General features: G+C 40.5%; 3 protein-coding genes across 4 annotated transcripts; all 3 read right to left on the minus strand.

The window, feature by feature from the left end:
* Positions 1-14554: 14554 nt before the first annotated feature.
* On the minus strand, positions 14555-34169 carry znf296 (zinc finger protein 296). Its single transcript, XM_063004546.1, has 3 exons — positions 34014-34169; positions 27164-27481; positions 14555-16931 (listed from the first exon to the last, which is right to left on the minus strand). Exons 1-3 carry the CDS (start codon positions 34063-34065, stop codon positions 15493-15495), a joined length of 1809 nt encoding a protein of 602 aa, XP_062860616.1. The 5' UTR covers positions 34066-34169; the 3' UTR covers positions 14555-15492.
* A 6027-nt stretch (positions 34170-40196) lies between these two features.
* clasrp (CLK4-associating serine/arginine rich protein) lies at positions 40197-58165 on the minus strand. Of its 2 annotated transcripts, XM_063005138.1 has the most exons (21): positions 58061-58165; positions 56075-56217; positions 55647-55744; positions 55395-55496; positions 54432-54511; positions 54238-54322; positions 52980-53119; positions 52385-52481; positions 52043-52121; positions 51721-51794; positions 51587-51628; positions 50870-51052; positions 49916-50194; positions 47985-48167; positions 45440-45479; positions 42812-42872; positions 42055-42113; positions 41905-41951; positions 41740-41828; positions 40797-40821; positions 40197-40708 (listed from the first exon to the last, which is right to left on the minus strand). In XM_063005138.1, the coding sequence occupies exons 2-21, from the start codon at positions 56171-56173 to the stop codon at positions 40666-40668; spliced, it is 1905 nt and encodes a 634-aa protein (XP_062861208.1). In that variant the 5' UTR covers positions 56174-56217; positions 58061-58165; the 3' UTR covers positions 40197-40665. The 2 variants fall into 2 exon arrangements, with proteins under 2 accessions (XP_062861208.1, XP_062861209.1); XM_063005139.1 differs by lacking the exons at positions 40197-40708; positions 40797-40821; positions 41740-41828 and having other exon boundaries at positions 45436-45479.
* Positions 58166-64619: 6454 nt separating this feature from the next.
* siae (sialic acid acetylesterase) lies at positions 64620-76987 on the minus strand. The gene is made up of 10 exons (XM_063005140.1): positions 76921-76987; positions 73982-74149; positions 71669-71832; positions 71445-71583; positions 69936-70119; positions 69104-69201; positions 68887-69020; positions 67881-68032; positions 66733-66919; positions 64620-66594 (listed from the first exon to the last, which is right to left on the minus strand). The coding sequence occupies exons 1-10, from the start codon at positions 76973-76975 to the stop codon at positions 66358-66360; spliced, it is 1518 nt and encodes a 505-aa protein (XP_062861210.1). The 5' UTR covers positions 76976-76987; the 3' UTR covers positions 64620-66357.
* Positions 76988-144179: the final 67192 nt, after the last annotated feature.

Below are 144179 nucleotides of genomic sequence, written 5' to 3' on the forward strand. Positions count from 1 at the left end.
AACAAGGAGATGGTTTTAATGTTATGGCTGATCGGTGTACGTGTTGATAACTTTGTTCTTAGAATAAATTAGATTATATTTTCTAGTTCCTGTTAATGTCATTTAGTACCTGTACCTCATCAACTGTCCTGTTTATGATGTACTTGTGAAAAAACTGTAGTCCGTTTCTGTTTCGTTTCTTACATTCTTCAGTGTTTGTTTATTCTGACTTTTGTTGTTTGTAAGATATTTTGTAGTTGTTGCACCCTCCTGAAAGGTGTGAAGGCTTGTTTTCACCTTGGCAGTGATAGATCTGGTGCTGGAATAAGCTAGTTAAATCAGGATTTTATTTGGTGTGAAAACAAGTCCATGTCAGCAGGATGTGTGTCGAGGTGCAGCACCACAGGCCATCAGAAATTCATTAATATGCATTATTAGAATATTAAAGGAATAGTCCATTCATTTCAATTTAACCCTAACTCACAATGATTTTAAATGTTATTTAGAATCTGTTATTTTACAGATTTTTTAATTAATTAGGTAGATCTTTTAGTTTAATTTTAACCAATTTCTTTAGTTTTATTTTAATTGTAATCCTATCTTCTTTCTCAAATTATATATATTAAAGCCATAACATTAAACCACCTCCTTGTTTCTACACTCACTGTGCATTTTATCATCTCCATTTACCATATAGAAGCACTTTGTATTTCTACAATTACTGACTGTAGTCCATCTGTTTCTTTGCATGCTTTGTTAACCCCCTTTCATGCTGTTCTTCAATGGACAGAACTCTCCCAGGACCACTACAGAGCAGGTATTATTTGAGTGGTGGGTCATTCTCAGCACTGCAGTGACACTGACATGGTGGTGGTGTGTTAGTGTGTGTTGTGCTGGTATGAGTGGATCAGACAAAGCAGTGTTTTTAAAAAACAGAGTTTTTAAACACCTCACTGTCACTGCTGGACTGAGAATAGTCCACCAAACAAAAATATCCAGCCAACAGCGCCCCGTGGGCAGCGTCCTGTGACCACTGATGAAGGTCTAGAAGATGACCAACTCACACAGCAGCAATAGATGAGCGATCGTCTCTGACTTTACATGTACGAGGTGGACCAACTAGGTAAGAGTGTCTAATAGAGTGGACAGTGAGTGGACACGGTATAAAAAAAACTCCATCAGCGCTGCTGTGTCTGATCCACTCATATCAGCACAACACACACTAACACACCACCACCATGTCAGTGTCACTGCAGTGCTGAGAATGATCCACCACCTGAATAATACCTGCTCTGTAGTGGTCCCGGGAGAGTCCTGACCATTGAAGAACAGCATGAAAGGGGGCTAACAAAGCATGCAGAGAAACAGATGGACTACAGTCAGTAATTATAGAACTACAAAGTGCTTCTATATGGTAAGTGAAGTTGATGGACAGTGAGTGTAGAGTGTATATACATATTACCATTTGCTTTTATATAAATCCTGCTAAGAAAGCCTCTGTTGATGTTCCAGTTCATTTCAAAGCTGTTCAGTGGGGCTAAGGTCGGGGCTCTGTGCAGGTCACTGGAGTTTCTTTAAACCAAGTTTTTCTTCATGTCTTTATAGAGTTTGCTTTGTGTAATATATTGGATATAGATATTAATAAATTGGATATACATATATCTGTCTTGTAAATCATGATATGTGCTCTTTAAATAATTGTTATTATTATTAATATATTAATATATAACATTTTGGTCACAAGGGACAGTGCTTGCCTAGTGGGTAAAGTTTTGGGCTATTAATCAAAAGGTTGAGAGCTCAAATCTCGGCTTTACCATTCAGCCACTGTTGGGCCCTTGAGCAACGCCTTTAACCATCTCTGCTCCAGGGGCGCCGTATGATGGCGGACTCTGCGCTCTGACCTCAGCTTCCAAATGAGCTGGAATATGCAAAAATAAAATTCCGTTGTACTGTACACGTGTATATGTATATATGACAAATAAAGGCGTTCTATTCTTCTTCTGTTCTATTATTATTATTATTGTTATTATTAAACACATAACACATGTGGTAAATAAAGTCTTAAATAAAGAGCTATACTTGAACATTCCTTTAACACTGTTGAATCAATTTTCCATAAGACCCACCATTTTCAAACTTGACCTTCAGTGGTTGGTAATGTTTAGCACCTCGTACCACATTGGAAACAAAGCGGGAGAGTGTTTGACCACACCGTCTGCGCCCCCCTAGGAATGTGAAGTACAAGCCACAACAGGTTTACCCACATCAGCCTGTCTCCTGTGGTAACATCACGTCATTATGTAAGCCCAGATCTGTGCTCACCATTGCTACACCTCCCTTTGGTAACCTATGCGTTACTGCAGTTCACCGTTAGGCAGCTGGACCATTGTGTTCCTCTCCCAGGGGAAAGAGGGGCAATTTTGGGCTTCATGTTTCTCTCTGTGGTGTCTGGCAAGATTTCAAGTTTTAAGAAGAAGGACAGAAAAGCATTAAAGAGCGATTCTGTGGTTTAGCCTTTTAACCCCCCCCCCTTTCCCATCCAACATAGCTGCCACAGCAGCACCAGTCCCAGGAGACAAAGGGACGATGAAACCAGTGATGGATGACCATGCTAGTTTAGAAAACGCAATTAAAAAATGTAATTGCCGTTTCTTAATGAGAGGTTTTTCATGACACAGTCACAGGTGGCGAATACAACAAATAAAGCAGAGCTTTGCTAGGGCGGAAAATCAGACATCAGATTTGAAGTAACAGAAGGTGCTGGACATGCAGGTCTGAGCACAAATTCTCTCGTAATGAATAATGTTGGGCTTTTAATTAAATACGAATACTGATCTGATGAAAGGTCTGTCACTGCTGGCATTGTTCATACCTGTCAACCTAACCGGAGAATCCTTAAGAAAATACAAACACCATTTCTTTACTTCTTTTTGAGTAGCTGCAATATGCAATCCATCCATCCATCCATCCATCCATCCAACTTTAGCAAATTTTGATCAATTTTCATTCACTGTTGCAGAATAATTCAGACTGTTTCCCAAGAACTTTCCTAGAAATTGGACATGTTGGGTCTGAGATTTGTCCTCTTGGCTGAGCACCAGTTCTTGAACTTGCTCTATGCTGTCATAGGTATACACGCTTTTCGGTTTGTGGCTTCGGTCTTTCGTAGTCACCAGTTTCACAGATCTTTTAAATACATTGTATTGAATATCAGCTTTGCCATCCGGCTAGACTGGGCAACTTCATGAACAACGATTGGCTGTTGTTCATAGGATAAGATAAAGCCGGATAGGGACTCCTCATAAATGAGCAAATTTCGACCTCTGCTTGATTGGATGATAGATCCATCCATCCATAGATCCATCCATCCATAGATCCATCCATTCATAGATCCATCCATCCATAGATCCATCCATCCATCCATCCATCCATCCATCCAACTTTAGCAAATTTTGATCAATTTTCATTCACTGTTGCAGAATAATTCAGTCTGTTTCTCAATAATTTTCCTAGGAATTGGACATGTTGGGTCTGAGATTTGTCCTCTTGGCTGAGCACCAGTTCTTGAACTTGTTATATGCTGTCATAGGTATACACGCTTTTCGGTTTGTGGCTTCGGTCTTTCATAGTCACCAGTTTCACAGTTTTTATGCAGCAATTTTTTAGGCCCTTTGTTTTTAATTCCATTTTTCTATGAGAATTCAGCAAGTTTATAAGTTTATTATATACCTTAAGCAGATACAAGTTCTTTCTTAAAATTCTGTCGTCAGTGGTAAATTCCATTTTATCTTGTGTTACAATATTGCTGCCTTTGCATAAAATCACAAATAACTGTCACGGTAATCAATATTTTTTAAGTAAAATGACCTGAAATTTGATCAACATTTGCCAAAGTTATGGGCAAAGGTACAGAGGTCCTGATACTTCATGTGTATCAGCCACACTCTATAAGGTGTCAATTATTAAAAAATAAATTGCCGCTCAGGTGGCGCAGCGGAAAAACCCACTAGCACACCAGAGCTGGAATTTCGAATACATCGTATCGATATCAGCTCTCCCATCCGGCTGGACTGGGCAGCTGCATGAACAACGATTGGCTGTTGTTCATAGGGTAGGATAAAGTCGGATAGGGACTCCTCATAAATGAGCGAATAATGCTGATCAGGGTGATTAAGCTGATCGGCATATGAACTCGCCTCGCACAGGTGAAAAGATACAGTCGGCTACTGCACACGCGTTGGAGGGGCGTGTAACCGTCTTGCTCTCCTCAATTGGGGCGGGGTTCAGCTCCAGTAGAGAGGAAGCATAATGCAATTGAGTTAGAAGCGCTAAAATCGTGGGAAAAAAGGGACAAAAATGCATAAAAAATGTAAAAAATAAATAAAATAAATCATAATTTTTACCTTTGTGGCAACACTTTGATGAGGACGCTTTCCTGTTCCAGCATGAGTGTGCTTTTGTGCACAAAGCAAGGTCTAAAAAGACATGATTTGACAAGTTTGCTGTGGAAAAACTCCAATAGCCTGACCTGAACCCAACTGAACTCCTTTAGGATACACTGGAACCCGGGACTTCTTGTCATCATTACAACAAAGAGGGGGTGACCTGCTTATTTGGAGGAACACTAAATGAATATTTCAGGCAAAAATGACAATTACTCCACTGAGTTTAGTGAACAGTGTAGTGAACATACTGGTCAGGTTGGGTGTCTGTGTATTATTTCTCTTCATTTTTCAGTATGTTATTTGCTTATAACAACTGTTGCCTATAGCCTGTAGCGTTGGAGCAAAACTAAAAGCAATCTTCAAACACCAGATGTGTCCAGGCTAACTGACTACATTTTTGCTAAGGTTTATTTTTATTTTCATTTTTGGTCACACAGTTTCTTAAAACTACATGTTTGGTCTAGGACCATGATTAATTTTGAGCCTTGTGTCACTCATTCTGTGCCTTCCAGACATTTTCTCGGCTTAGACAAATTCAATGTGTGTGAGCATGACCTGTACACCTGCGCAGGCCTCACCCGCCGGATCAAACAAAGACCTGTGGACTCTGCAGTCACTTACAGGCATGTTGCTCAAAGTCCACACACACACACCTGCATGTCTGCGAGAAACTCAGGGCCGAAAGGTGTGTGCCTCTGATTACTCAGAGCAGGATGAGCACTGGCCGGTCTCAGCTCTGCCCGGCTTGGCATTTGCATAAAGATGTTAAGACGTGGTCCTGACCAGACAGTGGGCACCTGGAAATGTTTACTGGCACCAGGAGCTCCCTTCATTCTTGTATTCTCACGATATATCATGTAATTACAGCCCTGCAGTCAATGTAACTGAAGCTTTCAAATTATATTTCACTTCTCAGAGCGGTACAGTGGTGCAGATGGTAGTGTGATTGCTGCACAGCAACATTGGTCCTGAGGCCCTGGGTTTGATCTCTGCCTCTGGTCACTGTCTATGTGGATTTTTTTCTGATACAGTTTAATTTTCCAGCTCACAAAAACCTAACAGTGGATTGTGGAGTGTATGTGTTGGCCTGAGATGGATCAGATCCATGTACAGGGTGTATTCCTGCTTTGCAACCTGTGTTTTCATTTACATGTTCAGCATTTAGCAGATACTTTTATCCAAAGCGAATTACAGTACTGTGACTGTATATTGTCTAAGTAATTAAGAGTTAAGGGCCTTGCTTAAGGGCTCAACAGTGGCAACTTTGCAGTGGTGGGGCTTAAACTAGACCATTACCCTAACCACTAGACTACAACTGCCCTAAAATTGACATACATCAAAAAACATTATACATTTTGACATACATCAAAATTGGAGAATACAAACATGAAATACGATGAATGTATAAACTTTCATATATTAGAGAATGGATATACAACAGTTGCATGCTTGAGATAAGTAATACTGTGGTTGGAGCAAAATTTAATATGTTTTGAACTAATAAAACCGTGCTTTTCAAGATCTTAGTTGATAAAGCAGTGTAATTCTTTAGCCCACTGAAAGGAGACCCAAATTTAGGTCTCAGCTGTGCCGCCGACCCAGTCAGCGCTCATCAGACACAGCTGGCCATGTACAGGGAGGAAGGTCTGGACAGGGAATCACCTGTCTGAAGCTGGCATGAACGGTGGAGAAATAAGGGGAGTATAGCATGATCCTATGAATGTAATAGGTGTCCACAAACAAGGGTTAAGTTCCTGGGGTTTGATAGATGCTACTGAAAGTTTGACTGTAATCTGGAACAACGGTCAGATAAGTAAAAAATAAAGCACATCATAGACATATACACCGATCAGCCATAACATTAAAACCACCTCCTTGTTTCTACACACATTGTCCATTTTATCAGCTCCACTTACCATATAGAAGCACTCTGAAGTTCTACAATTACTGACTGTAGTCCATCTATTTCTCTGCATGCTTTGTTAGCCCCCTTTCATGCCGTTCTTCAATGGTCAGGACTCTCCCAGGACCACTACATAGTAGGTATTATTTAGGTGGTGGATCATTCTCAGCACTGCAGTGACACTGACATGGTGGTGGTGTGTTAGTGTGTGTTGTGCTGGTATGAGTGGATAAGACACAGCAGCGCTGATGAAGTTTTTAAACACCTCACTGTCACTGCTGGACTGAGAATAGTCCACCAACCAAAAATATCCAGCCAACAGCGCCCCGTGGGCAGCGTCCTGTGACCACTGATGAAGGTCTAGAAGATGACCAACTCAAACAGCAGCAATAGATGAGCGATCGTCTCTGACTTTACATCTACAAGGTGGACCAACTAGGTAGGAGTGTCTCATAGAGTGGACAGTGAGTGGACACAGTTTTAAAAAAAAACTCCAGCAGCGCTGCTGTGTCTGATCCACTCATATCAGCACAACACACACTAACACACCACCACCATGTCATTGTAACTGCAGTGCTGAGAATGATCCACCACCTAAATAATACCTGCTCTGTGGTGGTCCTGTGGGGGTCCTGACCATTGAAGAACAGCATGAAAGGGGGCTAACAAAGCATGCAGAGAAACAGATGGACTACAGTCAGTAATTGTAGAACTACAAAGTGCTTCTATATGGTAAGTGGAGCTGATAAAATGGACAGTGAGTGTAGAAACAAGGAGGTGGTTTTAATGTTATGGCTGATCGGTGTATACATAAACTCATGTCTGTGTGGCGAATTTAGGGTCAAGAGATGCTGGTAACTCAGCGGTTAAGGTACTAAAATAGTGATCACCAAGTTACGACTGTTGGACCCCTGAGCAAGGTCCTTAACCCTCAGTTGCTTGCATGGTGTTCAGTCACAACTGGATTGGATAAAAACATCTACTAAATGCCGTAAATGTAAATGCACAAGTGCTGACCAGTCCCAGATCTGCATGAGTCTGTGTTGTTGTTGTGGCCCCTGTGGGCACCTGGGACAGTTTTTCAGCCACGAGGGACCGTCTCCATTCTCGCATTCTCACATTACATTATGTCATTAGGTGTGTGCGGTCACCAAATGGTGTTGTATATACGGCACGGCTTCTGTTGAGCTGTATACAACTGTATGAATGTATGTGTTTTGGGGTCAGAAAGAAGGTGTTGATGGGTAAGCAAGGCTAGTGCAGATCCCAGGACACTCACCTGTAATCGTCCGTCCCCCTAAGAGACACTGTAAAAGGAATTTGCCTAAACCGAAGGAGCATAAATGACACCTTCTCAGTCTTGCCCACCCACTGCCCCCCTGTGAAGTTCTCTGACGCAGTGATAATTGGGCATCAGGGTGAGAGCTACATATGGTCCCTGCTACTCAGCCTCCCCCAGTCCGGGCTGAAAGCTCATTAAAAATCCTGGTTGTTAATGAGCTATAGGGATCATAGAGCAGCACAGTCATTAGATCAAAATGGAGAAGGGGGGCTTTCAGGATACTGCCGCTGTGTTTTTTTGTCTTATTACAAAGGGACGGGCCATTATTGTAACTCGTACCAGCAGTCTGTTCAGACCTCTGCTCCCACAGCTGCGGGATTCTGGTTAAAACGGTTTAGTCCCACCCTAGCAAGAACATCCCGTGTTGCTGTTTTAGTAGGTACCAACATATTGGTGCACGTTGTGAGTATACAATTACTGATTGTAGCCCATCTGTTGCTATCCCCATCCAGTCCATCAAAACCCACCACAGAACCACCTCTGACCAAATATTATTTAAGGCTGTGCGGTGTATAATTCTCAGCCAGTGATATTATTATTGCATTGCACAGGGTATTATTGCATTTTTAAGTAAAAGTATACAATTTTGGAGGCTCGGATGGTGCAGGAAAAAAATTGTGTTGTACTGTACACCTGTACATGTATATATGAAAAATAAAGGCATTTTTGTTTAGCATCAGTCCAAGGAAAATAATGGATTATTTATTAATTCATTTATTCATTATCTACTTTTACCACTGCTTTATTCTCGACTAGGGTCATGGAGGGATTGATTTGTTGGGCAAAAGCAGAAAACACCACAGGTTGCCAGTCCATCACATCCTTGTGGGAGGTAACTGGAGGACAAAGGGAGAACATGCAAACTCCACACAGATTGGACTTTGCCTGTCCAGTTGAAGGATTAAACCCAGGCCTTTCTAGCTGTGAGGCGACAGCGCTCCTCCTTGTGGCACCACACGTGTTCATGTGTTTTTTAATAGTAATACAAAACTGAGGCGGGATATTCCGCTAGAGATTCTGAACTCCTCGGTTCTGCAGGGAGGGATGACCAGAATATGTGGGCAGGGACTTCAAACCCTGTGTAAGGACCCTGATTGGCGGATAGAGGCACCTGTGCAGAGTGCATGGGTGGAAAAGGGTTTCGTTAAGGGCTGCGCACGGGTCAGAGGAGGCGTGAGCAGCAATATACTCTCCTCAACTGCAAAAAATCTTGGATCCCCAGCAGTGGAAGACAAATTGACTACGCTAAATTGGGAGAAAATGGGAGAAAGTTCAAGTTTCCTGGGGACAAATTCCTCTAGCGTGATGTGAAAGACAAATGTCAAATTATTAAAAAAGCACTTAGTTGCCGTCATTGCTGCATTAAGAGAGGATTTATTTCTCACTGGAATGATATGGATGTTGATTAACTTTGCTCCCTAAATAAATTCAATTGTTTTGTTTTTTTTACTTTTGTTCACGGTGTGTAAAATGTTTTATGTAATGATCCAAACCCATTTAGTGTGACAGATATGCAATAACAGAGGTAATCAGGAAGGGGGCATTTAGTTTTTCACACTACTTTGTACTTAGTACTTCAGGAAAACAAACATATGTTCGACCAGTGCAAACCTGCCCACTGTCTTATTGCGGTGTATTTCCCTTGGCGGACAGGGGCTGACAAAATGCGCACAGCAACAGATGGGCTACAGTTAGTAACTGTACATCTATATCTACACAGTGCATCTATATGGCAGGTGTAGCTCATAAAATAGTCTGTAAATATATGAACAAGGTAGGTGTATCCAATAAACAGGGAAATGAATGTAGGAAGGAGACAAGTAGTTTGTTTAGTAATATGATTTACTCTCAGTGCTCTTATAAACCTAAAATAAATGTATAAGTATACAAATACATCATACATACTGTACAAAAAATATTAAAACAACTAAATTAATATATATATATATATATATATATATTAGGGCTGTCAAACGATTAAAATTTTTAATCGCGATTAATCTCAGAATTTCATATAGTTAATCACGATTAATCGCATTAAAAAAAATCTGTGTAAATGTTATAGAAAACAAGGATTTTTAAGTGAAATGTTACAATTAAAATGGTGAACACATTTTATGCTAAATGTACTTATGTTAAAAACTGCTGGGACAAGAGAAAACTGTAAGGGAGTTTTATTCACTCACATACTAGGCAGTAATACTATCCAATGGTTTGATGGACGTTTCTACACGAAGTGAGTGTGTTTTGACCCTTTGGGGCTTCCATAGTTCATGGACAACGTGCTTGACTCAGCTGTCCGGTATTCTTTACCGTAACAGAATAAGTTAATAAAGTGTTCTGCTCCCGACAACTTGTGAATATAGCGTGTATTTATTTCTTTATTATGCAAGTGCAGATGCTACGACGCTCTTTTACATTTTGTTAACAAACCGCAAATGAAAAACGGTGACATGTCCGACATTAAAACGTTTGTTCTACCAGTCAAGTCTCAACATGAACTAGAATTTGCGTTAATGGCACTATTTATCTTAATCGCGTTAAATTGAGATTGCGTTAATGCGTTATTATCGCGTTAACTTCGACAGCCCTAATATATATATATATATATATATATATATATATATATACTGTATATACTATATACATATATATATATATATATATATATATATATATATATATATATATATTTTTTTTTTTATGTATTTGTCTCCCATTTCCTCCTAATTTAGCATAGTCAGTTTGTCTTCCGCTGCTGGGGATCCCCGATTGCAGTTGAGGTGGGTGTATTGCTGCTCATGCCTCCTCCAAACTGCGCGCAGCCCCTAATGGAACCCTTTTCCACCCATGCACTCTGCACAGGTGCCTCTATCCGCCAATCAGAGGACCCCACCCACATATTCCTGTCATCCCTCCCTGCAGGCACTGCCAATTATGCCCGCTAGATGGCGCCTAGCCGCCCGGTGGCAATGCCGAGTTTCGAACCGAGGAGTTTAGAATATTGCCGCTGGTGTGCTAGTGGAATATTCCAATGCACCACCTGGGCGCCTGCATCTTTTTAAGAAACCAGTCTTGAGTGATTTTGTTTGTATGCTTGGGGTTGTTTTCTCTTTAAAGCATCCATATTTTAATGGAGGATCTTAACCCCTCCATTCATAAATAAAACATTCAATTCATAAGTTTTTCTTATTTGACTGCCAATCTGTAATACATCAGTTTGCAGTAAAACAGCACCATACCATTATGCTCCCACCATCATACTTCACTGTGGGTTTATTGTTCTTGAGATTAAATGCATATGCAGTGATCTTTAATCCAAAACATGATAAGCTGAATTACTTCCAAAAAGTCTGTAAATTCTTATTGTTTTTATTCTCTAAATGATTAGGTGCGAATTAGAAGTGTTAACATCCCTGAGCTTCTTTTTCTGTTCAAGTTTGGGGTGTATTGTGTGTAAAAACAGCGATGACCACTGTGCAGTGCATTGTTTATTGCTCTCTGTGTAGCTGCTGTTCCTGCTTCCTTCAGTTCATCCCTGACTGACTGACTGCTGGCTATTATTTTGAATTTACAAACATTTACAAAAGTTGTGACAGGACACGCCCTGGGAAGGATTCATGGTTCTATGAATTTGCTGAATTATCTAATCACCTGTAACATGTTAACATTTAAATTTGTATTTTAATTTTGTAGCATTAATATCTGGAACCTAATTTATGCAATATTTTCCATATAAACAAGATAAACTGACTGAATATTTTTCCCAGGATAATAATTGCATTTTTTCAGGCTTTTAAAATCATAATTTTTGTTCATATTTCTAAGTACAGGGTCAAAAAGTGGATATGTGCTCTGAAAATATATTGTGACATGAAACAAAAACCTGAAATACAGTATTATGTGGAGAAGGCACTGGTATACTGAGATGTTATTTGGTCATATGATTTGGCCATTATTCATCCTATATACCAAGAGAACAGTAGACACCTGAATACTCTACCCCTACTCTGGGGGGTGGGGGCTGGGGTTAAGATCTTCCATTATAGTAAGTGGGGACTTTATTGCTTGATCAACTGATTAATATGATTGTTCTCTTCCAGTAAAAGAGCATGAGTGGACACATGTAAAAATGTTATGGCTTTTATAGCCATCAGATTCAAACCAAACAAACAGCTATAGGACCTTTTAAACCAACATAAAACACAAGATCTTTCAGAAGAAAGTTGGTCCACCTTCCAGTACAGTGCATTAGAGGCCCAGCACATACCAAACACTTCGCCCTGTCACCAGTCCCATTCAGCATGATGAGACTAATTTTGAGTTGATTCTGTTTATCAATAGGAAAGTGTCTTGAACATGAATGCCATGCTGATGAGAGGACACAAACGCACGCACACACTTTGGGCGTAATCGTTCCGAATGACCTTTCAGTCTAAGCACAATTCAAAAGCAGTCAGTTGTGAGACGAGCAGCTCTCCAGTCCAAACACGGATGAATTCTTGATGTGTACTCAAACAAGTAGTGGCAAGTTTCATTCCATTGCAAACACACACACACACACGTGTTTGACTTTTTGTCAGTCTTTTAATCTTTATCTGCACATACATAAAAATAACAAAATTCTGGCAGTATGTGCTTCACATTGAAAAAATAATCACATACATGGCTGTTATAACTCAAATCAACAGACGTGAAGAACAAACTGCATTGTGGTTATTAGACAGGAAGAAGGTCTGTATGTACAGTGTGTTGTTCCCTGAAGAGACGGACACCACGTTGTGCCCCGCGGCCTTTTACATTTGTCTATTCAAATAGTCAGAACTGTATTTTTTAACCAAAACAGACAGTAGTCAAACAGTTCCCTGATAGACATTAATAAACATACAAAATAAAATAACATAGCAAAAGTTTCATGTATATACACACACACTCTATATAGTCAAAAGTATTTGGACACCTGACCAAAAACAAATGGTATTAAAAAAGAATTACCACTATGTGATCATTTCAGCTAGAACAACAGTCACCAAGTTTTTCTTTATGTGTTTATAGAACTTTGTGTAAGTCAGAAGCAATAATATCCTTTATAACTGATTTATTACACATATTAGTAACTGTTGTGTCTAAAACACATTAAACTCAGTAATTATAAAGGGGCGTCCCAATAATTTTGCCCATATAGCCTGTATATACATAACATTTTAAAGAAATTTCTTTAGACAATTTAAACCCACATATGTACATACACAAATAAATGCACTCATACATACACATACAAAAGTGCTCACACAATGTAGGTTCACCACTCAACAGTTCAGTTCTCCATCTATTCGTTGCTTGGAAAGCAGGCTTCTCATTTATGTAATAACAAATCATGCACAACATACACGTGAGAACCTACCAAACCCCCCCAAACAAACATACAAACAAACAAAACAAAGAACTAAACATTTTATGGCATGCATAAGCTTAACTAACAACCTGTAAACAGAATATTAATCTGTAAACAGCAAGAAAAGAACGTAAGCACCCGTTTCTTTAAATACAGCCTACATTTATGCATAGAAGAGCTGCTAGAGGTTCCATATAAAGCACTGCACGGAACGAGTAAGCGCTGGTGTACAAATCATGCAAATTTATATGAACTAAGGATGGTCAGTATGGCAAAAATACAGTTACACAATAAGCTGTGATTTGTCATATTATTTTTATTATTGTTATTATTATTATTATTAAAATGTATGTGTAATCAACCTCTTTATCCTGGTCAGGGTAGCCCCAGGTCCGATTTCACCGGTAAACACTGGGCACAAGGCAGGAATACCCTGGACAGGGCGCCAATCCATTTCAGAGCTTTGGCCACCTCCATCTCAGATACAGCCAATCATGTCTGTGTTGAGGTCCGGCCGGCTGATAGCACTGCTAAGCGGTGGGGGGGGCCAACACAACAGGCACTTTGCCATATTATGAAACAAGGTGGGAAAGTAAAATAAACATAGAAAAATAGACGTCCAATTAGTTAGACCACCAATGGAGCTAAAAATAAAAGCATCGCCTCTATACAGTTTTCTCTTATATGGTGCTGTTTACCCTGGGTGCTCCCTTAATTTTTTTATACATGCCACTGTGGCTGATTAGAAATCTTCCACCCAAATGTGTACACGCTAATTACACGTTTACTGTGTTTATGTACTGTTAGTTCCCTGGAATGGCCCTGGACACCCTATTTATATTTTAAAATCTTACATATAGTTCTGGAATCAGCACTGGAACACATCAATGTGTGTTATGATTGTTATGATTGTTGAAGGTCATTGCTACAATCCCACATTATGATTATAAGACCTCTTAGTGAGCACAGTAGGACACAAGGACACAAAGTAAGCCTATTGAAATAATAATAAAAAAAATAATCACAGAAATATGAATCAATATTAGTCAAACCTTTTTTTTTTTTTTTTTTTTTTTACAAATTTGACTTGTTTTTAAGAGCTAAAGAGAGTGCAGATACCCATCTGAGTTTCTTTCAGCAAACAAAATTCCTTACAAAAAAATAATCCTCAGAGCAAAGGAATCTCTTAACGAATACCTCCAAACGTATGTTCACATCGACAGCAAAATTATTCAACAAAGCAGCCACAAATCACAGTTTATTATAACATAAATGCATCAACTGTTGGCAATAATTCATAAATGCAGCAACTGATTTGACTGAGGTGACTACCACTGAGGATTGTGGTAATCAGGATGTACAATCATTTTTTAGAGAAGAAAAAGATGAGAGAAAAACATTGTTTCAATTGGTTATTGAGAAATGAAACTTATGTGAAGCAGCAGTTAGATTCCTCCTGACTCATATAATAACTAAAAACTACTACAATGCCAAGCATAATGAAGAAACTGTGGAGAAATTCCACCTGCTAACCTTAAGTTAAGTTACAAGACAAGTCCACAAAGTGCTCTGCAATTCTTTTATTCATTCATTTTTACTACCCAAATAATTCCAGCCAGGGTCGTGGTTCAACCACGACAGGGACAGGGAGCCGGTCCATTACAAGGGCAACACCCAGGACAATTTAGAGTAGGAAATCCACCTTTGAGGTGTCTAATCCAATTTTCAGGGAGCCACGTTGCTGTTTAACACCCACTTTACCAGCAGTACCCCAGTGCCATTCAGAACTAAAATTCTGTCTGGAAAAGTGCATCTGACAGTAAAGGAAACCAAAAGAGTTTGAAGAAACCACTACGGACGTCCTCATGTAACTTAACCATTATTCTAGCACTAACATCAAGTCTAAAAATTAAACTAGCAACGTAGAGCAATTTGGGCCAAGTGGGTTGAAAGCTACTGCCGATGTGAACATAAGTAAGGAATTACGTCTATTGCCATTAAGAGCCACCAAACTTATTCATCATGACAGACTTTGCAGTATCTCCATGAATGCAAGTGTCCTATGTTCCATTACAAATGTCCCTTTAGTCCTGGACAGATGGGACAGTCACAAGTCATATCACATTTCACTCACCAATGTGAGTGCAATACACCTTAAATAAGTCCTGAATCCTTATAAGAGGCATCTCAGTAGTCTTTTAGGCACTTGGTTGCAATCCAGATTATGGATATTTGATCACTTTTGCTACACACATGGCGGAATGTATGTCTGGTACGATTGTTGGATTTATTAATGGATAAATGGCTGGGTAGGATCAGATCCAAGTGGCCAGTGTGGTGGTGGTGGTCCCTTTGATCGCTAATCCATGTGCAGAATCCCACCGTGCTTGGACAGTGAAGCTCAGACAGTGTTCGAAGTGAGACCTTACTCCACGTTTGTAACCTCAGGAGTGAGTGAGGGCACTCCGTTTGAGCTGACCATTATCTCCGATTCCTCCTCTTTGAGTTTTTCAGATTCATTAGCTTCTGTTGGTATGGGATCATCCTCTAGTTTCATGGTAAGGTTGGCTGCCTGGCTGTAGGTCCCGACTGCAGCGTGGCTGATGCCGTGAGTCTTCTTGAGATGCTTCTCCAGCGTGGCGTAGACTGTGAAGGGCACAGAGCAGAGCTGGCACTGAAAGGGGGCGCGAGTGCCGCGAGCACCATGGGTCTTCATATGGCGAGTGAGCTTGCTGCTCTGGGCGCAGGCGTAGCTGCACAATCCACAGCGGTAAGGACGCTCGCCAGTGTGGCTACGTCGATGCACGGTGAGGTTGCTGCTGTTACGGAAGTGCTTGCCACAGAACTCGCATGCTTCTTCTCTCTTCTTGCGACCTGTAGGCTGGCGTCTATCGTTTTCCAGCTGCCAGTCCTGAGCTACATCCATGTTTATGACCTCCGTCTCTGCATCTAGGTCACCTTCTCTCTCTGCTTCTCGATCAGGCCGCTTGGGAGTGCAGTTGCCGCTGGCAATGCCACTCTCACCCGTCTCTCCACTGTCTAACGATCCCTCTGAGGGGCTTCCGTAAGGAGAGGGGTGCTGTGGTTCCCCTTGCCCCTCTTCATACACCCCTGCCTGTGGCTGGTAGTACCTCAGCATGCCAGCTCTGGACTGGGAGGACAGGAGAATAAGACCTGTACCTGCATGTTCATCTTGATGCCCACCTTCACCTAACCCCTGAGAAAATCTGGTCTGAAGCTTCACATCCTCATTCATGGCTGAGCTTTCCGACACTTTCAGCAAAGTTTCCGGACCTTTCCGGTGGCTCCTCATGTGCCGGGTAAGTTCGCCACTCTGTGCGAAGGATAACTGGCATACGTTACAGTGGTAGGGCTTTTCGCAGGCATGGGTACGTCTGTGGGCGGAGAGGCTGCGCAGCGACTGAAAGCTCTGACCGCACACTTCGCAGGAGAAGGCGCCCACCCTTAAAGGGGTGGAATGAGGAAAAGGAGACGCAGCAGGTGGAGACGGGGATGGTGATGGCACAACCCCGCCGTTCCCGACGCTGACCTCGGCTAGACGCTGCAGACACAATGAGAAGTTCAAACCCTGCAGATCCTGACCTGCTGGTAATGAGGCGTGACTCTGAGGCTGGTGTGAGCGAGGTAAACGCTTTGTGGTGGAGGTTGAACTGTGGAAGGCAGAGGCCAGGGTGGCACCCAGGTGGCGTGGATCCAATATGGCTGCTGGTTTGGGTTTAGAGTAGTAGTTGGACTCCAGTTGGTAGAGATTAAGGGAGTGTGTATGCTGGGCATGCTGAAGGAGAGCCCACGCACTGGGTAACACACTCTCACATACACGACAGGTGAAGCTGGATGGCTCGTCTGTAGCAGAAAAAGAAATATAGAACCTGTATTAATATATATTAGTTTTATATTCATAAACAAGTCATAAAATGTATTATTTTATTTAAAAAAGTTTTTCTGTGCGTTATAATTTTAAATCAAATTGCGGTCTTCCATTTACACTATTCTAGGGATTTAAAGGTGTGCAACCATACTGTTTACCATTTCTCCATAGATTGTAAGTTTAAAAGCCACAGCCAATTGTTGGGTGAAATAGATAGCATTTTGGTCTTAGTTTTACTTGGTTTGAAGGAGAAACGTGTTGACCCTTGAGCTCTTAGATCAATATCTGTTGTGCAGTAAGGGAGACACAGCTAGTGGGTGTGAATTAGGAGGGGTGTTTTTTGCCAAGTACATTGAAAACTAACAGAAAAAGCTCGTCAGGTAGCTTGAACTACCTGACATCAGTTATTAAACTTAGGGTTAGGAACATACTCAATGAAAATGCCACCAGCTGCATGTTTTTGGACTGTGGGAGGAAACCGGATCTCCCGTGGAAACCCACGCAGACACAGGGAGAACATTCAAACTCCACACAGAAAGGACCCGGACCGCCCCACCTGGCGATCGAACACAGGACCTTCTTGCTGTGAGGTTACAGTGCTACCCACTAAGCCACCGTGCCGCCCCATTCCTATGTTAGAATACATTAAAATACTAATATGATTTCAATTCTATTATGATTAATTGTGCAGAGATGCAGACATTTTTATTCACAGTGCGACAAACGACACATTGGTTTAATCAAAAGAGAATGACAGGGCAAAATGCAAAACAGGGGCCACCCAAACAGGCATGGCTAGTCCAGTAAGAAAATTACACCGCTCAGTGCCTAAGGTCATGTGTGAGAATGCACGAAGCCCGTCAATCAGACAGTTTACAGCATGAAAATAAAAGGACTTTAGAAAGAGGCCGCCCATAAGTCACTGAAAGCAAAGGCAGTTCATTTGAGCAGGGCAGAACAGGTTCAACTGCAAACTGAAAGTAGGGCAAACTTCAGTCAGGGTTCTAATAAAACATTATGCTCTAGCACTTTTGTATGTGTGAGAGGATCTCAATTGTAGCTGTACTTATCTTATGAACTAATAAATCTTTTGTACTGTAGTATTGTTGTGCACTGCATAAACATTTCTAACAATGGTGCTTTCTATATAGAGCCAAATATACAACGTACACAGACCAGGCATAACATTATGACCACTGACAGGTGAAGTGTATAACACTGATTATCTCTTCATCACAGTACCTGTTAGTGGGTGGGATATGTTAGGCAGCAAGTGAACATTTTATCCTCAAAGTTGATGTGTTAGAAGCAGGAAAAATGGGCAAGCGTAAGGATTTGAGCTTGACGAGGACCAAATTGTGACGGCTAGACGACTGGGTCAGAGCATCTCCAAAACTGCAGCTCTTGTGGGGTGTTCCCAGTCTGCAGTGGTCAGTATCTTTCAAAAGTGGTCCAAGGAAGGCTCATTGATGCATGTGGGGAGCGAAGGCTGGTCCGTGTGGTTCGATCCAACAGACGAGCTACTGTAGCTCAAACTGCTGAAGAAGTTCATGCTGGTTCTGATAGAAAGGTGTCAGAATACACAGTGCATCACAGTTTGTTGCGTATGGGGCTGCATAACCACAGACCAGTCAGTTAGGAAGGTGGTTATAATGTTATGCCTGATCGGTGTACGTCCAAAGGCATTTAGACATCTGCCCATGAGCTTGTTGAGCATCTCTATGTGATCTTTTTAGCTATAACAGCAGTCACACTTATGAGAAAGCTTCAAGGCTTTAAGATATGTCTGTGGGAATTTGTGCCCATTCAGTCATAAGGGTATTTGTAGGAAAACCTCAGTTGCTGTTCCAGTTCATTCCAAAGCTGTTCAGTAAGGCTGAGGTCAGGGCTCGGTGCAGGCTGCTTTCATGTCTTTATAGAGCTTGCTTTGTGCACAGGGGCACAGTCATGCTGGACCAGAAAAGGGCCTTCCCTAAACTGTTGCTGCAAATTTAGAAGCATATAATTTTCTTTATACTGATTTATTACACCTGGTATTAACTGTTAAGGCTGAAACACACAAATGCCAAAAATCAGAAAGGGTTTCCCAATACTTTTGTCCACATAGTGTACCATAATGAACTGGAAAACTGACTTGCTAAATCTGTACTTCCCAGGATCATAAAAAAGAACTGAAATCATGCCACAACACAGCTATGCTTTGCATAAATGTAAATACCTTTCCAGGGGTGGACTAGTATAAATGACTAGTCTGGGCATCACAGACAAGCAGCCACACTGGTAAATTTGATCATCATCATTTTTATCCACTTTGCCATTTCAGCAACATACAAATTACATTTTAGTCCCTAAAAAAACTAATCATTTAAAAAGCATATTAGCTCCCAATTCCAAAAGAGAGTATTTGTTTTATCAAGATGGCTGTTATAAACCGGTATGTTCAATTCAGATTCAACCGAGATACAGATTTATAAACTGAAAAACAGAAACTGGTCTAACTTTAAGGATTTGCCCTATTGGTTGGCATCACTAAACCACTTGACTAAACAGTGTGGAAAAGCCAGCATGTTGTTCGCTATGTAGCCAACGGCACTAAATGATCTCCCTACCCCAAATCATCACAAAAACGTAATACAATTGAATTATATAAATTAATTATATAAAGGAAATTATTTCCTGTTCCAGCATGACATAAAGACATGAAGAAAAGCTCTGTTTAAAGAAACTCCAGTGGCCTGCACAGAGCTCTGACCTCAGCCCCACTGAACAGCTTTGGAATAAACTAGAACATCAATTGAGACTTTCTTGACCAACATTAGTGCCCAGCCATACAAATGCTGAATGGGTCCAAATCCCCCCCAGACAAACTTCAAAGAGTGGCTGCTGTTACAGATGAAAAGATCACAGAGATCACTCTATTTTAATACCATCTGTTTTTTAAAATGGGATGTCCAACAAGCTCATGGTCAGGTGTCCAAGTACTTTTGGCCATACGGTGTACTTCAAATAATAACTGGGGCTTCTGAAAGAAACATCAGCACAATTATGATGACAGGATTTTTATAGGTGAACAGCTGCAGACATGTACAGTGACAAATGTTTTCTTAAATAGTGTAAAGCACTTCACCACTGGACTCAGAAGAAGTAAAATGCATTTTCTGATAGGATAGTTTGGAACATGGACTGCAGTCAGTCCTCAACATCAGTGCCCAATTTTACTAATACTTTCGTGGTTGAAAAGAAGAGAATCCCTTAACTCATGTTCCAAACTCTAGTGAGAAGCCTTTTAGAACAATAGAAGCTGCTATATTATCTAAGAGGGACTGACTCCATTGCTTTTGTAGACTGAATGTTGTGGGATGAGGAAGGGACATGGGCAAAATGTCAGTGACCTTGCCTGGATGAAGAGCTACAAGTAAAGTGAAATGAAAGTGTAGAAAAGGACAAAAAGTAAGCAAGAAGACTAGATGATATGTGTGTTTATTATTAGCTTTGTCTTTCTTCTTATGAGCTGCTCACCAATTAAGCTGCAAATTGCTAATTAGCGGAACGAGCCGAAATGAAGGCAATATGCAAATTATTCCTGAGTCAGCCTCCGTTATAAATGGGGCCTCTCCGCATAAATCACAAATGAGAAACAGGATCTCAAAAAACCAGAGTGGAAAAATTGCATTTCATTTTATTTTCGGCTGCCAAAGGGCTCAAGGCTGAATGTTCTAAGCCTCTTTCATGTCTCCTTAAGTCAAAATCCTTCTGTATTTTACTAAAGGAGGGGTAAAGGGGTGAAGAGAGAGAAGATTAAAAAGTGTCTCTGTGTCTGAGCCCGGTCTCAGGCTCGAGGGCTGGAAGGAGAGGGCTTAGAGGAGAACACATGCCTTTAGGGAACGAGGTTAAAAGTGGGTAGTGAGAAAAAGGAAAATAAGTTTGACTTAAGAACAAAGGGGGGAAAAACGTGACATTGTTTAATCCAGAAAAAACACAAGCTTGACGAGTGCACCTTCGGTCCTTCCGCACGAGCCCCCTTCTGCCTGCAAATCTCTCCCCTGGGTGGAGGAGGCAGGGGAGGCAGGAGGCGGGGGGGCTTTTTATTCTTGAGGTCCTGGAGTGAAACACAATACCCAACCCGTCTTTCTCTCTCGCCCCTTCTCCTATTTTTGTAAAGATTCCCATTTGGCCCAGGGTAGCACTTGCATATTAAGCAGAAGCAATAACTGCTAATTAAAAATGCAGATTGGCTGGGAGCTCTAACGAGCAGCAGGCGGAATCTTCTTCCTCTCGGGAGCTCAGGGGAAAATACGAGGCGGGAGAGAGAGAAAGAGAATGAAAGAATAATGAGATGTGAGAAGTGAGAAGATAGGGTATCAACGTCTGATGGTCCATCAGAAGGCGCCGGTGACTTTTGCGCAAAGATGCAGTCGAGTGCGAAACTCACAGATTCTCTGTGGCAGAGGGACACCGAAAGATTGTGGGGTAACTGAATTTTTGTAAAATGAGTCAGAGTGAAAGTGCAAATCAGACAAGTACTGTCCGCCACTCATCCGCTCATGCCGTTACACACTTGCCCTCATGTAGGCTTCGTAAACGCATCATAATGCGACTTGGCTCATGTAACAAATTTATATTGTTGCATTATACTTGCTAGTTTTGGTAATGTGTCAAAATTCAAAACATTAAAATATTAATGCTAAAACATTAATGCTGCCAAAACAGTCCTGCAACTGTGATGCACTGTGTATTCTGACACCTTTCTATCAGAACCAGCATGAACTTCTTCAACAATTTCTGTTGCAGCTCATCTGTTGGATCGGACCACACGGGTCAGCCTTCGCTCCCCACGTGCATCAATGAGCCTTGGCCACCCATGACCCTGTCGCCAGTTTACCACTGTTTCTTTCTTGGACCACTTTAGATAAATACTGACCACTGCAGACTGGTAACACCCCACAAGAGCTGCAGTTTTGGAGATGCTCTGACTTGGTCGTCTAGCCGCAATTTGGCCCTTGTCGCTCAAATCCTTACGCTTGCCCATTTTTCCTGCTTCTAACACATTAACTTTGAGGATAAAATGTTCCCTTGTTGCCTAATATATCCCACCCACTAACAGGTGCCGTGATAAAGAGATAATCAGTGTTATTCACTTAATTTGTCAGTGGTCATAATGTTATGCCTCGTCTGTGTATCACAAAATTGGCTGTGTCCCAATCCGCAAACTACAATAGCAAACTGTTTCATTTGTGCATCACTAAGTGTTAATAAACACTATTACCCTCATTCCAGGTGGATTTCCTTCAGTTTCTCCTATCTTCAAAAACATGCCAGTAGTTAAGTTGCATATTTGTCCCTAAGAGTGTGAGTGAATGATAAGTGCATGTTGCCCAATGATGGACTGGTGTCATGTCCAGTGTATTCCTGGCTTTCACCCAGTGTTTTCAGGTAGGTTTTGGACCTACTGTGATTACAATTAACTGGTTATTAAAGGTAAATGATAAATGAATGCATAAACAAATAGCATTTTAGGTCTCTCCATCTTTTTTTCAAAGTCACACCACACACACATTGACGTGAACCGTGAACTTGAACACCTGAATAATGATGCAATTATAAATAACAGTGAGTAATTTTTTATTATTATTTTTCAGCTTACAGAGCCTGTAAAAGCCACAAAGACTGACTTTCACTTCCTCACCATATATTATAGTGAATTTCTATATGTGGCCAGAGCTATAATCGAATGAAAAACCACTGAATACCTCTGTTAATGCATCTTTTTTGATACGGATCATTGCTTTGCTTCCTGCAAACACACACTTTCATTTATTTGTGAAATGCACAGAGACGGACTGAACCCTAAATCTCGCAGCGGTGTGGACAGAGGCCGTGTGTATCGGCAGCTCCTTACAAAGGAAGGAAGTGCAGACATGTGCGTGTGAGTGTGTGCATGTGTTCATGTTTTGTAGATAAAGATCGGTCATAACTACTGGGTCCCTTGGCGAACACTTGTTACCTTTAATAAACTGCGACATTAGCTAAGTTTAGCGCCATAAGGTAATGACAGACCCTGTGGACCACAGATTTGGTTCCTCTAGTCTAACTGTTGAGAGGAAGACCTGTAGTAATACCAAGTGGATAAATAAAGACCAGCAGTAGCACCTGTGCTGAATAATGACCCCACCAGAATATCAAAGCATCGAAAGTAACACGCCAGACCACAGAGACTCACTGGCAGGCAATAAACACATAAACCTAATAACCAATATATGCTTAATCCGCAAAAATGTAGATATAAAACAGTAAGTGATCACTGAGCGGTGAAACCAAAGTGCTGTATGCTGAATAACAGGAAGTCTGAAGTGACTGAGGTTGAAAAACAGTAATGTAAATTCAGCTATGTCACTACAGAGGTTCAAATCCCAGCAGTGCTATCGACTTGTCAGGTGTTTACCTACATACTTTGTTTGCGTGTGTGTGTGTGTGTGTGGGGGGGGTGGGGGTGGGGGTGGGGGGTGTCTCTGTGATGGATTGGTATCCTGTACGGGGTGTGTTGCTGCACTGACCAGGTTAAGATGGTGGTAAACCATATATATATATATATATATATATATATATATATATATATATATATATATATATATATATATATATACTGTATATATATACTGTATATATATATACAGTGTATCACAAAAGTGAGTACACCCCTCACATTTCTGCAGATATTTAAGTATATCTTTTCATGGGACAACACTGACAAAATGACACTTTCACACAATGAAAAGTAGTCTGTGTGCAGCTTATATAACAGTGTAAATTTATTCTTCCCTCAAAATAACTCAATATACAGCCATTAATGTCTAAACCACCGGCAACAAAAGTGAGTACACCCCTTAGTGAAAGTTCCTGAAGTGTCAATATTTTGTGTGGCCACCATTATTTCCCAGAACTGCCTTAACTCTCCTGGGCATGGAGTTTACCAGAGCTTCACAGGTTGCCACTGGAATGCTTTTCCACTCCTCCATGACGACATCACGGAGCTGGCGGATATTCGAGACTTTGCGCTCCTCCACCTTCCGCTTGAGGATGCCCCAAAGATGTTCTATTGGGTTTAGGTCTGGAGACATGCTTGGCCAGTCCATCACCTTTACCCTCAGCCTCTTCAATAAAGCAGTGGTCGTCTTAGAGGTGTGTTTGGGGTCATTATCATGCTGGAACACTGCCCTGCGACCCAGTTTCCGGAGGAAGGGGATCATGCTCTGCTTCAGTATTTCACAGTACATATTGGAGTTCATGTGTCCCTCAATGAAATGTAACTCCCCAACACCTGCTGCACTCATGCAGCCCCAGACCATGGCATTCCCACCACTATGCTTGACTGTAGGCATGACACACTTATCTTTGTACTCCTCACCTGATTGCCGCCACACATGCTTGAGACCATCTGAACCAAACAAATTAATCTTGGTCTCATCAGACCATAGGACATGGTTCCAGTAAACCATGTCCTTTGTTGACATGTCTTCAGCAAACTGTTTGCGGGCTTTCTTGTGTAGAGACTTCAGAAGAGGCTTTCTTCTGGGGTGACAGCCATGCAGACCAATTTGATGTAGTGTGCGGCGTATAGTCTGAGCACTGACAGGTTGACCCCCCACCTTTTCAATCTCTGCAGCAATGCTGACAGCACTCCTGCGCCTATCTTTCAAAGACAGCAGTTGGATGTGACGCTGAGCACGTGCACTCAGCTTCTTTGGACGACCAACGCGAGGTCTGTTCTGAGTGGACCCTGCTCTTTTAAAACGCTGGATGATCTTGGCCACTGTGCTGCAGCTCAGTTTCAGGGTGTTGGCAATCTTCTTGTAGCCTTGGCCATCTTCATGTAGCGCAACAATTCGTCTTTTAAGATCCTCAGAGAGTTCTTTGCCATGAGGTGCCATATTGGAACTTTCAGTGACCAGTATGAGAGAGTGTGAGAGCTGTACTACTAAATTGAACACACCTGCTCCCTATGCACACCTGAGACCTAGTAACACTAACAAATCACATGACATTTTGGAGGGAAAATGACAAGCAGTGCTCAATTTGGACATTTAGGGGTGTAGTCTCTTAGGGGTGTACTCACTTTTGTTGCCGGTGGTTTAGACATTAATGGCTGTATATTGAGTTATTTTGAGGGAAGAATAAATTTACACTGTTATATAAGCTGCACACAGACTACTTTTCATTGTGTGAAAGTGTCATTTTGTCAGTGTTGTCCCATGAAAAGATATACTTAAATATCTGCAGAAATGTGAGGGGTGTACTCACTTTTGTGATACACTGTATATATATGCCAATCAATCATAACATTAAAACCACCTCCTTGTTTCTACACTCACTGTCCATTTTATCAGCTCCACTTACCATATAGAAGCACTGACTGTAGTCCATCTCTTTTTGTACAAACTGTTTTAACCTGCTTTCACTCTGTTCTTCAATGGTCAGGACCACCACAGAGCAGATATTATTTATGTGGTGGATGATTCTCAGCACTGCAGTGACACTGACACGGTATTGTCTGTATTTATGCTGTATAACACTGCAATAATTTCTGCACCTTATGTGACTGCTGCTATGTGCCTTTTTTTACTGCCTTAGTTTATTTCTATTTTTATTCCTCTGTATATAAAACGTTTTTATAGTTTAAATTTGTATATTTTTAAAAAAGTTTTATACTAAGTTTTTTATTCTGTAAGTTTAATTTTGTTCTTATGTATAATACTTATTGATGTTTGGAGGACGAACAAAGTAAGAATTTAATTGTACAGTGTAACTGCTGGTTCTTCTGTGCACATGACAATAAAACTCTTGAAAAGGTGGTGGTGAGTTAGTATGTGTTGTGCTGGTATGAGTGGATCAGACACAGCAGCGCTGCTGGAGTTTTTAAATACCGTGTCCACTCACTGTCCACTCTATTAGACACTCCTACCTAGTTGGTCCACCTTGTAGATGTAGAGTCAGAGACGATCGCTCATCTATTGCTGCTGTTTGAGTTGGTCATCTTCTAGACCTTCATCAGTGGTCACAGGACGCTGCCCACGGGACGCTGTTGGCTGGATATTTTTGGTTGGTGGACTATTCTAAGTCCAGCAGTGACAATGAGGTGTTTAAAAACTCCAGCAGCGATGCTGTGTCTGATCCACTCATACCAGCACAACACACACTAACACACCACCACCATGTCAGTGTCACTGCAGTGCTGAGAATGACCAACTACCCAAATAATACCTGCTCTGTAGTGGTCCCGGGAGAGTCCTCACCATTGAAGAACAGCATGAAAGGGGGCTAACAAAGCATGTAGAAAGACAGATGGACTACAGTCAGTAATTGTAGAACTACAAAGTGTTCCAAGATGGTAAGTGGAGCTGATAAAATGGACAGTGAGTGTAGAAACAAGGAGGTGGTTTTAATGTTATGCCTGATCAGTGTGTGTATGTATATATATTTAATTTGTGTTTTAGGTAGCATGATTATAATAAACTGGTCACTTAAGATCAATAATAAATGAATGCATAAACAAATGCATTTGTTTTTAACATGGAATGTCCAACAAGCTCATGGTCAGGTGTCCAAATACTTTTGGCCATACAGTGGCTATATATGGTTTATGAATACTTCTAAGTAGTTTGTTACCTATCTAAAATAAATAAATGTGGAATGTGGAAACTGTGTACCATCATTTGACAGATGAATAATACTTAAAGCTATGGTACATACACCATGGTAAAAAGTTACTGAATAGTGGAACAAAAGTTCAGTTTGTTTGTCAGTTTGTTTGTCAGTGTGTGTGTGTGTGTGTGTGTGTGTGTGTGTGTGTGTGTGTGTGTGTGTGTGTGTGTGTGTGTGTACAGCTCTGGGAATTGGGCTGTTGCGTGGCCTGACTGCTCTGTTTACCTGGACATCTCACCTGAGAGACCGAGCTAAGGCGATGCTCAGGTGTGTCTCTCTCAGTTTAGTCCCCCGGGTGCGTACAAACATGCGTGTGTTTACGGCAGCGCGTAACCGAACCGGTGTGTAACTGAACTACCTATCCCTTCCGCACAATTAGCAGTGGCGTGTCTAACTCACAGAGGCTTCAGCGCCGCAGCAACCCCGACCTTAATGAGACGGACTGGGGCATGTTCGTTATGTGAAAAGACAATAAAAAGACTGACACTAATTAGTGCCCAGATCTCACCTGCTCGGTTGGTCTCCAGCTTCGCACCTGGCTCTTTCTCCCATCGTCTGCCGCTTGTCCTCCTCAGATCTACGTAGCCCGGGTCCGGATGTGTGTTCGGGCCACTTTGGAGGATGTGATTGGCTGGAGACGGAGGGGTGTGGTTCTGAAAGCCTGTCCTGGTGCTGTTGCATCCTCCCTGCTTGTGCTGGATGAAAGTGAGGATGTGGGCGAGGGGGAAAGCTTGACCACACTGACCACACGTCAAGAGATCGCTGCCGCCAGACATGTGATCGGAAGTGTGGAGAGAGCTTTGTGTCTCACTGGACTCTGGGGCATCTAAAGTAGGGGGAAAAAATAGAAATCATGATTCTATATGACATCAATATTACAATGTATATTCATTGGAGAATATTATTAACCGATAAATATTACTTTAAAAACAATGACAGTAAAGTTGGCATCAAATACCAAAAATAAATCAAATCAAATAAATTGTTTGCATATATTTGTGCTAAAAAGCTTGATGTTCCACCACTACTTTGTTGCCAGCAAGGGTGAATTTAAATATTACATTTTTATTCCTGTCCCTATGCCCTCCCTAATGATCAGGAAAAATAATTCTAAAAGCTTTTGTCTTTTTTTATCTGCTGTCTGAAATTCACCCTCCATGCCACCTGGTCACTGGTGAATGGGGCACAAAATGGATGATTGCTAATGTCCTAGTCTGCTTTTGTACCCCAAGGCAAGGGACTTAAACTATAGCCATAGGCAGTGTCACCCACAATCTGGCAGGCAGCAGGAACGTAAACACTCCCCTAACTGAATAGAGGCACCTGTCTTAATATTTATGATACAATTGCAATTGCAAATAAGACTGTATCAGACAAAAACGATGAAATGACATGTATCAGTGCTGATTCTTTGTGTATAGGTGAGTAAACGAATATGAGGAACTCTCTAGGATTGTCTTCTGTGGAACATTTTTGCTTTACACAAGTTCATTCAAGCAACCAGTTAGGTAGCATACACCGTATGACCAGAAGTATGTGTCCAACCCCTTTGAAGACATAACAGCCTTCAAGCTAAAGGGAAGGTATTACACAAGATTGTGGAATGATTTTATGGGAATTTGTGACGGTTCAGTGGATGTTGGTAAGTTGTGTAAGTGTGCATGTGTAGGAGGAGGAATGACCCCTTTTCAAATGCCCTGTTGTTAGATATTTATCAGACTAGGTTATTTAAAAAGTGCCATTACACAAAATTAACTTAAGATATTACATTTTGTAATACAATTCAATTTATTTAAAGAATGAAGTTATCCAACATGCACACCACCCTTATAAAACTACGCAACACATCAAGCCAAAAATGGATATGCTTTTCAACTGAATGCCTACCAGTAAAGTAGCTACTTTTATGTTTGTCAGTTCTAGTAAAAGAGGTGTCGTCCTAGTAAGAGGGGGATGTAAATGTGCCTGTTAGTCCTAGCAAAGGATGTATGGTCTGAGCCAGTCAGTCCTGAAGTAAGAGATTTGGCCTGTACCTGTCAGCCTAGTTAGGAGGGGTGGCCTCTGCCGGTCAGTCCTAGTTAAGTGGAGTGGTCTCTGCCTGTCAGTCCTAGTTAAGAGAGGCTTTGTGTGTGTCTGTCAGTTAAAGCAAAGGAGGTGTGGCCTGTGCCTGTCAGTCCTGAAGAAAGAGATTTGGCCTGTGCCTGTCAGTTCTTGACAAGGGACACATTGCCTATGTCTGTCAGTTCAAGCAAAGGGGGTGTGGCCTGTGCCTGTTGGTTCAAGTAAAGGAGGTGTGGCCTGTGCCTGTCAGTCCTAGTTAAAGGGGAATGGCCTCTGCCTGTCAGGCACAAACAATGACTCCCCTAACTAGGACTGTCAGTTCAAGCAAAGGGGGTGTGGCCTGTGCCTGTCAGTTCACATAAAGGAGGTGTGGCTTGTGCCTGTTGGTCCTAGCAAAGGCGTGTGCAGCCTGTGCATGTCAGACTCAGGCAATGCATCCCTTAACCAGGACTGTCAGTTTAAGCAAAGGAGATGTGGCCTGTGCCTGTCAGTCCTAGTTAAGAGAGGCATTGCCTGTGCCTGGCAGTTAAAATAATGGAGGTGTGGCCTTTGCCCGTCAGTCCTAATTTAGGGGAGTGGCCTCTACCTGTCAATACTAGGAAAAAGATTTTTGGCCTGTGCCTGTCAGTTCTAGTAAAGGACGTGTGGCTTGTGCGTGTCAGTTTAAGCAAAGAAGGTGTGGCCTGTGCCTGTCAATCCTAAAAAAGGGGTGTGTGGCCTGCGTCTGTCAGTCCTAGTTAACAGAGGCATTGCCTGTGTCTGTCAGGTTAAGCGAAGGAGATGTGGCCTGTGCCTTTCAGTCCTATTTAAGTAAGGCATTGCCCGTGACTGTCTGTTAAAGCAAAGGAGGTATGGCCTGTGCCTGTCTGTCCTGGTAAAGGAGGTTTGGCCTGTGCCTGTCTGTCCTGGTAAAGGAGGTTTGGCCTGTGCCTGTCTGTCCTGGTAAAGGAGGTTTGGCCTGTGCCTTTCAGTCCTAGTTAAGGAGGTTTGGCCTTTGCCTGTCAGTCATAGTTAATAGGGGAGTGGCCTCTGCCTGTCAATACTAGAAAAGGGAGGTGTGGCCTGTGCCTGTATATCCTAGAAAAAGGAGTGTGGCCTGTGCCTGTCAGTCCTAGTAAAAAGAGGCATTGCCTGTCTCAGTTCAAGTAAAGGATGTGTGACCTGTGCCTGTCAGTCCTTGTTAAGGGGGTGTGGCCTGTGCCTGTCAGTCCAAGTAAATGACGTTTGGCTTTTGCTTGTCAGTCCTGGTAAAAGGGGGTGTGACCTGTGTCTGTCATAGTGTAGAAGATGCAACTTTGGAAAGAGTTAGGCCTCGTAAGGAAGGCGTGGCCCAAGTGCCTGTCAGCCTTAATGAAGAAACATGGCTGAATGCAATTTTGAACCATAATGCAATTGCTGCTTAAACGCAAAACTTGTCATATGCACCCCTGCTGGGCATTTTTATGCATCCAGATGACCATAGAAAATGTTTCAATCCTCTTAATGAACAACAACTAGTTCCCGTACTTCACCTCTGACAATTTTCCCTAAAGCTCTTCAAATGACCAACCTAACCAGCTTTGAAACGTCACTCATCTGGCCTGTTTTTTCCCCCTCGCTATTTCTCTGAAGTGCTACTTTCGCTTCTCTGTAGACCCGCGAGCCTCGCTTATCAGGCACCCTCAGTCACCCACTGTCTGGTCAGCAGATGCTGACCACTTCCTGTGTCTCTGCTACTGGGCCTGCTTTCAAACAGGAAGCTCTATCAACGCAGCTACAGTTCGCTGCAGCAACACCCCTGCTACCCGTGTTGATACTTTCCACACCAAACACTCACCAATCACCTCTTGCATGTTCTTACAAATACTTAGTGGCTTTCATGACAAACTACTAGCAAAATTGTGACAGTAGAGCGTGGAGCAGGACCGTGTGACTACATAATAAAGAACGGCTTGACAGGGTGGGCAATTAGATACGGTTCCAGAAGTTAACCAAGCGGAATAATGAGCTGGTACATTTATCACAGTTTTATGTTTTTCTACACCAGGGGCTTCCAGCTGGACTCACAGGACAACTGGTGTGCACCACTGCTGAACAGCCCCCTTGAGAATTACTCACCCCCATGGTGGCAATAAGTAATACAGGAATATATGCTTATAATACTTAAAAATTATCTTGCAATATACCACACAGCTCTAGGGTCCTCGGGACCTGGGTTCCAGCCTACAGTCACTGTCTGTGAGGGGTCAGTATATGGCTTGTGTCCAAATGGATTTCCTCTAGGTACACTGGTTTCCACCTCACGATACATCAGTAAGTGGATTGGCTACTGTAAATTGCTCCTAGGTACGAGTGAGTCAGTGTGTGAATGCCAGTGTATAATGACTTGAGATGGACTGGAACCCTGAGTAAGCTCCAGGCCCACAGCAATACTAATCAAGATACAGAGGATGATGATGATAAATGGATGACTGTACACCCTCATAAGAAACACCACTCTTATATTTCCTGTTATTGAGCTGCCACAGAGAGACAAACCGAGGCACCCAATAAGGTGCCAACTGAATATGTTTATCTAAGACTGTATTTGTCTTGTAGTTCGCAAGGTGCCAAAAAAAACTACTAATCAATCAATTCATCAATCCATCAATTTATTCATTCAAAGCCTATCCCAGGAACACTGATCACAAGGTGTGAAATTAAAAGTGCACCAGTTCATTACAGGGCATCACACTCACTCAAGGCACTCAAGGGGTCAACTTAGACTTGCCAAATGTACCTAAAAAAAGAAAGCTAGCGTCCCGAGAAGAAACACCAAAACAAGTCGTCAGGCTCAATGCAAGCAATAACCAAATGCAAAGATAAAACCTGCACTCTGAAACTGTGCAACACCAACACAACCCGCTAAAACGTGTGCTGATCAGGGTCAGAGCAGGTTGTCCAGCACCACCTAGAAACACTGGGCACAAAGCAAAAAAACACCCTGGAGAGGGACATTAATAGTAACCAGTTTATCTCTTAAGTGTTTACAGGAGGCAGTTCTCCAAGGAAACCCATGCTGCACAGGGAGAATATGTTAAACTCCTCAGATGCAGAGTATAACATCACCTTTTTTTAAGTTTGCGATTAAGCCCATCCAAGTCCAATCCTGCAGTGAGGTAGTAAGTTATCCTACTCTCAAAACAAATCCTAATGCAACGATTCTCAATCCCTGTACCGGACGGAGGCAGGTTAACGTTCCGTCACACAGGTAAATTAGTTACCTCCAAACTAGGTAATGTACAGATCTCGTTATCCCACCTTCTGCACCCATGGAAAGGATGTCCTTACCCGCTACCCGCTGCCCGCTGCCGGCACAGACAGCGATGAGGATGGGCAGGACTAAACTAGTGGTTAGTCTGAAATGTCACCTTTCCTGTTTCTGCTGCTGCTTTTTGCACACAAGGCGCGGCTGCACCGGCCTGCGGTCAGGTAAAGGCATGCAGGGTTGCCAGATTGACCCCAAATTCACATGTAAAAGTATATCTTCGTAGGTTTGAAGCAGTGTTTTTCAGTCGTGTACCCTCTGAGACATAAAACCGCCTTCAGAGTACAGTACCACACACACACACACACACGTGCACTCGCGCACCCTATATGGACAAAAGTGCTAGGTCAACCTTTCTTATTACTGAATTTACGTGTTTCTGCCACAACATTAGATAACAAGTGAAATAAATCAGTGATATAATGGAAAGTATATGCTTTCAACAGAAACAGTTTAGGGAAGGTCATTTTCTGTTTCAGCATGACTATCCCTGTACACAAAGCAAGCTCTATAAAGATATGAAAAAGCTTGGTTTAAAGAAACTCCAGTGTCCTGCAGGGAGCCTTGACCTCAGGCCCGCTGAACAGCTTTGGAATGAACTGGAACATCAATTGAGGCTTTATTGACCAACATCAGTGAACAGAGATACAAATGGTCTTTTGACTGAATGGTCACATATACATATATATACAGTACATACATACATATATATACATATACATACATACATATATATATATACATATACATATACACACACACATATATATATATATATATAAATATAAAAATATATATCAATAAATTATATATATATATATATATATATATATATATATATATATATATATTTATATATATAAATTCCCCACCAACCGACCAATATACATATATATATATATATATATATATATATATATATATATATATATATATATATATATATATATATATATATATATATATATATATATATATATATATATATATATACACACATTAAAACTTAAATGTAAAAATGAATGTTTTTTTTGTAGAGGACTAAAAAGATAAACTTTTATGTACACCTATAAATTTATAATATAATAATGTTTAATGTTATAATTGTGTTTTAGTTGATGAATGAATGGTTTTTTGGTTTTCTTTGTAGAGGACTTCGAACTAAAAAGATAAACTTTTATCTACACCTGTATATTTATAATATGATAATGTTATAATTGTGTTTTAGTTTTATGCCAATAAGGGCAGGAAACCTACTCTTGCAATGATACACTATATGGGCAAAATGATAACGTTTTAGATTTTTCAGTAACTTAACAGCACAAGCAAGTCTGAATTAAAGAAATGCATCATAAGCTAAAAACAACTTTGCATGCAAGATATAACACAAGCTATTGCAAGAAGTCATTGAAGTGTCATCTGCATTGAAACGTAATGACACTGAATGACAGATCAATATGTAAGATCAATATGTAAAATCAAAACAAAACAAAACAAGCAAGGTGGGGAGGATGCAATGAGGAAGTGAACTTGCTTTGCACACCTTGCTGGGTCTACAGTTGATAAAACGTGTCCTCATGTGTGGACGTGCGTGATACAACAGTTACAGTTGTAAATAAGCTAATCATAAACCGCATAGGGAAATGATTGGTTACAAAGCATGCACTATTTTAATTCAATCAAAACATCACAAAGCAAATAAACAAACAAAAAACTGGCATGTTTGGTGAAATACCAGGTCTGGCAAACTTGCATTATATAATATATGAAGGAATAACTGTAGACGTTAAGAGTAGAGCAGGAAGTGTTACTACAAAAACACTGAAACACTAGCTAAGTTGTTTTACTACAATTATGTTGTAGTCATGACGACCGCAGGAGGCGTTATTTATGTTGACACACACACATATACACCTAACATTACTTTATACTAACAGACTATTCAGTAGGTAGCCTGAGTAGGTACTTCAGCAGGTAGGTAGTGGTGTTTGGGACGTGGCCCCACTTTTACCTTGAATCACGCTCAGGTGTTGCGGTCGGCTTCCGAGTTTGCGCCTGGACATGATGAAGAGGTCTGACTGCAGTCCGCAGCTTTTCGTCAATAAACACCTATGAGAAGAAATGAATAGTCCGGAATGACTGAAGCGACCCGTAAAACTGTGACAAAAACCAATGAAGATCTGCAGCTTCCTGACTGTGGTCACGGTCTCTGCACTCTGCCAGTCACTGTTCAAGTTCAGCCAGCTAGCCGCCCAGAGTAGGGGGCGGAGTCTCTAATTAACATAAGCACCACCCACATACGATTCTCCCAGCGTGTAGCCACGCCCCTTTCCACCAAACCTGAGTGGTACTCACTAATTGACCTCTTAGGCTAATTTCTTTAACATGGTCCATGTTAGGATGATTCATTAAATATAAAGTTAACATCGTCAACAGAGAACAAGTCTGAATTTGGTATTTCCTTTAGATTTTGGAGTGAGTCTGTGTCACTTGTGCCTATTTAGTCCAAAGGGGATTTGTGAGGTCAGGTGCTTGTTAGATGAGAAGGTCTGGCTAGCAATCAGTGTTTCAATTGATCCCAACCTGTTTAATAGGGTTTAACTCAGGGCTCTGTGCAGGTCAGTCAAGGTCCTTCACACTTTTTATGAACCTCATCGGGAAAGGAAAGCCCTTTCCTAAACTGGTATCACAAAGTTAAAAGGATTATTACATACATACATTATAAATAAAATCAATATATAAATTTATCTTATGCACCCTTAAAATTAAAAATTAGGAGTGTGTATATACACCCTTTAAAACAGTCAGAACTTCTTTTATTTGAGAGGGTCGCTCATTTCATGACTTGTTTTTTCTTTTTCTTTTGTAATTTCTGCTAATTTCTACTAATAAAATGTATTACATTATTGTTTTTCTATCAAACAAAAACATTGTTTGCTTTTAACTATTATATTTAATATCACAGAAGGTCTGTTTACTTTCTCTGTTAGAACGACTGGCGTCGCCTGAATTTTTTTTTAACATTTAACATGTTCAGCATTTATCAGACGCTTTATCCAAAGCGACTTACAGTATACAATCTAAGCAATTGAGGGTTTAGAGCCTTGCTCAAGGGCCCAACAGGGCAGTTGTAGCCTAGCGGTCAAGGTACTGGACTAGTAAGCAGAAGGTCGCTGGTTCAAACCCCACCACTGTCAGGTTACAACTGTTGGGCCCTTGAGCACGGCCCTTAACCCTCAATTGCTTAGACTGTAAGTCGCTTTGAATAAAAACGTCTGCTAAATGCTAAATGTAAATGTAAACCTGGCAGTGGTGGGGTTTGAACCGGCAACCTTCTAATTACTGCTCCACTAGGCTACAATCTAGAAGAGGGACTACCAAAGTGCACATTGCAGCCCACTTACAGTCCTCAACGCAGTGGTTGAAAAACCTTGCTCTAAATGGCATTCTGAACAATGAGGTATCTCCAATGCATCTAACAAAGAGCTGGATAATAAAACCACATTAACATTTAAGACCTTATAAGAAGAGGTGCCATTCCTTTTCATCAGAACAGCTTCTTGATATATAGTCATACAATTCCTGTATGGACAATGTGAAGAATAAGAGGTACTTCTCTTTTGGTAGGGTGTAGTCGAATCTCTGCAGGTGCCCTACACCATTGTAGGCAACCTCCCCCTTCTCCAACTCCAATATTCCCAGGAATCTCTCTCCTGTCGTTCTACTTATATTAACCCTTCTTGAAGCCATAGACTTTTACAATAATCCACTGCAAAAGATTTTTATATCTTAGCCCCTGCCAAGCATTTTGCATTTTTTCTTCATGAGAAGCAGTTTAGAGATTGCTAATTGGCATTTGAGACCATTACTTCATAGCCTTTTTTGACAGTAATTTTGCTAATTAGAGTCGCTTACACTTTATTCAGCACATTCTGTATCAGTGCAGAAGTTCTGTCTCTCTATAAACAAAGCTTTATGTATTGGTCTTGTATTGATGTGGTCACTTTGGTTTGCCTGATAGTTTGACAACAAATTATCCAGTTTTGGTCAAGCATTTTAAAGTCCATGCTCTGCCCCCTTTGGAACCTTCAGTATAGCCATGATTTAACATTGAGAAAGGCCTTCATTGCTTAGAAGAACTTCAGGATATCTGACATTATCTTACATGTAATGCTATTATTTCCCCACTGTCACAGACCTACATAATATGAAATGTTCGGGTGAAAAAAAAACACACATACTGAGTGGACATTTGCCTGGATTGTCAGATGTAATCAAAGCACCATTAAACAAGTCTACATTCTATCAGAACCTAATAAAATATGTGTCTTTTGTCCACAGAGAAGCAATCTTAACATCGTTATGGTCTACACTTGTCTTTGTAATCAGCAACAAACTACACTTAAGCTTTAGGGTGCTGATTTTAGAGCAGGGGCTTCGTTCTTGCTCAGAAGTCTTTACGCCCATGGGAGTGTAAAGCTTGTTTGACTGTGAACTGTTACCCATGTTCAAACAGCTTCTAATTCATAGCAAAGCGAAACAAATGAGGTACAGTCTGTTACCTAGTGTACATGCACTGATATGGTGTGTACAGGTACAAAGTAGAAGACCTAATAATCAGGCATCAATATAAATTAATAGAAAAATTTAATATTGAAAAAGCAAAACGATAGGAGAAACAACTGCATGGTAAATCCAGTCACACTGTATTGATAGACGGCTATGTATTTAAAGCCAAAACAAATGCCATTATTCTCAGCAAAAAGTTTGAAACGTATCTGTTTGTTTTCTGTCTTATGTAGGAGAATAAATGGCTGCTTTGATGAAGCACAGCTGCACTGCTTTACACCAGTAAAATGCAACTACTGGCTAAAGGATGTGGGTGAGGAGGAAGTGGGTTTATTGAGGTCGCCTAAAGACAGGTGTGTGTTTTGCTGTCCGCTTGATTTTAAAACCAAACAGTTTCACTTTTCATGACTGTCAAATCTAAAAGCTTAAATGTCCTGTTACATTCTAAAACCTAAATTAATAGTACCAAAGATAATCAAAGATTTTAACCTTAAAAGATATCAATCCTATCATGGGTTTACAATTTAAGATGATGCTGTAGGCTGAATTGCTCCACCTGGTGGCAGAAGAGAAAACAAAGCTTCAGACATTGCAAACGTAGGCGATTTGTAAGCATCCAATCATCTCATACCTCTGTTATTCTACGTATATGTCTATTACATATTGTGGCAAAACAGTAGCATACACAGTCAAGCTGTATATGTTATATATACACTGTATGGACAAAAGTTCCCCCCTCCTGATAAGTGAGTTCAGATATTTCACCCTTCCTATTAGATGTATGAAATCAATTATGGAAAACAAATGTCTCCAAATATGTAGTAATATGTAGTTTTGGAAGAGGCCATTTCCCTTTCCTCCAGTATGACTGTTCCATGTGCACAAATAAGGTCAATAAAGATGGTTCAACAAGTTTGTTTGGGAGAAACTATACAGTGCCCTGACCTTAACCCTGTCAAAAACCACTGGGACAATCTGGAACAATCTGGAACATTGTGGAGTGTGCTTGTGAGAATTTATACCTAGTCTAAAGAATACTCCAATCTTGTGGAAAGCCTTCCCAAAAGAATAAAGACTGCCATTGCCTTAAAACAGGGTGGGGCCAACACATTAATGCCCATGGTTTTGGAATGGGGTGTCCAACAAATATGTATTTATGTATGCACACATGGCCAAATGAATCCACCTTACAATGACGTTGTTAAACACCCCATTCCAAAACCATGGGCATTAATATGGGAACACAACCACCCATGTTTTAAATTTATATAGCAACAAGTGCAAAAATGGTGCCCTATTTCATGTTCAATAGGTTAAATTCTTTAAAGAAATATACAACCCCTGGCAAAAATTATGGAATCACCACTCTTGGAAGATGTTCTGTCAATTGTTTAATTTTGTAAAAAAAAAAAAAAAAAAATCACAGACATGCCACAAAACTATCATTTTTCAAAATGTCAACCTTCTGGCGTTAAGAAACAATAAAAAAAAGAAACAAATATAATAGTTGTGGTCAGTCACAATTGCTTTTTTTTTAGATCAAGTAGAGGAAAAAAATATGGAATCACTCAAATCTGAGGAAAAAATTATGGAATCACTCTGTAATTTGCAGTTTAAAAACAAAACATCTGCAGCAGATTAGATTTGCTAATTATTCTTCAGTTTAAAAAGAGTGCTTACACCTCGGAGAGCTGTTGCACAAAGCAGATTGTCATGAATCATGGTTCCAACACAAGATATGTCAGTTGAAACAAATGAGAGGATTATAAAACTCCTTCAAGAAGATAAATCATTGTGGAATGTCGCAAAAGATGTTGGTTGTTCCCAGTAAGCTGTGTTTAAAATCTGGACCAAGTACAAACAAAATGGGAAGGTTGTAAAAGGGAAGCATACTGGTAGACCAAGTAAGACATCAAAGCATCAAGATAGAAAACTTAAAGCAATATGTCTTGAAAACAGAAAATGCACAACAAAACAAATGAGAAACAAGTGGCCGGAAAGTGGAGTCAATGTCTGTGACTGAACTGTAAGAAATCACCTAAAAGAAATGGGATTTACATACAGAAAAGCCAAACAAAAGCCATCATTAACACCTAAAAAGAAAAGAGCAAGGTTAAAGTAGGCTAAAGAAAAGCGATCGTGGACTGTGGGTGACTGGATAAAAGTGATCTTCAGTGATGAATCGCGAATCTGCATTGGGCAAGGTGATGATGCTGGAACTTTTGTTTGGTGTCTGTCCAATGAAATTTATGAAGATAACTGCCTAAAGAAAACATGTTAATTTCCACAGTTGTTGATGATATGGGCCTGCATGTCGGGTAAAGGCACAGGGGAGATGGTCTTCAATAAATGCCAAAAGTCCACATTGAAATTTTGGACGCTTTTCTTATTCCATCAGTTGAAAGGATGTTTGGTGATGATGACTTCATTTTTCAAGATGATAATGCATCTTGCCATAGGGCAAAGGACGTGAAAACTTTCCTTCAAGAAAACATATAATGTCAATGGCATGGCCTGCAAATAGTCCGGATCTCAATCCATTTGAAAATCTCTGGTGGAAATTGAAGAAAATGGTCAATGACAAGGTTCCAACCTGCAAAGCTGATCTGGCAAGAGCAATAAGAGACAGTTGAAGGCAGATTGATGAAGAATACTGTTTGTCATTAGTTAACTCCATGCCTCAGAGAGTTTAAACCATTATAAAAGCCAGAGGTGGTGCAACAAAGTAATAATGGTGCAGTGTTTTCTAATGATTCCATAATTTTTTCCTCAGATTTGAGTGATTCCATATTTTTTTCCTCTACTTGATCTAAAAAAAAAAAGCAATTGTTACTGACCACAACTATTATATTTGTTTCTTTTTTTATTGTTTCTTAATGCCAGAGGGTTGACAGTTTGAGAAATGATAGTTTTGTGGCATGTCTGTGATTTATTTTTTTTCTACAAAATTAAACAATTGAAAGAACATCTTCCAAGAGTGGTGATTCCATAATTTTTGCCAGGGGTTGTAGATTGCGCACTTAAACGTGTCAAAAAATGCTACATTTAAGCTTGTTCATAGAAATCATTTTTATATGTAGTATTAGTGTTTAATATAAGGCATCATGTGACAAATCCACTTGCTTTCATTTGCATGTGTTGCTGAATAACAAAGCGGTGAATTAATTCTACAGCTCATTTTATTCTCAATGCCTGAAATCAGAGACTTAAATCAATTCTTAAGATCTAGCTGCGACCCCGAGCAGGATCAAAAGTGGTAATAATAATGAAAATGAAATGAATTACAACACTTAAGGTTCACCTGGTTCTAACCCACTGTATTTGTATTCATTTCGGTTTTTTAGTATGAACTACACTACTGCCTGTGTGGGTCATTGGAGATTGTGAGGCTGTACTGCTTGATTTTACACACTTGTTAGCTGTATATATTGCTTAAATTATAATGTCACACTGGCAGGTGATAAGAATTGGCCACAGGTTAAACACTTGTGTGTGGTTATTCGACTCTCTTTGATCAGATCAAGTGCTGTGCAAGCAGCAGTGGATTCACAATTGGGAACTGGAAATGACTAGATCAGGAGATAAAGTGAGAAAATCCAGAAACAAAAAAGGCACAAGACAAATGTAATCTTTTAAGCACTTTATTTGAGTGTCTTTGTGGATGTGTTGCAGTCTAAAGTGGGTAAAACACATTATTGATGGCAGATATTTACAGTGTATGTGAGAACATTTTGGCTTGAACATTGAACATTTTGTACTTCATGAATTCTCACAAATGATATGACCCGATATACAGTTCGCTGTTGGTGCTAAACATCTTTTTCATTTGCACTGGAGAGAAATGTTAAGACTATTCTTATTAGTGTAATAGGTGAATGCAGAAAGGATGAACCAGGAGGGACTGCATTTAATTTATCTCATATTTTTTCATGGAATAGACATTCAGTTTGTACCACAGATCAGTCTGGCATTTATTTAGGAGACATAGGGAGCCACATTACCTACAAGCTGTCCCCATCATCTCTACTCAACTTATCTCATTTCCATTTTTACATTCCTCTTCCTTAAGTCTCATATAGTGATGGGTTCTGTGTTCAATATCGTGAGTATGGACTGCGTGATCTGGAACGGGACCTCCTAAAGGAAAAAAGAGCCAAAAGATTTAGCAAATAAAAACTGGTGACAAGGCTGACAACCCGAAAATGTTCCAATTATTTTCACTTACCTTTTATATGAGCTGTAATCACGACCTGTAAGTGGCAAAACATTTAGGATTAGACTCCAAATATTTGGTTTGATCAATGCCTGTTGTTAAAAAGATCATTAAATTCATTTCCAAGTACTAATGATATTTAAATAAAAGAGTGGAGCTAAAATTGCACATATCAAGCTGAAACCTGACCCTAACTGCACGTACCAAAGTGATCCTCACAGCACATTCACCACAAGACCAAATTTAAGCTGAATTTTGTGCCTGACTTCAGATACCTAGTGGACATCTTTAGGCTGAGCATTGCACAGTCATGTAACAGCAAAGCATTTCTAAAAAATGACCAGTTGCAACCTTTGCCATTTATGATGTGCTCATTTTCCAGGATGATACTGTTACCATACCTTATACAGTAATTATTTAATACAGTATTATTTATTTAGTTTGTTTTGAACAAACGGACAAGGTCAAGTGTCCTCCACGGCCTCTACCATCACCAGCTTCATACATTATGCCTAATCATAATCATGTGAGTGTAATCTCTTCATCAAGAAAGAAGATTTTTTTGGACAAACACTCACATCCCACAACAAAAGACTCAGAAAAGGGTCAGCATTTCAAGAACAATTAAAATGAATATAAAGGCAAAGTGCCTTAAAATCATAATGTTTATGACATCTAGGTGTGATCAGCTGGTCATGTCTACATACAGACACAATTGGCTTTGTCTGAAGGGGGGTGGATGAGGCCACATGATGGACTGGGTGTGTTACTGCACTGCACCCAGTGATTCAGGGGAAACCAGACTCAATGCCACCCTAACCAGCATGTTTTTTATTAATTATATATAGATTTATATATATTTTTAAACACATAATTGACAGTATAACTCATGTGCCCCCCAATCAATGTTTAGTCTGGCAAATATGATTTAGAGTTGCAATGGGCATATCCTTACTGTATTTAGAATCAGGGGAAGGTGAGTGACTCTGACGTCCATACTGCCTTTCCCACTCATCCCGCTCTTTCTCCCGCCGCTCTCGCTCCCTAAAACAAAGAATTATCATCAGCTTCTGTACATCCCCTTGTGATGATGAGAATCACATTTACCCAGGCATCTTACTTCAAGCGGATTTTGCGTGCCATAGCTCTCAGCACTCCCTCTCGCTCCTTAGCAGAGAAAAAAAGGAAAATTAAGTTACAAATCACTTATCTCTATGCTTTAGCATCTATAGAGAACATGAGATGGAACAGATCAGCAGTGTACGCTCACCTGTCGTTTGTGCTCCTGCTGCTGGATTTTCACCTGCGCTGCCTTCTTATCCGCCTTGGCTGCACAGACAAAAACACAGACTTTACATCAGTATTTCTTAACTGAGCATAACAACTGTGTGGCACACAACATAAGCAGTGCTCTTTAAAAGTTCTGAAACACTCAGCACCCAGTTTTCTTTTGTGTACAGTATCCCATTTTGAAGAATCTGGGTTTAAACTTTAACTCGGGTCACTGTATGTAAGGGAATGAGATTCCCGTGTCTATAGAGGTTTGCTTAGGTGAGCGATTCTACACATACAGCAAAAAATGGAATTAATCTTATCTAAACTATGATGAACTAATGGTGAAACTGTATAATCAAGTCCACTGCAACTGAGAAAAGAGCATCTGAAAATCCAGAGCTGGGCTGTGTTAGGTTTCCCTTGTTGGTCAGTTTACAAACATGCCCAGAAGGTTAATTAACCACTGACCACAAGTGCAAAACAAGACTCCCTTAATAGACAGCTAGCATCCCAGGTCTGTCTGCTGTTATTCACATTGTAACCACCCGAGTCAAAATTCTGCACTTTGTTAGTTATTAGCTACATTACACGTTATTTCGGGAAAAAAAGGAAATGTTGGCCAGCCAACAAGTCTTGGCAGCATTTGGTTAAATTTAAGCATGTTTTTCTGATCAAATTTAATATCTGATCAAGGAAAGAATCTGATGGTAAGCCTGGACTGTAATGCTGTACTGGGTGTATGCAAGACTCACACTGCTTGTTGAGAGCCTTCTGCATGCGCAGCTTCAACTTCTCCTGGGGGGTCATCTTGGACTGTAAAGAACACACTGTTATTAGAACACAAAGCCTAAGGACATCTGAAGTAACCCGGGGGGACTGAGACAAGGCCACAGTTAGCTATGACACATTAGAATGCATTGTGTGCTTTTATTCAGCTCTGCTTTCAAAGACTGGGAGATGGAATGGGTGCAAAAATCACATATAATCAGATGAACCTATACATGTCAAAAGCTGTACAATAGCAGCAGAAGAGCAGAAGATTTACAACACTCCTGACTGGTCTTTTGTCTCAGGTATGTGTGTGATGTGCGTGTGTGTTTTGTGTGTATACGTATACATAAGGGAGCAGACATGTACGAGCAGGTCTGCCTAATAGAACAACATTGTGCTGTCCGTTAGGTCACAAAAAGGTTTCTCAGCTTTGCAGAGCTGGGTATTAACAGGTCAGTTACTGTTACATTCAGCCAGAGACACTCATGAAAAATGTCCCTACCTTTAAAAAATATAGAATATGCGGTAGTGTCAAGCTAGTTTCAAGTATGCTGTATGGTCAAAAGTATGTTTGACAGCTCATGGAGTCCCCCAAGACTTATAACGGCTATTTTCAGCATGATAATGCACCAAGTTACAAAGCCCAGGCCATCTCAAACTGGTTCTGTGAACATGACTAGTTCAGTGTACATTAGTGGCAGCTATTATATGATTCAAGCATGTCAAGACGGACCAAAATCTTTGACGGAATCATATAAAATGTATGGTACAAATAATTAAGGCTGTTCAAAGAGCAAAGGTTCCCTAACGAGAACATATTCTGTGGAAGATAAAAGTCTGAGAGCGCTAGTTAATCTGTTATTATCTTTTAATCGTATCGGTGTGAAAACCCAACACATGCAGGTGGTAACATTTACATTCATTATAGGAAGTGGTCGCAGATTCGGCATGTGTTGCAGGGGGCGTGTGGTGATCACGCTCTCCTTGATCAGACTGTGCAACATTCAGAATTAAAAATGATTAAGGGGGGATCAGAAAAATTATTTTACATTATTTGTTAAGATCCTATTGATAACTAGTGCACAACGGCTGCTGGTGTAAAAAACTTGAACAAGCTGCTGATGAGTAGATCAAATGCACCTGCTGAAATCCGTGATCATGTGCTTCAGTGGAAAGAGAGACTCACAGAGATCTGACCTTTAGTACAAAGGAAGTGACACGGTCACTTTCACAACTGTGATTACTAAAAAACAACCCATACTTTGGCATACTTTTCAAAGATTTATTTTTTATATAAACTATTACGCTGATAATATGATTTATAATGAAAAACATTTTTGACCTCAAATGCAAATAACTGGTTCATTCTTTTGTCATTATGGATACCCTTGGCTAGCTATGATAGGCTGAACAATATATGAAAACCTTGTAAGTGCCTTGTGTGTTATGAAAGTAGGACACAGTGGCTGGTTATGAGGTCAAAATGTTGCCATTTAACTCTAGAGAAGTTTCTGAGGTTGCTTTTTAAATAATTTATTTATTTTAAAATATTACTCAATTTATTTCATTATTAAAGTAGGTATACAGATTTTGTCTTAGGGGGCTTGAGTGGTACAGCTGTCTATTCCACTAGTTCATCACTGTTAAGATCCAGGTTTGATCTTGAAGGGTTGGGGATGGCCAATGCCCAGTGATAAACTGGTGCTTTATCCAGGGTATTCCCTGTGTTTCCAGGACAGGTAATCACTGGTTACACAAGATCTATCAGTTCAAGTCTTTAATGACAAACACAGTCATGGACAATTTTGTATCTCTAATTCACCTCACTTGCATGTCTTTGAACTATAAAAGGAAACCGGAGCTTCTATAAGAAACACACACAGACACGGGGAGAACATGCAAACTCCACACAGAAAGGACACAGACCGCTCCACCTGGGAATCAAACCCAGGACCCTCTTACTGTGAGGCGACAGTGCTACCCACCGAGCCTCCATGCCGTCCAGTTGCATAAAATAAAATGTTTAACATCTACTTCTGTTGAAGTGCTGTTTTGGCTAGTCTACCCGCCTCTGCCTCCACCCCGTGTTATGAAATTTTCAAAGGCAAGGGCAGCATAAGAATGTGTATTCATGCAGGTAAGAGTGTGTGTGTGTTGTTGCACAACCTGTCCCAGCATGCCTCATTGCTGAGGCCAGAGCACCTGAATTTTTACTTATGTTGCTTCTTATAAAACACTTTCCACCCATTCAGTCACCACACACTCACAGTCCAGGTATACCAGTCTTTGAAAACTAAATCAAAGCTTTTAACTAAGTCAAACAAATCCAGCAAGTTATAACCGTCGTAAGGGCACAAAAGCAAATGTAATTAATTAATTTAGTTAGATGTCCTCACATTCTCTCTCTCTCACACACACAAACATTAATGAGGATTGAGAGACATGTTGGAGGGGAGGCATTTCAAATGAGGATGTACACTCTCTAATGAGTAGAGACTGAATAAGGCAGATGAAAGCCTCAAAACTGACTGACAACTGCATCAGCCTGTCAGAAGTGAGGGAGGCGTGGTCTTTAGCAAAAAAATGAGCCATATCAAATTCTTACTGACTTTGCCAGCTCCTGTCTCTTTACCAGCCGGAGTGTCAGGCCTAAGAAAAAAATAAAGGACAAAGAAAAGGCAACAGTTAGTGGGTAACTGGGTTTATACCTGCACCAAATACACACTACGGACCTAAAGTATGTGTACACCCGACTGAGTTTGTTGGACATCCCATTCCAAAAATCAAAGCCATTCATTAATATATAGTTGAACCACTTTGCAGCTACTAGAAAGGCTTTTCAAAAATGCTTGAATGTTTCTATGGAAATCTGTGCCCATTTAATCAAAATGTTGTGAAGTGACTGATTGTTGTTGGACAAAATGCCATGAATTGAAACAAATGTTCTAATTAACCAGACACAAGAAGAGCATGCAAACCCCACACAAAAGACCCAGACTGCTCCACAAGGGAATCAAACCCAGGACATTTTTGCTGTGAGGTGACAGCATTACCCACTGGCTAAAGGAACACCGTTTCCTGTTTCAGCATTACTGTGCACAAAGCAATCTCTATAAAGGCATGAAGAAAAGCTCAGTTTAAACAAAACTCCAGTGGCCTTGACCTCAGCTCCACCGAACAGCTTTGGAATGAACTGGAACATCAACTGACCAGTGGCCAGTCATCTTTTGACTGAATAGGTACAAATTCCAAGACACATACAGTGTATCACAAAAGTGAGTACACCCCTCACATTTCTGCAGATATTTAAGTATATCTTTTCATGGGACAACACTGACAAAATGACACTTTGACACAATGAAAAGTAATCTGTGTGCAGCTTATATAACAGTGTAAATTTATTCTTCCCTCAAAATAACTCAATATACAGCCATTAATGTCTAAACCACCGGCAACAAAAGTGAGTACACCCCTTAGTGAAAGTTCCTGAAGTGTCAATATTTTGTGTGGCCACCATTATTTCCCAGAACTTCCTTAACTCTCCTGGGCATGGAGTTTACCAGAGCTTCACAGGTTGCCACTGGAATGCTTTTCCACTCCTCCATGACGACATCACGGAGCTGGCGGATATTCGAGACTTTGCGCTCCTCCACCTTCCGCTTGAGGATGCCCCAAAGATGTTCTATTGGGTTTAGGTCTGGAGACATGCTTGGCCAGTCCATTACCTTTACCCTCAGCCTCTTCAATAAAGCAGTGGTCGTCTTAGAGGTGTGTTTGGGGTCATTATCATGCTGGAACACTGCCCTGCGACCCAGTTTCCGGAGGGAGGGGATCATGCTCTGCTTCAGTATTTCACAGTACATATTGGAGTTCATGTGTCCCTCAATGAAATGTAACTCCCCAACACCTGCTGCACTCATGCAGCCCCAGACCATGGCATTCCCACCACCATGCTTGACTGTAGGCATGACACACTTATCTTTGTACTCCTCACCTGATTGCCGCCACACATGCTTGAGACCATCTGAACCAAACAAATTAATCTTGGTCTCATCAGACCATAGGACATGGTTCCAGTAATCCATGTCCTTTGTTGACATGTCTTCAGCAAACTGTTTGCAGGCTTTCTTGTGTAGAGACTTCAGAAGAGGCTTCCTTCTGGGGTGACAGCCATGCAGACCAATTTGATGTAGTGTGCGGCGTATGGTCTGAGCACTGACAGGCTGACCCCCCACCTTTTCAATCTCTGCAGCAATGCTGACAGCACTCCTGCGCCTATCTTTCAAAGACAGCAGTTGGATGTGACGCTGAGCACGTGCACTCAGCTTCTTTGAACGACCAACGCGAGGTCTGTTCTGAGTGGACCCTGCTCTTTTAAAACGCTGGATGATCTTGGCCACTGTGCTGCAGCTCAGTTTTAGGGTGTTGGCAATCTTCTTGTAGCCTTGGCCATCTTCATGTAGCGCAACAATTCGTCTTTTAAGATCCTCAGAGAGTTCTTTGCCATGAGGTGCCATGTTGGAACTTTCAGTGACCAGTATGAGAGAGTGTGAGAGCTGTACTACTAAATTGAACACACCTGCTCCCTATGCACACCTGAGACCTAGTAACACTAACAAATCACATGACATTTTGGAGGGAAAATGACAAGCAGTGCTCAATTTGGACATTTAGGGGTGTAGTCTCTTAGGGGTGTACTCACTTTTGTTGCCGGTGGTTTAGACATTAATGGCTGTATATTGAGTTATTTTGAGGGAAGAATAAATTTACACTGTTATATAAGCTGCACACAGACTACTTTTCATTGTGTCAGTGTCATTTTGTCAGTGTTGTCCCATGAAAAGATATACTTAAATATCTGCAGAAATGTGAGGGGTGTACTCACTTTTGTGATACACTGTACTTCAAATTGTTGAGAAGCCTGAAAAGGTCACATAGAGGCCACTACTTTTGACCACAAAGTGTATGACGTATTTTGATTTTTGCTTTAATATGATATTCATGTAGAGATGCTTTGTTTCAAATTGCAATGCATGTTCATAATTCCACTATTAAGTAAAATTAGTTTAGCCATTATTGCACAGCCCTTCTGATGAATCAGATTTCTAGATTGTCTGTAATGTAATTACACTGAGATAATGCTAACTGACTCACTTTCTCTGTTTGTCAGATGCAGCAGTGGTGGCGGGCTGGGCGGAGCGAGAGGAAGGGGAGGGGCTGCGACTCGCATGAAGTGAGTGAGACGGACTTCGACTGCTGCTGGCTCCTCCTCTCCTGTACCCAGAACTCCTGCCACCACGGCGTCCACGGTCACCTGAGCGAGACCGTGTCCGAGACCTGCGAGAGGGGGAAAGAACAGTGGTGTGGTCAGAAACAACTCTTGTCAGCGAAATGAGGTCACTATAAGCACTAAATGAGTAGATCAAAACTGCTTTCTGGAAAATGACGTGACAGAACAACTGCCTATGGTTAACATGTCTAGTGCACAAACAGGTTTGGAGCAAAATGTGTAGTTTTTTTTTTATGTAGATATCAGAGCAGCCAGACGTACAGTGGTCAAACACACATCATACAAAACTACAACACACTCATTCATCTCTTCTAGCTGTTCTACCAAGTACAAACTAATTTTTACTGCAGAACAATGTATGTTTACATTCAGGCTGCCCAGATTTCACGGGCCACATTTCAAAGTGCCACATTTCACAGCAGTCATTAAATAACACTCATAAATTGAATGATAGAATAAATGGAAGCCACAATACACAGCACAGCTTGCCCTAATAGTTGAATGTAGACCTACAACATCAGCATCCACAGAATAATTTGGGAGTTTTCCAAATTCAGTTACCCGAGTAGTGTTTTTAGCTGCTGTACACTAACATTGACATTTTCGGCATTTAGTAGACACTCTTATCCAGAGCGACTTAGATGTTCGGACAGACAGAGGAAGTTCGTTCCACCACTTGGGTGCAAGTACAGAGAAGAGCCTTGATGCTTGTCTTCCTCGAGTCCTGGGTGGAGGATCAAGTCAAGCGAGACTAGTGGCTTTGAGGTTGTGTGGTACAGAGCGGGGTTTGATTAGACCACAAAGGCAGCTTGGGGCTGGTCCATTTTTGGCTTTGTAGGTGAGCATCAGTGTTTTAAACTGAATGCGTGCAGCTACAGGAAGCCAGTGAAGAGAACGCAGCAGTGGGGTGATGTGGCGGTGTTTAGGTTGGTTAAAAACCAGGCGAGCAGCTGCATTTTGAATGAGCTGCAAGGGTTTAATAGTGGACATGGGAGCACCTGCCAGGAGGGAGTTGCAGTAGTCCAACCGTGAGATAACAAGTGATTGGACCAGAATCTAAGTAGCTTTCATGGAGAGAAACAGCCGAATCTTCCTCATGTTGTAGAGGAGGAACCAGCACGATCTTGTCATGTTGGCTACACGAGAAGAGAAGGTCAGCTGCTTATCCAGGACAACACCAAGGCTTCTTACATTATCAGATGGTCTGATCTGGGAGTCATCAAGAGAGATGACTAGGTCCTGGGTTGGAGACTGATCTCCAGATTGATCTCCAGGAATAAGTAACAGCTCTGTCTTGCTGGGATAACATCTTGGACATTTTGACTAACCGATTGCCATAGAATTGCTAGGACTTAAAACTTAAAACTTGAATTTTACAGCTGTGAATTAGGTAGGGCCTTAATTATAAAACTGTTGGTTTAAGCATTTATTTAATAACAATTTACCAGTAATGTAGCACTGAGCTACATTTTGTAACCAGTTTTATGCTTTCAAACAACAGTAAAACATGATACAGCACAATAGCATGTAGGAGAAATGTATGCCGACTAAACACAAGTTCAGGACGAGACATAAAATAGAGTTTTTTTTATCTCATTTCATTTTTATCAACCACTTTTTCCTGGTTAGGGTCTAGGAAGGAAACACTTGACAGGGCACCAATCACACAACATCATGCACTCACTCATTCACACACACCAAGTTGCAATAGAAAGAAACCAATCTGCTTCCTATTACTAATAACTACTGTATTTGTCCCTTGTCATTACTCTGTCTATGATGTTAGTCTCCCTACCTGGTTCTCCTGCGTGATGAGTAGTGTCTCCCTCTGTTTCTGTCTGTAGAGCGTGAGCGCGTGCTCTCGTAACGCCTCCTGGAGCTGCTGCTTCCTCTTCCCCTCTGTCGAGATCGTGACCGTGAACGACGACGGGAGTGTGAGCGAGATCTGGAGCGGCGGCCGTCTCTGTCCCGGCCTCCACGGCCACGTCGGTTACGCCGGGACCGCGAGGATGAACGGGACGAGCGACGAGAGGAGGAACGTGAGGACGAGTGGCTGGATGAGGAACGTCTCCTGCTGAACATAAAAACACAAACATGTACCATCATTATAAGTCATCATGGGATCAGAGCACAAACTGCATGCCACAATAGATGCCAGAGGTCTTTATCATTGGCAAGGGGGAAATGCGCTTTGGATAAGAGTGTATGCCAGCTGCGTTAAAACAATCAGGCTGTATACTTTTTGGTCTGGTTTTGGGGTGTATACAGGACTGCTGTGCAACAATCAGTTTCACATTTTATATCAAATGTGTCCTATAGCTGATATTACAAATATCTTCTAACAGGAGCTGGTGTCAGTTATTCTGTCCCTGAATATCAAGCTACTTTAAGCCTGCAAAACAGTTTACAGTTTAAGTGATTTGAACGTTGTGCAGCTCTACAGCTAATGTCTGTTCTGTCTGCGTCACTAAAAAAGTGAAAAGCTAATTCATATTTGAATACTTTATGTAAAATATTTTTAGTAATCAAAATTCAAGTACAAGTTTAAGTAATCTGGCAGGCCTACTAGGCATTTGTGAAACTATTTAGAACAGTCCTCCATGCAATCTCACTTGAACTGCCAAGTTGAGCGAACATCCCTGATTCCAACTAAACCTACCAAAGCTATTTCCGTATAAAACATGTAAGGCTGACAGGAGAAAACATCCAACAAAAAGCCAGGTGGAAGTAGAAAAGGGAAGTTACCGACCGGGAGCCCCTGCTACGACCTGCAGGGTTCGAGGAAGCATGACTTGACTGGTTAGCAGGCGGGTCTTGTGTTGCTGCAGCACCCTCTTCGTCACTGCCCCCAAAGCTGGTGATGAAGGTGATCTTGTCATTGCCTGGGGACCGTGAGCGGGAGTGGGACTCTGAACTTGATTCTGATTGAGACCTGTCACAGGTGGAGCCGCAAGCCAGACATGACAGAAATAAAGAAAAAGCGGTTACAATATAGCACACACGGCCAAAACATCAACAAAAACATATGAGCAACTAAACCAGTGCTTCTCAAACTGGGATATGAACAGCCCTGATATCAACAAGCTACTAATGAAAACCTTGGAAAATTTGCTTTGTGCAAAGTGCACAACAATAATAAGACAGGGCTTCGACTATCCTCCCTCCCCCTCCCTTAGACAAAGCCAATCGTGTGTGTGTGTAGACACCCAGCTGGCCGATAGCACCACTAAAATTCAAACCCTGGTCTCAGCAGTGGTGGGCTAGACATGCTGCATAAGTAGGACAGAATGGCACTGCTGCAGACTACAAGCTGCACATCAGTTGAGAGCCAAGAATTTTATATTTCAGACACATACTTGAGCTACTTGGCACCAAGTTTAAAAAGTGATCCTGATTCTAGCCTAAAATAGGCAAGTGACAAAAGTTTCACTCTAACATCTAAGCAAGACAGCATCCTTAAACTTACCGTTTGTATGGGTCATACGTAGGGCTGTCTCTTCTGGCATAACTGCAATCAAACACATTTAAGTAAAGGATGTAAATGTGGTAGAACAATGTTATAAACCTTACTGTCTGTGAGGTAAAATTATGCTGGATTACCTGGGTGGGCTGATCTGTCTGCCCTTCATATACTTCTCTCTAAACTCTCTCCTCTGTCTACGGGAACGCCGACCCTGACACACATGCAAAAATGCCATTTAGATATGATCCTAGCAACAAGCTGGCCACATGCCAACCACAGACACAGACACAGACACAGACACACACAGACACACACACACACACACAGACACACACACACACACACACACACACACACACACACACACACACACACACACACACACACACACAGAGAGAGAGAGAGAAATACCAAGAGGCCATCAAGTCCCACTAGTACAATGACAGGTTTCGTTCTCACCGAGTACATAGCCTTCTCGGCCTCCAGCGCTTTGGCATGTTTTATAGCCTCCACTTCCTCCTTGTCCTTTCTCAACATCCTGCCACAAAGATTTGTCGGTTATTCAACCTAGCACATGCTTTCTATTCCGTTTCTCCATGATCATTTCTCTCATCAATTACAGGCCAAAATTGGTGTTTCCATATTAAACAGATGTTCTCCTGCTTCAACACACCTGAATCAACCATGATGGGTTGGGTAATTAAATGCTGATGTCAGGTGTGTTGTGGCAGAGGAACACTGACGGGTGCAAAGCTAAGGAACCAGGACTGAGAAACTGCTGGTTTAGATGATTAGACAGACCAGACAAAGTCACCATCCGCCATGCCGTAAGTGGTGGCCATCTTGTTTATCTCCGTGACCTGCTCTGAGTTCAGTTCATCCACGTCCACCTCGACATCTGTAGAACAGAATCAAACATAATGGATTGATATCCTGGTGAATTCTGATGCCTAAATAAATATTTAAATATGCAAATGCTCTGTTTTAATTATTCGGTTTGTCTTAACATATTATTAAGTTTCATAATTGTAGTTTTGCATCAATTGTACCTTCATTAGAATCAAATGACTGTTCAGTAGTTGATGTTTTATTCATATGCATAAGATTTTACATAATACTGAACAATTCTAATGAGTTAAAAAAAAAAACCTCGAGATCTCAGCAGCTCTGCTATCTGGTGAGTGGGTGCCTACACAAACATAATTGGCTATTGGTCATGAGCGGGCTGTAAGGATTCCTTATTGCAGCTGCTATTGTGGTCTCATGCTGGCTGGTCTACATAAAAAATGTGTTAGATTAGGCGGGTTAGATATGGTGTGTTAGACATGGCCCAGAGTAAGGGGGAAAGAGTATTAATAGAATTGTAAACCACAACAGAGAGAGAAAAAACACAGACCAATATCAGGGATGACCTCATCCTCCTCAGACTCGCTGTTCTCAGAGTTGTCCTCGTCTCCTTTCTCTGACTGCGTGTCTGGTTCTGGTGCTGTACTGTCCTCATATGTGTACCCAATCTGAGCCTTCTTTTCAGCAAGCCTAGTAGAAACAGCAAAACCAAAAACATTTTGGTAATTGCCAAAACAACACAATTGCAGTTTTGTTTTAGACCGGTCCTGTAAAATCCAGAGCTTGATACATGTGGACATGGGCTAGCAATCTCTGGACCACTTAAAAACTTGGATCTGGACATCGATTGAGGTGTATTGAATTGCAAATCACACATTTTATAAACGTGAGCTATTCCAAGAATTGGGATTTAATTTCATTTTCATGGGTGGTGGAACTTTAATAAACAACACAGCAAAATGTCTTCATACGTATGCTGGAAGACATGGAATCAATTCACTTGTTGTATGTATGTGAGCAACTTTAACCCTAAGGTTTTACATTTAAATTTATGATATCTAACAGGCGCTTCCATCCAAAGTGACTTACAATTGTGACTAAATACAATGGAAGAGGTTGAGGTTTAAGGGCTTTGGTTAGGGGCCAAACAGTGGGGGAACCAGCAACTTTAGGATTACTAGTCCAGTACCTTAACTTCTGAGGCACCATTGCCGTTGAATCGGTGATCAGTAACATGCAAAAATAAAGAATCATTAATATGCAACACGGCATTTAAATTATTGCTAAGAAACAATATGTTTGGAGAACTCAGGTGGTCTAATGCACTGACCCACCAGCCTGTCGGCACACTCTAGTCACAATTGACTATGTCTGAAGAAGAAAAGACTATATTGGGAGTCACTTTCTTGCCAATTTAACAGTGATGTTCACCATCTGGTCGTGGTGCAAGCAACTGAGAAATAAACAGATATCTATACATGATTAGGCCAGTTGTCAGCAGCTGTTAACGTGCCTGTGGTGCAGGCTTGTGGCGCTCATCTGCCAGCATGGGAGTCATGCTCACTAAGGAGCTTGTGCAACTGGAAATTGGCTGTGTCTCAACAGGACAAAAAAAATCAGAAAATAATCATTTAACAATTGACATTTTGCAAAATTTTGGTCACATCTGACATGGTAAGAGTTGTACATCTGATCCATGGCTTTCAAAAGCAAACCTGTTATAATAAAAGCACCACAAACTATCCAGGAACCGAATACAGGTGAGACTTCACACTTAAGTGCTCTTAGTCATGCAGTCATAAACTTACTTTTTTTTTTCATCCTCATTTGGTTTCTGCAGGCCACCATAGAGCTCGTCCACATATATCTGGTACAAACACTGCTCCTCTGAAACTATAAGATAAAAGAACATCTTACTGACAAGTCCTACAATACTTTATTCTGATACATTCATGTTATACTCTGTGTGCTGCAAAAAACCCAAGAAAAAAATCTCACTCACTGTTGGCAAAGTCGTTTTGCACCAGGCCTCGGTAACGCTCATAATTACACTTCCTCTCCTCATTTTCATGCTCAGAAGTACTGGACAAAAAACCCCCACATTATTCATACTTAAAAATTGTAAAATATTGACAGACCCTAACTATATGGCCAACTGTACTTAGGACACCTGACCATAAGCTTGTTGGACATCCCATTCCAAAACCATGCATCTTCATGTAAAATTGCCCCAATAAATCTCACATAGCTGTAATAGCCCACACTTTTCTACAAAGGCATTGGGTATGATTTTAAAGAATGTGTCTGTGAGGATTGCCAATTTAGTCAACAGAAATTTTGTGAGGTCAGGTGATAATGTTGAACAAGAATGCCTGACTCACAATATTAGAACTTCTTTCAAAGGTGTTAAATAGGGTTGAGATCAGGACCAAAGTCATCAAACCCTGTCTTTACGGATTTTTGTTTTGGGCACTTGGGCTCTATCCTGGAACAGCCTTCCCAAAAGTGTTGCTACAACGTTAGAAGTACAACATTTATTGTAATCAATAAATACGAAGGATGTACACAAAAACTTAACGTATATTAACGACCATTCATCTGCCCCATTATATGGCACTGACAATTTATTAGGAACATCTGTATACCTGCTCCTTTATGTAATTATCCAATCAACAGGTCATGTAGCAGCAGGCAGAGGTATCTAGTTATACACGCACAAGTTAAAGCCACATGTTCAGCATAAATACATAGCTTAGAAGGCTGCAAAAAGTCCATAAGACAATGACGTCAACATGGACCAAAGGAATGTTTCTAACACCTCATGCAATCCATGCCACAAAGAACTGAGGCTGTTCTGAACTTAGGGGATCCTAACCAGTATCCCAATATTAGTATCATGTTTATAATAAAGTGTCGTATTGATGTAAGTACACTCATGATTAAATTACATGTGAGACAAACTTACGTGATGTTTCCTAGAGTGGGCGTGTACGGGGGAATATAGTCCAAGTGTGCCCTCACATCAAACCTGTCAATCATATTGTTGGTGTCCCCCTGCCAGGGCATCCTGCAAAAATATTTTTACATTTTTTATTACAAAAAGAGAAACCACTTCCTTAAGCAATAACTAATCTGTAGTGACGCTCCAGACTAAAATGAGAATTAATTAAACATATACAAAGTACAATCACAGTAGACATGAGTATGTGGAACTCACATGTTGGCTGGACTCTCAGCAGCCAAAGCTACAGCTGGATCAAGGTGGATTTTATAGGCACGGCCATGAACCTGCAGGAACTGAGCTGGGTCCTTTTTCTAAACAAAGCAGACAAGGTGTAACAGTGTCAGTGTCCAAAGATTTTGTTGTCCTCAGCATACCATTGTTGGTATCCTACACATAATCTTTTTTTTTTTCCAAAACATGCAGTAGAAGCATTTGCTGCCTTAAATTGCCCTGGGTGGTCGAATAAATAACATAAATGAGCAGGTGTCAGTGAGTACACAATCTTATTCACTTTACAAGACTTAGTAACATACTGAACCAAATTAAGCCAACAATACAGATACTCAGTATCAGGATGTTGCATCTATTATTACAAAAAGCAATGACGATTCAAGCTAAAAAAAAAAAAAATGTGTTCTTACAATTTTCTCATAGTATTCCCGCCGTCGCTCGCCACGCCGCTTGTAATCCACCATCATCCCGCGCAATTTGCGCTCATGTTTGCGGGCCTCCTGCCACATGACAGCACCGCTGGGGGTTGGTCCTCGTCGTGGCACGGTTGCGGCTAAAACAAGAAAAACCCAAGTTATCACATTATGTGGAGAGGAAAATGGTCTGAACGTTTAGAAGTGATCCAGCAACCACCAAAAGCATTCTACCATCAGATCAGAGTTTTGTGGTTAGATAAAACGTTAAGTCGTTTGGCCACAATGACCAGACGGTGCGGTCTAAAGAGGCACTGGCACTCTAAATACTCCTATTATTAGACACTATTTAGACTAGACCTATTTAGTTAATACATGAAGTTAGACTACAGCCCATCTTTTTGGGGAACAACTTAAGCTCCAAATAAACTGTGTTCTTATTTACTCTGACCTCATTACAGTTCCTCCTCAGTTACATTTTCACTCTAGTACACAAAGACAACAGCCTAAAAACACATTCTGCTGAAAGCCTGTTAGAATAAAAGTGCAGTTCAAAAAATTTATAAAAGTTAAAGACATTAGAAAGTTCATTCCACCACATGGTTGCTAGTACAGAGAAAAGCCTTGAAGTCTTTCTTAAATTCTGACTGGTGGATCAACACAAGCCAGACTTGTGGCTCAAAGGGTGCCAGGAGGGATATGCAGTAGTCCAACCTAAACTGGACAAGAATCTGAGTGGCTTCCATACAGAGGCATGGTTGAATCTTTCCAACACCGTAGAGAACTAACCATGCTAAACCATGTGTGATAAGCAACTTAAGCCAGACCGACAGCTTGCTATCCAGACAACCACCAAGGTTTCATACACTGAAAAGACATTTTAATCCAAAGTGACTTACAATAGTCATTGCTCTTACTTGAAACAGCAACCTTCTGATTAATAATCCAGCACCATAACTGCCCAACATATGCCCAACCTCAACTGGACATGAATCCGAGTGGCTTCTATACAGAGGCATGGTCGAATCTTTCCAACACTGTAGAGAACGAACCTTGCCAAACCAAATCCAAAGTGACTTACAATTGTCACTGCTCTTGCTTGAACCAGCAACCTTCTGATCAATAATCCAGAACCTTAACTGCTTAGCTACCACAACCCCTACTCTGGATCAGCATCTTCTCTTTTGTGTGGAAGCCTTCAAGCTCATGGCAATATACAGCTCCTCCAACCTTGGCAAGAGACTACAAGATCTATTACATGTGCACAATGAAATCACCAGATGTAGTCCATCATAACCAGTAAGGAGCCACAAATTAAATAACATTATATACCATTATACAACAATAAACAGGTTTCCTACATAGTGGTGTGTACTGATTTTTGTCCTAACACATCTTCAGAAAACTCACAATAAACTGAAAGGACTGCAGTCTTTTTTGGAATAAAGTATGTGTTCCAGTCATTGTGAAATGCATGTTACTTGCAAGGCTATGCAAACTTTTGACTGTATTAACAAATTGTTAAAAGACAAACAGGTCAACTATACATGTAACGCTACAAGGACCGGGTCGTTTTCCAAATTCTAAACTGCACACTACATGGTGTGCTTAGACACTACTGGAAGTGCACTTATTTTGCACACTATTGAGTACATCAGCACGCGGTTAGAGACGCAACCTAAGCAAATCATTTCATTACTGTTTGCGTTAGCTTAGCATTGTAGCTAGATATCACCTGGTTCTCAAACATAATCAAGTACTAGATTACTAATTCTGAACTAATAAGAATAACTATTTAGTACCATACTTTGTGCTTTGAAACCCGGCCAACTTGCAATTAGCAACACCGTTAATCTAATATCACACTGCCTCCTTGCTAATGCTAGCTAGCTAGCCTACATTTCGCTAGCACGCGATTTCAAGTACACTGCTTAACCTCAGCAACAAACACATCTTACAGATTTTGTGTGAGCATTGAATTACCTGTTTGATTCACAAATATAAGAAAATTGAGTTTTATCCTCGAATAAGGACATGCGGTGGAAGGTAAAAGTTATACCGCTGCATCTGCATGTACAGGCTGCAGCACTGCTGGTTCTATTTACAAAAAAACTCCCCCTACGATTCACAGATGGTACGATCCAACGTGCTGGAGCTCAATGAACTAAAGTTCACTTTAAATTTATTTTAGGGGTGCGCCAGTTTTATTAAAATAAAAAATTCTTTAGATTTTGATAGGCCAAATTTGTGGTAATGTGAAATGGAAAATCATTTAATTTCAATATTACACCCTAATATTTCAGTTTGCTGGCATGTTTTGAATACAGCGTGTTATAAATGATTAAACCAGCAACTGTTTCCCTACTAGACTAACAGGGTGACTTTACCTCCTCTTTTCCCTGGATTTCTTCTTGTTTCTCAGCCTTTGTCCCGTTTTTGGGTTACGGGGTCGGCATTTCCAGCTTCTTCCCATTAGGGGTCGATGGCGGGATTTGGCACAGTTTTACGCCGGATGCCCTTCCTGACACAACCCTCCCTATTTATCCGAGCTTGGGACCGGCACTACAATGCACTGGTCTGTGCATCCCAGCGGCTAGGTACCTATAGGACAATTCAGTGTTTCCAATTAGCCTAGCGGCATGTCTTTGGATTGTGGGAGGAAACCGGAGCACCCGGAGGAAACCCACACAGACACAGGGAGAACATGCAAACTCTGCACATAAAGGACCCGGACCGCCACACCTGGGGATTGAACCCAGGACCTTCTCACTGTGAGGCGACAGGGCTACCCACTTAGCCACCGTGCCTCTTTTCCCTGGACTATGTCCTCTATTGAGAAAGTAATAAATGTCTTCGGTTGAAATGTTTGAACTGACTAAAATGTCCTGAATTTGGTCTTTGCTTTAATGTTGACATATTTTCTACATTTCATTATACACTGATTGTGTATACCAGTGGTTTTCTTTCTTGAACCTTTGAAAGGCAAGGACCTTTTCTAGTGCAAAAAAGAAAAAAATCCACAGACCCCTTTACATTTATTTTATGAAGGAAACTATTCAGATGTTAAGGACATGCAACATTTTATGTTCATTTTTTTTATTTTATTACCTAAACAGGCTCACTTTTTGGTGTGAAGCACCTTGTTAATCTGGCTTGCAACCCATTTAGTCACTCATGGTTAGCAGGCGGAAGTTTCTCCACAAGAGGGAGATGAAAGCACAGTTGTTATGTACTTCACATAAAAGTCAGTGCACTTTTTAAATGTCAGTCATAACTTTTTCAATTCGGTTTGCAATAATAATATGTTCAATTCTGGACTGGACACAACACTGATGCCATCTATGAAAGGACTGATGAAAGGACAGAGTAGACTGTTCTCTCTGAGGAGACTGAGGTCTTTCAACATGTGCAAAAGACTACTGAAAGTATCTGTCTGTGGTGGCCAGTGTCCTCTTTTTTTTGCTGTGATTTGCTGGGGTGGTGGCATCAAGGCTGGAGAAACCAACAAACTAAAAAAGCTGGTGAAGAAATCCAGCTCTGTGGTTGCTCAGGAGCTAGACAGTCTGGATGTAGTGCATCAGATGAGGATAATGGACAAAATTAGAGTGATCCTGGACAATATCTCTCACCCTCTCAATGGGGAACTATGGCAGCTGAGCAGTTCATTTAGTCATAGGCTCATTCCACCAAAGAGCAAGACGGAGTGCTTGAGGCGTTCTTTTGTGCCCACTGCCATCAGGCTGCATAACAAAAGCAGAACACACTGGCAAGCCCACACAATAACTCAAAGATCTTTCTCCCCCACCTTTTCCTGCACTTGACTTTACATTACATACAACACACATATGTACATATTGTATATATAGTGTTTTCCTATATAATTGTAATTTGTCATACAGCTGTATAATAGTAATTGCATTACATAGTCAATATTTTTATTTTATTCTACTCTGTTGTATTTACTCTAACTGTATTTACTCTGTGCTGGAGCTGCTGTAACACTTGAATTTCCCCATGTGGAACAATAAAGGACTCTTATCTTCATTCCAGTTACCAGTTAAGTTTAAATTTTATTATAAGGGTCATTCTATAATTTGGGGTACATTTCACATCACCAAAAAAGTACAAAAACAATGTTCTCTCTCAATAAAACAATCAGTGGTTCAAGTTAATATATTCTTTAGTGTAACATATCCACTATTTGCAAAACTTAAACATTATTTTTTATTTTTTTTATTTTAAAGGGACAGTAGATGTAGACTACTAGGTAACTTAGTTGACAGGTAACATAGTTGACAATTTCCCTATTTTGACCCATAACTTCAGTGGTAGACCTTGCCTGGCTGACCACATGTCATTTCTTGAACAGAATAATGTCTAATTTGAACATACGTTTGAATTAAAATTATAAAAAAAATTGTAACCATAACAATGTATGTAACATAGTTGACGGTCAATTAATATACTCATTGACAATGTTCTATTATAGATAAAATATTTAAAAAAATAAGAGAACATTCACCACAGTTTGTTCAATATACCCTCCACAGAGATAAATGATATCATGTAATGCTGGTCACATAGTTTTAGAACAAACCATTTTTGAGTTGCTGAGTGGAGTTCTGTTAGTAACATAGTTGACAGAACTTTTGCGGACAATAATAAATAAAGATATTTAAATGATTTAAAAGAGAAACTCAATTTAAAAAATATTATTTTTCTTTGGTATTTAAACTTTTAAAATAAATAAAAAAATAGATGTTGTTGCCCTTAATGATTTTATTCATTATTTTGAAACCAAGGCACCCTCAACTTAAAAAACAGACACAGCAAAAACTGTTCATTTAGGAACATCATGACAAATTTCAAGCTAAATGAAGCATAGGATGCACATAATGTTTTTGTGATATTACAACATGTTTTCCATTAATAGGTAAAATATGACATTTTTAAAGAAAATAGTTAGAATAAATATAATTATTATCATTGGACATGGAATGTACCCCAAATTATAGAATGACTCATAATATGTTGTTTATTAATCAACATATTCAAATTTAAAACGTCTTAGCTAGTCAGAAGCCAAAAGGGCAGGTGCTTAAGGTCTATTTCTGCATGTACCTGTCAACTGGTGGCATATATCATGTTTTTACTGGCATTTTTCCAAAATTCATTTGGTTTAAAACAGTGCAGACTTATTACCTGGCCATGGTCCCTCATTTTGGCAACCAGTGGTATTTGCATTCTTGCATTGCTTTGACCCTTCTCTTTGGGTCCTGCCTTCTTGCACACTATGACTGGTCAACCGTGTAAACACCCAACACACAACCAGTGGGTAAACTGTTTTTCAATAATGTCCTTAACACCACAGCTCAGTCAGATAGAGAGTGCCAGCTTGTTTAGTGCAGGAACATGCTTAGTAATAGTCAACCACAAATGTACAGTACAATCACAGTTCAATTACAGAACAAAGCTGCACAGAATGCACAGTAAGGAATCGCTTGTCTGTTTATTCACAGTGAATCTTCTGTGTACAGTATGTAAATGCAAAAGTAGTTAATTATAATGTATATTGTGTAAAAACAAACCCAGTGCCTCAAACTCAAGCCAGAAACTGTATGGATGCAGATGACCAGATGTGATTGAACTGTGCTTTATTTTTGTGGCACAGCTCTCATTTCACACTTAAAGAAAAGGTGTTAAATTTAAACGTGGTGTGCAAAATGTTAGCACATTTTGGCGAGTGTGTTTTCAGATAACACATTCATTTACGTACAGGAAATGTAGAATTGCTTTCACACAACGATTATGTTCGGCTATTGAACACACACACACACACACATGCTTTTACACAACCTGTGTGAATGTAAAGTGAGCGGAAACAAGTATTCATCCACTTGTTTTTACATAAATCTACTTCAAATTTACACACACTGTTATCTTCATACTTAAGAAAACTAAGAAAGTGAGATTATTTAAAAGCGTAAACAAATAAACACTATATAAGCAAAAATTTGTGGACCCTTGACCATAAGCTTAATGTACATTCTATAAAAAAGCATAAGCATTACAATGAAAATACATCCAGTGTGTCTATGGGAATTTGTGCTTATTCAATCAAAGCATTTGTAAAATCAGGCACCGATGTTAAATGAAAAGGCCTGGCTCGCAATCAACATTCCAGTTCATATGATGTGTTCAGTGGGGCTGTGGTCACACCAAACACTATGTCTTTATGGACCCTGCACAGTCCTGCTGGAACAGGAACAGGCCTTCCCCAAACTGTTCCACAAAGCTGGAAGCACACAATTTTACTTCATTTAATTTCATTTTCATATTTTTACAACTGCTTTATTCTGGTCAGGGTCACAGTGAGTCAGATTTTCCTGGAATCACTAGGCGGACATAGCCAATCATGTCTGTACAGTGTATCACAAAAGTGAGTACACCCCTCACATTTCTGCAAATATTTTATTATATCTTTTCATGGGACGACACTATAGACATGAAACTTGGATATAACTTAGAGTAGTCAGTGTACAACTTGTATAGCAGTGTAGATTTACTGTCTTCTGAAAATAACTCAACACACAGCCATTAATGTCTAAATGGCTGGCAACATAAGTGAGTACACCCCACAGTGAACATGTCCAAATTGTGCCCAAAGTGTCAATATTTTGTGTGACCACCATTATTATCACTGCCTTAACCCTCCTGGGCATGGAACTCACCAGAGCTGCACAGGTTGCTACTGGAATCCTCTTCCACTCCTCCATGATGACATCAAGGAGCTGGTGGATGTTAGACACCTTGAACTCCTCCACCTTCCACTTGAGGATGCGCCACAGGTGCTCAATTGGGTTTAGTCCATCACCTTTACCTTCAGCTTCCTCAGCAAGGCAGTTGTCATCTTGGAGGTTGTGTTTGGGGTCATTATCCTGTTGGAAAACTGCCATGAGGCCCGGTTTTCGAAGGGAGGGGATCATGCTCTGTTTCAGAATGTCACAGTACATGTTGGAATTCATGTTTCCCTCAATGAACTGCAGTTCCCCAGTGCCAGCAACACTCATGCAGCCCAAGACCATGATGCTACCACCACCAGGCTTGACTGTAGGCAAGATACAGTTGTCTTGGTACTTCTCACCAGGGCGCCGCCACACATGCTGGACACCATCTGAACCAAACAAGTTTATCTTGGTCTGGTCAGACCACAGGGCATTCCAGTAATCCATGTTCTTGGACTACTTGTCTTCAGCAAACTGTTTGCTGGCTTTCTTGTGCGTCAGCTTCCTTCTGGGATGACGACCATGCAGACCGAGTTGATGCAGTGTGCGGCGTATGGTCTGAGCACTGACAGGCTGACCTCCCACGTCTTCAACCTCTGCAGCAATGCTGGCAGCACTCATGTGTCTATTTTTTAAAGTCGACCTCTGGATATGACGCCGAACACGTGGACTCAACTTCTTTGGTCGACCCTGGCGAAGCCTGTTCCGAGTGGAACCTGTCCTGGAAAACCGCTGTATGACCTTGGCCACCATGCTGTAGCTCAGTTTCAGGGTGTTAGCAATCTTCTTATAGCCCAGGCCATCTTTGTGGAGAGCAACAATTCTATTTCTCACATCCTCAGAGAGTTCTTTGCCATGAGGTGCCATGTTGAATATCCAGTGGCCAGTATTAGAGAATTGTACCCAAAACACCAAATTTAACAGCCCTGCTCCCCATTTACACCTGGGACCTTGACACATGACACCAGGGAGGGACAACGACACATTTGGGCACAATTTGGACATGTTCACTGTGGGGTGTACTCACTTATGTTGCCAGCTATTTAGACATTAATGGCTGTGTGTTAAGTTATTTTCAGAAGACAGTAAATCTACACTGCTATACAAGCTGTACACTGACTACTTTAAGTTATATCCAAGTTTCATGTCTATAGTGTTGTCCCATGAAAAGATATAATGAAATATTTGCAGAAATGTGAGAGGTGTACTCACTTTTGTGATACACTGTATGTACAGTAGATGCCTGACAGGCTGATAGCACCACTGGGAATTCAAAACCTGGATCCCAGAGGTAGTGTGTTAATTTACCACTGGGCCACCCAAGCACCTAATACACAATTTATTTTGCATAACTGATTTAACAAACCCGTTAGCAACGGGTATTGAATATATTAAATACATTAGGTAATAATCATGTGTGTAGACTGTCAAAGCGATATTACATAGCAGTATTTGAACCCATGCAGCAAATACTGCTAACATTACACAGCGACACAGAGCTGCACATGCCCGCTCTAAGGTTTATGTGAGTGTAAACAGTAGGACAAGTTGTGAATCAGGAGGGATCCTGCTGTACAGTTTGCATCATGGTCACTCATGGGGACCTCCTAGGACACAAGTCCCACATCTAAGCCCCTTTTTCACCAGTCTCTGTCCTGGGAGTAGATGAAACCCACTGGGTATGCAGCAGAACCTAAAGCTAATGGGTAAAATGGGACTGAGAGCAACATTAAAAACAAAATGTACAAGAAAACAGATACAGGTTTTGTCAGTGTTAAATCTGACCTAATTATTACAGTTGGTTTATTACTGTTATTAGCAAAACACAGCACCTATAGATACTACATCAAGACACTACAAGTTTGGATATTTTTATACTTGTATACCTTATATCCTATGATAAGAGCATAAGCCCAAAACTTCCACCAGCGCCACCAAGCTTACTTTATTAGGAACACTTGTCTTTGTCATGTTTATAAATACATAATTAAAAAAGCTTGTATATTCGCTCAAAATTTATTAAATAAGAAAATAAATTCCATTTTTCCCGCTGCTTGTATATTTTTAGGTGTCGGCACAGGGGATCATTCTGCTCTGCATACCAGATTTGGCACATTTTTAGGTCTGATGCACTTTCCGACGCAAACCTTTTTATTTTATCTGGGTTTGGGACCGGCGCTGCGAACGCACTGAAAAGTGCGCCTAGTGGCTAGGGTGTTCAGCTGCCCCTCCCTCAGACATAGCCATTTGTCTGTGTAGACACCCAGTTCACCAATAGCTCTGCTGAGATCCGGAGTTCAAATCCATAGTTGACCTAATGTATTTTATCACTACACCTTCGTAGTGTACATTTATTTTTATTAAAAACAACTTCTCTCAAGGTGTCTTACAATTAAGAAAGAATCTAGTCCATGCAGCAGAGGTCAGGAGTGTACTCAAGGGTCCAATAAATAACATCTCATTTTTATCTATATTTTTTTCTTTCCCACTTATATACATAGAAGAGCTCAGAAAACAGACATTTGCGTTTATCATTCAGGCCGTTGATGGTTTAGTGGTTAGGGCTCAGGGCTATCAGTTGAAAGATGACAGTTGAAATTCCAGTTCCACCTACCAGGTACAGTTGGACCCTCGAGCAAGGCCGCTAACCCCTTTTGCTCTGCAAGCAATGTATCATGGCTGACCTTGTGCAATGACCCAAATCCGACAGAGCAATACAAAGTAAAAATGAAATAATTTGTTCTAACAGTGCAGTAAAAGACATTTTAAGACGATCCACGAGAACTCTGACACACAACTGTTCGCTCATCTAGTATCGTTTTTGTAATTTGGTCCTCATTCCGAACTAACTTGATAATTAATAGGCAGTTGATAAACAGTTGTAGCCTAGTGGTTAAGGTACTGGACTAGTAATCACAAGGTCGCTGGTTCAAGCCTCACAACTGTCAGGCTGCCACTGTTGGGCCTTTGAGCAAGGCCCTTAATCCTCAATTGCTTCGACAGTATGCTGTCACAGTACTGTAAGTCGCTTTGGATACAGGAGTCTGCTAAATGCCGAAAATGTAAATGTGCTGCTGTACAAAATACTGTAACTTATGTACTGTACATAATGCATACTAGGACAACACTGCCACCTGCTGGTTATTAGTGCAGTAACATTACAGAAACCCAAAACACAGTTATTATACAGTACGTTTGTTCACTTGACAAGAGACAGGTATTCCATTACAGACTTAGCATTTTAACAATTTCTGCAGCTGATCATTTGCTGTAACTAAATAAGTGGAACACAAACATCTTTGTCCAAAAATCTTGATTAGAAATGTAGTTATTAAAGAGCTTTTTATCTTCTATCCTCCCAATGTGTTTATTATTTCTTGTTTCTTATTCTGTCTTCCCGTCCTGCTAGTGCAAGATGTGTAGAAGGTTTCATTTTTAAATGAACTACATACAGTATGTACATAATAACTACCTGATGCAGATTTAGAAGCTGGGCTATGGCCAGTGGTTAAGGATAAAAGGTGGGGCAGGTAAAACTCCATCTGCACTGTAGATCGGACATGATTTAAATTTACACGGCCAGTCAGTCCAGGCATAACGTACAGCAGCTACACGGTCAACAGGACACTTTTCTACTGATAGCAAAATATAGTCAGTGCCGTGGTCTTTCATCGGAACAGGAAACCACAGAGAATCTGCTTCACATGTTGTCTTCTCCTCAAAGCAGCAGATCTGAAATAGAGACAACATATAACCAAATAAGAGAATGTAGCAAGTAATTATATCCTGGTTCTTATAACCAGATCAAGAGCTCTGTCCTCTTAACTGTAGAAATTAATAGTTAAATATTTCATAAAACTCAAACGTCACCTCAAATGTGTCATTAGAGAGCGTGGCTGTGATTCTCTGATTAAAGGTGATGATTAGGTAGGATGGGCTGATCTGGACTGTTCTGGGAAATGGACCCTGAAAGGACACCTCTGTCTTCTCGTAGGCTACAGCTTGTGCTCCTAAAACCAGCCTGAACGCAACATCCTGTTTGTCTCTAGGGTGAATGCTACACACACACACACACACACACATTTTCTATATATAACTATATACACTGACCAGCCATAACATTAAAACCACCTCTTTGTTTCTACACCTACTGTCCATTTTATCAGCTCCACTTACCATATAGAAGCACTTTGTAGTTCTACAATTACTGACTGTAGTCCCTCTGTTTCTCCACATACTGTTTTAGCCTGCTGTCACTCTGTTCTTCAATGGTCAGGACCCCCACAGGACCACCACAGAGCAGGTATTATTTAGGTGGTGGATCATTCTCAGCACTGCAGTGACACTGACATGGTGGTGGTGTGTTAGTGTGTGTTGTGCTGGTATGAGTGGATCAGACACAGCAGCGCTGCTGGAGTTTTTAAATACCATGTCCACTTACTGTCCACTCTATTAGACACTCCTATCTAGTTGGTCCACCTTGTAGATGTAAAGTCAGAGATGATCGCTCATCTATTGCTGCTGTTTGAGTTGGTCATTTTTTAGACCTTCATCAGTGGTCACAGGACGCTGCCCACGGGGCGCTGTTGGCTGAATACTTTTGGTTGGTGGACTATTCTCAGTCCAGCAGTGACAGTGAGGTGTTTAAAAGCTCCAGCAGCGCTGCTGTGTCTTAATCACTCACACCAGCACAACACACACTAACACACCACCATCATGTCAGTGTCACTGCAGTGCTGAGAATCATCCACCACCCAAATAATACCTGCTCTGTGGTGGTCCTGTGGGGGTCCTGACCATTGAAGAACAGCATGAAAGGGGGCTAACAAAGCATGCAGAGAAACAGATGGACTACAGTCAGTAATTGTAGAACTACAAAGTGCTCCTATATGGTCAGTTGAGCTGATAAAATGGACAGTGAGTGTAGAAACAAGGAGGTGGTTTTAATGTTATGGCTGATCTGTGTATATTTTGCATACAGCTGTATATGTGAAACGTCAACACCTGGAAATCTGTACCTGCCCCAGGGTGAAGTTTCATCTGGTAAGTCTATAGTTACAGCCATGAAGGTTTTCTTCATGCGTTCATTAGGAGCAAAGCCATAATCTGCAGTCTGGTGCCAGCGGATCTCAGGAAAGCCGTCATGGGTGATCCTCCTATAGGTACACAGCTGGGCAGAACCAAAGCAGGTTTAAAAATGATCAAGAGGTTGAAGGGAGAAGGTCAGACAAAGAGAGATCTTAAGTTCGGGGTGGTGACTACATAAATGCTTCACAAAATTCAAATAGCAGACACATCTCAACATCTACAGTTCAGAGGAGACTGCGTGAATCAGACCTTTATGGTTGAATTGCTGCCTCTGCTGAGAAAGAAGAAGAAGAACAGAATTGCTTGGGCCTAGAAGCACAACGAATGGACATTAGACCAGGAGAAATCTGTACTTCGTTCTGACGAGTCGAAATTTTGGATCTTTGGTTCCACCCCCCATGTGTGGCTCCCACCGTGAAGCACTGATCAACAGGTTGGAGGGAAGAGGTCAGAAAAAAGAGAGATTCTAACCCCAAGGGCAGTGACCACATAAATGCTTTACAAAGTTTGAATAGCAGACACATCTCAACATCAACAGAATTGCTTGGGTCAGGAAATACAAGGAATGGACATTAGACCAGTGGAAATCTGTACTTTGGTCTGATGAGTCGAAATTTGAGGTTTGTGGTTCCACACCCATGTCTTTGTGAGATGCAGAAAAGGTGAGCGGATGGTTTCTAGATGTTTGGTTCCCACCGTGAAGCATTGATCAACAGGTTGGAGGGAGGTACTCAGACAAAACAAGATTCTTAGTCTGGGGGGTGGAGGTCACAGCCCTTGGTGATCATGCTACCTTAAATAGTAACATGGCACTGACCTCTTGTGGGTTTCCCACCTGCAAGGTAAAGTGTATGTGGAGCGTAAAATGTCAGGCAGCAGGCATGTGCTAATCTATTTCTCTACTTTGTAACATAAAGCTTAAATTCTGTGTGGCACCTGTACAAATCCGAAAGAAAAGTCTGGTGCAGTCTGACCCTCTGAGCCCGTGTGGAATGCCATCCTCCAATCACTGATGAGGGCAGGAAAAGTGCAGGAGTATTTGTCCTGGTTATACTGCGTGTTGGCTTCACCTAAGAAACATCATGGTACTGAATCATACGTACAGGAACTAAATCATCACCATCATTTATTTCTTCCATGTCAGAACCATTACCTTGGTACCAGATGGCTCCCTTGATGGTCATGTTGAGCAGAGGATGGATCATGGCATTCCATAACACTGAACTACTCCACAGTTTATCCTGGTCACCACTTTAGATAAATATAAAAAATGACACAAGATTTTATATATTTAATATTTTTCCCTTTAGTGTAAATAATTTTGTGATTCCAACATCCTCGCCATGCACTACATATGCACACTTTCACCCTGTTCTTTAATGGTCAGGACCCCCACAGGACCACCACAGAGCAGGTATTATTTAGGTGGTATCTATTGGTGCTGTGTGAGTTGGTCATCTTCTAGACCTTCATCAGTGGTCACAGGACGCCGCCTACGGGGATATTTTTGGTTGGTGGACTATTCTCAGTCCAGCAGTGACAGTGAGGTGTTTAAAAGCTCCAGCAGCACTTCTGTGTCTTATCCACTCATACCAGCACAACACACACTAACACACCACCACCATGTCAGTGTCACTGCAGTGCTGAGAATGACCCACCATCTAAATATTACCTGCTCTGTAGTGGTCCTGGGAGAGTCCTGAGCATTGAAGAACAGCATGAAAGGGGGCTAACAAAGCATGCAGAGAAACAGATGGACTACAGTCAGTAATTGTAGAACTACAAAGTGCTTCTATATGGTAAGTGGAGCTGATAAAATTTACAATGTGTGTAGAAACAAGGAGGTGGTTTTAATGTTATGGCTGATCGGTGTATGTTGTGGATGACTAAATAAACATAACAGCTTCCACAGACAAATGACATTTAAAAATGAACATACTGATGGACTTCTCACATTCACTACTATTGTATAGTGGGAGTTTTACCTGTTCTTAGAGATGTTTAGTCCACACTCACGCAGAGCTCTTGGTGAGGACCAGGCCTCTATAGGAGTTCCACTCCAACACGACTCCACTAATCCTATCGGATACTTCAGCTTCTCATAAAGGTAACGTCCAAACAACCAGCACACAGCTGAGAAGTGGCTGAAATCCTTTCCTCCAAGGAGTTCTGGAAACAAATTAAATGGGATTAAACACTGTCCAAAACAAACACTTTACACTTAACTGGTAAAGAGAAGCAATCTGTACTAAAAAAAAAGGATTCTAACACGCAACAATGAAAATTTACATACAATGACCAATCAGAAGATAGATAGATATTAAATATAATTATACATGGGCTACAGAAAATTCCTGTAGCCAGAAGCTGTGTAATAATTTAGGACTTATAAACGATAACTAACAACACATCACCAATTTTTATATTAACAAGTCACACATTTGATTGCATAATAATTCCACTGTTCATTATTTAAATAATATATTAGGAAGTGTTTGATCGACAGATCTTGTCTGAAGCTTGAGATGCTGCAAGCATATTTGTTTGTTGACCCTATTTTTCACAGGTGGAATATAATGGCGTTGTAATTTTAGCTCCTCCTGGGATTCCTCTGAATGTTAGAGTTTTTTATTCTAGAATGAAAACAAATGCTAGTTATTGTGAAGCTTTGTGCTTCTTTTTTGCATAATTTCTCTTTCTTCAGTCTTTGACTAAGTTTTAGACTTAAACCCAGCAAAATAGAGCTGATAATTATTCGGAGGGATATCACACCAAGATCTCATCATCTCACTTAACGACACTCAGATCTCACCATCTTGCCTGGTCATCCTCTACATCAGAAATATTTGATTATTTCTCTCTATGAAAGCCATTTCATTTTAAGGTTGGGCTACTGCAACCTCTACCTGGCAGGTCTTCCCATGTCCAACATCAATCATGCAACTGATTCAAAATGCAGCAGCATACCCAGTTTTTAATCTACCCAAACGCTGCCACATCACTTTCTTTACTGGCATGCTTGCATTTAAAATGATGTATGCCTACAGTTAAAAACTAGCCCAACCTACTGAACTTCCCGTGTCTGTTCGAACAGTCTCTTGCTCTCCTCAAAAGATGACAAAAGACCATCATCACCTTTTTCAGTAATTGGAAGGGGTGTCCACATAGTGTATTTCTTTAATACAAATTATAATGAAATTTTTTTCATTAATCTTTTATCTTAGAAACTGATGTCAAATAAACAAGAGTGTGTGAAACAATATTTAACTGTTGATACCAAATCTCAGCTACCAGCATGTAAAAGCCAGTTGTGGTGAAGTGAGGAATTAAAATATTAATTCCATTAAATGAAATGCCAGTACATTTATTGTTTGAATTCCTGCCTTGTACTGAATGCTTCCAGGCCTGATTAAAATGAAATACAGTAGTTAGTAGGAATAAATGACTTTTTCATGGAAGCCACCAGTATTTGCTAGTAACATCCTGGTTCATACCTGGTGTGGGTTGTGACCATGGAACCTCCACCCCAGCCAAATCCTTCAACTCAATCTTGCTCTGTTCCAGCGCAGCCTGGAAGATCCTCACATCCGGAAACTCAGAGGCCAAAGCCAGCTCCTCTGAGCTATTGTACACCTGCAAGAAAAATGACAAAGCTTCTCCATTTATCAACTCTGACTACCCTACAGGGAGAAGAACCTGCTACAACATTATCAGTTACCTGAGCAAGAGTAAAGGCCATGTTGCTCTGTCCACCACATAACCATACATCTCCAAACATCACATCTGTGAGTACAATCTTGGCACCAGAACTTCCACTTTGTACAGCAGTCAGATTATACGGTCCACCAGCCTGAAGTGGGTCCAGAATTACCTTCCAAATTCCTGTAAAAACAATAGATTTATTTATTTCTGTATGTACTCATTACTGATTTTCCATTTCACTCAATATACGAATATACCAAAGCTCACAGCCATGAATGATAAAACTATAATTGTTACAAGGGCCAATATTGTTAATGAATGTGGAAAAAATAAAATTTATATACACTTGTAAAAGACATGTACAGTGTATCACAAAAGTGAGTACACCCCTCACATTTCTGCAAATATTTCATTATATCTTTTCATGGGACAACACTATAGACATGAAACTTGGATATAACTTAGAGTAGTCAGTGTACAGCTTGTATAGCAGTGTAGATTTACTGTCTTCTGAAAATAACTCCACACACAGCCATTAATGTCTAAATAGCTGGCAACATAAGTGAGTACACCCCACAGTGAACATGTCCAAATTGTGCCCAAATGTGTCGTTGTCCCTCCCTGGTGTCATGTGTCAAGGTCCCAGGTGTAAATGGGGAGCAGGGCTGTTAAATTTGGTGTTTTGGGTACAATTCTCTCATACTGGCCACTGGATATTCAACATGGCACCTCATGGCAAAGAACTCTCTGAGGATGTGAGAAATAGAATTGTTGCTCTCCACAAAGATGGCCTGGGCTATAAGAAGATTGCTAACACCCTGAAACTAAGCTACAGCATGGTGGCCAAGGTCATACAGCGGTTTTCCAGGACAGGTTCCACTCGGAACAGGCTTCGCCAGGGTCGACCAAAGAAGTTGAGTCCACGTGTTCGGCGTCATATCCAGAGGTTGGCTTTAAAAAATAGACACATGAGTGCTGCCAGCATTGCTGCAGAGGTTGAAGACGTGGGAGGTCAGCCTGTCAGTGCTCAGACCATACGCCGCACACTGCATCAACTCGGTCTGCATGGTCATCATCCCAGAAGGAAGCTGACGCACAAGAAAGCCCGCAAACAGTTTGCTGAAGACAAGCAGTCCAAGAACATGGATTACTGGAATGCCCTGTGGTCTGACGAGACCAAGATAAACTTGTTTGGCTCAGATGGTGTCCAGCATGTGTGGCGGCGCCCTGGTGAGAAGTACCAAGACAACTGTATCTTGCCTACAGTCAAGCATGGTGGTGGTAGCATCATGGTCTTGGGCTGCATGAGTGTTGCTGGCACTGGGGAGCTGCAGTTCATTGAGGGAAACATGAATTCCAACATGTACTGTGACATTCTGAAACAGAGCATGATCCCCTCCCTTCGAAAACTGGGCCTCATGGCAGTTTTCCAACAGGATAACGACCCCAAACACAACCTCCAAGATGACAACTGCCTTGCTGAGGAAGCTGAAGGTAAAGGTGATGGACTAAACCCAATTGAGCACCTGTGGCGCATCCTCAAGTGGAAGGTGGAGGAGTTCAAGGTGTCTAACATCCACCAGCTCCGTGATGTCATCATGGAGGAGTGGAAGAGGATTCCAGTAGCAACCTGTGCAGCTCTGGTGAATTCCATGCCCAGGAGGGTTAAGGCAGTGCTGGATAATAATGGTGGTCACACAAAATATTGACACTTTGGGCACAATTTGGACATGTTCACTGTGGGGTGTACTCACTTATGTTGCCAGCTATTTAGACATTAATGGCTGTGTGTTAAGTTATTTTCAGAAGACAGTAAATCTACACTGCTATACAAGCTGTACACTGACTACTCTAACTTATATCCAAGTTTCATGTCTATAGTGTTGTCCCATGAAAAGATATAATGAAATATTTGCAGAAATGTGAGGGGTGTACTCACTTTTGTGATACACTGTATGTCATGATACTCTTGGCAGTGGAATCTTAGGAAATCCAGCTACAATCCAATGGCTTAATCACAATTAAATATATATGTACTCTACTGATAAGTCAATCTGTTTTCCCAAAACAACAAATTTGGTTGAACTATACTAGTTCTACCAAGTAGAGGCTGCAGTAGCTTAGTGATTAAAGTAATGGACTAGCAATCAAAAGGTTGCAGGTTTAAGCCCCACCACCAAGTTACCACTGTTGGGCCCTTAACCCTAAATTGCTTCACAATTGAAAGTACTAAAGATATTATGAAAAGAACTAAAGCTATTATGTGCATTGTATGTGTCAAGCCCAGGAGCTTACTTTATGTTACTAAATGTTTATTACTGACACTCACCATTAAAAACAGGAACAGACTGAACAGAATGAATTTTATTCTGTGATCCTGATAAAGTCAGCTGAACCTCAGAATCAGTTGTACCAAACCCCCACACCACCGCTCTTTCTGGAGCTCTCTGTAACACCATGTGGTCTCCATAATAGGAGGCAAAGTGAAATTCATTACCTGGAATTGCACATGAACACACACACACACACACACACACAAACACATATTTTCAAACATTCTTTTTGCTAAAAGTCACATAAAACCCAGCATACAGTGATGCTGACATACATTGGCAAAAGGATGAGTTGCACTATAAATCTCAGTACATGGGACTGTCATAGAATGCCACGTACAGCATGTCTGTTAAATGTCTGAAAGTTCTGTTATTGTAAAATTTGTACATCTAGGAGCAACAACAATGGACAAGGGATAATAGTTTAAAACTATATGCAGTGGGGGAAATAAGTATTTGATCCCCTGCTGATTTTGTAAGTTTACCCCCTTACAAAGACTTGAACAGTCTATAATTTTTATGGAAGGTTTATTTTAACAGAGAGAGACAGAATATCAACAAAAAATCCAGAAAAAAAACATTAAATAAAAGTTATAAATTAATTTGTATTTAATTAAGGGAAATAAGTATTTGATCCCCTACCAACCAGCAAGAATTCTGACCCCCACAGACCGGTTATGTGCCCATGAGGCACACAAATTAGTCCTGTCCCTGTATAAAAGACTCCTGTCACAGAATCAGTTTCTTCCGTTCAAATCTCTCGACCACCATGGGCAAGACCAAAGAGCTATCAAAGGACGTCAGGGACAAGATTGTAGACCTGCACAAGGCTGGAATGGGCTACAAGACCATCAGCAAGAAGCTTGGTGAGAAAGAGACCACTGTTGGTGCGATCATTCGAAAATGGAAGAAATACAAGATCACAGTCAATCACCCTCGCTCTGGAGCTCCATGCAAGATCTCACCTGGTGGGGTAAGAATAATTCTGAGAAAGGTGAGGTCAGTCCAGAATTACACGGGAGGAGCTTGTCAATGATCTCAAGGGAGCTGGGAACTCTCGGCGTAGTGTGTTACTGATAGTAGCCTTTGTTACTTTGGTCCCAGCTCTCTGCAGGTCATTCATCAGGTCCCTCCGTGTAGTTCTGGGATTTTTGCTCACCGTTCTCATGATCATTTTGACCCCACAGGATGAGATCTTGCGGGGGGTCCCAGATCGAGGGAGATTATCAATGGTCTTGTATGTCTTCCATTTTCTTACAATTGCTCCCACAGTTGATTTATTCACACCAACCTGCTTGCCTATTGTAGATTCCCTCTTCCCAGCCTGGTGCAGGTCTACAATTTTCTTCCTGGTGTCCTTCGACAGCTCTTTGGTCTTGGCCATGGTTGAGTTTGGAGTCTGACTGTTTGAGGCTGTGGACAGGTGTCTTTTATACAGATAACGAGTGGAGGACAGAAGAGCTTCTTAAAGAAGAAGTTACAGGTCTGTGAGAGCCAGAAATCTTGCTTGTTTGTGGGTGACCAAATACTTATTTTCCACCATAATTTACAAATAAATTCTTTAAAAATCCTACAATGTGATTCCCTGGATTTTTTTTCTTATTTTGTCTCTCATAGGTGAAGTGTACCTATGATGAAAATTACAGACCTCTCTCATCTTTCTAAGTAGGAGAACTTGCACAATCAGTGGCTGACTAAATACTTTTTGGCCCCACTGTACATTTATATTACACATGTGGTGTAATATATTCGGGTCCACTGGACCCGCAGGTATAAAATTGTGTCCCTTTACTCTGTCCTACTACAACATGTCCTGCTGTGAGTGTGTGTCTCTGTGTGTGAGAGAGAGAGAGACAGAGAGAGAGAGAGGCAGACAGATAGAAACAGACAGAAACACAGAGAGACAGGCAGAGAGATAAAGAGAGAAACAGACAAACAGGCAGAGACAGACAGACAGACAGATAGATAGATAAAAACAGACAGACAGGCAGAGACAGACAGAGAGAGAAACAGACAGACAGACATTTTGTGTGAAAAACATATAAAATAACATGCTTTTAATGAGTTCACACTGTACATCCCCCTATACATTTATATTACACATGTGGTGTTTGGGTCCACTGGACCCGCAGGTATAAAAGTGTGTCCCTTTACTCTGTCCTACTACAACATGTCCTGCTGTGAGTGTGTGTGTGTCTGTGTGTGTGAGAGAGAGAGAGGCAGACAGACAGAAAGACAGACAGAGAGAAACCGACAAACAGAAAGACAGACCGAGAGAAACAGACGGACAGACAGAGAGAAACAGAGAGACAGGCAGAGAGACAGAGACAGAAACAGACAAACAGGCAGACAGACAGACAGATAGATAAAAACAGACAGACAGGCAGAGACAGACAGACAGATAGATAAAAACAGACAGACAGGCAGAGACAGACAGACAGATAGATAAAAACAGACAAACAGGCAGAGACAGACAGATAGATAGATAAAAACAGACAGACAGGCAAAGACAGACAGGAAGGCAGGCAGTCAGAGAGAGACAGACAGAGACACAGACAAAGACAGACAGATACAGCATACATGCATCAAATGAATGTATGTAACACACACACACACACACACACACACACACACACACACACACACACACACACACACACACACACACACACACACACACACACAGTAAAGCTGAGCCTTATGTGTTGTATTGGCGAGCATGAATAGACTGTGTTCAATGGTACTGATGTGTAGACACAATAACACAATAACCCGCAAACCAGACCCGCATACATTGGCCGAGTAACAAAACTATGAACACCACACAAGGGTTAAGTAAACCAGATAAACACCAATTAGAAACACCACACTGCCATAAATACACATCAATGTCTTTTTAGTGCAATAGATCTACTTCAGTACATGTATATCTTACCTACACAGACAGCAAACACACTGAACAACACTGTAACACGAACTGCAACCTGCATCGTCCTGCACAGCTCAAAAACAGAACCACGTAGGAATCACATGACTGTCCACTAGGCGAGGCTGTTGCACTGGCATGGTGGCTGTGTTCCAACTGACATGTTTTCATGCAGAGTTGGTGCTTGCTTGAGTGAGCAGAAAACTGTAAGGTACACACTGTACCAGTATACTGGCCACCACCACCACCCACCATGATCGATGTTTTAATGCGTAATACTACTCTGATCTGTAATTTGGGCAGTGGACTTACAAACTGTTCGTTCCAAAATAACCGTGTTTGTACCTCATTACAAAGAACCACAACCACTACACATCACACACAGACATTTATAATCTCTTACACATCCACCAAAAGCAAGAGATTATCTTTTTTATTAACAGAAAGATTATTTAACACAATTTCCACTATTTATTTCAATTATGTATTTAAGTATAGGATAGACTAAGTACATTTAAATTTAGAAATGTTATATACGTATTAGGGGTGGCGCGGTGGCTCGGTGGGTAGCACTGTTGCCTCACAGCAAGAAGGTCCTGGGTTCGATCCCCAGACGGAGTTTGCATGTTCTCCCCGTGTCTGCGTGGGTTTCCTCAGGAAGCTCCGGTTTCCTCCCACAGTCCAAAAACATGCAGGCAGGTTAATTGGAGACACTGAATTGCCCTATGGGTGAATCGGTGTGTGTGTGTATGTGTGTCTGCCCTGCGATGGACTGGCGCCCCGTCCAGGGTGTTACTGTGTGCCTTGCGCCCATTGAAAAGCTGGGGTAGGTGCCAGCACCATCCCCCCATCCCCGCGACCTAATTGGATAAGCGGTTAAGAAACTGAGTGAGTGAGTGAGTATATACGTATTAATTAGATGAGATAGCTGGAAGAGATAAGCTTATCAGAATAAGATTATCAGAATCTGATTTATTGGCCAAGTATGTTGACACACAGAAGGGATTTGGTTTTATCCGTAGGTGTCTTTCTCACATCAGTTCATGATTACAGTGACCCTGTAGGATTTATATTTGTCACACTATATAAGGTTATTTTATAATGGCCTAGTGATATTATGTATACTTAATGAATTTATTAGATTTTTAACATCATGTTTTACACACTTGGTTACATTCATGACAGAAACGAATTAATCAGTTCACAAGTTTAATGTCAAACACAGTCATGGACAATTTTGTATCTCCAATTCACCTCACCTGCATGTCTTTGGACATGTGAATATACTGTCGTCAATAAATCACAGCAACACAGTGGTATAATAGTGTCAATGTCATGCCTAAATACAACAAGACTCAGGGAAGTAGGAAGGCTTTTATGTCTGTGTAAACATGGACAGCATTTTTCCAGGGAACCTGAAATAAACTTTCTATTTTCACCATCTACTAGCTGCTATTTTATTGCATCGTCTTGCTTATCGGACCCACTGTGATTCTCAATAGGATAAAGCAGTAGTAAAACAGACAGTGAATGAATGAATGTTGAGCCAAGATGAAAACTGGACTGATCAGAAAATATTAACTTACTCCAGTTCTTTACGGTCCAATCCTCATAATCTGTTGAAATTTTTTTTTCTCTTTTTCTCAGATTTTTCCCTCCAATTTTCTCCCCTAATCTAGTCGTATCCAATTACCCTGATTGCGTTACACTTCACCTCAACCGATACAACCCTCCACTGCTGACTGAGGAGCTTCGCAACTGACACACGCCCCCCCCCCCCCCCCCCCCCCCAACACGTGTGCAGTACCTACTGCATCTTTTCACCTGCACGGGGTGAGTTCATATGCGGATCAGCTTTGTGCACGGAGAGCCACACTCTGATCAGCATTATTCCTCAACTATGCACAGACGCCATCAATCAGCCAGCAGAGGTCGTAATTGCACTAGTTATGAGGAACCCGGTATTTTACCGCTGTCCCTCCTGCGGCAGTTGCAAATTGTTTTGATGAAAAAATTCCTATTTCTTATTTTTTCCAATAACACTTCAATAATGTGTGTAATTTCATGCACTTCTTACCATTTTGTTCAAGCAGGTTCAAGTACTCACTCATACTTTAAGGCATTTTAATTTAAAGTAGCATATACACGTTTTGCTTGTTTTTTCAGGAGGGGGAGAAAAGCTGGATATGGGTAAAACACATGACACCTCTCACAGACAGTGACTGGAGGCAAATATCAAACCAAGTTTATCTGGAACAGGGTTGCAGTGAATCTGGGGCCTACTAGACATCTATTTATTTACACTTACCAGTACCAATGGACAATACAGAGTAGTCAGTCTTGACCTAGTGTATGAAACAAAAGGCACTGGAAATATAGGGAACTAGAAACATGGAATACTGGGAACATAGGGCCTTGGGAACTTGGGAAAAGTGCACTGAGAACATATGGTACCGAGAACAAAAAATACATGAATTTATAGGGCACTTACATAATAAAGGCTTATATAAGACATATAATATACTGTAGGTCTTATATATTATAGGAATATAATGAAAATATGTCACTAAAACATCAGTTATTTGGAATATAGGGGTTGTGGTTGAATAGGATGCTGGGAAAACAATAAAAGAATAAAAGCACTGACAATATAGGATATAGAAAATATAAACACTTGAGAAGTTCCAACATGGGGTATAACAGGGAAATATTGCTCTGTTATACTTTGCAATCATTTTTGCTATATTTGCAGGTCCAAAGCACAAGTCTTTAGGTTTAGAAAAGCAGATCCTTGTGTCCTTCAATATCTCAGCATGACTTACTTCCTCCTTCATGCTACAGAATTGGTCTAATAAGATTTAATTGAGCAGAAGGGATGAATCAGTGGTTCATTTTTAGGGGAGCATTAATGAAGCTGATGGTGTTGATGGAGGAAATAAACAGTTTAATAAACCTAATCACAGACAGATGTAGAACTTTGGAGCTGTTTGGTATATGATAAACTGGGGGTTGAAATGGTTAATGGACTGATTTTGCATAATTAGATTTCCATGGTGGTTATGTTTTTTATTAAATGTCTCTGGTTGGGACTTGGATTGATGAATATAACTGTTCACTGCATTTGAACCAATGTTTGAAATGTATTTATTTGAAAACCACTGAACTGCAAATTTCCTTAAGCACTAAAATATTTCATTGTTCATTAGATTAGGCGTGTGCGATCGAGCACAGCAGTCGGCGTATTCAGGCTCTGTGCGTTCTAAAAGGAATATGATGGTGAATTAAGGTGTATATAAGGGAATACTAAAATCCTTTACTAGTTATTACTTTTTAAATGACGGAAGATTAAACTTCATCAGAAGCTACTTCATACCTGTCAAGTTTTGGATTTAAAAATAAGGGAAATTTTCGACCGCGCGCTTCGAGCCGTCCCACCAGCCCAACCGAGGTTCAGTATCCCTTACATTTTAAGACAGGTTTACAAGAAATCTAAAATAACCACCTGTGAACCACTTACAAACTACAATTAGATGATCAGAATCTGATAGGCCTACCTTTGTTGACACTGAAATGCTGTGGACATTCCTACATATGTAATTCTTATAATACAGCCTAAATGAAAACACAGTTACAAACCTTACAGAATGCATAACTCTGCCCCATCCTGCTCCTCTTTAGAAAGGTAAATTCGATGTCCCATTTAGATATTTACATGCAGTCTTTACTTTTTTTGGCAGGAATGCCCTCTCTCTCCTTGCATCCATCCATCTCTCCCTGTTCCAGGTTTGTTCCCGCTGTCCGCACTAACCTCGTGAGAACTGCCACTTGCAGCAGCCTGGGTGGCAGTTCTCACGAGGTTAGTTACATTTCAGTTTGAAGAGGCACAGGAATGTTTTTTAAATGATAATTGTAGTATTGTGTAAAGGAAACATAAAAATACTTACCTGTAATGGGGAGCTGAACCTGTGGGAGGCACTGTTACCTTTTGTTATTGTTGTGGTGCGGTTAAAGGAGGGTCAGAAGAAAGTTACCGTTCTGAGAGTTTGCACATTACTTTATTGCTTATCTGAGATTTGTTGGTTAATAATAAAGACACTTAAATATATTATATTTGGATGTGATGATTGAAGATACCACAATAAAATAATACGGGAAATTTACGGGAAAATACTAATACGGGAAGACTGCGGGAAAGAGGGGTAAAATACGGTAGTTTCCCGGCCAAAACGGGAGACTTGACAGGTATGCTACTTTAACAGAAAATGCAATGGAATGGTATCAGTGCAAGAAAAACAAGTATTTTACCACTTTGTTATAATTTAATATATTTACAATTTATCTGTCTACTTCATCTACTACACACAAAATGTCCTTTGACTTTTGAAAAATGTAAAGTACAAAAACTTATATATTTATATTAAACACACCAGCAGAATCTCACAATCTCATTTATGTCGTCCGTTTTAGTTCAAATAAATGAGCATCAAATAAATCCTGAAAAACATTCAATATTCGATAATGATTTGCTATAATTGTAAAATAAAAAGCGCATGGTAAACAGCAGCACCGCAACCCAGGTCAACTGCACAGCAGCATAAAATAATAACCGCTGCTTACCTGAGCTTCTCTTCTTCAAATTGAGACCAAATCTATATCCATGTGTTGTTCCATTAGGGATATAATCCACTATTTTTCCAAATTTTTCTTCTTGGCGGCCATCTTGTATGTTTCCAGAATATTTCAAGAATATAAAAATCCATTTCCAACTGTGTTTCTCCACATAGCTAACGAAAACCATTTTAGATGGTAAATTTATTCTCTCGGCTTTCGCGGTTAAAAGCTGGCACTGGTATAAGTGACATTCACTAAACTGTCACTTATACAACAATCAGTGAAGAGAGAGATTGAAATTCCGCCCAAAATCTGAATTTGGAAGCTCTGATTGGTTTATATGGCTGTTTATCAAGGCCTGAACCACGAATGAATCTCTGAACCAAATGAACTAATTTATGAAGTTGTTTACGCAACACCATAATAAAATAGAGCAAAACGAATGAATGAGGCCAGCTCCCTGATTTGATTCCAAAGAATAATTCATTTGAAATGAGTCGTTTCTGACTCGTTTTAATGATTCAGTTTGCATGTGTGGGCGTGCACGTGCCCACCCAGTCATGCGCGAAGAAAAGCGTTGTGAACACTGCTTTGTGCTCTGTTTTAAATGTTCTCAGATGGTAACCTGTGTATCCTAGGCATACTTGCTATATCGAATATGGTTATTTCAAACATTGTGTGAAAAGTAATATCTAATATATCGATATTTGAGATATACCGCCCAGTCCTACAACCCAGTTTGTTTTGGCTTTATGTTTGGGGTTGTGTTGTTAAAATGCCTAGAATAAGTTTCTTGTCTGCTGATGATTGAATAGATCTGTAATGTGTCCTGCTGCATTTGCTCCACTCATGTTTTATGTATCGATGATATACAATGTCCCAGTTTTATTTGTAGAGAAGCAGCCTCATGTCAAGTAGGTCCCACATCCATATTTTACAGTGGGTTTGGTGTTGGGATTATATGGACTATTTTTCTTTCTCCTAACATGACAAGTGAAGTTATTGTGAAGGAGCTCTATTTATATTTTATCTGGCCGTTCTTCGGATTAATCAGAATGTAAATGTGCAAATTGTAGATGTGCATCTCTGTGCTTTTTTTTTAAGCAGATGAGTTTTGTGAGGCATGTAGACACAGAGATAATTGCAATGCAGTTTATTGCTTATTGGTCAGTGTTATTGTTGTTCCTGCTGCTTTCAGGTCATCCTGCAAGTAATTCCTCAAGAGTTACTGGTTTCTTTGTCACCTTCTTAGTTATGAAACCTTGCGTGGCAATATCCACTCCAGTGTTGCTTTGGCTCATTGACTAAGCGGTCAAATGTTAGTATACCAGTCCTAAGTCCATACACTAGCAACACTTTGCTATTCAATGGAATAATCACCTTAACAACCACCAGAAACATCCTAGCAGCCACTTGATATACAAAAGCATCCACTCAGCATCACAGTAGCAATAACCAAAGATTACTTTGCAAACACCTAGCAATGGGAATTGTTAGGAACTACCAGAAACACCCTAGCAATTAACTACCAACATCAAGTAAAACCTTAGCTATCATCTTCATTTCAATACCTTACCAGCCTTCTAGCAATTACTGGAGAAATGACTTGAAAAACAATGGCAACAACTGTGCAACCATGTAGAACACCAAACCAAACCAACTGTCTAACTACAGCTATATTTATAACTATGTTAGATTTTATAGCAACCACCTAGCGGCCGCCTGGAAGAACATTTGAACCACTTTGTAATCTGTTAACACCCCTCTAAAGATACCACACTAGCGCACCAGAGTTGGGGTTTCTAATACATCATATCGAATCTCAGCTCTGCCTTCCGACTGGACTGGGCGGCTGCATGAACAACGATTGGCTGTTGTTCAGGGTTAGGGGTAAAAAGTTGGATCATAGGTCCTCATAACTGGTGCAACTGTGGCCCCTGCTGGCTGACTGATGGTGCCTGCACAGGGCTGAGTAATAATGCTGATGGGGGTGTGGCCCTCCGTACACAGTGCCCGTTGGTGTATGAATTCGACTCGTGCAGGTGAAAAATGCAGTCTGTACTGACTGTATGTGCCGGAGGGGGCGTATGTCAGTTGAGAGGCGTCCTCAGTCAGCGGTGAAGGGTCGAATCAGTATAGAGGGATTCAGGGTAACTGGACACGACTAGAAATTGGGGGGAAAAAGTGGAAAAAATAATTATAAAAAAAAAAAAAAAGATACCATACCACTTGAAATACAATAGCAACCACCTACTTACTCTCTGGAAGAACTGTAAAAACACTTTGCATGAACACAAGCTAGGAACCACTAGTATTATCATGGCAGTTAGCTAGCAACCATATGCAACAACCATATGCAACATCATAGCAACATCTGGAACACCCTAATAACCACCTACCAAGCCCTACCAACCCCCTGAAAATTACAGCAAAAAGCTAGGGTTGCTTAAGCAGTGCAATCACTCTGCCTTTTTTTTTCTTAATATGTAAATTCTTAGATAATACAATAAAACATTGGGAGCTATATTTTTCATTAATGCCTTATATAGGGCTTCTATGGGTGGCCGTTCATTCACCTGTGCTGCCCCTCGCCTTTGGAATTCCCTTCCTCCTACTCTCCTCTCTGCGTCCTCCCTCACAATTTTCAAATCTTTGCTTAAAACACACCTCTTTTATTGTGATTGTATTGTAAAGTGTTGTAAAGCGTCCTTGAGCATGGATAAAGGCGCTATATAAGTATAACTTATTATTATTATTATTATTATATAGAGAGTGGGACAGTGGTAGGGACAGTGGTAGCCTAGTGGGTAGAGCTTTGGGCTATCAACCGGAAGATTGGCGGTTCAAATCCAGGCTCAGCTATGCAGCCACTGTTGGGTCCATGAGCAAGACCCTTAACCCTGTCTGCTCCAGGGGCGCCCTTACGGCCTGACCCTGACCCTTATGGCTGACCCTGCGCTCTGACCCCAGCTTCCAAACAAGCTGGGATATGTGAAGAAAAAATTTAATTGTACTGTACACCTGTATATGTACAGTATATATGACAAATAAAGTATATCTTCTTCTATATCAGATATGAGACATAAACAGCATGATTATCCATAAACCATCCAACTGATCAATAAATAATTGTACTTCTCGAATGCCTGCCAAGTGCCAACAATAATGAGATATGCAGATTCTGCCGATATAAGCTGGAAATATCCTGTCTGCTCATAGCCATTTCTGCATGGTTTTAGTCCAAATGTGTTTGTGAAAGCATCCACAGGCAGATTTATGGAAGCACAGCTTAGTCTGGACTCTAATAACACAAAGACTATATAATCCATCATATGCAACACTGCAAATTTTAGTCCCCTTCTAGCAAACCATGCAGCATGCCTACTGGCATAGCTGCTACTTATGAACCACACTGTGCCTGTGTTCAGCAAGAATGATGGCCGTTCAGATCCGTTAAACATACCTGCTCTTGATTAATGACGCTCACTAATAAGTGGCTTGGATGCGGGTACTGTGGTAAATTTTATTATTAGCCCAGAAAGGAATGCTTTGGCAAAAAATTGTATCAGAATCAGCTTTATTGGCCAGGTACTGTATGTTTGCACACAGAAGGAATTTGTTTCCGGCTGTTGGTAGCTCTCTACAATATACAGACAATACAGTATAAAGACAAAACAATATACAGACAATACAGTATACAGACAATACAGTATACAGACAATACAATATACAGACAATGCAATATACAGACAAAACAATATGCAGACAATACATTATACAGACAATAGAGTATACAGACAATACAATATACAGACAATACAGTATACAGACAATACAATATACAGACAAAACAATATGCAGACAATAGTGTATACAGACTAGAGTATACAGACAAAACAATATGCAGACAATAGAGTATACAGACAATACAGTATACAGACAATACAATATACAGACAAAACAATATGCAGACAATAGTGTATACAGACAATAGAGTATACAGACAAAACAATATGCAGACAATAGAGTATACAGACAATACAGTATACAGACAATACAATATACAGACAATAAAGTATACAGACAAACAATATGCAGGCAATGAAAACATTTTAACAAGCTAGACAAAATGTTGCATTTAAAAAAAAATAGACAAATAGCATAAGAGAAATAATTAAATGAAATTAAATGAAAATAAAATTACAGTATAATACAGTCCATATCCTTTGGTTATCTCCATGGGATTGGTAGCACTGTTGCCTCACAGCAAGAAGGTACTGGGTTTCGATTTTCTTCCACAGTCCAAAGATGTGCAAGTGAAATGAATTGGAGATACAAAATTGTCCATGACTGTGTTTGACATTAAACTCGAACGGTTGAATCCTGTGTAACCAGTAACTACCTGTTCTGTCATGAATGTAACCAAAGTGTGTAAAACATGACATTAAAATCCCTATAAATAGAATAAATAAATTAAATCTCTATGGGAGTTCCCAAGGTACATGAAAAATATATACCTGAATATGTGGGTAATGGTAAATTGGCTAATTTAAAATTTGCCTCTAGGTTTTATTGATTCAGTGTGTATGGTGTGTTATCAGAATCACTTTATCAGAATCACTTTATTTCACCAGAAATGTTACACATACGAGGGATGTGTTTTAGTGATACACATAATAATACACATACTAGTACACACAATACACATGTATGACATGTAACATATTTAACAGACCAGACAGCACACGGACTGTTAACCAGTATTTAACCAACATTTAACCTAGAGAACAACTGTGGTTAGGAAGTGTTACAGCTCTTGGGAAAAAGCTGTTTGCGTGTCTGTTTGGATTGCCCTGAGTCTTCTGCCAGATGGAAGTGTTTGAAAAAGGATATGTCCAGGATGAGAGGGGTCTGCTGTAATCTTGCTGGCATGCTTCAGCACTCTGCTGTTGTAGATGTGCTGAAGTGTTGGCAGACTACATCCAGTGATCTTCTCCGCTGTCCTGATTATACGCTGAAGTTTGGCTCGTTCATGTGATGTGGAGGAACCAAACCAGATGGTGATAGCTGATGTGAGGATGGACTTGCGGTGAATTGGCGCCCAGTATTTCCGGTAATTCATTGTGACCTTAGTTGAATAGGTTAGTGATGAATGAATGAATGTATGAATGAATAAATAAAAGCATTGCTGAATACATACTAATTGTAAATGTGTCAAATAAAAAAAAGTCAAAATTGAAATACATTTTTGGGAATGTGTGACAGAAGGATTTTATGTGTTTAATTCCACCTTTGTTCAATTGATTTCTACAACTGTGCATTTATAACCCTGTTTTGCTTTTAAATGACCAATTAGAAATGCTGTTCTTATCATGTACCAACTTAAAGTTATCCAATCAATCATACAGAAGTTGATTATGCTTAGTCTAATGGTAGGTAGCTTGCTAGCAAACTTGGGTACTGTTTTTATTTTACCCAGTACAGTGGTACCTTAAAACTCAACGTCAATTGGTTCTTGGAGTGGCGTCGAGTTTTAAAGGCGTTAAGTTTCAAGGTATTTTTCCCCATAAGGATGTATGTGAAACCTGTTAATGCGTTCTGTGGTTCCGTGGAACTGCATACATTTTAAAGGGTGGCTAAGTGGGTAGCACTGTCGCCTCACAGCAAGGAGTGGTCTAGGTCCTTTCTGGGTGGAGTTTGCATGTTCTCCCTGAGTCTGTGTGAGCTTTCTCCAGGAGCTCCGGTTACCTCCCACAGTCCAAAGACATGCAAGTGAGATGAATTGGAGATACAAAATTGTCTATGACTGTGTTTGACATTAAACATTGCGAACTGATAAATCTTGTGAAATTATTAACTACAGTTTCTGTCATGAATGTAACCAAAGTGTGTAAAACAAACATGACGTTAAAATCCTAATAAATAAATAAATAAATAAATATATTTTAGGATTATGTAAAATAATAGGGTGGTTTTTGACACTTTTTTTGACATGAAATTACCACAAATATAATATAAGAAACACTAAAATACAATTGACAATGAGTTAAAATTTTGTATATAAAAATACAATAAAACCTGCACTTCACCTTTACCTCTTTATTGTTTCCTTATGCTTCTTAATCATGGATACCGTATTCCTTAGCAAGCAAAGACTTCAGGTTTAGGGGACTTCGAGTTACAAGGTACCACTGTATAATAAAATGTGTTCTTTAAAGCAAGTTTATAGATTTGTCCATATATTTCTGGATTTACTTGGCTGGCTGTGCTTGTTTTCATACCTAATGAAAAATTTATGAAGCAAATATTGACCAGAATTATTTATCTGGTAACTGACTACATCTGGAAAAATACCTTTCTTATACCTTTCTGTTATGATTGAATTCTGACTGCAGTGACCTTGTGTTGTTCTGTTTTGTGTTGCTACTTAATTGTAAATGGGGAAAAAACTCTCTTTCTAAATAAACTGTGGAATTCAAGGCAGGCCATAAATATTTGAGCAGTTGCATTGTGAGCATTGAGTGCCTCATTATATAAAAAAAACTACAGCAGGCAGCACTAGACAACACAAAATGTATTCTATTTGACAACAACATGTGACTGCACCGACTTTTAGCTTGTTTGTGTGGGAGAAAAATGAGAGAGAACTTAATGAACATTTGGGCACAAATCAGCCAGTGAGAGCAGAACGTTCCTGATTATCCCTGTGTGGAATAACAGACCAGGCTTTTATGTGAAACATTGTATGACTTGTGTGAAAAAGTTGGATGGCAGCTTGTTTAAGCATGCCATTGTTGTTATTTGAGGATCTGGCAGGAATATTAAATATAGACTTTAGATAGAAGTTGGATAGAAGGTTTGAAGAGGCTGCCAAACAAGACAAAAGCTCCTGCTAATTTTTTCTTTTCTTTTTTTTTAGGCACTGTAGCCTCCTAGCCCACAGTGATGTAGACTTTGCTTGATTTTGAACAGTATTATCCATGTTACAGCAGTTACTTATTCCTGGCAGACCTGTTTTTGGTGGTTTTGGGATGTACATTAACCTTTTAGACAAATTTCCTCTCAGCATAGTGTGAAAGTGTGGATTTTTTTTCTGAACCTTGGCCAAGACAAGACCACCATGATATACAGTACTTGTCCCCTTACAAGTGTATGTAAACTTTTTGTGAATTTTTCCAGTGTTCCTTTCAATCTAGTCGTATCCAATTACCCAATTGCATTACTCTTCCTCTCTACTGATGCTGATCTCCACTGCTGATTGAAGAGAGCGAGACTAACACACGCCCCCTCCGACACGTGTGCAGTAGCCAACTGCATCTTTTTACCCGCACAAGGTAAGTTCATATGTGGATCAGCTTTGTGTATGGAGAGCCACAGCCTAATCAACGCATTATTCCTCGACTCTGTGCAGGCACCATCAATCAGCCAGCAGAGGTCGTAATCGTAAAAAGTTATGAGGTCCCTATTCGGCCTCCCACCCTGTATGAACAACAAGCCAATTGGATGGCAGAGCTCAGTTTCGAACCGACAAGATCGAAATGTCAGCTCCGGTGTGCTAGCTTGTTTTATCGCTGTGCCATCTGAGCGGCTAAACACTGATAATTTAAAAAAGTTGGGGCATTAGGTAAAAAATAAGTATTGCTAATAAAATAGAAATAAGTGATTTGTCAACTTGGTTAAGCAAATTATTTCCAGACCTATTTTTATCTCCTATTAAAAACATGTGGTGGATTATGAAACACAGTATACAACGTTGTAACACTGAGACCCTGGACTATGCAGCAGTTGAAGTTTTATATGGAAGAGGTGTCACAATGAATTCCACTTTTAAATCTAAAAAAATTGTGTTTTCAAATCAAGACAATGACAGAATGTTGTCAAGAGGAGAGGTTATATAACATGGTGGTAAACATGCCCCAGTGGTAACCTTTTTTGGAACTTGTTGCAGCCATCAAATAAAAAAATGAGTAAATATATACAAAAAAAAGGTGGCACAGCAGGGTATTCCGCTAGCACACCAGCGCCGAGATTCTGAACTCCTCGGTTCGAAACTTGGCGTTACCACCGGTTGGCTGGGTGCCATCTAGTGAGCATAATTGGCAGTGCCTGCAGCAGACATGTTTCTGCTAGGGTGGGATGACCGGACTATGTGGGTGGGGTCTTCAAACGCTATGTAAGGACCCTGATTGGCAGATAGAGAGGCACCTGTGCAGAGTGCATAAGTGAAAATGCAATCAGGGATCCCCCAGCAGCGGAAGACAAATTGACTACACTAAATTAGGAGAAAATGGGAGAAAATGCAAAAATAAATAGAAAAAAATGATCCAATTTCTTGTTTTCTATTGAATAAACATTAAAAAATGTGCAAATCTGTATGTTTTAACATGCTGAACTGCAAACGTCAATGTCTCAGTGTTTTTAAAAGGCAGATTTATTTTCACTCCTGTATTTCTGTCAGTAATGCATCTATTTTTTTGCTAAAAGAATATTTGGCTTTCATTTTCCCTGCCTGTCTGTAGCTGTTTTAGCATGCGTGTTACAACCCAGCACCAATTCTTACAAGGTTTATATGCCACGTGTCTTTCTATACTGCCTGGTAATGACAGAGTGAAGGCTGATGTGGGTTGATGGGAAAATTCAAATTCACAGCAGGGCCTTAATGACCATTAATGTTTTTAAAGGACTTCTATTAGATAATGAATCAAGAGCAGACTCAGAAAGTGTGAGACATGAATAATAATGTAATAGGTGACATCTCATAAAGAACACTCAAATGTATTGTAGATTTTTTATGAACAGCTTATTAGGTGGAAACTTCAGTACATGACAGTACTGGTGAGCAGACAGATGATGATAACTTTCTTCTGTTAATCTCTGTGCAAAGATCTATATAAAATATTTGAAATACATTAGACCCTGAAATCACTATATGCCTTAAAGTATTTGGATGTCTGACCATGAACTTGGTACGTATCACAATTCAAAAACATAGACATAAATATTTAATTGGCTCTGTCTTTGCAGCTATAACTGCATCTTCTCTTCTGGGATGGCTTTCCACCAAGGGGCACTTTGGCTGGAAATATTTTTGGTTGGTGGACTATTCTCAGTCCAGCAGTGACAGTGAGGTGTTTAAAAACTCCATCAGCACTGCTGTGTCTGATCCACTCATACTACCACAACACACACTAACACACCACCACCATGTCAGTGTCACTGCAGTGCTGAGAATGATCCACCACCCAAATAATACCTGCTCTGTAGTGGTCCTGACCATTGAAGAACTGGGTGAAAGCAGGCTAAAAAGTATGTAGAGAAACAGATGGACTACAGTCAGTAATTGTTGAACTACAAAGTGCTTCTATATGGTAAATGGAGCTGATAAAATGGACAGTGGGTGTAGAAACAAGGAGGTGGTCATAATGTTATGCCTGATTGGTATACAATGTATTCATATAGTGTAGGTATAAACAGTTGGTATCAATATTAAATAAATACAAATAAAAAGACAAACATCAACATTTTTAAAACAGAACTTAATATTTATAGTGATATCCACTCACTTACTCACTTTCTTAACCACTTATCCAATTAGGGTCGCCTTGGTTGCTGGAGCCTATCCCAGCTTTTCAATGGGCGCAAGACACACAGTAACACCCTGGACGGGGTGCCAGTCCATCGCAGGGCAGACACACATATACACACATACATACACACACCCACTCACCTATAGGGCAATTCAGTGTCTCCAGTTAACCTGACTGCATGTTTTTGGACACAGAAAGGACCCGGACCGCCCCGCCTGCTAAAATTAAACTAAAATTACTTACCATTATTTATTCATAATGAAACCAACACAGCCTTAATGTACTTAAAACATGTTTACAAGTAAAGCTATCAGGGAAAATCAGGAAATCTGGAAAGGAGGCAAAATACTTGATTTGGTGTAAATAACTTTAGATCTAGAGAAATGTAGAGAAATGATTTAGATTTTATGGGTGAAAATACACTCCTGGTAGCAAAAGTTTAATAATAGTGACAAAGCACATACACTTACCTAGACTGAAAATGTATTTTTTAAATAAACATTATTAAAGTGCCATACTTTACTGAGAGTTTGTGTCATTTTTCAAACATGCAGATGTACAATGTGTACACAAAGATTATCTTCGAGATCCCTAAATTAAATTGTATTCTTTCATTTTTATGGTAATTTTAGAGTAAGGGTTTTATAAACGCACATAAGCACACTAGCTCTGGGGAGAAGAAGTAAAGCAGGGAACGGTGATTAATGAGGGGAGGGTCAGGTAAGGCCTTCATTACTGCCACAATGTGAAGTCGATTGACAGTGGCGAACCTTTCCTGAACAGCAAAAAATCTCATTAAGAGAGCTACATTAAATTATGCAAGAGCTGCAGAGCTTCATCACTGTTATCTTCTAACAGCAATGTTAACCTGAGATTAACGTTGTGTCACTCGCTCCCTGCTCTGAGTTTAAAATGCTAATTATATGAGTTATAGCTCAGCATCAAGAATTTTGCTCTTGTAATAGGAAGCGAGATTGGGAGGAATTGAGGTACAGATTAATTCAGCCTACCATGAGCACACAAATTCAGAGCAGAGCAACAGATCACCTTGTAACAGCCAAAACATTACTGGACTGACTTTGGGGCAAGTCGGTAAATGTGATTAAGTGGCCTAGATGTGGAAAGACTTGAAAAGAGACCTGGTGATGGCAAAAGCTTGGCAAATCTGACAAAGGTTGAAAGGACTTGTAGCTGTAATTGCTGCCAAATGGGCTTCTATCCTATAAAATATCAAATAATGGGTCCAATTAAGATATTTTTAAAAATCAGATGTTTGCTTTGTCATTATAGGTAATTAAGCTTAATTAAGTAAATGTAGCTTGATGAGTAAAAAAGACAATAATATTCATTCAAAATTAAATCCAAACACAAAGTGTGCAAAAAAGCTCCAGGGGTTTGAATACTTTTTACGGGCACTGTATATGGGCAAAGAAAAGTCCCTAACAGTTGTCAATCATAGTTACTAACAAGGAATACAAAACTGTAACAAAATTAAATGACATTATAGAACTTCCCACACCAGCAAAAGCCAAACTATTATGCTTATACACTGATCAGCCATAACATTAAAACCACCTCCTTGTTTCTACACTCACTGTCCATTTTATCAGCTCCACTTACCATATAGAAGCACTTTGAAGTTCTACAATTACTGACTGTAGTCCATCTGTTTCTCTGCATGCTTTGTTAGCCCCCTTTCATGCTGTTATTCAATGGCCAGGACCCCCACAGGACCACCACAGAGTAGGTATTATATTGGTGGTGGATCATTTTAGCATGGTGGTGGTGTGTTAGTGTGTGTTGTGCTGGTATAAGTGGATCAGACACAGCAATGCTGATAGAGTTTTTGAACACATCACTGTCACTGCTGGACTGAGAATAGTCCACCAACCAAAAATATATCCAGCCAACAGCACCCTGTGGGCAGCATCCTTTGACCACTGATGAAGGTCTAGAAGACCTTAGATGAGCGATCGTCTCTGACTTTACATCTACAAGGTGGACCAACTAGGTAGGAGTGTCTAATAGAGTGGACAGTGAGTGGACACGGTATTTAAAAACTCCAGAAGCGCTGCTGTGTCTGATCCACTCATACCAGCACAACACACACTAACACACCACCACCATGTCAGTGTCACTGCAGTGCTGAGAATGATCCACCACCTAAGTAATACCTGCTCTGTGGTGGTCCTGTGGGGGTCCTGACCATTGAAGAACAGGGTGAAAGCAGGATAAAACTGTATGCAGAGGAACAGATGGACTACAGCCAGTAATTGTAGAACTACAAAGTGCTTCTATATGGTAAGTGGAGCTGATAAAATGGACAGTGAGTGTAGAAACAAGGAGGTGGTTTTAATGTTATGGCTGATCGGTGTAATTTAAGGGCCAAATAAAATGGCACAGAGGCAAAGCTAGTAAAGTGGATGCCACAAAACAACTGGGGTCCTGGGCACCTAAAATTTTGGATTTGGGGATGTTAAAATGCCTGATTAATTGTAGAATAATTGTAAAGACTAAAGAATTGGTGGTGCAACAGAGCAACATGGATCCTCTGTGTAGGTTTTTAAGGAGTTTGGCACATTCAGGAGGTTTTTTCAGGTCTTGCTGTAAAATTGTTATTTGTGACATTTTTAAATATTTTGTAGAAAATATTGCAGCAGTCATTGACCTTCATGCATGTGTGATAGATGAAACATATTTTTCACATTATTTAACTTTAGGACCTGACAGGAATCTTTTGCTTCCAAGTGACCTGAATGACCAAACAAAGCAAAGATGATTTTAATTCCATTCTCTTTTTCTTCATATAGCATTTTTCCATCTGACGTACATTACCACATCAATAGTTCACATTAAACTTGCTGTCGTCCCCTCTGAACTCAATTATTTTCCTTCACAGCCTGTCTTACACGGGCTCAGCTATTATTCCAGAATTTTAAAGGGCCAATATGGTTGGATGGTTCTATTTTTAAAAATTCATTGTTCCTTTGTGTTATGATGAATGATTTAGTACTTTTACCCATAAACAAGACACTCAAGCATTCATAAATTAAACCAAACAGCTTGAAGCAGCTTCTTTGCCGTATGCTGTTTTTACTTCATTAAAAATTCAGGAGCCTCTCGTCGTCAGAGGCATGAGTTATTAGCAGCACAGGGGTTTGATGGCATTTTATGTTTAGATAAGGAGGTCATTTTGCATTTTGAAGGCTGTGGTAAATCTTCTGAACAACAGAAGATGCTGTGATGCCAGTCATCACAGATAAGTGACATCCTAAATGTTCAATCTAAACAATCTTGTATCTATTGATTTATGGAAGATCCGAGCTTAATAACTGATGTCTGATATCTGTTCTTCAAGCAGAAAGTTAAATATTCTCAAATCCCCATCAAATTAAACAAATAATGAGATGAAATTTTTTTTACAGTTGTACTTTCATTGTATTTCAGCTTTCTTACTCTTCTCTGTCACTCCCCCATAAAAGCTTATTTTCAGTCTTTATAATTCAACCTTGTTATGATCAACCACAAACATTAATTTTAAACTTTTGACTGATGAGTTTACATTTAGCCTGAGTTTATAAGTCATTAGTGATAGGCGTGAGTAAAAGCTGATTCTACGTTTTCTGACCATAAGTGTACCTGGATTGTTTTTAAGTCCATGAATACGTTTGTTCATTACCAAGACTTTCAAACTGGCACCTCTTTCCGGTCAAAGCCTATTTTGCATACATTATATGGACAAAAGTATTGAGACACCTACACATTACATCTACAAGGGCTTTTTTAACATCCTATTCTAAATCCATAATCATAAATAAGGAGTTGGCCCTCTTTTGCAGCTATAACAGCTTACACTCTTCTGGGAAGGCTTTCTAAATTATTTTGTAGCGTGTCTGTGGGATTCTTCGCCCATTCATTCAGAAGAGCATAATCTGTTCTAGTTCACCCCAAAGGAGTTAGATGTGGTCAAGGTCAGAGCTCTTACACACCAAACTCACCCAACTATGCCTTTATGACTGTGCACTAAGGCACAGTCATGCTGAAATTCAATGATAGATAGATAGATAGATAGATAGATAGATAGATAGATAGATAGATAGATAGATAGATAGATAGACAGACAGACAGACAGACAGACAGACAGACAGACAGACAGACAGACAGACAGACAGATAAGCTTGTGGAATATTGGTAAATACAAACTATAAGGACAATTTATGATATTTCAACACCAAAACAATTTTGGATACCATGGCAATGCTGCATGTACAGTGTATCACAAAAGTGAGTACACCCCTCACATTTCTGCAGATATTTAAGTATATCTTTTCATGGGACAACACTGACAAAATGACACTTTGACACAATGAAAAGTAGTCTGTGTGCAGCTTATATAACAGTGTAAATTTATTCTCCCCTCAAAATAACTCAATATACAGCCATTAATGTCTAAACCACCGGCAACAAAAGTGAGTACACCCCTTAGTGAAAGTTCCTGAAGTGTCAATATTTTGTGTGGCCACCATTATTTCCCAGAACTGCCTTAACTCTCCTGGGCATGGAGTTTACCAGAGCTTCACAGGTTGCCACTGGAATGCTTTTCCACTCCTCCATGACGACATCACGGAGCTGGCGGATATTCGAGACTTTGCACTCCTCCACCTTCCGCTTGAGGATGCCCCAAAGATGTTCTATTGGGTTTAGGTCTGGAGACATGCTTGGCCAGTCCATCACCTTTACCCTCAGCCTCTTCAATAAAGCAGTGGTCATCTTAGAGGTGTGTTTGGGGTCATTATCATGCTGGAACACTGCCCTGCGACCTAGTTTCCGGAGGGAGGGGATCATGCTCTGCTTCAGTATTTCACAGTACATATTGGAGTTCATGTGTCCCTCAATGAAATGTAACTCCCCAACACCTGCTGCACTCATGCAGCCCCAGACCATGGCATTCCCACCACCATGCTTGACTGTAGGCATGACACACTTATCTTTGTACTCCTCACCTGATTGCCGCCACACATGCTTGAGACCATCTGAACCAAACAAATTCATCTTGGTCTCATCAGACCATAGGACATGGTTCCAGTAATCCATGTCCTTTGTTGACATGTCTTCAGCAAACTGTTTGCAGGCTTTCTTGTGTAGAGACTTCAGAAGAGGCTTCCTTCTGGGGTGACAGCCATGCAGACCAATTTGATGCAGTGTGTGGCGTATGGTCTGAGCACTGACAGGCTGACCCCCCACCTTTTCAATCTCTGCAGCAATGCTGACGGCACTCCTGCGCCTATCTTTCAAAGACAGCAGTTGGATGTGACGCTGAGCACGTGCACTCAGCTTCTTTGGACAACCAACGCGAGGTCTGTTCTGAGTGGACCCTGCTCTTTTAAAACGCTGGATGATCTTGGCCACTGTGCTGCAGCTCAGTTTCAGGGTGTTGGCAATCTTCTTGTAGCCTTGGCCATCTTCATGTAGCGCAACAATTCGTCTTTTAAGATCCTCAGAGAGTTCTTTGCCATGAGGTGCCATGTTGGAACTTTCAGTGACCAGTATGAGAGAGTGTGAGAGCTGTACTACTAAATTGAACACACCTGCTCCCTATGCACACCTGAGACCTAGTAACACTAACAAATCACATGACATTTTGGAGGGAAAATGACAAGCAGTCCTCAATTTGGACATTTAGGGGTGTAGTCTCTTAGGGGTGTACTCACTTTTGTTGCCGGTGGTTTAGACATTAATGGCTGTATATTGAGTTTTTTTGAGGGAAGAATAAATTTACACTGTTATATAAGCTGCACACAGACTACTTTTCATTGTGTCAAAGTGTCATTTTGTCAGTGTTGTCCCATGAAAAGATATACTTAAATATCTGCAGAAATGTGAGGGGTGTACTCACTTTTGTGATACACTGTATGTCTTGCTACCATCTGTTTAATAGTTTCCTGTTCATTGTACACACCTAAAATTGTGCACTATGTTTACCCCTGGATTGGTATGTCATTTCTTTGACTGATTGTAAAGTATCTTTGCTTGGATTACTTTGTATATTCTTGCGTGCATATTGTTACTTGAACCGTGTATATTGTCAGTTGTTCTTGGTTTAGTATTCAGTGGATCTCCAAATTTTGCTCATGTACATGTTTCTTGTTAGTGCTTGTAAATTTGTCTGTGTTGACCCTAACTTCGTGTGAACTGTACTCTGTTCTGGTTGATTGTTGAGATTGAATGTGTTGAATTTGCCCCAAGAAAACCATCGGTGAACACACACATTCAAAACCTTCAGATTACCTAGTTTAGCATTACTAGACAGTCACTAATGCTTTGCCTCTTTAGTAAGCTACTGTATTTTTAAAAGAGTTTGGAAGGCATTTATTTAAAAATAAAAGTAGAGATGTAGTAATGCTCCTAAACACCAGAAGGCACTGTGGTTCCAGCCATCACTGATCAGCAATGTGTTTGATGGCAATCTGAATAATGTTGTGTCTAATGATTTAAGAAAGATTTGAGCTAATTATCGATGCCTGGTGGCTTATTCAAGCAGAAAAGAAAAATATCCCCGAATTCCCATCAAATCAAACAAATACAGTTGAAATATGTGGGCAGATTTTCACAGGTGCGTTGACAGCTCATTCTGAAAAGCTAAGAACGCCGGCTTGCCAGTCTTTCAGTTTTGCACCTGTCTCTGTACTGCCATCGTCCCCCTCATGATGCATAAAATCTTAATTATATCCAATCAGAGACGCTGGCAGGCGGGGGGTGGGGGTGTCTGCACTGAGGCAATTAGAACAGACATGGTGAAAGATCTATCCACAGAACACTGATGATTTTAACTGTCAGTCAGTCTGACAGCTATGTTTACCGTTAATAACACAAGCTGGCATGAAGCCACTTCAGGGATTTATTATAGTCTTACCAAGACTTGAGGTCCAGTTCTTTTTTAAACTGTGTTGCTCTCTCAACCACAGAAGTGTCATAACATTGGAGCTTCATGTTGGAAGGTCATGCCCAGTGGAATTACCAGATATTCCAGTCTCAGCTTTAAGATCACTTGAGGGGATCTGGGAGTGTTACTCTTCAATTTCAATGACAGGAGTCTGGCAGAAGGTCTTCATAGATCTTGCTTTGTGCACAAGGGCACAGTACTGCTGGACAAGGGCATTTCAAGTTTGGGCTACATGAGGCAAACCAGTGTTGAGTAAAATCACAACACATTTTGTTTAACATGTTTAACATACCTTTATGTATTTATCATTGGTTAATTGGTTAATCAGTTAAACAGTTCATCACATTTAATTTGAAAGTCAGTTTAGCTTAAACACAGCCAGGCTATATTTTACGTCATCCTATGTGCGCTCCCAAGAAGGAGGCTGTTCGAAATCCTAGATGCCTTAATAAGCTGTCTAGTAAGTTATCTTAAAATTTTAATGTTATTTTGACTCAAGAACGAGTGAGCATATTTTTCACAGAAAAAAAAAACAAAACATGGCGGTGCGGAGAAACGAACTTATTTTCAAATGTAAATAAATTATTATTGATTTTTAATTTGTATAAACGTGTACAAGTGTCGTTTATTTGCTAAGTTCGAGTTTGTCAGGGACAGTTTATCTGTTTTCGGAACACGGAGGGAGATGTTATTTGACATGCTAGCGCGTTGTGCCACCTCATCCCGTTGGTTTGAATGGCATGATGCTAACTGTGTTAGCTTAGTAAGCGAAACCCGATCTTATCGCTGTCTACGTAGTGCGTTCCAATAAGCTGCCTTATAAATCAATGACTTATTAGAATCCTCTCTACTTAGGCAGCTGCCTATGTAGACAGTAAGACAGCAAGGCAGCTCCCTAGGTTTTCGAACACGCCCTATGTTTGCAATAAAAAAAAACTATACTAGTGTACATGGTGGTACTGTGATGAGGTGGCAGTGTTTTGATGTGTTTGCTGTTATTAAAGAAGGAAAATCTTGTGTAGAATGTAAAGTCAGAGATATAACCTGAGATATAATTGAGCTTTGCAGCAGGACATTAATCCGGTTCCTCCAATAGTGATATGACAAACTGTCAAATAAAAAAAAAAGCAGTTAATTGCAGTTAATTGCTAAAGGTTAAAATTTTACAGTTACAAGGGTTCTTCAAAAAATTACATCACTTTTCTACATAGTCATCTTTCTTTGTGATGCATTTTCCCCAGCTTCGTACCATTTTAATGCCATTAGCAAAAAATGCTTTTGCTTGAGTGTGTAGCCACTGATGCACCACTGCTTTCACATCATCATCACATGAAAATCTTCCTCCCCTTAAAGCTTCTTTGAGCGTCTAAAAAGGTGGAAATCAGATGGTGCTAAATCCAGACTATAAGCTCACTCTCAGTCTCTCAGACACGACCAATTACTACTCCTCCCACCCTCACCGTTTTCAACCAAAATATAAAAATGGTGATTACATTTTCTCATGTTTTTACATTGTAGTGGTAATCTGGTGGATCTCAGTGCTGTTGTATGTTAGATGAGTACTATCACTGTATCTAGAATAAACAAACTGCAGGAATCATGACTTGCTCCTGCTTTTTTTCTTTCTAAAATGACCTCAAACAACCTCACAACTAAATCCTCACCAAGTCTGGTTGCACAAATGTGTCAAAAAACGAGAATTGTGACAGGGCTCGTCTGAAGCTCTGGCCTTGTGCTTGTTATGGTCCAACCATCTGTACTTCTTTTCATACTCTGAGCTCTTCAGTGGTTTTGGCACGGACACTGGCACTGACACTTGGAATTAGTTTGAAACAAGACAGACAGTGAACATGATGCAAAATGAAAAAGCGTGAACATTTTTTATAAACAGAAAATTGTCAATTTAAAATTATGTGGTTTTTTGATTAAAGGAAATGTACAGATGGGTGACAAATGAAAAAAAAAGGAGAGAACGACCTGAATAAACTGATGTACTGCAAATACAACATGAAAAAGCTGTGAGGTGGAAATGCTGAGCTGACCTTAATTTTGGATCAAGTCTGCAGAAGAATAAGTTAAAGGTGTTTTAAAATAAGGTTAATTATTAGAGCAAGTATGGCAGGAGCTTCGGTCACAAAGACTGCCAAACAGTTTTACATATTTTTATACTAAGTTTTTATTTGAGACTTTTTCTAAAGTTAGCACACCCTGGGGGAGGGGGGTAGAATAATAACACTTTAATAATACAATACTATACACTGATCAGCCTTAACATTAAAACCACCTCCTTAGTTCTACAGTTACTGACTGTAGTCCATCTGTCTCTCTGCATGCTTTGTTAGCCCCCTGTCATGCTGTTCTTCAATGGTCAGGATCCCCACAGAACCACCACAGAGCAGGTATTATTTGGGTGGTGGATGATTCTCAGGACTGCAGTGACTCTAACATGGTGGTGGTGTGTTAGTGTGTGTTGTGCTGGTATGAGTGGATCAGACACAGCAGCGCTGATGGAATTTTTAAACACCTCACTGTCGCTGCTGGACTGAGAATAGTCCACCAACCAAAAATATCCAGCCAACAGCACCCCATGGGCAGTGTCCTGTGACCACTGATGAGAGTCTAGAAGATGACCAACTCAAACAGCAGCAATAGATGAGCGATCGTCTCTGACTTTACATGTACAAAGTGGACCAACTAGTTAGGAGTGGACGGTGAATGGACACGGAAACTCCAGCAGCGCTGCTGTGTCTGATCCACTCATACCAGTACAACACACACTAACACACCACCACCATGTCAGTGTTATTGCAGTACTGAGAATGATCCAACACCCAAATAATACCTGCTCTGTGGTGGTCCTGTGGGGGTCCTGACCATTGAAGAACAGGGTGAAAGTAGGCCAAAAAAGTATGTAGAGAAACAGATGGAATACAGTCAGTAATTGTAGAACTACAAAGTGCTTCTATATGGTAAGTGGAGCTGATACAATGGACAGTGATTGTAGAAACAATTCCCCCCAATTTTATCCCCCAGTCTAGTCGTGTACAATTTAACCTGATTGCGTCCTCTATACTGATTCGACCCTTCACCGCTGACTGAGGACGCCTCCCAACTGACATGCGCCCCCTCCGGCACGTACAGTCAGTACGGATTGTGCATTTTTCACTTGCACGAGTTGAGTTCATACACTTGACAGGCACTGTGCTCGGAGGGCCACACCCCATCAGCATTATTCCTCAACCCTGTGCAGGCGCCATCAGTCAGTCAGCAGGGGCCGCAGTTGCACCAGTTATGAGGACCTATGATCCGACTTTCTTTACCCTCTCACCCTGAACAACAGCCGATCGTTGTTCATGTGGCCACCCAACCCAGTCGGAGAGGCAGAGCTGAGCTTCGATACGATGTTTTCGAAACCCCAACTCTGGTAAGCTAGCGTACTTTACCGCTGCGCCACCTGAGCGGCCCTAAGGAGGTGGTTTTAATGTTATGGCTGATCGGTGTATATTGTCTCAATCAGCTATTTTTTTGACTTTCAGCAGCATTTGTTAAGGTCAGAAAGAGAAAACAGGTCTGTTCATCGTATGCTTAAGAAAATGAAGTGTAATTTATCTTCATTTAAATCCTCTAATCTTATCACTTGTTCCTGTAGAATGAACACTGCAGAGTGGAACCTCTCCAAATCAAACACTTCTTAATGAATAAATATAGAGTGAATATCAATTCCGACAGGATTTTGTATAATGAGGAGAAGGTCCAGTACAGCTCAGCGGTTAGTATTTCTTATTAAACTGAGTGGACACAGTGGGCTGCAGTACAGAGAGAATACGAAGGAAATTCTAGGCAGCTGATATTTACTGTTATTGAGCTAAATTATAGGGTCAGGAGTATGTTAAAACTCCTCCTAATTACTTAGTTCAAGTGTTTCAGTCACACTAGTTGCTTATACACTACAATGTATATAAAATCAATTATATAAAAGAAATGATATGCTTTCTATTTTGTGCTAACAGTTTGAAGAAAGATCTTTTTAGATCCAGGATGACTGTCCCACTGTGCACAAATCAAGGACAATAAGCACATGGTTTGGTGAGTTTGGTGTTGAGGAACTCTAGTGGGGGCGGCACAGTGGTGCACTGGGTATTGCTGTTTCCTCACAACAACAAGGGTGTGGGTTTGATTCTTTTCTGTGCTCCAATTTCCTCCCACAAGTTCAAAGACGTGCAGTCAGGTAAACTGGAGCTACTAAAAAATTGTAGCTATTAAAAAGTGTGTGAGTCTGTCTGTGACTGGCAACCTGCCCAGGTTCCTGCCTTTCACCCAATGAATCAGACCCACCACAACCCTGACCAAGATAAAGCGGTAGTAAAACAGACAATGGATGAATGAATAAATTGTAGTGGTCTGCCCAAAGTCCTGACCTCAACCACACTGAAGCTCTTAAGGATGAATTGGAATGTTGATTAAGAGTCTGGCCTATTTAGCTAACATCAGTGCCTAACCACAAATGTTCTTTCAATTAAATAGGTAAACATTTCCACAAAGACACTTCAAAATCTGCTGGTAAGTCTTGCCAGAAGAGTGGAGGCTGTCAGTGTCATGAGAGTGGGCGGTTGGAGGGCTGAGTGGATTTAGAGCTGAGATTGAGACTCACAATTATTGCTCATAATTTTAGGTTCATTTTTGGTTTAACAAGCTCCTGTTTAGTTGTTCATATGCTATTGGCCATACAGTGTAATTGATGTTGTATAACTTTATATTCAGACAGGGCAGAATTTCACTATATGATAAAATAAATTGCTAATTAGTTACTGGTTGTAATGCTATATGGGCTAGAAAAGACAAGACGGACACACATGCAGAGATGTATAACAAAATATATTTAATAATAACAAAGACAAGACAGGTTAGAACAAGACAAGACAAACGAGACCCATGTTGAATGCTAACCTAAACTAAACATACATGAACAATGCTAAGCTATGCTAATTTGCTAAATACTAACAAGAACATAAGACAAAGAGCATGGACTGACTAACAGGAGCATGGACTAACTAACAGGAGCATGGACTAACTAACAGGATCAAGGACTGACTAACAGGAGCAAACAGAACAAAACATAATCGAACCGAGAGTCACAGGCAAAAGCAAACAGGAAAACTGACAAACCAAACCAAACCAGGACTGGACCAGACCGGACCAATTCAACTAACATGAGCAAGGAGCAAACCAACATGACAAAAGCAAAATCATATTCAAATCAAAAGCCAAACAGAGTTCAAGAGCAAAATAGTCTCCATTGTAGGATTGGCAACTGCCTCCTTAAATACCCTGAGCTTATTGTCTCAGACAAGGTTCAGCTGGGCATAATTAGCCAGCGACCAATCACAAAAAGGGGCGTTGGCTGGAGACTGGGAGTGTTCCCGTAGAGAGGGGCATGGCACATAGGTACTCTCCAGGATCACAGAGGGGCTAAATTCGTGACACTGGTTACTCCCTACCAGAATAATATTCAGTAATTATTACTGAAAACATTCACTCTCGAATACACTAACCCACCACTGTGGAGGGTTCCAGCTCAGTCAAGTGTCAAGTGGCCGTGTCTGTGGAAGGGAAGGTATGATAGGTGTTTCCTTTTTGCTGCTGCACCAGCAACTCCTGCTATCAGGCACAAATAGTGGACATTCAGGTTTGAAAGCTGTCCGGGCATCTACAAAGTGGCCAAAGTGCTGCTATGGACTGTGCCCAGTATTTCCTGGTGAAACCGGGCGTGTTATATCCCTGACCAGAATAAAATAGTTGGTGCAGACAGTAGGTGGGTAGGAATCCAAAATGGATATGCAAAAAAAAAACCCAGAATCTTAAAAAGAGTATTTTATGGCTGAGCTTTAGAGTTGATGTTCCAATCAATTCCAAAGCTGTTCAGTGGGGCTGAGGTCAGAGCTTTGTGCAGGACACTAGAGTTTTTTTAAACTAAGCGTTTCTTCATGTCTTTATAGATTTTGCATTGTGCACAGTGGCACAGTCATGCTGGAAGGGGACAGTGTCTTCTATAGATTGGTGCTGCAATGTTGGAAGCATATTTTGTTTACATAATTAATTTATGGCGGCATGGTGGCTCAGTGGGTAGCACTGTCGCCTCATAGCAAGAAGAGCCTGGGTTCGATCCCCAGGCGCCCGGGTCCTTTCTGTGCGGAGTTTGCATGTTCTCCCCGTGTCTGCGTGGGTTTCCTCCGGGAGCTTCGGTTTCCTCCCACAGTCCAAAGACATGCAGTCAAGTTAATTGGAGACAGTGTGTGTGTCTGCCCTGCGATGGACTGTCGCCCCGTCCAGGGAGTTACTGTTTGCCTTCCGCCCATTGAAAAGCTGGGATAGGCTCCAGCCTCCAGCACCCACAGCGACCCTAATTGGATAAGCGGTTAAAACAGTGAGTGAGTGAGTGAGTACGGTGGCCGAGAAGTGCAAAACAAATTTACATTTCAGAAAACAAAATTACAAAAAAACCAAAACAAATTTACAACAAAAGCAAAAACAAATTTACAAGTGCTCGGGTACCCAGTGTTTGTAAATTTGTTTTGGCATATGTAAAAGTGTTTCAGCACTTGTAAATTTATTTTCGGCATATGTAATTTTGTTTTCTAAAATGTATATTTGTTTTGCACTTCCCGGCCGCACATTTCTGACGGAAAAGGTAGGTACAATAACACCGGAAGTGCGTGTTGCTTACCTGCTGTCAATCAAACTGTTTCTCAGCGATAAAGTGAACGGAGTTTGTGATGGTGACGATAAACAAGGTTTTGTCTAGTTTGTGGAAATCATTTTATCCAGTTGACCCGCTATTGTTTTTCTTGTGGAAAGTTTTGTGCAGATGTTTAGACGTGGCGTGTGCATCTCTATTTACCGTCCGCTCTTCTAAACATCTAAGGAATTCCCACAAGAACAACAAAAGCGAAATAATGAAAATAATTAACACAAAATGGACAAAACATTGTTTATTAGGGACGGAACATTTGATACCGAGGCTTTAAAACTTGTTTCACTTTTGTAACACTGGACTCAGTGTATCGGAGCTTATATTAAAGCAGCATGTGCGGGACTGATGAAGCTTTGGTGCTGTGTTTTATCTCACTCACTATATAAGAGACAATCAAACCAGGGTTACCCACCGTCCTGTAACATACACAATCCTTCTTTATCTGGAGACTAAACGCCGCGTTCAGTACTGAACTGATACAGGACGCTTTGTTCCGTATTTTTATCAATGGGAGACGGTGTGGTGTATAAAACAGAAGGAAACTGCTGCTTAATTCATTATATTAAGTAGTGTTCACTTTTATTCTTAGTAACGTGACATAACCTGTTTAATACACCGCTGTATGAGTAGCACAGTGGGCGGAGTGCGTTGTTTTGCCTAAAATATGGTTCTGACTTATTATAAAGAATGAAAATAATAAATTTTAAACACCATAAATAAAACCTTTGTTCTCATGACTGTGTAAGGTCCCCCCCTGCTGCTATAACCAGCACACACACACCGTTACTAAGAATAAAAGTGAATACTACTTAATATAATTCCCACCGTCTCCCATTGATAAAAATACGGAACAAAGCGTCCTGTATCAGTTCAGTACTGAACGCGGCGTTTAGTCTCCAGATAAAGAAGGATTGTGTATGTTACAGGACGGTGGGTAACCCTGGTTTGATTGTCTCTTATATAGTGAGTGTGATAAAACACAGCACCAAAGCTTCATCAGTCCCGCACATGCTGCTTTAATATAAGCTCCGATACACTGAGTCCAGTGTTACAAAAGTGAAACAAGTTTTAAAGCCTCGGTATCAAATGTTCCGTCCCTAATAAACAATGTTTTGTCCATTTTGTGTTAATTATTTTCATTATTTCGCTTTTGTTGTTCTTGTGGGAATTTCTTAGATGTTTAGAAGAGCGGACGGTAAATAGAGATGCACACGCCACGTCTAAACATCTGCACAAAACTTTCCACAAGAAAAATAATAGCGGGTCAACTGGATAAAATGATTTCCACAAACTAGACAAAACCTTGTTTATCGTCACCATCACAAACTCCGTTCACTTTATCGCTGAGAAACAGTTTGATTGACAGCAGGTAAGCAACACGCACTTCCGGTTTATTGTCCCTGCCTTTTCCGTCAGAAATGTGCGGCCGGGAAGTGCAAAACAAATATACATTTTAGAAAACAAAATTACATATGCCGAAAATAAATTTACAAGTGCTGAAACACTTTTACATATGCCAAAACAAATTTACAAACACTGGGTACCCGAGCACTTGTAAATTTGTTTTTGCTTTTGTTGTAAATTTGTTTTTTTTTTTTTGTAATTTTGTTTTCTGAAATGTAAATTTGTTTTGCACTTCTCGGCCACCGTAAGTGAGTGAGTAATTAATTTATTACACTATTTGTTAGCATTACTGTGGCTAAAACACATGGATTTCAAAATTTTTAATGGTGTCCCAATACTTTGGTCCATATAGCTTAATAGTGGCTGGCTTGTGATACTGAACCACATTGTAATAAAGGACCAAATTAAAACTGATATGGTTCGTATATACGTCCTATTTGGTCTTTAAAATATCACTGATTCCTTCAATTACCACACTCCACCGGCCTCCATCATGGTTTTCCTCACTGTTGTGAGCTCCATGATTGGCTGGGTGAAAATATGCAGTAGTTACTCACTGCTTTTCCCATAAGTTAAACTTTTTTGCATATGGGTATTATAAGCTGAGTCTGCCTCATAGTCTCAGTCTAGTGGGAGCTGACCAGATGGCATTCCTGTGCGACGTCCAAAGCACTTGTGATCTTATTTGGTCAGTACCCACAGGTCATGATCATAGGTGAGGATTGGGATGTAAACTGACTGTTATACAAAAAGCTTTGTCCTCAAACTAAACTCTTTCCCACCACAGATTTGTACAGTCACTCCAGAACTCCTCCTGCGGAACTGACAGACTTGTCAAACCCACACGTGTGAAGTTGATAAAAATCATTGTAACAAGGTTCACAGGGCTTTTGAGCAGAAAAACAGCACAGAAACATTACAGATTCTTCACAATGCATATCAGTAGGGACATGTTTATAGGAGGTTTACAGAAGTTTATCACTTTATCAGTTTATTATTTTGGTGTCATCATGTCTCAAAATTTGCAATTGGATTTCACTTCTATGTCTTTTCTTTCACCTAATTACAAATGTAAGCGTACAATGTAAGTGGAACATTGACTGGAACCTGGTTCTATGGTCATATGAGTCTAAAAGGAATTTTATTGACAACATTAAAGATGAATGTAGAGCAAAAACAGGGAAGGGTGTACAAAAATGAACCCAATCCACACTGTTAGTAAAAGATTTGTGATGTTTCGGGGCTATAAGCTTTAACTTGAGATGCCCTATCTTTCCCAACTGCACCCATATACATGGTGCATTTAGGCTGATCTGACCCCCTAGTCAATACTTGGACGACCTCATTATCCATTTTATCAGCTTCACTTACCACATAGAGCACTTTGTAATTCTACAATCATTGACTGTAGTCCATCTGTTTCTCTGTGTGCTTTGTTAGCCCCCTTTCATGCTGTTCTTCAATGGTCAGGACCCCCACAGGACCACTACAGAGTAGGTATTATTTGGGTAGTGGGTCATTCTCAGCACCGCAGTGACACTGACATGGTGGTGGTGTGTTAGTGTGTGTTGAGTGGATCAGACACAGCAGCGCTGCTGGGGTTTTTAAACACCTCACTGTCACTGCTGGACTGAGAATAGTCTACCAACCAAAAAAATATCCAGCCAACAGTGTCCTGTGACCATTGATAAAGGTCTAGAAGATGACCAACTCAAACAGCAGCAATAGATGAGCGATCGTCTCTAACTTTACATCTACAAGGTGGACCAACTAGGTAGGAGTGTCTTATAGAGTGGACAGTGAGTGGACGCAGTATTTAAAAACTCCAGCAGCACTGCTGTATCTTATCCACTCATACCAGCACAACACACACTAACACACCACCACCGTGTCAGTGTCACTGCAGTGCTGAGAATGATCCACCACCCAAATAATACCTGCTCTGAGTCCTGACCATTGAAGAACAGCACGAAAGGGAGGTAACAAAGCATGCAGAGAAACAGATGAGCTACAGTCAGTAATTGTAGAACTACAAAGTGCTTCTATATGGTAAGTGGAGCTGATAAGATGGACATTGTGTGTAGAAACAAGGTGGTTTTAATGTTATGGCTGATTGGTGTATATAAAGTTGACCCTCCAGCTGTCACTGTATAATTGGCAATCTGGTTCTATGTTTTGCTTATTTTTGAAACTATCAGTGGTCAGTAAAAAAGTAAAAAATATTAGCGATCATATGCGCTATATTGCAGTTAAAACCAAGAGATGGTGCAAAGCCTTGCTGTTTATTAAGACATGTACTGTAGCTTCATTTCCAGTAATAGCATTAAAAAAAACTGATGAACTTTCAGACTGCTATGGCTAATCAACAGAACTGTCTGGTGTGAAATATTAAGTCCTTTCATTTTTTTTTTTTGTAAAAAAACAACATTTCAAATGTGTAACAGAGCATTCAAAGTTCATTAAGAAACAAAGCTGGTGTTTTGCTGTGTTCACTGGAAAAGGGCATGTGAATTCAGAAACAAACGACAGCCACCTATGTAATGCTGTCAGCGTGTCAGTGCTAACCTTTAAAGGAAAAATATGGATTTAGCAAATTATTTCAGAGCGTCGGAGTGTGCCATCATTCCTCATTAGGCGAGGTCTTTAGAACTAGAACCAGATAGCGAATAAGGGAAGTGTTTGTGTGTGTGACAAATTGATATTCACATCCACACATGTGACCAAAAAATGTTAAAAGATTTTATGAAGTTTGAAAAGGTCAGTGTCGGTGAAGATGTTCCTCAGCGCACAGCATGCGGCGAAGATGTCGAAAAAGGCCTCAGGCTCATCTGATAGCAAACAGGTTCTTCTAATCAGGGTTTTACAAATTAGTGTGGTTAAATGAACACTTGCAATCAGACCTGCGTTTGTCGGAACTGTTCTTGTACAAGGGTCCTCGTTAAATGGTATAGAGCAGCACATTAGATCTCTCTCTACTGCTAAGAGCGTCTTCATGATCCACGTTAGCTAGTTGGACATCTAAAATGTGATTATCTAAATATGATATCTAAAATCATAGATTAGTCGCAGGTAAGTCGCACACACAGCGACTTCAGACTCGACTCGGACTCATTTCAAATGGCTCAGACTCGACTCGTGACTCGCAAAAAATTACTTGTGGACAACAAAAGTCAGCAACATTATTTACGTGTGACAATTATATACATATGATCCAACATCATTCTGATCGTGTCATTTTCTGCTCTCTAATAACGCTCCGGCCGTCTTAAACCACAACGCACGCAATGGGTAAATGTTCCAGCCAGCTTCCGGCGTAGTGACAAAGCGTCGCTCCCTACTTAAAATGGTGGAACACCCTACATAGTGCACTTCATAGTAACAGATAATGTGAATGGAACGCTCCTAAAGAATTGGCGCTAATGATTGTAAGAACCGCTTTCTGAACCAATCAGACCTTCTGATTGTAATTGTTAGTAAGAAATGCTGTTATTTGCATGTATTTAGTTTGCAGCGTCACACAGATGATGTGTCAATGAAACGCTTGATTGGCTTTCTAACGAGTTAGTGTTTTACTTCACAACCGGGAAAAGTTTGGAGGTTTTTAATTATAAGCACATTTACAAAATAACGGATTATATTCCTAATGGGACACACGGTTATAAATTTAATAGCATCTGGAAGAACATAAGCTAAGGTAAGCAGTATTATGGATTTTTTTGCTGTGTTTGGGATTTTGGCCGCTGTGTCGAGATTTGCAATGAAAACAAAACGTCAGTTTAAGCTTTTAACTGGTACCTAGGAAAGTAAAGGCACTAAGTAAAATGGCAAAATACAGTCGCTAATCTGTTGTTGTTTTTTATCTGAATTTACAGATTATTTGTTTATTTCTGCGCTACATTTCCAATATATGTTTTGTGTATATTATATTGACTCATGACTTAACTCGGACTCTAGTCTAAAGACTCGTGACTTGACTTGGACTCTAGCCTAAAGACTCGTGACTCGACTCGTATTTTGTGACTTGTGAACATCTCTGAGACAGTGGTCACTTGCTCTGGTCACCTCACCTCAAGTTTTTCAGAAAATTAGGGAATTAGGGAATGTGTATGTGTGAATTTGTGACCATTCAGTCAAAAAGCATTTGTGAGGCCCAGGTGGCGCAGCGGGATATTCCGCTAGCACACCAGCGCTGAGATTTTGAACTCCTTGGTTTGAAACTCTGTGTTGCCACCAGCCAGCTGGCAATCTTTTAACTGAAGCCCCACAAGGTTCTTTACTCTGTTCACTTCTATTTTCCATTTTCACCTATTCTCTAAGTAAAGTCAGATCCACCTATGGATGATACTCAGCATCTTAGCCCATCCTGTCATTTCCTCCTTCAGACACCCAGGTCTTAGCTTGCACCTCAACATGTCTGGCAGATATCTCATTACAGATGTCGGCTCATCAGTTGAAACATAAGCCCAGTAAGACCAATCGTATCTACATCCTCTTCATGCAGTCTTTTAACTGAAGCCCCACAGGGTTTGGTACTTGGTCCTCTTCTATTTTCCATATTCACCTATTCTCTCAGTAAAGTCCTATCCTCCCATGGCTTCTCTTACCCTTCATATGCTGATGATACTCAGCATCTTAGCCCATCCTGTCATTTCCTCCTTCAGACACCCAAGTCTCAGCTATCACCTCGACATGTCTGGCAGATATCTCATTATGGATGTCGGCTTATCAACAGAAACATATGCCCAGTAAGACCGATCGTATCTACATCCTCTTCATGTAGTCTTTTAACTGAAGCCCCACAGGGTTCTGTACTTGGTCCTCTTCTATTTTCCATATTCACATATTCTCTCAGTAAAGTCAAATCTCCCATGGCTTATCTTACCCTTCTTATGCTGATAATACTAAGCACCTTAGCCCATGTTGTCATTTCCTCCTTCAGACATCCAAAACTTAGCTTTCACTTTGACATCTCTAGCAGATATCTCATTATGAATGTCAGCTCATCAACAGAAACATAAGTCCAGTAAGACCAATCGTATCTACATCCTCTTCATGCAGTCTTTTAACTAAGACCCAAAGGGTTCTATACTTAGTCCTCTTCTATTTTCCATATTCACCTATTCTCTCAGTAAAGTCGTATCCTCCCATGGCTTCTCTTACCCTTCCTATGCTGATGATACTCAGCCTCTCAGCCCATCTTGTCTTTTCCTCCTTCAGACACCCGAGTCTCAGCTATCACCTCAACATGTCTGGGAGATATCTCATTACGGATGTCAGCTCATCAACTTAAACATATGCCCAGTAAGACCAATCGTATCTACCTCTTCATGCAACCTTTTAACTGAAGCCCCACAGGGTTCTGTACTCTGTCCTCTTCTATTTTCCATATTCACCTGCTCTCTTATTAAAGTCGTATCCTCCCACGGATTCTCTTACCCTTCCTATGCTGATGATACTCAGCATCTCAGCCCATCTTGTCATTTCCTCCTTCAGACACTCGAGTCTCAGCTAGCACCTTAACTTGTCTGGCAGATATCTCATTATGGATGTCAGCTCATCAGTTGAAACATAAGCCCAGTAAGACCAAACTGATTCATCTTCCCAGATATCTGTATCCATGCCAATACCCTTTTTCTCTCAGTGACTTTTATATCAACCCATCTGATTATGTACAAAACCTTGTTGTTGTGCTGGATGGCAAGTTGTCCTTCTGGACCCGTGTGCTAACCTGACAATATCATGCCGGTTCATCTTCAACAACATCAGTAAGATTCAACCATTCCTCTCTATGGAATCATCTCGAGGCTGGATTTCTGCACCTGTCAAACCCTGTTATGTCATTTCCCTTTCTCTTCTCTTTCTATACATCATAAAACTATGTCATGATAAATACCTAACTTGGTGATGCACATGCACTGACAATACAATACACAAGTTAAGCTAGTCTAAATTAGATAATTTAGTGCCTTTTTTACAGCTCCCTGTATTATGTCATACTTCTAAATCTCTCACCTCCAGTTCATTGTGTTTGCTTTTGAGCAACACTAAGCCTCTGCTGTACTCTCTCAGGTTCTCAGAGCTTCAGTCCTGAATAAATAAAACCTGTAATGGAATGGAAGGAGAATAAGACTACTGGAGACCTCGCCAGTATCTGAGCTTTATATCAACATATCAGCAATTCATTATCAGCTGTGTGAAGGAACTTAAGATCTGAGAGAGAGCTCCGATGTCATGAATGTTTTAGTTTTGTTTAATAAGGGATTTCAAATCTCAGAAGCAAACGTTTAGAGCGTGAGCATATCTGACTTTTAAATGGACAAAATAAACGAAACAGGGTGGGTAAAAAACACCTGAAAAAAGTATTGATTGCTGAATACTGATTACATTTTACTAACTTTATTTTGTAATATTCTGTTAATATACTGCACTTAAAACCACTTTCAGAACACATGACTCCAAATGAAAATTAAATATTACTGAATCCATTTCTGCATTCTGGTGAATTGATTAAGTAAAATGACCAGATTTTGTTGTACAATTATTTGTTCTCTGTGACACCAGGCTATTACATTAAAAAAGATGCACTTAAAAATAAATAGGATAAAAAATAAATCTTATTAATAATAATGAAGTAAAATATACATGGAGTAATGATTAATTATAAAATAATGATTTTGTTTACTAATCACAGTGCTTAAGCTTTCTTACCTGCTTATCCAATCAGGGTCGCGGGGGGTGCTGGAGCCTATCCCAGCTTTTCAATGGGTGCAAGGCACACAGAAACACCCTGGACTGGGCGCCAGTCTATTGCAGGGCAGACACACACACTTACACACACACACACACACACAGGGCAATTCAGTGTCTCCAATTAATCTGACTACATGTTTTTGTACTGTGGGAGGAAACCGGAGCTCGCAGAGGAAACCCACGCAGACACGGGGAGAACATGCAAACTCTGCACAGAAAGGACCCAGACCGCCCCACCTGGGGATCAAACCCAGGACTTTCTAGCTGTGAGGCGACAGTGCTACCCACTTAGCCACCGTGCCGCCCCTTAAGCTGGTGAACTTTAAACACAATATTTTAAAGACGTTAACACTTTAAAAGTGACTTTTCAAACTCTAAAACAGTAAATATATATTAGATACACAATATTTACTAAACAATATAAAAATACTAAAAATACATATTGTGAGGATTCGTCAAGTGTTAATTTTTATATTTATTATTACTACTACTACTACTGCATTGTACCCAGTGATTCTGAGTAAACTGGACTCACCACGACCCTGACTAGGATAAACCACTGCTAAAACATTATATATATATATATATATATATATATATATATATATATATATATATATATATATATATTATTGTATGATATTTTTTTAGTTGAACATGTATTTATAAATATAAAATAGCATGACTTTACCAAAAATGCATTTTGAGTACAATTTGTGATGACTTGAGGGTGTGCGGTGGTATTCATTGTGCAGTTGAGCATGCATTGTAAATATTTAATACCACAATTTCATTCATCAGCATGCCGACTGCACACCTAACTCTGCACTTAAGTGCATAATAAATATTTCAATTTTCTTTCCATTACTTTTATATATTTAATAAATAAAAATGGTTTTTTTACATGTTCAGCTGAATATTTTAGGGTCAGTGCTCCATGATTGACCCTGCACTATTTAATTTCACTTTCTAACCTGTTGGAGAAAATAATTTCTGTATACTGTACAGTCGTGTCTATGCCTCTATAGAAAAAAATCTTCATTTCTTCAAAATAACAGCTTTTGTTCCAATTTCCTCCCACTGTGTTGTTAACCTCTGCCTCATGCATAAGAATCACAGACTAGCACAAGCCTTCTTCTTCTTAACAGTCAGTGCCAGATTCCTTCAAAGAGTGAATAATGCTCTGAGAAACACATTTGGGTGATTTTTTTGTGCAGATGCCTTACCCGGACAGCAGTCCTTACCTCTCTCAGACATGACTAGTTGTCTTTACAGAATGCCTAATCAAGGTAACAGCAGTGGTGGCTGGCATCACAGACTATGAATGACCCACAGTTTACACTGTTGGAAAAAACAAGCAATTAAGATGTAGGAACTGTCTGTAAACTTCTGTCATCAAATTGTGGCAAGCTTTAGGTCAGGGCAAAGATATTAAACAATATTAAAGGCTTTATTAAATATTAATATTATATAATAATTATAATATATTATTATAATATAAGAACCACAGTAGCTTCAATCATTCTAAAACAGAAGAAGCTTGGGACAACCTTAACCTTCCATTTTCCTATAGGTGGCCGTCTGGCCAAATTGGGCATTTAAGCAAAAACGGCCCAGGCTGGTAAGGTAAGAAAAAACCCAGTGGTATTTATTTATTTTTATACATTTTCTCCAAGTTTTTCTCCCGATTTAGCGCAGTCAATTTATCTTCCGCTGCTGAGGGATACCCAATTGCATCTGAGGAGACCATGTCACTGCCCACACCTCTTCCGACATGTGCACATCCATCCTCTTTTTGCTCATGCATTCTGCACAGGCGTCTCTTCCGCCAATCAAGGTCCTTACAGAAAGTATGAAGATCTCACACACACATAGTCCGGTCGTCCCGCCCTAGCAGATACTGTGGCCAATTAGTATCTGCTGCAGGCACTGCCAATTATGCGCACCAGATGGTGCCCAGCCGACCGGTGGCAATGGTGAGTTTCAAACCCGAGAGTTCAGAATCTTGGCCAGTGGTTTAATTAAAAGAGCTCCAAGTTAACCTTTCAGTGACTAGAAGCAAGCAGACAAAACATATTGGAGTGGATCTGGGGCAAGTCTCTGAATGTCCTTGATTGGCCCAGCTAAAGTCCAGACTTGAATCTTATTGAACATCTGTTCAGAGACCTGAAGATGACAGTTTACAGACATTAACCATCCAATCTGATGAAGCTTCATAGGATTAGTCATGAAGAATTGACTGAATCCTGGAGAGCAATAATTATAAATTGTATTAAAAAGACTTGGAGATTTAACTGCTACCAAAGAGGCCTCTACAAAGTACAGTATGTACATAAAGGGTCTTAATAGTTTTGTGAATAATACATTTCTAAGCTGCATGTATGGCAAGACGCCTGCAAATGTGGTGACTTGCACGAACAAAAAATGTCATCATCCAAGTAATGCAGCTGCGGCTGACTTTGATCAGAGAGCTCAGTAAAACAGGTAGGACAGACATCAAACAGATCTCTGATGTCACAGTGCAGAGATCAAACCCCCATTTATTTCAAAAGCTCTTTATCAGCATCTCACAGATCACAAAGCGGTTTGCCATCTACACTCAGGTCACAACCTTGCATTAAAACAGCACAGAATAGCAGTCCTCAGTCCTCAGCATCTCCAGCCCTGAAAATCAGCTACTGAACGGTTCCAACAGAAACTGATTCAAGTCATGAACCCTTCACCTCCTCATGAGATAAAATTCCTTCCTTCCTAACTGCTTCATCCACGTCAAGGTCACCCTCGGTGCCAAGCCATTGCAGAGTGACACACAGTTTCAATCACTCAATTATACTTAGAAGTAATTGAACCGCCAGTCAACCTCCTGCACTTTTAAACGTGGGAGGTAACCAGGTGATTTGAAGGAATCCCAGACACATAGAGAACATACCAGAAGCGAAAATCAAACCTAGGCATCGAGGACTCATGTTGCTGTGGGGTACCCACGCTACAAGCTGTGTCACAGTGCCATCCTGTGTGACGAAATAAGAATTTATAAATGTTATCAGCTGCACCAGGACCTCAAAGCTTAGAAAAACATATATTTAATTCTTATATTTAATAAACACATGCCCCCTTAGAGAAGTTCGCAGTAGGCAACTGCTTCTTTTTACCTGCACGAGATTGAGAATCACGCACTGATTTCCATTATTCCCCGTCTTGTCACTGGCACCATCGACCAGTCAGCAGTGGCCACAAATGTAGCAACCACAAGGAATGCCTCAATCTAAATCAATTGGTGTCTTTAGTGCTCAAAAGATTATTAAGTATTGTTAAAAGCATATGTAAGTGATCAAAAGTGGTAATACATGTGGAATATTTTGAAGGCATCAAATTGAAGTGAGCATAAATGCTGCTTCTTTACACCAGCCAGCAGTGGAATCTTACAGAAAGCTGTACCATGTATGAAGAGTCTCACAATGCCCTTTGTGTTTCTTCACTGCTTGTGCTGGATTCTTAACTACAGTCACTGGTACAGCGACAGTGAGGAGAAACCCTGTCTGACCTTCCCTCCCCCCCTCAGACATTGGCAACTGTTTCTGTTATGCAGCCAACCAGGAGAGTGGCACCGCGAGACTTAAACTCAAAGGCTGGAACTCTAGCTATCCAATTAAACAGCTGTGCCACTCGAGTGCCCAACAAGTTTATAAAGTACAACATCAATTTTTGTGTTTTTGACAGTGCATTTACAAATCACTACCTTTTGTATTTCTTAGTATTTTTCATAGCCCCTTTTCCCAGTATTTTTTCTGGTATAAGGTTTGTATAATCTGTAAGGGGGTGTTTGGGTTGGGCAGTGGTAAATTACACTGGACAACTACCACTGGCATCCAGGGTTCGAATCCCAGGCGTTTGAATCCCCAGTGGTCCTAATGGCTGGTCTGGTGTCTATGAATTGGCATCCTGTCTGGGTGTGAAACTGCATTCTGTTCAGTGATTACAGGGAAGCTGGACCCACCGTGACCATAACCAAGATAAATTGGTGGCAAACACTCACTCACTCTCACTCACTTTCTTCACCTCTTATCCAATCAGGGTTGAGTGGGTTCTGGAGCCTATCCAAGCTTTTCAATGGGCGCAAGGCACACAGTAACACCCCGAACGGGGCGCCAGTCCATCGCAGGGCAGACACACATACACACACCCATTTAAATATAGGGCAATTCAGTGTCTCCAATTAACCTGACTGCATGTTTTTGGACTGTGGGAGGAACACGGAGCTCCCGGAAGAAACTCACACAGACACGGGGAGAACATGCAAACTCTGCACAGAAAGGACCCGGACCGCCCTGCCTGGGAATCGAACCCAGGACCTTCTTGCTTTGAGGCGACAGTGATACCCACTGAGTGGTGACAAACAATAAAATAAAAATAATCTGTCAGATGAAAGGTGTAACCCTGTTCCTTAAAGATTAAGTAATTGTATTTAATACAGGCAGCTGCATGTGCTGATAATGGCACACTCGCTCTAGGCACATTGAATTTTAAAGAACAATCACAGTTTGCCCTTGTTCAGTTTGGCAAGTGCAGTGCAGAGAAATAAAGACGGTACACTAAGATAAAACGTGAAGCCTTTGTTCTCTTTTTATCCTGCTTATATAAAGCACGTCGCAACGATCAAAAGATTGCGCATAAGCTACGAAAGCCTCAAACCTGGTAATCCTTCCAAAAGAAAAATACCCCACATTTCAAAAAGTATAAAATGTACTGAAAATACTGAACACCCTGTTACAGCTTAATACGTAATGGAACCACACTCATCACTACCAGGTACCAATTATGCATACAGTTATGGAGTCTTAATAGAGCAACAATGACATTAAATTAGGCCGTGCTGAAAAATTCTGTGTTTTGAAAAGATAATCATGCTTTAAGTCAGTTTGTAAATGACAGCCTTGCTAGTGCTATTCTAGTCAACTGTAAGTCCTGTAATTAGAAAATAGACACATCAAGAAGCACAAGAAGCTACAACAGCTCAATTCTGAAGCCACAAGCAAACAAAACAAGTGTTAAAATGAAGGAAGAATTAAAATGGTCTTTTCTCAGATGCACCACTCACTAACTCATTCTGTTATCAACCGTCCCTGGCCATAAAAAGACCCTTGTTTTTTTGCTACATTAGGTCTTGTTGCTACAATAGTACAAGACCCATGGGTTGGGTTTCTATGGCTAAAATCTGTACACATGCATACGATTGAAGTGCAATGCCAAGTTACAGCTGGGCTGGTGAAAGACACACCACCAGTGGACTCATGGGCAGTGAAAAAGCATTCTTTAAAGTGATGAAGCATGCTTTACTATTTGCTTGTTTATTATTTTCGCTAGTTATAAATTTAATTTTGTGTATGTATGGTTTGTGTAAATCCTTGGAGGTTGGATGGATGGATGGAGGATGGAGATGTTTACTAAGTCTGGTTCCTCCTAAGGTTTCTTCATGTAATTTTAAGAGAGTTTTTCCTTGCCATGGTCCTGGATGCTTAAAATTGCTTTGAGACAATGTCTATTGTAAAAAGTTCTATACAAATAAATTTGACTTGACTATTTGACAGACAAATTAGGTTTGGTTGAAGCCAGATGAAGCCAACTGTAAAGTTTGGTCAGGATGGGATAGAGGCCAGCTTATAGTTTTCCCCATCTCTTTAACTAAGAGTTAGGTGTAATCACAAAGTGGTTAGTGGTTACCTGTTCAGCAAACCATCAGCAATGAAAAAAAAAAATCCAGGGCCACTGTTTAATATAATTGTGTGATTCCAACTTGGTAACAGAGTACGGAACTCCAAAGTCATAATGACCACTGAATAAGTTTACAAGATGGCCAAAACAGAAAAGAAGCTACTGAACAACATTTAGTCCCACAAGTTTTGTTACTTCGGGCATGTTGAAAACAGTGTTATGACAGGACTTGTGGAAGGACTCAGGATCTGTCTAAAAACCTAGTGAGCTGCCTTGTTGCCTACTGCCTACCTAGGCAGCTGCCTAAGTAGAGAGGATTTTAATAACACATTAAAGCCATAAATAGATTATTTAGACGCACGACTTAGACAGCGATTACGGCGATTATGTAACAGCAGTTTTGGCTTGCTAAGTTAACACAGTTAGCCTCAGTTAGATAATCGGATGCCTCCTCGTTATTAAGCCAGTTTATAGCTTCGAAATAAGGCACCTTAGTAGGCAGCATTTTAGAGTATCTAAGAATTTAGAAATACCTTCTTCTCAAGAGTGCACATACGATGGTGTAAAATGCGTCTATGTAGAGGGATTACTAGGCTTTCAGACAGACCCTCAGAAGAAGAGGAAGACTGAGAATAAGCTGGATTGACAACATCATGATGTGGATTGCGTTATCAGAGGCTAGTCTGCTACAGGCAAGAAAGAGGGCACTGGAGAAATCTGAACCATCTGTGCAGTCCAATAATGCAATAAAGCTCACAAAACTAGAGACTGTTACAGAAACAAAAGTTGAGTCTGGTATCTATAAACATGTGACTATGTATCCTAAGTACAAAAGACAAAAAGACTAAGTGGGTAGCACTGTCGCCTCACAGCAAGAAGGTCCTGGGTTTGATCCCCAGGTGGGGCGGTCCGGATCTCTTCTGTGTGGAGTTTGCATGTTCTACCTGTGTCCGCGTGGGTTTCCTCTGAGTGCTCCGGTTTCCTCCCACAGTCCTAAGACATGCAAGTAAGGTGAATTGGATACACTAAATCGTCCAAGAGTTCGATATAACCTTGTGAACTGTAACTACCGTTCCTGTCATGAATGTAACCAAAGAGTGTAAAACATGACGTTAAAATCCAAACAAAAAACAAAAACAAAGCATTACTAACTTTAATCTCTATATTTAAATGTGCTTTGGTGGTGTAGCTGTCTATCATGTGAACCCACCGTCAGCTGGCTGGGTGTCCACACAGAAATGTCTCAGGGGGTGGGTGGACGACTGAAGCCCTGTGATGGATTTGCGCCCTGTCCAGGGTATTTCTGCCTTGTGCCCAGTGTTTAATAGTAAAAACCAGATCTGACGCAACCCTGACCAGGATAAAGCGGTTGAAGAAAATGAAATGAAATGAAATAAAAGTATATTAAATGAAAATGCTTCTATTTAAATGCCTGTCACACCGATATTAGTAAACATTGGCAATATTAAAAACCAAGAACATATAAATGACCTCAAATAAGCAGCTTTCAGTCACGTCGAAGGGTTTCTCCAGAGTAAACAAAGGGAAATGAAAGTTCTTATCAGGTTTAATATAAACCACTAGATTACTGTGTGAGGCACTCTGTATGAATTTGAATCAGGAGGCTCAGATTTTAGACTGAATTTGGGACTTAAATCACACACAGTGGTGTAGAAAAAGCAATCGCTGTCTTTCCAGCCGCCTCTGTTATTACTCTGTATGGCCTCGTGCATGGCGTGACCATAAGCTTGTTAAAGATCCAGTTTTAATGCCATGGGTAATATCACGAATGACTCAATCCTTGGCAGTCGTAATAGTCTATTTTCTGTTTTTCCACAGGGTTTTGGAGTGTGCCTGTGACATTTGTGCCCATTAAGTGAAAAGTGCATTTGAGAGGTTTGGCGCCAATGTTGGACAAAATGTCCTAGCTCACAATTTATGTTCTAATTCATCCAAAATTTGTTTAGTAGGATAAAAGCCAGGGCTCTGTGCAGGAAGCTAAAGTTCCTCCACATCAACCTTGTTACACCATGTCTTTATGAACTGCAAAGGCAAAGTCATGTTGGGACAGTAAAAGACCTGCAAAATAAAAGCATTTTTTAAAATTTTCTAAATTTGATTTCATACTCCTGCTAGCACTAAAACACTTGTTAAAACAGTAATTAAATAATTAGATGGGGTGTCCACATACTTTCGGCTATCTGCTGTATTAGCCACACTAAATAATTTCAGATCAGTAAGCAGAACATGACATTAAACAAAAGGAGCTTGAGTTAAACATGACACATTTTGTAAAACATTATTATCCAATACACATATAACCCTTGTGAAAAAGTAAATGCCCCCTTGGGCATCTATAAACTTACCATCAAAGTCATGCAGTCACTGTAAAGTTTGAACAGGAATGCTATAACAGAGTCTACAAAAGGTTGTTAAAATACTGTATATCAGGGATACCTGATTGCAACCGAGGAGAGCACGTCGCTGCACACACCTCTTTCGACACAACCCTGCAGAACCCTACTCTTCTCGCCCCTGCATTCTGCACAGGCGTCTCTTCCGCCAATCAGGGTCCTTACACAGCCAATTAGTATCTGCGGCAGGCACTGCCAATTATGCCCGCCAGATGGCGCCCAGCCGACCGGTGGCAACACCGAGTTTCGAACCGAGGAGTTCAGAATCTCGGTGCTGGTGTGCTAGCAGAATATCCCGCTGCGCCACCTGGGCGCCCTATAAGTAGATTTTAAAAATTGAAGCAAGCTTTGAAGTATTATTAGTTTAATCACAGTTTTAAAGAAAACAAAGCAGAAAGGCCAAGTGAACTACATACAAGCGTCAGTCAGTTCAGTGAGCATAAAAACAACTAAGCTAAAATTAGTCTAAAAAAGTAAATTAATATGCAAACACTAAAAACATGAATGAAACTAATTGGAATTAACTACAAATCGACAGACTTAGCGATGCACAAAGCAGATGCTTAAGAGAAAATACACAGATGAGCCAAAACATCACGACCAACCAGCGGGATCTGCACGTACAATCAGAATCATTTGTAGTTACTACCCGTTGACCTTTGCACTTTTGAGGTAGGCAAAACAAATATTTCTTAATTCTTAAAGATCCAACATAGGCTATAGGTACTTTAAAATAGATTAATATGACATCACAAGAGATCTCCTGTATGCTTATAACCTATTGATTATCCCATCCCATTATGTGTGATTATTTTTTGCTCTTCTCAATCAAATCCAATGGGACCCTTCACTAGGCTAACTGAGGCCTTCTGGTGGGTCACGACCCCCTGGTTGAGAACCATTGGTCTAATATGCTGTTAAAACAACTCTGACTCGTCCAACATCAGTGCCTGAACTTACAAATGCTTTTTTGATCAAAATGTAAAATCTTGTAAAAAGCCTACTTAGAAGAATAAAGGCTCTTGTTACTGCAAACAGGGTACTCAGCGTGCAAACATACAAATAGGTGGAGAAAGGCTTGATTACTGCACAAACAGCTGGTAAAACTGTTGAGTGGTGTGATAATTTTGTTTACACTGGCATGTAGTGTTTATCAAAGGCTTGCCTTTCAAAAAATGATCTTCTGCAATCTTTTTCCCTGCACGTATCTTTACCAATACAGGTCTTGAATGTCTGGCAGACTACATCCAATTATCCTTTAAGTGGAAAAAGCACTGCAGTTTTTTCCTTGCCCTGAGCTAATGCAGCACCAGCCAAACTGTTACACAGGAAGAATGGATGGACTCAAACATAGCAGCGAAGTGAAACTCTTGATAAATCTTTTATATTGTTGTTTGTGTCAACAGTGGTGAAATGCATCCAGTAGATGATGGATGCTGTGCTAGAAGGTGATTTTGTGACTTTATACCTGCCTAGAAAGTAATTTCTTTGGCTGCTCCTGTATTCTGGGGTCAACACAGTGGATCTGGTCAGCACACCGGACTTGGCACAGTTTTTATGCTGGATGCCCTTCCTGACACAACCCTTCTGTTTTTATCCGGGCTTGGGACCTGCACTAAGAGTGCACTGAGAGCCAATCATATCAGTCCATATGCACAGCTGAGATTTGAACCTCTGATTTCAGCCCTAGTGGGCTACCGTAATTTTTTACTGCACTACACAAGCAGTATTGTATGTATCGTAGCACTATGTGATCCAGTAGTGAATGATAAACATGTTCAGTGTGTTCCTGCTCTGTCAGGTGTTATGTTTCAGCGGTTATTCACTCTCCTTAGCGTGTTCTGTTCCTTCCTCTGTAACACTAGAGCACTGCAGTGTCTGTTCGCCCGGGCCAATGTCACCCCGAATCTGCTATCTCACCACCCACGTCCCCTGCTAATGCTAACGTAACTGGCCAGCTCGGTGACACAATGACGCAGCACTTTCTATTCTGGAATGTTAGCACAAGCTCCCTGTTGATCTCCCACACAGAGGGCACAGGAAACACACACACACACACAAACCTGAGAAGAAAGTCTACAGAGTCAGGGATCTCTGCTGTGCCCTTGATTAAGGTTAAAGAAGTGCAGACTTCAGTTCGGCCCACAGCAGAATGCTGATGATACAACCACGGTGCAATACTTGCCTTTTTTGTGAGCTCCCAGATCCTTGGTTCAAACTTTATTGTTGGTTACTGCCCATAAGGTGTTTGGCACATCCCTTTGTGTCTGTGTGGGTGTTCTTTGTACTCCGGTTTCCCCCAATCTCCCAAAAACATGCCAATAGCTGGACCTGCTGCTCTAAATTGCCCCTAGGTTTGAATGAGTGAATGAGTGAGCATCCTCTTCAGGATGTATTCTCAAATCAAATCAAATCAAATCAAGGTTTATTTGTCACATACATAGTCATACACAGTACAACTGGTAGTGAAATGCTTTAGTGACTGCTCAGCCACACCTGCACCCAGTGTTTCCATGTGGCCGGACCTACCATTACCCTGATTAGGAAGAAGATAATAAAAATAAATGAATGAACTGACCAATGAGTACTTTTTTAATACTTTAATGTCTCATGCACAATGGACAGCTCAAACGTTCCCAAAATCACCTCAACATCAGTATAAAAGTGCAGTAGACAAAAATAGAAAACATAAGCAGCCCAAGTGCAGCTTCCACATGTTTTATTTTTACTCACTCTCGCTTATTCTTATTAGGGTCACGAGGGGTGCTGGAGCCTATCCCAGCTCTCAATGGGTGCAAAGCACGCAGAAACACCCTAGACAGGGTGCCAGTTCATTGCAGGGCAGACACACAAACGCATTTACACCTTAACACACACACATCTAAGGGCAATTTTAGTAACTCCAATGACTTGGCTGCATGTCTTTAGACTGTCGGAGGAAACCCACACGGACACTGGGAGAACATGTAAAGTCCAGACAAAAAGGACCCAGATCGCTCAACCTGGAAATTAAACCCAGAACCTCCTTACTGTGAGGCCACACTGTGCTGCTCCACATGTTTTAATTTGATTTGAAATTATTATAATATTAAATCATATAACTTTAAGCATATTTTTTCACTCCCATTTTTAGCCTTGTCTCTTCTATACTTGCTTCATGAATCACATCAATACACATGAATTTAATTACCCTCTGCAATTCCCTGATTTGTGACTGAGTTGTAAAGGCAATAGAATCATTCTTAGTTTCTTATATGTTTTGGAAAACAAATATATTAAGCACAACACATTTAACTGGAGATCTTTTTTACTATTTACATTTTTTACTATTTACATCCTTATAGCACTTGTAAAATTGCTGCATATATAAAACTCTAAAGGCAGCTAATTTCCTGCTACTTGTGCTAACACGAACTTGGATGTGTAAACAGATATAAGACTAACCAGGTGTCTGGATGCAAAATTTCTTGTCTGAAATAATAATTTTAGTGTAATTTGTGGTAATAAGCAGTTTCAAACTAAACAGTGGACACTTAACAGTGGAAATTAATAAACGTTTTCATTTTGTTTCATTTTCATGTTTTTACTATCTCTTTATCCTGGTAACATTGGGTCCAGGTTTCCCGGAATCACTGGGCGCAATGCCGTAAAATACTCTAGACAGGACGCCAATTAATATACAGTAGATTGATATACAGTGGTACCTTGAAACTCAACGACAATTGGTTCTGGGAGTGGGGTCGAGTTGAAAATGCGTTGCGTTTCAAGGTATTTCTTCCCATAAGGATGTATGGGAAACCTGATAATGCGTTCCATGTTCCCATGGAACTGCATATAGTTTAGTCTAATGTAAAATAATGGGGTTGTTTTTTACTTTTATTCACTGAAAATACCACAAATATAATATAAAAAACACTGAAATACAATTGCAAACCAGTTGAAAATACAAAGTCTTCAAAGCTTTCCAACACAATAAAAATATATATTATATTGCAGAAAAAAAATATGTAAGATGAATTATTTGTACTTTAAAGTGTCATTATTAAATATCCATTTGTGCCTTTTTGGCTCTAAAGCTCTGTCAGACTGTTCATACACATGACATTTACCCTCCCCCATTTCTTCACATCAGTCTGTGCAAAACCAAACTGAATCAATGAGCAAAACGAGCAAACTTTTAAACGAATTGTTCATTGGAATCGAATCAGGGAGCTGTACTCTTAACTGAGGTAAAGATTCATTCGTTTGGCTCACTCCATTTCATTATGGTGTTGCGCAAACAACTCATGAATCATTGCGCATTTGATTCAGAGATTCAGTCGTGTTTAAAGCCTTGATGAACAGCTGTATAAACCAATCAGAGCTTCCGAATTCAAATTTTGGGTGGAATTTTAGTGGCTCCTCTAATCCAAAGCAATATATGCTAATTGTTTTTGCATTTCTTCAACGTGTGTCATTTAAGTGAGCCGGTAATAAAAAAAACTCTCTCTTTATCAGTTAATGAATGACCAGTTTCAGCTTTTTACCGCGAAAGCCGAGAGAGTAAATTATCCAGTAAAACTGTTTTAGTTTGTTAGGTGAACAAACACAGTTGGAAATGGATTTGTACATTCTTGGAATATTCTGGAAATAGACAAGATGGCCGCCAAGAAGAAAGTGGATTTGATCTGTAATGGAACAACACTCTTGTCTCAACAGATTTGGTCTCATTTTGAAGAAGACAAGCTCAGGTAAGAAGCGGTTATGCTGATTTTATGCTGCTGTGTTTGATCTGGGTCGCAGTGCTGCTGTTTATGGTTCAATGATAGTTCAATGATAGTATCAAACATTGAACTAATAACTGCTTGATATAAATATTGTCAGTATTAATACGTCGAGTTACAAGGTACTACTGAACATCCAAAATAAGATTTCATACCATATTACCTACCTGACTACAAAATATTTAATTAGAATATATACTGTAGTATAAGTGGGAAATTAGCATGTTAGCTTAGCTTGTTAACAGTGGCTCGGGCAGGTGAGACAGTTTTTCACCAACCTTTCAATGTATTTTATGAACACGTTTAATCACTTTAGGAAATTAAATTGCACTTATAAAGCCAGAATAAATACCCAAAGTTAAAATGCTAAGTCATGGTTAATATGCTAATTGAACCAAATCATATTGGCAGATCATATTGAGCTACAATGTTCAGGTGTCACACATTACAAAGTGACAAACTCTTTTATTATGGTCACTGTTTTTGGAATGTATGTTAGTGGGGAGAGTATTCATTAAAATAATGACCTATAGAGCTGGGCAGTATGACCAAAAATTTGTGTCAGGTATATCACAGTATGTTTTTTTTGTATGACTGGGACTTTTATATGTCTGTGGCTTATTCTACTGTCATGAGTACATAGAATATAAAAAGTTTGAATTTCACCATGTATATAATGAAGGTTTTGAGCACTGTAAGCTTTGCTTGGCCCCACAAAATGACACAATATGTGATGGAATCAGTATGTGTGAAACAGGTGCAATAAATTAATTTTTTTATTGTTTATTTAATATTCAAGTATTGTACAATTACCTTTAGCTCTCCATTTAACAAATAAAACAACATTTGCAAACTCCACTGTACAACCACAGGTCTGTTAAAGAAAAGTGGACGACTTTATATATCTCCACTTCCAGTTCGCTTATAACGTTGGTTTAGCAACTGACCTGAAGTATTTTCGCCTTGAAAGACAGACCTGGAATCCAGTGTTTTAATTATTGCTCTGAAAGCTTCTTTCTCGACTGTGTATAGAGGAATCATGTCCTTGCATATGTGGATTGTTACTGCGTTTGTAATGTCTTTGTTTGCAACAGCCATGGCTCGACAAACCGTGTAATATATAGTGTTTTAGTCAGTTCTAAACTGTTGATTTAGAACTGATATTTCTTTGTTAACACTGTCATGCTAAAGGCCTTTTAGCCATTTTGTTTTGCCTGTCACGTCTACTCCACAGCTGCAGGTGACGCTGTGACGTTGTCACAGTTATGGCGACGTGCGAGGTATTGGCAGCGTATAAAAAAAATACGTCTTTATAATCTCTCAGTGAGTTAAAGTTAACAATACCGCCGTACTCGCTCTGAGAGACGCTCCTCAAAATCGTCCATGTTTCTTTTCATGGCACGCCTCTTTTTTTACCGACCAGTCACAGGCGTTGCCGCGGAGTGTCGTCGTCTGCGGAGTTCACCCAGCTTCCATGTGTGCAACAAGGCAAGCAAAGCCTCTGCACGACATCCATGGTTGTTCGCTTTCTCCGCAATTACGTCACATTGGCGAACGTCGTCTCCGCATGAAGTATGCTGAGGCCTTAACGCTACTTGGCTAACTTGTGAGCTGTATTTAATCTGCACAATGCTCCATAGTGTGAACAATATTATATGATTTGCTGCCTACTGAAGTCTACAGCTGTTGTATTAACTATGCTACAGTATGGTGGTATTTAAAAAATCCATACCGTATGAGGAATCAAAGACCGTATACCGAATGTACCATCTTACCGCCCAGCACTATGACTATGACACTGCTGCTGACTTTTTACTCCCAGTTAATGCTGTTACATAATCATATCAGAATTCAGTCAGTGTTCATGCTTACTGTAGGTGTGAAATTTTGGTGTAAATAAGGATTCCAACTGTAATTTATTACAGATTTATTAGTGGCATGACTGATGTTTGGCATCATAACTGAGTGACTCATTCTGCATTTGCCTTAACTCCATCATTATGCTCGATAAATGCCACCACATGCCGTGTAATGATAAATCTATAATTCTCTCACTAATGTTTTCTGTTTTTGTGCGGCACATTATATCTTTTCTAAGCAATCAGAGAATTTCAATCAGATGCTAATGCAACCTTTTCAGTCCTTTTACTGAGAAAATATTGTCTGCAAACAGTTCTTTATTGTATAACTGATTAGCTTCTCCTGAATATTAATAAGCTCTCTGCCGTCCTTGAAGGGAGGTGTGGGAAGTTCATGGGGGGCAGGAAGTTATGGAATATAAATGTATAAACTCCAGTTACAGCTCACAAGGTGAAAGCAGTGCCAGGAGTGTTTAACATTCTGCTATGCCATAATTAACATCTCATTAGGAGACTGGGAAAATAGTCTAACTGAGCTTGCAGTACTGAAGGGTGACAAAATGGGTCAGTAGATGTATTTCGTTTCATTAACCTCACAAATAACTGTATTTAAACTGATGCTGAATGCCAACAATATGACTTTAAATGCTAATTTTTTACTGGCCTTCAGCTCATATCCATGGGTGGCCATGGATCTCATGACCTCTAGATAATTTTGACTGGACTGAGCTTCTTGTTTTCCAAGCTGATTTGCTTGTATAATTAAAACTCAACTAGACGACGGGATAATCCGCTAGCACACCAGTGCTGAGATTTGAGCTCTCGGGTTTGAATCTCGGCTCTGCTACCGATCGGCTTGGCGCCATCTAGCAGACAAATTTGGCCTCTAGTCTGCAGGGTGGAAAAAGACCGGACTAAGGGGTGGGGTTTTCCACTCTGGGTAAGGATATTGGTTTCCCAGGGCACAAAAGTGGAGAAAGCACAGAGATCAGGGCGTGGCTCTCCGTGTGCGAAGTCGACCTCACACGCAAATCCACCAATGTACTGTAGTATAGTAAAAGAAGTGGACTGCGCACATCGGAGGTAGTGTGTCAGGCGAATGTATTCCTTACTTGGACGCCATTGGGTTCCCCAGCAGAGGAGTTTGAGTTGGTCATTTTCTAGACCTTTATCAGTGGTCACAGGACGCTGCCCACGGGCGCTGTTGGCTGGATATTTAGTTGGTGGACTATTCTCAGTCCAGCAGTGACAGTGAGGTGTTTTAAAAACTCCAGCAGCGCTGCTGTGTCTGATCCACTCATACCAGCACAACACACACTAACACACCACCACCATGTCAGTGTCACTGCAGTTCTGAGAATGATCCACCACCTAAGTAATACCTGCTCTGTGGTGGTCCTGACCATTGAAGAACAGGGTGAAAGCAGGCTAAAAAGATATGTAGAGAAACGGATGGACTACAGTCAGTAATTGTAGAACTACAAAGTGCTTCTATATGGTAAGTGGAGCTGATAAAATGGACAGTGAGTGTAGAAACAAGGAGGTGGTTTGAATGTTATGGCTGATCAGTGTATGTGTATACATAGACAGTATAACTAGACAGTGTGAGTAAAAAGGCTTCAGAAACCTGTTAGGAATTAGACAGAAAGACTGTGGATGTAGCACAACTCATTGCCAAGGTTTCAAAACCCAGGCCATTCAGAAATGCATTATTATCATGAGGTAACATCTGGCACCACCAGACGGTTTGAAAACCAACACCCCAATGTGTAATTAAGGTTTATGAGCATCATTATCTCTCCTTTTGCTGTGTGTGGTGCTTCTCAGCAGGGATGATACTTTCACCTTAGTGCCATCACCAAAATAATGCTAACACCATTTGACACTATGATCATCATCTATTTCCATCTGCCCCTTTTAAACATTTTGGCTCCTGCTGCATATGATGCCCTTTAATAAACACATTGTTCTAACACATTACTGGCACTGGTGACATTCAATCATTTGTAACCAGACAGCTCATAAATGTAGATTGGTAAGGATAGAGGTCATTTTTGGGGAGCAGTCCCCCAACCAAATGGCTCTGGACATTTTTTTTGTGCATGCGATTCAAGGTCAGCCTGTGTGCACCGGTTGCTCATTTCTAGTTACCGTTTATTTTGGAAGAATTGTGAACCTGGAAACATATTTTAACCTTTCTTTGCCATCTGTTGGCCTGGACGTGACAAGCATTCCTGCCTGCAAAAGCCACATTTGTCCCTCGATGCCCCACCCACTTCTGTCTGGCAGGGCTGTGATAAACCACAAAGGGCTGGCAGGGTGAATACAATCACCAGGGAGCACCTGCTGCCTTCAAAACATTAGATTTATTTAGGCTTTGTTTACGGCACAGGATTAAGCTTAGCCACAGTCTGGGTTGTCAGGAGGATCTATTACTGCTTTCACTGCCTGGGATTTAAAAGATACAGCTGTAATAATTATTCGACGTTCAGTAATGCCAGTAGTGGCAGGCTGGCAGTTCCCATAAAGGTATGGTGTATTTAAAAATAGCCAAAATGCACATCATGACCTTGAGTTTGTGGACACATGGTATTACATCCAAGCCCACAGACATTTATATGGCATCTGCTGTGCTGCTTTACCTGAATCATTCTTTTATAAGTGTGGTGTTTCATCATATTACTGTTTGAATATACAAGGCCTGTTTTGAAGTCAGGTACCAGTTCTTCCTAAATTATTTTGAAATTGGGTTGATATTAAAAACAGTTTTTTACACCATCGTATCAATCATTTTTATATGGAGCTTGTTTGCAGAGAGGCATTGCTATTCTTTAACGGGGTAAGAGTATTAAACAAAAAAAGGATAAAACATTCCAAAATGCTACTGTAAGATTTCTTCTCACTTGAATTGAGGGATCCAGTACAAATCATTAAAAACATCCCCTCACAATAATCATACACTGAGACATTAACATTATGCAACAAAGCAGCCCAATGAGGTCTTGTTATACTGGTGATGTAAAAACAACTATATGACAGTTTAACTAGGGTAAACTGGATTGACATACAATAAGTTAAACTTGCTGGTACTCACTGCTTTGGGCGGCATGGTGGCTAAGTGGGTAGCACTGTCGCCTCACAGCAAGAAGGTCCTGGGTTCGATCCCCAGACGGGGCAGTCTGGGTCCTTTCTGTGTGGAGTTTCATTCCGGGTCCTCCGGTTTTCTCCCACAGTCCAAAGACATGCAAGTGAGGTAAATTGGAGACACAAAATTGTCCATGACTGTGTTTGATATAACCTTGTGAACTGATGAACCTTGTGTAATGAGTAACTATCGTTCCTGTCATGAATGTAACCAAAGTGTAAAACATAATGTTAAAATCCTAATAAACAAACAAACAAACAAACTGCTTTTCACTGCTTTTCTTCAACTGTAAACCAAGCCCTACTTAGTTTTCTGCTATGAACTATACAATAAAAAAAACAAAACAATTTTAAATAGGTCTCAAAACAGCATCTCAACTGGGTTCAAGTCATGACCTTAACTAGCAGATCCTCGACTAACTTGCTTCAAGTTGCTTTTGTATTTTAAATTCTAGCGTCCTGTTGCATAAAGCAATTTCACCTCAGCAATAGCTCATGGACAACTAGCCTCCTGTAGAGTTGGCACTAAGCTCTTGGGAAGTGTCAGCTAGTCAATCGCTTCAGTAAAAATGTAGTTAGTTTAATGTTCTTTGTATTTGGCCATTATGGCGCTCCCAGTGGAGTCTTAGAGCATTACAATTGTTTTGTAACCCTTTCCAGACACCCAGACCCTTTCCAGACCCACATCTTCTGGGTTTGATTTGAATATATTACTGATGTAGAGTTCTGAAATAAAATTCAGACTATATTATAGAATAATTTGAGATCAATAACTGAAGGATCTGAGACACCTTAAATCATACCCAGATTTAGCTTCTTTTGTTTTGTGGAAATTTGGCAACCTTATTAATAGTCCAAGCAATAAGAAGTAAATTTGAATCTGGAAATTTCACAGGTAAGAAGCTGTAATTTGGACCACATGAGGCATAAATTGCTGTCGGTGTGAATGTAGGATTAACTCGGCATCAAACATCAGTTGGCGCACTGGATTCAGGCAGGTGGTGTTCATCTTTAATTACAGTGCAGAAGAACACATTCGACTGCTTGAGAAAGGCATTGAGTTTGTTGGTGTGGATGGTGTAGGGCTAGTCGACTATGTAAAAGCTAAAAAATAAAACATAATAGAATGCTTTTCTTTATCATATATACATATACAGGTGTACAGTACAACAAGATTATTTCTTCGCATATTCCAGCTTGTCTGGAAGCTGGGATCAGAGCGCAGGGTCAGCCATTGTATGGCGCCCCTGGAGCTAAGAGGGTTAAGGGCCTTTCTCAAGGTCCCAACAGTGGAGAGCTGGGATTTAAACTCTCAAACTTTCAATTGATAATGCAAAGCTGTACCCACTAGGCTACCACTGTCCTCTTTTTAAAAACCCATTTTATTAACTTTACATGATCTTTTCATCTACTTCATTGATTTTGATGCTGATAGAACATAATAAACAGAAAAAAACCTTTTTTTTTTATTTTAAAAAGTTCTTATTTGCTCAAGGAAATAGTTTTCACCTGTCAGAGTAGAGACTAAACAAGGAACAGAGATAAAGGTGAAAAGTAATGAGAGAAATAAGCAAAAAGCACTACTGCACTGTATGGTTAAGGTCGGGTTGTTTTAATGGACGGCATTATGCTGAGATGCACTAAAACATTCAGCTAATTCACCATTTCTTAAAAAAAGTGTCTGAACAATATTGGCACCTACTGCTCTGTGCTTTTACCAGCCTCACTAAGATAAGAAAAAAGCCTAACGTGTGTGTATGCACATAAAAGGGCCAAAGAAAATGTAAAAACAAGTACAAACATGTAAGACGCAGAACCTTTTAGAAACGCAGTAACCTTAAACATTATGCAACAATATAAACCATGCAGCATACATTTAAAAACGGTCATTTCTTATGCCAAGTTCACACTACACGACTTTCCAAGTAGTCAGGTTGCTGTACAGTTCACACTACACGACTGGATCTCTTGTAATCGGGAGTCTTTCAAGTCGGTGTGTATTTCACACTACACGACTGATCAGCGATAGGGGGTTTAACACTACACGATCTATCACCGACTGGAATTGCAGGCGAGCTTCTCTGGTCTCCCAAACTACGTTCTGTCATGAAAATAAACGCGAGAAGTGACGAGGGGTTTAATGACACCACGTCCAAAAATGCACGTCAACAAGTAGCGAGTGATCAAAGTTTGTGCGCTGATGTGCAGCATAAAATCAAGGAGAAAAAATAAATGAATCTGAGTGGATTTGGCTATGCAAACATGAATGAACATGAAGCATGAATTGTTCTATAGTGAGTTGGAGGTTAATAAATATTTTTTGCAATGCAACGTTGGTGTTATGTTTTGTAGAGATTGATAATTGATTGAGTTGGTCAGAAATACTGTAAAACTTGTGTGTATGCTGATGTATTCTGTGTAAACTATGTTATGCCCCTGTCCCGCTTTTTTACATCTCCTCCCCTGCGTTTCCCCTCCCCTCTTGTGTTCTCATTGGCTGTTCGACATAGCGCTCATTGCCAGTCGGACAACTCGGATCCAGATATTTGACATGCTAGAAATCTCGCTTCGGTCGCCGATCTGTCGGCAAGCCGCTCGAAACGAGTTGTCGAGTAGTTTATACATAGTGATTGAGAGCCAAGTTTCGATCGCCGAGCGAACACCGAGTTGTTCCCGAGCCGGCAAATCTAGCACCGACCAGTCGGCAAATGAAAATCAGTGCAAAAGTCTCTGTAGTGTGAACTAGGCATTAGCTGTTCTGTACAGAGGCTTCAGCAGCTAAATGTACCGTATTACTCTCAACCAGGGCAACCTGCAGGCCAAGGGCTATTGCCGCTGTGATGCATGATAGTAAAGCCCACATTTATATATTTTTTATTTTGTTTTAGCATTTTTACTATAACAATGTCCCAATTTCGCCTATCCACTCTGGTGACCCCTGCCACTTGCACTATATCTATGCTGACTGAAAGGGCCCCAGGCTTGCTCATTCTTCCTCCTCTTTCTCTGACGATTCTTACAGAGCCTTAACATGTACAGAGGATCATGTTTTGACCTTCACCCACACTGCAGCATGGTGCTGGGAATCTGGGTTCAAGCTCTGCCTCTGGTGACTGTTGGGGACAAGTTGTGCTGGGTTGTGCTTATGTCCCCATGAGATTTACTCCAGGTACTTGGCTTACTTACACTTCTGCCTTATGTCTAGAGTTTTTGACCCAGGCCTGATCAGAAAATGACAAGAAATAAATGAATGCACTTTTATTATGGACTTTTTGTTTACTTATCTCTTCCAAAATAATATTTTATCAGCTCCACTTACCATATAGAAGCACTTTGTAGTTCTACAATTACTGTCTGTAGTCCATCTGTTTCTCTACATACTGTTTTAGCCTGCTTTCACCCTGTTCTTTAATGGTCAGGACCCCTGCAGGACCACCACAGAGCAGGTATTATTTAGGTGGTGGATGATCTCAGCACTGCAGTGACGATGACATGGTGGTGGTGTGTTAGTGTGTGTTGTGCTGGTATGAGTGGATCAGACACAGCAGTGCTGCTGGAGTTTTTAAATATTGTGTCCACTCACTGTCCACTCTATTAGACACTCCTACCTAGTTGGTTCACCTTGTAGATGTAAAGTCAGAGACGATCGTTTATCTATTGCTGCTGTTTGAATTGGTCATCTTCTAGACCTTCATCAGTGGTCACAAGGCACTGCTCATGGGGTGCTGTTGGCTGGATATTTTAGGTTGGTGGACTATTCTCAGTCCAGCAGTGACAGTGAGGTGTTAAAAAAATCAGGATTGCTGTGTATTATCTACTCATACCAGCACAACACACACTAACACACCACCACTATGTCAGTGTCACTGCAGTGCTGAGAATGATCCACCACCGAAATAATACCTGCTCTGTGGTGGTCCTGTGGGGGTCCTGACCATTGAAGAACAGCATGAAAGGGGGCTAACAAAGCATGTAGAGAAACAGGTGGATTACAGTCAGTAATTGTGGAACTACAAAGTGCTTCTATATGGTAAGTGTAGAAACAAGGAGGTGGTTTTAATGTTATGCCTGATCGGTGTATGTGCCCTATTTAAGGAACAACATTTAAGATTTAGCCATAGAAAATAAGTAATAGAAGGAAAAGCATGTGCCTCATACAAGAGAGTAAAGGCACAATTTTATTCATACCAATGTACCTAAGTAAATGTAAAATATACTCCTAATTAAATGTACTTTTACAAGTAAGTCAATGTAACAGTAGAATTTTACTACCTACCTTTTGTCCTTCTCTTATGTAATGGTTCTGAATGCTTATCTGATGTTTATTAAGCATGAAACAGCGCTGAGCGCAGAGGAACCAGCAGCACCTGCAGCAGATTTATGACAGACCTGATCAATAGCGGTGAAAATGAAGCTTGTGAAAGCAACGGATCATGCTGCCCTTGATGAATGAGCTTAACACTGGCAAAATGATGCTTCTACCACATACTCCATCTTCCTACCTGCAAAAAAACAACAAAAAAACAGAGAACAAGGTGACATGCTTTGAAATGAGAGGATGGAAAATAAATGAATTTCTATTTTCAGAGGCCAGTGTATTTTCTTTTTTGCAGTGACGTCAGTTATTAAAATGGGTGTTCTAATACTTTTGTCCATCTTTACATTTCGCATAAGCAAAGATTTTCTATTTTTGATGCATTTTAAAGCTGCAGTGTGCATTTTCTTGTTTAAATAAAAAGTGGTATTATAATTGAACACATACTTTTTAAATTTGTATTAATCCACCCATGAAATTGGCCTCAATTAGGGAGAACAAACATATTTTCTTACATTTATATGAAATGACATTTCAACCACAGCTCATCAAAATCCCTAAACCTTTTAAATTACATACTGTAACTTTATTGCACAACAAAATTAAATAATGTGCCATGCAAATAAAATAGGTTGGGAATTTAGTATAGTATTTACCAATTAGCTAGATGGTCGACTACCCGTGCTCATCATTAGTAACCATCCACCTCTGACCATCCTTATCAGTACAACGACCTCTCCCAGCTACCACATCACAAAGACGCACCTTGTCTGATTTACTGTATCCATTCACGTCATGCCCTTCATGCCACGATAGAAAATGTAGTGAATGAATTATCCAGACAAGCATCTCTGCTAGTCCTGAATTACATTGTTAACCCAAACATAGAGCTGTAGCCTGTTTATCTGAAGGTGAAGCTCCAAGGTTCATCAGTTCATCAGCAAGGCAAATTTTCTCTTCATCTCCAATCAGCTATGCCACTTTGTGACAGAATTATGGTGATCCGTCACACAGAATAGAGCATTATTCACACTGTCGGTCAACACCGCAGACTTATTCAACCAAGTCTTAAAGTCTCAAACTAAACAAGGCAATTTTTGAACTCCCGTTTCTATATTCTATGCTCTGTATGTTTTGTATATTTCCAACCAGTCATAGCTTACTGCTAACTGAGTTCTGCTAAACCTCAGAATATGCTTTACACTACCAGGTGGTGACGTATCAGTCCAACGGCGGTGTGCTTTATACCACTACAGCTGATGCATGGCATTGTACATAGTGATTTATACGTTCTTTGCTTATGTTGCTTTCAAAAGTAGTCTGGAACCCAGAGGAGAATGATGCAACTGAGGACAGAACACTTTAATCTTAATTTTAAACACTGTAATGCTCAGCTGTTTTTGATTCGTAGCTGTTTCCCCTTCACATTAAAAGTCTAACCAGTTAACCAAATAAAAGTAAATTTTGTAATTTAAAACATGTTTGAAAGATCATTTTGTCTATAGACGTTGCATGCATACACCGATCAGCCACTGTCCATTTTATCAGCTCCACTTACCATAGAGAAGCACTTTCTAGTAGTTCTACAATTACTGACTGTAGTCCATCTGTTTCTCTGCATGCTTTGTTAGCCCCCTTTCATGCTGTTCTTTAATGGTCAGGACTCTCCCAGGACCACCACAGAGCAGGTATTATTTGGGTGGTGGATCATTCTCAGCACTGCAGTGACACTGACATGGTGGTGGTGTGTTAGTGTGTGTTGTGCTGGTATGGGTGGATAAGACACAGCAATGTTGCTGGAGTTTTTAAACACCTCACTGTCACTGCTGGACTGAGAATAGTCCACCAACCAAAAATATATCCAGCCAACAGCGCCCCATAGGCAGCGTCCTGTAACCACTGATGAAGGTCTAGAAGATGACCAACTCAAACAGCAGCAATTGATGAGCGATCATCTCTGACTTTACATCTACAAGGTGGACCAACTAGGTAGGAGTGTCTAATAAAGTGGACAGTGAGTGGACACGGTATTTAAAAACTCCAGCAGCGCTGCTGTGTCTGATCCACTCATACCAGCACAACACACACTAACACACCACCACCATGTCAGTGTCACTGCAGTTCTGAGATTAATCCACCACCTAAATAATACCTGCTCTGTGGTGGTCCTTTGGGGGTCCTTACCATTGAAGAACAGGGTGAAAGCAGGTTAAAAAGTATGTAGAGAAACAGATGGACTACAGTCAGTAATTGTAGAACTACAAAGTGCTTCTATATGGTAAGTGGAGCTGATCAAATGGACAGTGAGTGTAAAAACCAGGAGGTGGTTTTAATGTTATGGCTGATTGGTGTATATATGCTTAATTTTAGAGTGTACTGTATATAGACAAAAGCGTTGGGACCTCCATTCTATTAACTGAATTCAGGTGTTTCAGCCACAATTGCTAACAGGTGTAATAAATCAACTGTATAATGAAAATTATATGCTTTCAACTTTGCTGCAACAGTTTAAGGAAGGTATTTCCTGTGCACAAAGCAACATCTATAAAGACTTGAAGAAAAGCTTGGTTCAAAGCCCAGACCTCAGCCCCACTGACCAGCTTTGAAACTAAGCAGAACATTCAGGATTTGTGACCAACATCAGCACCTAGCCATACAAAAGCTTTTTTGATTGAATGGGCACAAATTCCAACAGACATGCTTTGAAGTTACGTAAGAAGCTTTCTCAGAAGAGTGGCAGTTGTTCTACTCTGACAGATCACACAGAGGTCACTTTATTTTGTTTGTTTATTAGGATTTTAACATCATGTTTTACACTTTTGGTTACATTCATGACAGAAACGGTAGTCACTCATTACACAAGGTTTATTAGTTCACAAGGTTATATCGAACACAGTCATGGACAATTTTTGTATCTCCAATTCACCTCACTTGCATATCTTTGGACTGTGGGAGGAAACCGGAGCACCCAGAGGAAACCCACGTGGACACGGGGAGAACATGCAAACTCCACACAGAAAGGACTTAGACCACCCCACCTGGGGATCGAACCCAGGACCTTCTTGCTGTGAGGTGACAGTGCTACCCACTTAGCCACCGTGTCGCCCCTCACTTTATTTTAATACCATTAGTTTTTGAAATTTAATGTCTAACAAAGCTCATGGTCAGGTGTCCAAATACTTTTGGCTATATAAGGTATGTTTCCACTAACTTAAAGCTGTGTCTTTTTGGTAATTTAGTGTATTTGTGATTTTTGCTTTTTTGTAGCAATTTTGACTCTCTTTTTATTTAGGCTGTCTCTTCCATTCTACTTTCACTCTGACCGGCTGACAGCTTTAATAGTATATCATTTCCCTCAGTTAAACCACAAACACACTGAAATGTGTCATTATTTCTAAAGAAAATGACACTTTACCGTTTGCAAGAAAGAAATGGCTCACTTGAACTTAAAGATTGATTCTCTGACACTAAATATTTAAACATTCAGTGTTTCCATTGCCATGGTTACATGCGTGCAAACCTTTCCGCCTTGCGTGTCCTAAAAACATTCAGATGTTAGAACGGTTATTGCAGTGTACGTCGTGGCAGTCTTTTTAAATCAACGAGTTCAATCCCCAGGTGGGGCGGTCTGGGTCCTTTCTGTGTGGAGTTTGCATGTTCTCCCCGTGTCCGTGTGGGTTTCCTCCGGGTGCTCCGGTTTCCTCCTACAGTCCAAAGACATGCAAGTAAGGTGAATTGGAGATACTTAATTGTCCATGACTGTTTGATATAAACTGATGAATCTTGTGTAATGAATAACTATCGTTCCTGTCATGAATGTAACCAAAGTGTAAAACATGACGTTAAAATCCTAATAAACAAACAAACTTGGTCCAACGACAACCTGACGGACTTGATTTCTTGATTCTGGGTCAGTAGTGGAGAAGATTCTTCGATGTCCATTAACTTTGTGGCAAGACACATTTATGCATTTTCCCCCATTTTTCTCCCAATCTAGTCGTATCCAATTACCCACTCGCATTTCTCTTCCTCTCCTGCTGCTGACCTCCACTCCTTATCAAAGAGAGCCGTGAATATCACATGTGCCGTGACTGTGCGCTAGCCAACTGCTTATTTTCACCTGCATGAGGCTTGTTCATATGGGGATCCGTATCACGTTTAGAGAGTCACCCACTGATCTCCATTATCCCCCGTCTCTGTGCAGACACCATCGTTAAGCCAGCAGAGGTCGTAAATGCAACAGCCAGGAGGAATCCCCTCCGGCATTTCCCACTAGAATGGACAAGCCACTCGTTGTATGTAAAGGTGGTGTGGAGCTTGTGTTTTTTTTTTTTTTTTTTTTTTTTTTTTTTTTTTTTCTCTAATGCAGCAACCTTTGAGTCTATGAAAATAACCCATCTTAAAGTAGATTCTTATTCATGTCAGTGCTGTTTTTTACTCTTTATCGGATTGTCCAGATGGTTTTTATATCTCAACCTTAATAAAAAAAACTGTTTCACTGTCAAAAATGATTACACGTAGCCTTCAAAGCTAATGTTTGTTTATTAGGATTTAAACGTCATGTTTTACACTTCGGTTACATTCATAACAGGACGGTAGTTACTCATTACACAAGATTCATCAGTTCACAAAGTTATATAAAACACAGTCATGGACAATTTTAGTATCTCCAATTCACTTCACTTGCATGTCTTTGGACTGTGGGAGGAAACCGGAGCATCCGGAGGAAACCCACGCAGACATGAGGAGAACATGCAAACCGCCCCACCTGGGGATCGAACCCAGGACCTTCTTGCTGTGAGGCAACAGTGCTACCCACTTAGCCACCGTGCCGCCTCAGAGCTAATGATGGAGATTGCAACATTGTGACAGCTTGTAATATTTCCCCACAGAACAGACAATGTACATCTAGGAAAAAAGTCTTAAATAAAACCTATAAATGTTAACAAAGCCTTTTAAACATTTTTCATAATGCTATTATTAGTTTCATCCCTGCTTAAATAGATTTGTGCAGCTGGTTCTATTTCAATATCTATCATCGCCGTTTACTGCAGCAAATTTTATAGCATAATACTCGTAATAACCAGTGCCTTTTGGGTAAACTATTAATTTAAAATTAAATCATGTGGCTCGAAAAGCCTTTAAAACTATATGTCTGGCATGTTGTTCAGCTTAGCAGGCATAACAAAGCAAATGTTTTCAACTAACAGATTTATTTTCTCTAAAAATCCTTCTGCTCCTCAGTACAAATAACGACAGACTGATTAATGTCTAAGTGCTAGTTTCAAATGCTCGGCTGCAAATCCTGTAAGAAAATAGAAATGCCAGTGTGTATAGACAGTGCTTCACATGTACATGGAAGGTTTGTGCCACTAGTGACAAGTATAATAAGTAAATTTAGTTACAGGCCCACTTATTGTTTTAGATCTTTAAGAAATATGCAAGCCAACGACAACAGAACAATACATTAAATATAATTCTTACATCGATTTTCCAAGTATTAAACTCTGCAGCAGACAGGGTTAAGGGTGTTTCTCAAGGGCCCAACAGTGGCTGTTTGAACTGACAGTCTTCCAACTGATAGCCCAAAGCTCTACCCACTAGGCTACCACTGACCCTGACAGTAAAGCAATTACTGAATAAATAAAATGAATGGAAATTACATGTAAACTCTATCACAACAACAGTGATGCACCTTAAATATCATACCAGACAGAACAACACACTACCACATCATTACCATGCTGGTACTACTGCAGTGCTGTAAATGATACACCTGATCAACCTGTATCCTGTGTGGGTCCCTTTTAGTTAATAAATGGATAAGACAGCAGCGCTGCTGGAGTTTTTAAACACCTCAGTGTCACTGCTGGACTGAGAATAGTCCACCAACCAAAAATATCCAGCCAACAGCGCCCTGTGGGCAGCGTCCTGTGACCACTGATGAAGGTCTAGAAGATGACCAACTCAAACAGCAGCAATAGATGAGCGATCGTCTCTGACTTTACATCTACAAGGTGGACCAACTAGGTAGGAGTGTCTAATAGAGTGGACAGTGAGTGGACACAGTATTTAAAAAATCCAGCAGTGCTGCTGTGTCTGATCCACTCATACCAGCACAACACACACTAACCCACCACCACCATGTCATGGTCACTGCAGTGCTGAGAATGATCCACCACCTAAATAATACCTGCTCTGTGGGGGTCCTGACCACTGAAGAACAGCATGAAAGGGGGCTAAAAAAGTATGTAGAGAAATAAATAGACTACAGTCAGTAATTGTAGAACTACAAAGTGCTTCTATATGGTAAGTGGAGCTGATTAAATGGACAGTGAGTGTAGAAACAAGAAGGTGGTTTTAATTTTATGGCTGATCAGTGTATACTCTTTTAACTGAATAGCGCTGTATATGTGACACAGCCAGAGTCTTTATTTTATAAAGTTTTTGATGGTTTAATTGTTGGAATCATTTCACTAGCCTACAATTTATCAGAAACATGTGGATTTTAAAATACATTGTACTGTATAAACTGTATAATTCGATGTTTTATATTACTGTTGGTTATTATTAATTGTCCACTGGGCAGCATGAATCATTTCGGCAGGCTGCATCCAGCCCGTGTGCTGACTGTTCTCTTACTGTATAGATAAGACACAGTACTTTTTTATGTAGGTGAAGGCATCAATATTTCAAGAACAGAATCAGTTTGTTTTGTTTCTCAAATAAACTCTGCAGGTGTTCCCAGGAGAGATCTTCATCTCAAAGTACTGAGAGAGAAACACACACTCACACAAACACACCTACACATTACACACACACACACACACACACACACACACACACACTGATTACATTTATCTACATGACAGTCAGAAATTGTATCTGTCGTCTAATTGCTGCCTGTTATTCTCCGCTGAAACAATCCAAACAACATCAGATTTTCTGCATATGAGACGTGCCGTTTTTGTAAACCACTAAAATAGGAACGAGTAGAATTCAGACCAACATCTCCAGCTATAAATGGGTGGCCAAAATAACGGAAAAAGAAACAAACAAAACGGGGTACAAAACATCACCACCCCTAAAGTGACCATAAGCAATTAAGTGTTAAGAACATTGCTCAAGTGCCCAACAGAGACAACCAGGCAGTGATGGGGACTAAACCAGTGACTTGATTACTGGCCCCAGCTGAGCGGCTACAACATGTACTGTAAAAACATCACAAATGAGCCGCTCAGGTGGCGCAGCGGTAAAACACACTCTAGCACACCGGAGCTGGGCTCTCGAATACATCGTATCGAATCTCAGCTCTGCCATCTGGCTGGGCTGAGCGGCCACATGAACAACGATTGGCCTGTTGTTCATATAGGGGTGGGGTAGTAGTAAACCGGATAGGGTTTCTGATGTAACTACGACCTCTGCTGGCTGATTGATGCCGCCTGCACAGGGACCGGAAGGATTGCGTTGATCAGGGTGTGTCTCTCCGAACACAGGGCTGAGCCGCATTAGCACTCGCCTAGTGCAGGTGAAAGAATTCATACGGCTGCTGCCCACGTGTCGGAGGGGGCGTGGGTTAGCTTTGTTCTCCTCAGTCAGAGCTGAGATCTGTGTTAGTGGAGAGGAAGCATAATACAATTGGGCAATTGGACGCGCTAAAAGTTGGGAGAAAAAGGGGAGAAAATGCATAAACAAAATACATATATAAAAAAAAAAACACCAAAAATGAAACTGAAGTGAACAGAACTTTTGCCTTCGTTATATCAATAAATGATTAGTTTTGTTGGTATGTTTAACTTGTTGGGGTAGCTAAGTGAAATGTATGAATACAAAACTCCCTGAGAAAGAACAAGGCCACAATTATTCACCAAATGAACTTTTCACTTTTACAACTCTTTCTCTTCAGCTACCAAGTAATCCCAGACTAATTAGAGTGACACTGAGCCTCCATCACTATCTTGTGTGTCACAGTCACTGCCTAATCAAGCTTTTTCCAACTAATTATCTCAACTGTCTGGAGAAAATGTGATTAACACTGATTCATATCTGCTGTAATACAACAAAACCAGATGCCATGCAGCAGCCATGTCAATGTCAACAGGCTGAAGAACCAAATTAGAAAAGGTTTTACACCTTCTATCAACATCTGATGCTCTTCTGATTAGGATAAGAACCTCAGAAATAACCAAATACCAGGCCGCTCAGGTGGCGCAGCGGTAAAGTACGCTAGCTCACCAGAGTTGGGGTTTCCGGATACATCGTATCGAAACTCAGCTCTACCTTTCCGATTGGGCCGGGCGGCAGCATGAACAACGTTTGGCTGTTGTTCAGGGTTAGGGGTAGAAGTCGGAGCATAGGTCCTCATAACTGGTACAACTGCGGCCACTGCTGGTTGACTGACGCCGCCTGCACAGGGCTGAGGAATAACATTGAGGGGGGTCTGACCCCCTGTGCGCAGTGTCTCGGTGTATGAACTTCACTCGTGCAGGTGAAAAATGCAGGCTGTACTGATTGCGTACCGGACGGGGCACAAGTCAGTTGAGTGGCGTCCTCAGTCAGCGGTGAAGGGTCGAATCTGTGTAGAGGACGCATTTAGGGTAATTGGACACGACTAGATTAGGGGATAAAAATTAAGGGGAAAAAGTGGGAAAAAGATAGATAGATAATTAAAAAAAAAAGAAATAACCAAATACCAAAAAGTATCTGAAGTATCTACTAGATGGTGTAGAAAGTTCTATAAAGCCATTTATCTTTACAGCATAGCATTTTAATTATTATTTATAATTGACTAACGCTGGTTATTTCTCTGTACCTAAATAAAAAAGGCTAGGTTGGCTATGTCAATTAAAAATGACCCAGGTGAGTGGTCTCTGAAGGAAAATTTGTTCAGATAATAGTCAACCAAAACTGGACTTGTTGCACAGGTGGCATCCTTTCATGCTGGAATTCACTGAGCTCCTGAGAGTGACCCATTCTTTCACAAATGTTTGTAGAAGCAGTCTGCATGCCTAGGTG

Source organism: Trichomycterus rosablanca, chromosome 11 (assembly GCF_030014385.1).
Source record: "Trichomycterus rosablanca isolate fTriRos1 chromosome 11, fTriRos1.hap1, whole genome shotgun sequence".
Taxonomy (NCBI): domain Eukaryota; kingdom Metazoa; phylum Chordata; class Actinopteri; order Siluriformes; family Trichomycteridae; genus Trichomycterus; species Trichomycterus rosablanca.

Bases quoted from the DNA above. Each gene is read 5' to 3' on its own strand.
- znf296 (XM_063004546.1), bottom strand. From the start codon at position 34,065: ATGTCCAGGCGCAAACTCGGAAGCCGACCGCAACACCTGAGCGTGATT. The intron at 27,482-34,013 runs GTAAAAGTGGGG...CCCCTACTTTAG, and splicing joins ACACCTGAGCGTGATTCAAG to ATGCCCCAGAGTCCAGTGAG. The intron at 16,932-27,163 runs GTGAGATCTGGG...TTTCTGCTACAG, and splicing joins GCTGGAGACCAACCGAGCAG to ACGAGCCATCCAGCTTCACC.
- clasrp (XM_063005138.1), bottom strand. From the start codon at position 56,173: ATGTGGCAGGAGGCCCGCAAACATGAGCGCAAATTGCGCGGGATGATG. The intron at 51,629-51,720 runs GTAATCCAGCAT...GTTTGATTGCAG, and splicing joins AGACAGATCAGCCCACCCAG to TTATGCCAGAAGAGACAGCC. The intron at 42,114-42,811 runs GTGAGTCTTGCA...TTGTCTGTGCAG, and splicing joins GAAGGCTCTCAACAAGCAGT to CCAAGGCGGATAAGAAGGCA.
- siae (XM_063005140.1), bottom strand. From the start codon at position 76,975: ATGCAGGTTGCAGTTCGTGTTACAGTGTTGTTCAGTGTGTTTGCTGTC. The intron at 74,150-76,920 runs GTAAGATATACA...GTGCAATTCCAG, and splicing joins TGTGTTTGCTGTCTGTGTAG to GTAATGAATTTCACTTTGCC. The intron at 69,202-69,935 runs GTAAAACTCCCA...ATTTATCTAAAG, and splicing joins CTAAACATCTCTAAGAACAG to TGGTGACCAGGATAAACTGT.